This window comes from Varanus komodoensis, unplaced genomic scaffold, assembly GCF_004798865.1.
Source record: "Varanus komodoensis strain SLA01 unplaced genomic scaffold, ASM479886v1 scaffold1, whole genome shotgun sequence".
Classification (NCBI taxonomy): domain Eukaryota; kingdom Metazoa; phylum Chordata; class Lepidosauria; order Squamata; family Varanidae; genus Varanus; species Varanus komodoensis.
Window position 1 is genome coordinate 101,628,395 of NW_025335268.1, and position 144,179 is coordinate 101,772,573.

Below are 144,179 nucleotides of genomic sequence, written 5' to 3' on the forward strand. Positions count from 1 at the left end.
TTCTACATATAGTTTGCTTTTCACTGAGTGCAAAGCTTCTGCCCTGACTTCCATTCCACTGCGCCTGTTTTATTTCTTGTAATGCACCTAAATAGTTGAAAGGAGGAAGTAAACTAACAAAACATTTGCATGTGGCTGTCTGATTGAACTTCTTCAGAGTTTGTGCCTGAAGCATTTAAATGAGATGGGGAGTAAATGGGACAGGAACTGATCAGTGAACCAGAATTCTGGTATTTAGACTTATTTAATGTTGGTGTGCCAAAGGTATGCATCGTTCTTCATATTGCCCAGAGTCTGTCACAGACATTGGCATGAAAGGAGGTAGCGGGAGATGATTTCCTTCTGGCAGCTTCCTCCAATCTGATAGAGTAAATAATTGATTTGCAGTATCCATGCTTCTCCACCTCCAGCCACTACTAAATTTTTGTGAGTGCACAAGACATCCATGCTTAAAGTTTGCTTTGAGCCATTAGGCCTAACAGAAGCCCTCCTAGACAGATGGATTGACAAAAGCTAACACTCAAAGCAGAAGGTCTTGTCATGTTTTCCATCTTCTGTGGCTTGTTAAACTTTATTCCCCTTTCCATTGTTCTCACTCATGTTTGCTGGACTTTCAAAAGACATCCCACCCCGGTTGGATTTCTATCTTTCTGTCTTGGTAAACCTCAATTTCCTGTATTTCTAACAAAGGCTGGAAGCAGAAATGACACCCTGCTCTTCTCTCTGTGTGTATTTGATGAATCCCCACCCCCACCCCACTCCAGTTAACCTAGACCTTGTTCACAGGCTCATGCAGCATTATAGTCCTCTTGGTAGTTGACACCCCTTATGCACTTCCAGAAAAGACCAGGAGACACAGATAGGTAAAGAACGTGCCTGGGTCCATTTTTATGTAGAGATGCACATTTGAAAATAATGTTCAATATTGCAGTTGAAATATAGCCCTTCTCACCGTAGTGGGGGAGGCTTGACCTGTGCCACTGTGGCTTGATCTGCTTCTAGATGCTGTCAACTACATGCACAGCTTAAGGCTCTGTGAGGGATACTGCAGGACAGACAAGGCGGGGGACCAAGGTAGGGTGTCGGAAGAGTTCCCAATGGCAGACCAGGAGATGGCCTTGGTGGGAGTCATAGGCGTTGCTGTCCACTGCGACAGCTGCGACATGTTTGCCCTTCTCCCCCAGGAGAGGCAGGGATGCACTTGCCCTCGGTGCAAGATGGTGATCCTGCTAGAGGAGGAGTTGAGACGCCTGAGGGCCGAGAGAGCACTCCAGGCCCCCCGGGAGCAGCCCCGCTCTGGACAGAGGGTTGAGGGAGAGGCCACGGGAGGAGCAGCTGCAGAGACATGGAGGAATGTCACCCACAGGAGGAGGAGGCCAGCACGGCCTCCTCCTTCTCCTGGCACCAATCTGGAGCTGGGAAACAGGTTCTCTCCACTTGGGGAAGCTGGGGCTGATGAGGCCTTGGGGGAACTAGGAGGACCCCCAGCCTGGGATGACAAGCAGCAAGGAGGCCGCTGCAGGAGAGGCGAGGGCCAGGGCACGGCCGCCCACCACCACCAGGAAGACGCGGCGGCGGATGATTGTTGTTGGGGACTCCCTGCTGAGGGGCACTGAGAGACAAGGGAGGTTTGCTGCCTGCCAGGCACACGCATCCAGCATGTGAAGGACAGAGTGCAGCATCTTGTTCGCTCTGGGGGTCACCAGCCACTCCTGGTGATCCATGTGAGCACAAACAACATTGCCAGGCAGAGTGTGGTCAGGATCACCAGGGACTTCGAGGCCTTGGGGAAGAAACTCAGGGAGCTAAAGGACCAAGTGGCCTTCTCGTCGATCTTACCAGTCCAGGGATTTGGGCCAGGAAGGGACAGGAGGGTCTCCAAGGTAAACGACTGGCTTAGGGTGTGGTGCCAGAAGGAATGCTTCGGGTTCCTCGACCACGGCACTCGGTTTCTTGCCAATGGACTTCTGGCAAGGGACAAGTCACCTCACGAGGATGGGGAAAAGGTCCTTTGGAGATGCTCTAGTGAGCTTCGTCCGGAAGACTTTAACCTGAGCCAGGGAGGGGTGGGTTCAGGCCTCCCAGAAACATGCCTGCACTGGACAAGTGTGGAGGGAGGATCAGGGCTCTGGGAGCAGGGTTTAAGAGGTACTGCAGGGACTGACAGGACTCCTACAGAGAGGGGCCAGGTATCAGGGAGGATGGGAGGAAGGAGGAGGCTGGGAACTCCAAGGAAAGGAAGTGGTGGGAAGGAGTTGAGGTGCATGTACACCAATGCTAGGAGCATGGGTAATAAGTAGGAAGAGCTTGAAGCTCTCCTAGGAATAGGAGGGTATGACCTGGGGGGAATCACAGAAACTTGGTGGGATGAAAGGCAAGTCTGGAATGTGAACATAGAGGGGTGTCACCTTTTTAGAAAGGACAGGAAGGGAAAGAGGGGTGGGGGCGTGGCTTTATACGTCAGGGAAGGGATAGGATGCAGCGAGATAGAATGCAGCACAGATGGGGATTCGGTAGAGGCAGTCTGGGGGAAACTTAGGGGTTTTGACAGGGAAAGAGACCTGACAGTGGGGGTACGTTATCGCCCTCCAGGTCAACTTGAGACCCTGGATGATGTCCTGACAGGCCAGATTCTAAGGATATCACGGGGGAGAGACACAGTAATTATGGGAGATTTCAGTCTCCCAGATATTAGTTGGGAGACTCATTCGGGGGTGACAGCCAGGTCATGTCGCTTCCTAGAAGCTATAGAGGGACGGTTTTTCACACAGAGGGTCCGAGAGGCGACATGGGGGGGAAACATCCTTGACTTGGTCTTGACCAATAGAGAGGAGCTGATAGATGAAGAACAGTTTAGGGGAGCTCTGGATGCGAGCGATCACTCCATCCTTTGCTTTGAGATCAGGAGACTGGGGACGTGCAGCAGGTCAAGCACTAAAAGCTGGTACTTCAAGCGGGCCAACTTTGGCCAACTGAAGGCCAGACTGGGGAAAGTCTCCTGGGATAGGTTACTGGCTGTGAAGAATTCAGCTCATTTTCATGCTTATTCTCACCTATGGGCTGCCATGGCTGGTGAGGCATGGGCAAGCTGGCTGGAATAGCAAGAGGGGGTAAGATTAATCCAGGCATCCATAGCACAAGAGCTCAAAAGGTGCACACATCCTCGTGACCCAGTGTATTTTCAATCAAAGATTCTTCCTCAGAATTAACTGAATGCATTCTTCTAAAGGATCATCTCGGAAAAGCCACACATTCCATATGCTAAATGACTTATTTTGGAACATTTTTAAATTCCATGCATTTTCATCCTGACAGGTTTCAAAATTTGCTTCCCAGATCTTTGGTCACATACATCCCATGGTTCCAGCTTTCCTCCAACTCTTCCCTTCCTCCTCAAACTGCCAGTGATTACCTACTCCTCCCTCAGCCTGAACTTTCTGCTCCGTATCTGTCAAAAGGAGCTGCAAAGCAAGCACTCAGATACATTGCCCGGAAAGGGGAGAGCTTGCAAAATCTCATGCATGCTTAGCTCCAGACACTCAGAAACCAAGGAAGAGGTTGAGCAGTTTGACCAAGGCCCTGTCAGTATGGATGCCCTCAGTTCCCTTAGCTGAACTCACAGTGGACAAGTAAGAACTCACACAGCTCTCATTTGCATGTCCACTACAGGTTTGTTCATATTCCCTGAAAGCATCTCCAAGATGATGCTTTCCAGTGAGAGCAGTTCAGTTTTTAAGTTAGTAATTATGAAATATTGGTAATGTGCACACATGCATAAATTGGGCCTAAATGAGGCATCAGTAATGGTGTTCTGCCACATGTAGTTACTCAAAGTAGTTTAGCATGCCTTTCATCCTAAGATATCGGGCAATGTTGCCTAGCATCTAAATTGCTCAGATGAGAATCCCTGAGACCCAGACATTTTATGATCCCTATCCTTGGCTTTAAGTGCTCCACTGGATTCCACTGTGGCTCCAATAGATCATAGCCAAATAATTGTCAGGTTACCTTCTTTCCCATTATTTGGTAACATAATATTGCTTACATGTCAGATCTTCATGTCTGGATGCGAGTGATCAATCCATCCTTTGCTTCGAGATCAGGGGACTGGGGACGTGCAATAGGTCAAGCACTAAAAGCTGGTACTTCAAGAGGGCCACCTTTGACCAACTGAAGGCCAGACTGGGGAAAGTCTCCTGGGATAGGTTCTGGAAGGTAAGTGAGTTGAGAAGGGGTGGATGGCACTCAAAAGGGAGGTTTTAGAGGCGCAAGCCTTGATGATACCTCTAGTTAGTAAGGTGGGGAGGCGGAGGAGAGCACCACCATGGATGCGAAAGGAGGTGGTTAGAGGGATTAGATGAAAGAGGAACCTCCACAGGAAATGCGTACTGGGACAAATAGACGAAAGGGAATACCGGGAGGAGGAGGCCCGTTGTAGAAGGATTCTTTGCAAGGCTAAGGCTGATTACAAGCTGAGACTTGCCAAGAATATCAAGAGCAACAAAAAGGGCTTCTTTCAGCATGTAAATAGGAAGAGGAAGGGGAGACAAGTGGTGGGACCACTAAATAAGGAGGAAGGAGATCCAGTGACTGATATGAGGGAACAGGCACAGATGCTAAATGACTATTTTGCCTCTGTGTTCTCCCCAAAGCAGGACGGGGGATATCCGCATAGAAGATTAGAGGAGGCTGGTGACTTAGGGGCACAGATTAGAGTCACCCCCCCCCCTTGAGGTTGAGGGGCTCCTCAGGGCATTGGGCATTACGAAGGTGCCAGGCCCTGACGGGTTACACCCGAGAGTACTTAGAGAGTTGGCAGGGGTTCTCTCACACCCGCTGGCCTCCATTTTTGAGGCCTCATGGAGAAGGGGTGAGTTCCAGAGGACTGGAGGGTGACATCAGTGGTCCCAATTTTCAAAAAGGGTAGTAGAAGGGACATGGGGAATTACAGACCTTGTTAGCCTTTTGTCCATTGTAGGAAAAACAATGGAAAGGCTCATAATAGAGAGAGATCTAGTGATGCTAGATAGGGAAGGGAGGCTGACAGCCACACAACACAACTTCCGCAAAAACAAATCCTGCCAGACAAACCTTGTGGAATTGTATGACTAGGTTTCGAGATGGCTAGATGGAGGGGAAGCAGTGGATGTGGTATACCTGGATTTCAGCAAGGCCTTTGACAAAGTGCCCCATGATATCCTGGTGGAGAAACTGAGGAGTTTTGGGATACACCAAAGCACTGTCCGGTGGATTAGGGTAACCATTAGTGGGGAATCATCGGGATGGCGGCCAATGACAAGTGGGGTCCCCCAGGGTTCTGTCCTGGGGCCGATCCTGTTTAATCTTTTCATCAATGACATGGAAGAAGGGGTGAACCGTCTGCTGACCAAATTCGCAGATGACACTTTTAGTGTAGCAGTGGCCACAACTGAGGAGCAGGTACTCCAGATCCAAAAGGATCTGGACAGACTATGGAAATGGGCAGGAGACAACACAATGGCGTTCAATGTGGATAAGTGCAAGGTCTTGCACTTGGGGCATAGGAATAGGTGTCATAAGTACAGGTTAGGTGACAAGTGACTGGAGAGCAGCACTTGTGAAAGGGACCTCGGGGTACTGGTTGACTGCAGGCTAAACATGAGTCAGCAGTGTGATGCAGTGGTCAAGAGGGCGAACGCCACCCTTGGTTGCATAGCCAGAAGTGTGGCTTCTAGATCAAGAGAGGTATTACTACCACTACCACTCTATATGACTCTGGTGCACCCACAACTGGTGCTCATTTTTGGGCCCCTCATTACAGAAAGGATATAGCCAGGTTAGAGTCAGTGCAGCGTAGGGCCACAAGGTTGGTGGCCGGTTTGCAGGGGATGGGGTATGAGGCGAGACTCAGGGAACTGGGTCTCTTCAGCCTGGAGAAGAGGAGACTCAGAGGGGATATGTTGGCGACATACAGGTATGTGAGGGGATGTCACATGGAGATGGGTAGAGCCCTGTTCTCCCCTGCAGAGGAAGGCAGGATGTGCTCCAACGGAGCAAAGCTCAGGGAGCCAAGGTTCCATTTAGATGCCAGGAAGCACTTCCTGACAGTTAGGACCCCGAGGGTGTGGAATGGGCTTCCATGAGAGGTCATTGAGGCCCCATCGGTGCGGGTGTTCAAAGATAGGCTGGACATGCACATGGTGGGCATGTCGCGAGCGAAGGTGGCCCGGGAGACCCCTTCTGACTCGCTCTGTTTCTATGTTTATCTTTCAACTGGACTGCCATTGAAATAGAGGACTGTCCTCTATAAGCAAGGATAGTTGGCTACCCTTGTTGTTAACTAGGAAAATGTTAATTGGGCATTCATGAAGAGATATTAGGATTTCTCATTCTTCACCACATAGTTCAAAGGAAAGAATAATACCACAAGTGCAAAAGGTGGGCTTTTCAAAGTTACATCCATAATATGCAGACTTTGACATGAAACGTTCAGCAGCAACTCACAGGAAACACAATGTTTAAATGTTGATTGGCATTTCCATAATGAATACTTTGTGCTGGTAATAGTAGTAAGAGCAATAGTGTTCCACAAGCTTATATTTAATGCACATTCTGAGAGGCTGCACTGTACCATCTAATAGTGTTAAGACCTGTGTTTTCTAGGTATATCTCATAAACATACCTATATTTCAGAATTCAACTGTTCTGCCCGCAGTTCTTTTTTTATGCCCTATCTTTTCACCTGTGGTGTGGGGGGCATACAATGATAATGCTATGTACTTGGTAGGCAGCAGATGAAAAGTTAAGCACCACTGTGATGACTTGTTCTGTCCATGCTGCTTTGGCTACTCAAAGGCACATTAGAAATCCCCACATTAACAGCTGGATGACCTTCCGGCTGATTAACGGACCCCAGTAATTATGTTCACTTTGATGCTAATTCTGTTAATCTGAGAATGAATGACTGTCCACTATGCTATACATTAAACCAGATCAGACATAACTTTAACTGCATTCTAAACAATAACATCAATCATCATCGTCATCATCATCGTCATCTGGTAAGATATCATTCTTCCTTCCCTAGCTGCAATCCTGATAAAAAATGTCCCCCATTTGCAGTTAGCATTAGAAAAAAGTTCCTAGTGGCACCAATTTACCCTGACTCTTTCATCATCTACGCTTATGAACAGAACATGGGGGGCTGGAACCAGTGTCATTGCTAGTCAGAGTAACCCCATTTAAAGCAACATAATTTAAGACTTACACGTTTAATTTCAGTGAGTCTACCGTAAGGATGACTAAATTTGGATCCAACTCAAGACAAGTTCTGCTTGATTAGACTGGGGCTTCAGCATTCTGTTTTAACAATGGCCAGCCAAATATCTCACAGAAGCTTAAAAAGAAGATACGAAGTTTACTCTTCTCTACTGTTGTTCCTGACACCAGATATTCAGAATAATGCTTCTGATATGGTAGCTCTGCTTAGCTATCATGGCTAGTGGCTGTTGATAAACTTATCCTATATCCACTGAAAAAAAAGTAATACCACCTGGCTTTATTTTTATTTTTAGTCATGGCTATTGTTATTGCTTATTTCTATACTGCCAATAAAATGACAACAAAAAGAATTACCAGGAAAAATCCCCTCAGGCCCTTGGATAACCAAGGAGATCTTCAAAGGCCTCCACAAAGAGTGCTGTCTTGATCTAGCACCAAAAAGAGGGCAAATTCATGCCAGGAGAGCTGCAGCAGGGAAAGTGTTCTAAAGATGGGGGGGGGGGCACAGAAAAGACCCTCCCCCTAGTTGCCATCCTCCGAGCCTCTTGTGGATTTGGCATGCAGGGAAGGCCCCAGAGGTTGAGCATAGTGTCTGGGTAGATTGGGATTGGGTAAGGTGCTCCAACAGGTGTTGGGATCCCAAGTTGCATAGGGCTTTATAGATTAAAACTAGCACCTTGAATTGGGCCTAAAAGCATACAGGCAAGCAGGCCAGAACAGGTCTTATAAGATTGGACCTGTGAGTCCTGGTTATCTCATTCTGCACCAGCTGCAGCTTCTGAACCATCTTCAAGAGCAGCCCCATGTAGAGTACATTGCACTAATTTAAATTAAAGATTACCAGAGTGTAGATTACTGAAGCTAGGCTTTGGGTGCAGCTGGGCCACCAGCCGAGGCTGGTAGAAGGCACTCTGAGCCACCAGTGCCACCTGAGCCACAAGTGGCAAGGATGGATCAAGGAACACTCCCAAGCTGTGGACCTGCCCCTTCAGGGGGAGAGTGACCCCATTTAGAAAAAGATGAACACTCCCCCATCCAGTCAGAGGAACCAGGCACCCACAGCATTTCAGTTTGTTAGCCCTCATCCAATCCATTGTCACAGCCAGACACCAGTTGAGCACATCCATGGCCCTCACCTACAGATGATGAAAAGGAGAAATAGAGCTCCGTATCAGCAGCGTGCTGATGGCAGTGCACTCCAAAACTCCAGATGACCCCGCTCAGCAGTCTCATACAGATGTTAAATAGCCTGGGGGACAGAACACCCCCCTGAGAAACTACATGCTGGAGAATCTGTGGGGCTGATCAGTATTCCCCAAGTACCACCTTCTGAAGACAGCCCCTCAAGGAGGAGCAGAACCACTGCAATACTGTGCCCTCCACCCCCAACTCAAACAGTGGTCCCAGGAGCATACCATGGCCGATGGTATTGAAAACAACCAAGAGGTCCAAGCAATATCAACAGGGTTGCACTCCCTGTCTTGCTTCTGGCATAGGTTATCATACAGGGCGACAGAGGCTGTTTTTGTGCCAAAACCAGGGCTGAATCCCAATTGAAATAGGTCCAGATAATCATCTCAACCAAAAGCGTTTGGTGGAATATTTGCTACCAGCCTGAAGTTGTTCAGATCTTCTGAGTCAAGGGAGGGTTTCTTCAGAAGTGGTCTCACCACCACCTATTTAAGGCAGCATGGGACCACTCTCTCTTGCAAAGTGGCATTGATTACCTCCCTGGCCTAGTCAGCTATTCCTTCCTTGCTGGCTTTTACCAGCCAGAAAGAGCAAAGATCTAGTACAGAGGGAGTTACACGAACCTGTCCAAGCATTTTTTCCATAACCTGCACCAACTGAAACTCATCCAACAAAACCAGACCAGGCTGTGCTCTAGATATCTCCACAGATTCAACTGCTATAAATTTGGAGTCCAAGTCCTGGCAGATGCAACAGATTTTGCCCTGGAAGTGTCCGCTGAGTAAATTACAGCAGGCCTGAGATGGTCCCAAGGTGTCCCTGGGGTCAGAACATAATAAGCCCCAGACAACCTTGAAAATCTCTGCTGGGTGGAAGAGACGATTGAATAGAAGCAGTGAACTACTGTTTCTCTGCCATCCTCACTGTCTCAAAATATACTCAACTGTGTGGACAGCTCAGGTTCCTCTTGTATTCACTGGGAGTTCTCCTCCGTCTGCACTCCAGCCTTCTCCTAAGTTGTTTCATCGCTCTCAGCTCTGGGGTGTACCACAGAGCTGTACAAGCTCAACAACTTAGAGCTTAGGGGCAAAGCAATCATGTCAATTGCCTGGGTCATTTCTGCATTTCATGGAGCTTCTCCTTGACTGAAAATGGCAACTAAACACTAAATCAAGTATCTAATGAAATGGCATACACCTGTCACAGGGCACAGTGGGAAATATTTTTTGGCCTGAGGGCCAGACTATATCCAGTGAAACATGTTGAGGGTTGCACACCAGTGTGTAGGAATAAAGCCCACAGTGGGTGGGATTGTCCCTCCTTTCTCTACCTGACACACAACCTATCCATCCTTCTTCTCTGCCGTGGCAATGAAGGAACTGCTTCTTCAGGAGCCATCACAGCCTTCTGGCACCCTCTGACTGACTGATATCCCTCCCCATTCCCTGAGGTGCAGCACCCCTTGAAGAGAAAGGGGCCTCAGCAGACCAAACAAGGAGGCAGAAGCTCAACAGTGAGGGGTCTCTTCTCAACTGCTATATCAATTAGCCAAATAGGTTCCACTATTACTTCCAGAATGGGAATGATACCATGCTAACTACTTGCTTTCCATAATAAGATGCTGTTCCCACCAAGTGCTTCAAAACAATTGTCATTCTCAAAATGGATTCTGTTCTAGTTTTCAATTGAAATGTGAAATGCACTCCTATAAAATAAAACTGTACTTTAAAATGGAACTTGCAATTCATCCCTAGTTTAAGCTTGCCTCACCCTTGCTCCTACCCTCAAGAACATCTCAACATGGCAGCTTAACAAACATTACATAATGCAGAAGAGGGGACATGTAAGAGAGACTGATAATAAATGTATATGCACTCCTAATTATACTGTACAGCTCCAATTTGTATTTGAGAATGACATTTCCATGATAATAAAACTGGAGCAGTCAGAGCTAATGACATGAGTTAATCCCAAGGTTTTGTTTCTTTGTTACAAAGGTCTTTTCATTTTGATATTAGGCAGCATGGCAATGGGCTCTGTTTGTGGCACACACTTTCCCTGGCTATCCATGGGCCTTTGATTGGCTTACTCCATGATCTCTGGTTTAGACAATGATGCTGTTTCTGAAGACTAAACTCTTCCCTCTCTTCTTTCTCTTCTCCTCCCCTTTGTTTGCTTCTAAAGATTACACCTCAACCAAGCAGTGAGCACCATTATACAACTGGGGGCTCTGCAAACAGATAGTCCATTCACTAGCTCCAAGAGCAACTTTGGAAGAAAACCATGTAGAAATATATGCCACGGCTCCTACCCAGGAGTCTTTCTTGCCTGCTATGCATTCCTCCTCCTGTTTGGGAAGCTGTAAAGTTCCCAAGTATAGACCGTTCACAAAAATAAGTATTTATCTACTACTTTCACTACAAACACATTCAGGACAAAAAACGGTCTCTCATTCTCCAGGAAAGTAATTCCATCTCCTTCTGGCGAGCTGGCAAGCAACTGAAATGAGCAAAGTGACAGGAAATAAAGAAAGGTCAGATGGGTTGGTTTGCTTATTTTCCTTAACTTTTTTTACAGTAGTGGAAATCGGTGTCTGACATCTTGAGGATCATAATCATTCTTTAGGTGTGCAAGTATAACTTGTTGGAGTAAGCACCTAACTGGACTCTCCATAAAGAAATAGGCATACTTGTTTAAAAAATTATGTCTTCTCCCTGCATTGAGCGATGTCAAATGACCTTCTCGCTATCCTCCAGGCTAAGCTGCTGTTCCAGACAGTGGATCAATCATTGTATTCCTAGGAGTGGTGTAAAATTCACCTTTTAGCAGATGGACTGAGTTTGGCCCAGTTCACCAGGGACCAAAGCTTGGACACTCAAAACACCATTACATCAACCTAAAAGGACAATTGATTCCATCTGCAGCATAAAAGGACACCTAGCAATTCATTTCTCCTCTGTCTTAAATAACATAAAATAAAAATTCGTTATATAGTAGTTGCAATCTATAAACAATTTAGGAGGGAATACTCCTCAAAGCAATTGATAATCCTCCTTTCTTTCAGCTCCATCGCCTATCATTCAGAATTCCTTTGATGGGAGGCCCAAACTACATCTAGCAATGGAGATGCATGAAGATAGAGCTGCTCTCCAGATCAGGCATACAGGATACAGGTTTTTGATACCCCTCCCCCAACTTCTTCTCAATTAAAATCTCTCCCCACCCTGGTTTTATTTGATCAATAAGTTTATATATGAATTTGCTATTTCAAAGGTGTCTGGAGTCCTGCACCCTCTAGCTTTCTCTTAAATTTCAACGTTTTATCTGTCACATAGAAAAAGAAAAAAAACCATTCTTTTCATAATTTATCTTTTGGATTCACTGCAGGTATTGTGATTTTAGCAGGTAAATTCCACGAACGGCCAAGAGTGTGATGAAGCGGAACTTTTGACTACTCAGGATCTAGTTAAGTTGTTGCCCGCTAGTTGAAACCCACCTTCTTCATAGATTTTGTGATGACCAGTGGGTGGATGAGGAATCCACCTGGGGGATGGGAATCTGTCAGATTCCTTGGGCTTAGCTCCCCAGACTCCAGTCTGCCTCAGTGCAGCTGTGCAAACACACCAAATATGCATGTGGTGCTCACCAGGAACTGGGCTCCGTGTACTACGCAAGCAGCATCTCTCTTCCACGGCACATGCTGCAGTCTTCGTTTGTGCTGCGATACATGACATGGAAGAAGGAGACCAGTCGTGCATCCTTCATTTTGTGAGTGTTTGCAAACCTGCTTCCAGCTCAGCTCACTTTCCAAGGCAGGGCCGAGCATGAGAGGAAGTCCACAAATCCTACAGGGATGGATTCTGTGGATCTTCAGTTTGTCCCTAGTAATGATAGATAGAAAGCTAATGAACCAGGCAGCATCCTAGAATCCATACAGTTTAATTGGTCTCCTATTGACGTCAGTAGGATAGCTAGGCATGTACTGAAATTGGTCCCATTGAATTAAGTGGGACTCAGCTTTCAAAATCTTGGCTGGATTATGCCCATGACCTTTTAATAATGCCAAGTAAATAGCATTCAGTGCTGCTGTGAACTGACCAGGAAACTTTGGCTGGTGGAAGGTGTAGAAATTAAATAAACAAAGTTAAGTAATTTGCTGTCCATCCTTTGATCATACATTTGAAGGGACTTTTTTGGAAATGTATTTATTTGTTTGTTTAATCCTTTATATACCTTTCTCTAGCAAAGTTGCTCTCAGAATGGTGTAATTGAGTCCAAACCCCCGTTCAGTGCAGGAATTCAGTCTGTCTGTCTGTCTTTAGGCTACTCAATAGCCTAAAGGTTGTCTGAGTGGTTTTACAAAGCTAAAAAGCATATAAAACAGAATAAAATCACCATATTTCAATGAAACAATTAAATCAATACAACATCATCAACAATGATAACACACAGTGACTGTAATCAAACTAGCACATAGCACAGCAGCAGTAATAATAAAACAATTTTAAAACAAACAGTTGTCCATTAAAATATATGGAAGATTAAAAAGGTTTTCACCTTGTGGGGGGGGGTGAGAGAGAGAGAGAGAGAGAGAGAGAGAGAGAGAGAGAGAGATGTCACTGGGCATACCTCTTTGGGAAGCATGTCCAAAGATGCAGTGCCACCACCATCCCTGCCAGATTGCTCTCCAGTCTCTCGCTGAACATTTCCAGCAGTGAAAATCTGGCTGGATAGTTGGTTCCACTATCTGGCTGCTTCAGCCATTAGGTAGTTTTTCCTGATGTTCAACTGAAATCTATCCTCCTGTATCTTAAGGTCATTATTTTGCATCTTACAGTCTTGGATGACAGAGAATAGGTCCCTGTTCTGTGTTCCAAGCCTTTGGTACTTGACAAGTACCTGATCTCCAAATAATATTTTATAATAACCAAAATGCCTGTAAAATGCCACTCTTACCTTTAGTTTAACTTTTGGGAGCTTGAGCCAAAAGGACATAACCTTAATTCTTGTCTTAAACCAGGAGACTTTTAAAAAAATGTTCCTTGTTTTTAAAAGGCAAGTAATCATTACTGTGCTTTGAAAAGACACACAATCACTCCTCCCCATCAGAAAAAAAACAAAAGCAAACCACAAGCCAATAATTGAGTCTTTCTTTGTCAATTATATATCTGTTAGGCAGATGCACACCCTCACCTTTTAAAATTATCTTGCTCTTGTCACAATGGACAGTTTCCTGCCGTCCCACCAACATTATGAGAACACAGATGGGAGTACTGCATTTGGCATGCTTGACCTGTGATAAGAACCCATCGACGTGAGCAGCCTAGGCCACGAAGGAGGCATCCTCTGAACTCGGAGGATTACAGAATCCTCTGCAGGGTAGAAAGAATGCAGAGGTGCAGGTGGCCCCCACACTTCTCCCAACCTGCAAAACAGCTAAGGCAGCTAATTTCAGCAGTACAACTAGCACTTTGGAGGAAGAAGGAAGGAAGCACCTATTAAATCCATTATCTAAGGTCACAATGCCATTTGGGACATTTTGAATGACTGGTAATGTTAGTCAACATTTAGCCGCTTAGCAAAAGCAGCAAGGGGCATTTGCCAGTTTTACTAAGCAGCTCTGTAGCAGTTTGTGTTGACCCACAATAGGTTGTGGGTCTGAATCATGGGTCGAACACATCCAGGGACAAGTCATGAGCTGTCAAGGTGGCTTATAACTCCAACTCAAACCCACCATGGGTTTGCACAACACAACAAGCTACCATGGCTTATAAACCGTGCCAACCCAGTGATCCAATCTGTGGATGCAGATTGTTGATTTGTAAACAGAGACTTTTATGCTCATGTAATCCTCAACATGCGTACAATCTATGAACCCTATATGCAGACTGTGATCTATACAAATGTACTGGTGTTCACATATTAAACAGGGTTGTATTTGAATGCATCTGTTCCTTGAAGCACACCCCTTCATGTGGTAGTGCTCTAACTCTTGCAATTCTTGACTAACAAACAATTGAAATACAGAATTCTGAGATCTGCAGTACCTTGCATGCTTTTTAAAATATTCAAGCAATTTCTGCTAAACCAAACAGAAATAAATCTTGGTGAATTCAGTGGAACTGGCATAGATTTTTGTTCTTTCTGAGAAAGTTACTAGCTCTGCCTAAGCTATTATAAATATAACTAGTGCAGTTGTGTAGGGTCATTTTTTTCATTATGTACTCAATAAAAACTCCACCATAAAACTTTTTTTAAAAATTGAATAAAAATGCTAATGAAGTTTAGAAAGATTTGTTTGCATGAATTCATTTAACAAAGAGGAGGGAAGAGGAAAGGAAGCCATAGAAACAATCCAGATAACTGCAATTTTAGGTGGCTTTCTAACAAAACAAAACGAAACAAAAATAGGAAGGGATCTGCAGCTCCACAGCCCTGGGCTGGAATGCAGCTGCAGGCCTCAGCCAGTCACTCTCCGGCCTCCAAGCTGCTGCTAGATAAATGCTGTTGTGTGTGAAGATATTTGGCTGCCGTTCTCTCCTCCACTGCTTTCTCTAGCTGGTGCTTTGTATTCATTCACTCGCCCTATGGTCTCCACAATCATTCTCCTCGCAAATCTTCTACTCTCCCTCTGAACCACCTCACAAAATCACCCTTCTCTGAAGGGTTTTGGCAGCTCCTTGGGGATAAAAAGAGTTTTGCTCTGGGCATGCTATGGACAGGCTGGGAGGGTTGAACTCTCTGTCCCCCTCCCATGCTTGGATCACAATCCATGTAGTTACAGGTAGCTTGACCTTGTGTAGTCACTTTCTATAACTAAAGGAATAGGCTTTGCACATAGAAGTTACTAGATTTGCTCTGCAACACAGAATCCCTTTGAAAACATGGGAGTACTAGCAGCATTCTAACTGCAGAATAAAACTGAGCATGCATGAGATAATTTCTGTCAGCCTACCATAGGTTTTAATGGGGCAAAAAACCTTAATGATATTTGAACCATTGCCCTGAATGTCACAAGCTGGTAAAGGATTGTGTTCCCCAAAAGCTTGAATTAAGTACATCAGTAGTTTCCACCAAAAGCTAACAGAACTATGCAACATGCCTGTCTGAAAATTGGGATTAAAATGGTAAATATTGCCTTTTTAGTAACTTTTTCATTTGCTGTGCTTGTGGCCATTTGTATTGGATTGCTTTGAAATGTGGCACAACTATAGAACTCATCAAGTAGATCATGCACAAAAATTTTAAATTGTTATCTCAAGAGGTGTTACTTTTATAATTAGTAGAATTTTGGGGGCTGTAATGGTGGAACTGACTTATTTTGACAAGTCACCTTAACTAAAATATGATCCTTTAATATCCTCATACATACCTGGAAGTAAGTCCCACTAAATATGATGGGGAGTACTGTGCACATGATTGCCTATGTAACAGTAGAGTATCTTTAAAATGTACAGCAAAACATCAAACCATTTATAAAAGGGCATTTACATTCAAGAGTAGGGTGTACATTACATTCTTTCCAGGGTCTGTGAATAGGTCACAACAGAAAATGAAAGACCAGTCACACTTCCTTTGTACAAAGGATTTTTATCAAGCTGTGGTGAAAGGAGACACAGAGAAATCATAGATGAGCATCAAAGCAAACTTTGGCTTCCATAGCTACCTTCTGGTCATCCAACTAACGTTATGGAGCAAATAGTACCTGACCCCAAAGTAATTAAAGCAGTCTCTATCCTAAGCCAGGCAACAAGAATGGGGCACTCAGAGTGGTCTCTCAGGCACTTGCAAAGCTCTTTCTGAAAGCTTGAACAGATATTCTCAGGTGTCACCTTATTTAACTAATTTGCAAAACGTTTTTTCATCTTTGTATTACAAGACAACTCCTTACAGATCAAGAAAAAATGACAAAAACCAGCAAATAAAATGGCTGAACATGGAGTTCTGAATTATACATTCTGGTTGTTAGGTGATGTCATACCAGAGGCTGCCAGCAAAGTGATTCAATGCAAATAAAACAAAATGGAATAATAAGAGCTACAAGTCAGGACCAAACTGCACTACTCGCATGAGAAAGACATAATATGGAGAAAAACAGGGTAGCAGTGATATAAAACAGAGCTATACTTTAAAAGCATCATAGTAAAGCAAAAATGCAGTGAGCACCAATACAGCTCTTTTAATTTCCAAAGCAAACTCACATAATTTTCTGAACATTTTCTTATTTATTTAATTAATTATATGGAATTATTGAAAGCAGTGCATCACCCACTTGCAAAATGAAACAACAAATCAGAGAACAGTATGCATTCAAGCAGCTTTTTCGGAGAGTTTTTAGCACAATCAATGTACAGATTTTATTTCTTTGGGTGTGAAATCTAGGTCTCTTCTTATAAAGGTGCATGTTTGCCAAAAGTTCTGTGTACTGCAGTTTCTACAAAGAAAAATGCCATCGTTCTCCCACCGACCGAAAACAATCAATTGCTCTTGCTGTGTGGAAAGCAATTGTACTTCTTAATATTTTATCAGAATGTTGTTCCTGCCCACTATCAGCATTTGGACTTGGCCAAACTTTCTTCTTTCCTTTTATTGTTCTTTGTGCAGTTTAAATTGTAAAACTATTAACTAGGTTTGGCCTCACTTAAACCTGAATAATGCCATGTACATTGATAGTACTCCAAGTACCAGAAAACTGAAACAAGCTAGGTAACTTGCTTCCAAAACAGTGGCAAAAATTAAGTAACCCAGTGATTTTCATTACCTTATAAAGAACAATGGAGATCAGTGCAAAATCAAACAATGCTCCCATTTGAATATCACTTTTGTGATACAGAATGAAGTGTATGTCTTTTTAACAATCAGTACATTCATGCTCTTTAAAAACCTGGTTGATGTTGTATAATGGGATGTATGGACCCTGGGAGGCAGATGATATCTGTAAAAGTTGTTTGAAAAGGACTCTACTATGCAAAGTAAAAAAAGAAAGCGCTTCAAAGATGGCCAGTTAGTAAGAAAATACAGTCCCTCTTAATGACATAAATTGGAAGTATTTCTCATTTCAAATATTTCCCCTCTTTGCGGAATGCCCTCCTTAAGGAGACTCCACAGGCCTCCAACATTTTCTTCTCTCAGGTCAATCTACTCCAACTTCCAGATGTTTTGGACTACAGCTCCCATAATCCCCAGCCAGAATGGCTAGTGTATATTTTCAGCATCTGATAGTCAGGAATCTAGTGCCTCTTAACCCGGAGGTTCCATTCAGCGATCAAGGCTACTTCTGTTGACCAGTTCTCCTCCATGGATTTGCCCAGGTTGCCATTTAAATTAGCGGCCATCACCATGTGCTGAGGCAATGAATCACCTACATTAACTAATGGGTTGTGTGAAACAGTGCTTCCTTTTCTATGTTTTGAATACACTTGGGATCAAGTTCCTTAAGGGGCTCTAAACTAGTATTATGAGTGAAGGACGACAATATTGCGGCATACTCTGCACCATACTTGATTTTATCATTATCATGTCACCCCTTCTCTTCTATTTTTCCTATGTTCAAAAGTCCCAAAAGTTTGCCCTTTCCTCATACTGTTGTCTTTACAGTTTTCCCCATTCAAAAATTCATCTCCTAAGGCTTCCTTGCTGCCAGTAAGAGCGGTAAGCTACACTAGACTAGCATTTTTGATGTTTTGGCTCTATCCCTTTTAATTTTTGCCGCTGGACTGTGCCCCTCACCCTCCAGAGCATCTCCAAAATCCTATTTGGTCTTCTGGTTGATAAAGGTTGCCCATTCATGCTTTCTAGGGGAGCTGTGATCCCTTGATAGCTTTGCTAATTCTTCTTAGGTGGCACGAATTGTGTTCCAAATGTGGCTGCACCATTGATTTATATAAATTCTTTTTAATCCCTTTACTAATTGGGCTAGCTAAATAAAAAGATGAACAAACAAGATAAGATATGACTTGCTCGAATGGAATTGTTTCAGCTCTCCTTCCTCCTCTTTTCTCCAATGTGATCTCTTGGAGAATCCAGTAGAAGTGCTTGCTTGCAACCAAGTAATAGGACAATTGCCTGCATACAGAATATAGGCTTGCAGGTACCTGAGAGTAAGTCTCATTGAGTTTGGTGGGATTTACTTCTGGATAGACATGCACAGGACTGTACTGCCATGAACAAACATCTTTAATGGGTACTGTCCTCCATAATTCTAGCCAAGTATGTCAGCTGGGGATCTTTGTCAATCAATACAAGCTGGCTCTTTATTCCAAAATGACTGACTCTTCCAAGATCTGAAAGGACATGCAGCAGTAACAGTATTTGTAAGGTTAGTGCTTCATGACTTATAGTACACATCCATACACGAACACACACAGCACTCCTTCCAACTGGCCACTGGAATTAAGCTTATCAACAGAAACACATAGCTATATTTGAGAGTGTGGATCTCACAGCACTGATTAGTTTCTCTCTTATAGAACACAGCATTTCGTACCTTTAATCCATCAAAACTGTTTTAGACTTAAACAAAGACACCAGGATTTTTTTTTTCATTACAGCATTCCCCTAGAAATATGCTCCTTATGGAACCCAGGCCCAATATACTGGTCCTAATATGCTGCCTACTAAAGTAAAAACTAGCTACCAGTAAGGAACTGGGTCATTAATCTGTGGGAGTGTCAATTCTTTGTGGTTCACTGCATAAAATTTTACTGTAAGAGGTCTACTGCTTCATACCATATTTGTAACCAAGGCCAATTCTAATGTAACACTGTTTGCATTTATAATATGGATGTGCCATTTTATAGCACAGACATGGAATTTGTTATTGATCATTAAGCAGGAATATCTCTGATTAAATCCAGACAGGCATCCTTGGTATCTTCTGGTCACCTGTTACTCCATGTACAAGTGTTTATGAATGTGTCTATTTTAGGATTGCACATTACCTTGAGAGAGGAAGCAGGGAAATCAAAGGCAGTCCTCATTAACTATTTTCGATAGAGATTAAATCACAAACAGTAATATTAGAATTAGCACTGAACCTTTTACTGACGTTTTGCAGCTGGCTGGCAATTCTCTCTCTGTCTCTAATAGAAATTAAGATGTATAGTTTCTGTAATTGGTATTTTAATGTAACCAGTGTACTGGACATACTTGTTTAAAAAAAAAAAGATAACCAAAGCAGGCAAATTTTCATTGTATGCACCTAAGAGAGAGGAAGTTTAAGCATGGTATCCTTGAGACCCTGCATATTCCATTCTGCATTGTTGTTGCTGCCATGCCTTCCATTTAACAGGTTTTTGACAACTATAGCCTATTACTTGATGAGGAAGACACAATACTGGCACACTCCTTGCCAAATGAGCTTATACATTAGATAGACGATACAAGGACTGGAGAAATCAGGATTTCCAGTGTAGATGGAGCAGAAGTTCAAACAGCAGTGATGGGACAGATTATGCCCCATTTTAATTAGGTGCCCATCCCAAATTGGTGTTTGGGGCAGCAGTTTTGGATTAGATGAGGACAAACAAACTGAAATCCAAGCTGAACAAAATGTGTGAAGGTTCTGATTACCCTAGTGTAGCTGTTTGGCTTCTTTAGGGTAAGGGTTGAGCTCCACTTGAGGCCATGAATTGACAATTTGAGGTTCTCCTGGATCTGAATATGCAGGTGGCAGCAATGCCAGGAATACTTTTTATAAATCTACATAATACCCAAACTGCAGCTTTACTGTATGTCGGAACATTAGACATAGGGTGTTTTAAGACATCGCTGTTACTGTGCAATTGCCCTTCCAGCTAATTGCTCAGGTATCACCATCTTTCATTTGTAACCCCCATGTATTTTACTACCAGTTCTTCCATCTTTTTTCTTTATCACAGAAAATCAATTACGGAGAGAAAGATGCAATAGCTGTAAAATGTATTTTGATGGACAATGCTAGAAGCTATCTGTCCAGAAGTCAGCCATCCATACTTTGGCCACAGCCAGGATAGATTCCTGTAATGTGCTTGAGGATGGGCCGCCCATGAAGACAGTCTGGAAGTTTCAGTTGGCTGGGACAGTTCTAATAGGAGCTGCCTGCTCAGAGCATATTTCGCAGATCTTTTGTCAATTACCCCAATTTTTCTCAGCCAATTTGCTTTCAGGTCAATGAACTTGTTGGTTTTGCCTTTTAAAGCTCTAAATGGCCTGGAATCAGATAGCCCAGAAAGCTCAGCCATCAGCAGGAGCTTGCTCAAGACTTCCTCTCTACTTCAGCAGGTATCCTTTGGGTTTTGCCATTGTCAGAGATACAGATGGTGGACAGATACCTGGCAGAGGTCCTTTTCAGTTCTTATGCCAGGATTTGGAATAGCCACACAAGGGAGATCGAATTGCCCCTTCCCTGCTTGCATTCAGTTAGGCAGTGAATTTAGGAAAAATTAAATGAGATTTGATAGGAATGTTTGCTACTGTTCTTATATTTAAAAACTCCTGCACTGATCTTCTGTTTTAATTCTGTATATTGCTTGAGAAGGGACTTTATATTTTGTGCTTTGTATTATTTTCTAACTGGTATAAGCTGCTTTGTGTACTTTGGTGGTAGGAAGGTGTGCTATAAATGATTAATAACAATGATAAAGTTGTTCCTTGTTATTGTATCAATTGCACTTGTTCCCATTTCATTTCTGAATGGAATTTATGGTCCTGATTATCACCTTTAAAGACCTAAATGGCTCAAGACTTGGTTAGGTCACAGTGTATGGAAATCCCTGTCCCAAGATGTTAGGTCATCTTCCTCTTTAACTGTTTGACTCCACAGTTGCTCAATTTTATGTACTGATTGAGAGCCTTGGCTCTTTCTGCTTATGATTTGCTACTGCTTTAAACTGCTGTAAAAGTGTTTTAGGGTTCCATTCGATGTTGCTGCCCATAACCCTCCAAACTGGCAGGAATACAGGCATCCAATCAAACACCAGAGAGACTTGCCTCTGTGTTTCTCCTGCAATGCAAAAGACATGGGGAGATTATTTTTGCCATCTCTGCCTTTTGTACATGCAAGTGAGGAGAAGTAGGAGGGGCTGAGCAACCTCTGGGATTCCTTGTGTCCTGGTGAAATCTCCCTCTTCCCCTTCCCACCCTCTTCCCCATACTCAGCTCTGAAGTTGAACTCACCAAGTCAGAGTTGCAGAGTCCCAGCGCTGACCTTAGAACACCTTTGAAGCTCAGAACTAGGACTCCGACCTATCTTATGGCCATCTAGATAGCATCTAGTAACCATGAGATTGCAGTGTTCATGTGCGATTATTGTTGGGGTTTTTTTAATATTTTGTAAGCCACTTTGAACAACCTTTTTTAAAATGGGATTATTTTCTTAAAATAACTCCTTGACTCAAAATAAGCCAAAATTTGGTAAATACCCAAATATCTCAGTTGGAATATATTATGCAAATTGAATTATTATATCTGTGTATTAATAACTAGTGTAGAATTCAAGATAGTCCTGAACATAAGCCTTAAGGCTTCCCAAGTGGATAATTTCAAAGCCTGGAGATTGTCTCTCTCGTGTCCCAGAGTTGATGGTGATGTACAAGAGCAGTGGTTGGCAAGCATTTGAGGCCTGTGGGCACATTTCATAACATGAACCTGTCCTTGGTTGCCATGGCCAGCCATGATTTTTTTTTTAATTTCTTAAGAATTTTTCTGAGTCACACCATATAGCCCAGACACATTCCTACTGGTCTTTGACCGAAATAAATGTGTTCGTTCATTCATTCATTGGAAATTAAGATGGTAGCAGCTCACTTGACTTTTAAACAACCCCAGCTGCCAGTAAGAAAATGTGCTGATAAAAACCAGGAGAGGTAGAGGCACCATATTGCCTATCCCTGCCATAGAGGCATCATCCTACTCTAATTCATGTTTTCAGGATATGCTGTAGCTGGAAAAGGGGGTAGCATTTCAAAATCCTGCAGAAAATTTCTCCCTGTATAATGCAAAATGGCTCAAATCCCAGTCCTGTTTCAAAAGCAATAGCATGATATCCAGTTCACATGCCATGAATGGTATAGGAGATAATTTATGCATTATTATCTTCAGAATATATAAAACCAATACTGTTCCATTGGAACAGTTAAAAACATAACTAACCACATCTGTAAATTAGAAACATCAGCATAATATTAAAGTCCAGAAATTTACATCCAGTTTTACAAGAAATCCAGAAAAACTCACAATAAGGCCCAGATAAACAAGATGTCTTCACCTGCTGCTGAAAAGGCACAATAATCAGCAGTAGGCAAAAAAATAATTTCACAAGTGCCACATCAGAAAAGCCCCTTTTCCTGGCTCATCTTTCATAATGACAATCGCCTTTGCCTACTTTGTAAAGCTAAGTGATGGGCAGTCTGAGGAGGGGATGGGGTAATTATACGAAAATTGAAATTAACTAGCCACAAAGCCTTTCCAACATGTGTATACATGCTACAAATATTTTCTTCTAAACTTTTGTGATTGTGATTGGTGAAGTGGTCCAAGGATTCCATGAAGTGAAGCCACATGTTTTAACCTCTTATTTACGAATGTATCTATTGAAGATAGATAGAAAGAACCCACCTTTATATAAAGTTGCTGGTGTAAAGCCACTGGTTGTACGACTGGTCAGTGGTTTTCCCATGATAGAAATCAGATGCTATCAGTAAGGCATGCTAGGTCAGCATCTATATTTTTGCATTGTGTAAGCATGACAGTCTGTGCACCCATAGCAAATTGCTGGATTGGGTCAACTGCCTGCTTAAAAATCAGTGTGCAGTGGGTGAGTTGCCAGTTCATTTAAATGCTGGGATGCTACATCATCCCACATGTTTGAAGTAACTGGTCTCCCCCAGGCTCACATTCTGTTGCATAATTTATACATAAGTAGTGTTACAATCTATTCCTCCTTGGATATTTTCAAAATCTACCTAGTAAAAATATTTTCATTCAGCCTCCTACCTGTTGTTGTTTTAATAAAACAAAACATACTTGGGGTGCCATAATGCCCCCCAAATTGCAAAAGATTAGTATATGGGGTATATTTATGCCACAAACAAAGAAAGGAAGTTAATCAGAGATCATCTTGGTCTTTTTGGAAAGCTATCAGTTTGAACTAAAATCTTCAATGAGCAGAATTAAAATCTATTGGAAAAAAAATAATGCAGTTTTGAAATTTGTAGTCCAAATGATTGTGATGCAGATCAAAGGTCAAGCAGTGTTGGTACAAATTTTAATGTTCTACAATAATATCAAGTCTTAAAATACTGGTACTAGTTGAAATCTGAAATCAGTTCTTATGCTGATTCAAAACTGCTGGGGGGAAACATTCAATCAAAGGTCTTTCATATGCAGCATTTACCTTGCCTGAGGCAGTTTTGTCCAGGGGTCACAAAATGACCCCAAATGTGACAAATGTTAGATTACATATTAATGCAGGGCGAAAATCTAAGCGTTTTCCTCACTTTGCATGTTCTAAGGAGTGTAGGACTCCATAACCTAAACATAAAAAATTGGGGAATAAAAGGCAAGCTCTAAATCCCAATTCTGAAATAAAAATGTGTTATTGCTTACTATATGACATATTCTTGCTTCCTCCTTCCTAGATGTGTGAGACCTGCATGTTTGCTCTTGCATGATTCTTGTGCAGGTGCTGTCTTGAGATAGCACACAGCTACATTTTCTATGCAAGAAGCTTGAATGGCAAAGATGCACAGAAAGGCGGACTTAAAGATTGCTTACACTTGTGCTATATGCTCCTCTGCCTTCAGCCGGTAGTGCTTTTCCTGAATCAAATGCACTTCCCTGTAAGGAAAAGGTGTGAAATCTGCATCAGCCACGTGCATTTAGCGTGTGTAACTAACACATTTGTGGAGTGCGTCGAGATCATTCCACGCTTTTCCAACACGGGGGCTGCTATGAGGCTGATGTTTAGAGGTGAAGAAATAAGGTTGCATTATAAGGTTTAAAAACTTGTTTTAAAAGTTAACAGATCTCCATATAAAAGAACCCAGTAAATTGTACACTATCTGGCTGCTGTTTGTAGAATTTGGAAGAAGGAGAAAGCAATATGTGACTGTAACAATTTAACTGATATAAATGGTGTGTGTGATTTCAACTTCACGTTTATTAGAAAACAAAGATGAGTTTAGAATCTGCTGCATCGTTTCCTGATTGTCTTTGGTTCATCCTCTTAATCCTTCTTCCCATGTGTAAGCAAGATTTAAATTCATATGTAACTGTAATTTCCAATGTTTCCTCCCTTATCCTTCTATTTCCTTTATTTTCTCCTGTAGATTATCCCATTGTTTATTTTAGGATCATACTGTAGGCTCCTTGAGGGCAGGGACTTATTCTGATTTTGCACATCTAACCCTGTACAATACTATGCACACACTCACATCATTATAAGGTTGTTATAAGGTAGTATAATCATCCTTATCCGTTGTTATTCTATGGCTTTAAGCCAATGGCAGTTTTTCATATTTTAAAAACAGCTTTTGTTTTCAATGGGTTTTAAAGGTGATGTGACCTCTGCTCAGTTCGTTGAGTAAAACGGGATTAAAAAAGAAAGATTCTCCAATTCCTATTGCCACTTTCTTTCCTTTCTTTCATTCTTTGTTGTTGTTCTTCCTTTCTTCCTTTTTTGTCAACTAGCACTAGGACCTGCCCGGAGTCTTTGAATCAAGAGGTCCCTTGATTCATTCAATCTCTCCTAGACATACACACGCACACACACACAAACTGCAACAAGAGGAGGAAAGTCTGCCAAAAGGGCTTTAAAAATTGCAAAGTTTCCATTTGCAGAAGCAATGGGGAAACGTGGCAGGCCGAGAAAGGAATTCAAATGCGAAGATGATGCTGTGGAGCCTTCGCTAGGGCAGCAAAACCAACTGCCAGTGGCAGATATGTCCAGGTGCCCGTTCAGTGACATTTTCAACACCAGCACCGAGGACTCCATGGAGAAGATCAACACTTTCCTACAGAATGTGCAGATTTTGCTGGAAGCAGCCAGCTACCTGGAGCAAATCGAGAAGGAAAACAAAAGTAAGTGGAGTTTTGGTTTTGTTTGGCTCCTTCTTCCGCTGCTCCTTAAAAAATAAATATATATTTATATGTGTGTACACACACACACACACCCCTCAAGAGCCAGGCATGTGCGATGACAACAGAATATGAAGAAAATGTTTATGAAGATGCAACAAGACAGACCGAGCTGAGGTTGCCAGATCAGACTAAACTGTTCGTTAATTTTCCAGCCTTTCAATTACAAATACAACCAGCGAGAATTGTCTTCTTTAAAAAAAAAAAAAATGCGCCAGGAGATCTCGGTTAAAAAAAAAAAAAAATCCGTTTAGGAAACGGATTGTTTTTCTTTAGTTTTCGTAGAAAACAAAAACAAACCCACCACTGTGTAATCTGTAAAGTGACCCACAACAATGTCGTCATGTTTCAGATGCATTTTTTATGACATGTTTTCTTGTGAAATCTCACGTCCCCATAAAAGGCTCTTAATGTGTCAAAAGCAGAAAGTGGCGGCGAGGAGGGGGGGTATCGAGAGAGAAAAGAGGAAACTGACCGAACTAGGGGATTGTGGGGTGCGGGGGAGACAATGCAAAACAAACTTTATGATTGCCTTGGTAGGGAAACCGAAAATACTTCGACGGTCTAAAGGAAACGGGGAGGTGGGGGGGGGGACGGAAAGGGTTGTTTATATTTTTAAACTCTTGCCTTCTCTGCTCCCCCCTCCCCCGCCAGCCGAAGAGACCGATCCCCTCCTCCCTCAAGAAAACATCGCCGAATAATAAGTGGAAGGAACAAAGGGGGGGATAGGAGTACGTTTACAGATATGTGTATTTTCCCTCTTGCGGAAAAGGATTTACCAGACACCCCTCCCCCTCCTTGCTAATGTTGCTGTCAGCGAAAAAGAATAATCCACAGAGAATCGCTCGTTTGCAACGTCTTTGGAGCAGGCTCCTAGAACAATAACAAGCACGGAATAATTTTAACCAGCGTAGCCGGGGCTTTAATCTTGGCTAATAACAAGGAAGGTCAGGGGAAGGAAGGGGAAATAAAGCGATGCATCGCGTCAGCCCCTGCAGTGGGTGTTGGGGGGGGGACCTAACTCCCCTCCGCTTTTAAGTTTTTTTTGGGGGGGGTAGTTTCAAGCTTCTTATGTATGATGCGTTGGATCATCGGATCCAATAGGCCTTCCAGAAAGAGGGGCTCCCCTTCTGCCGTTCCCCCTCCCCAGTGTAAATTTCCATTGCAGTTAAATTCGCTGAGCCTTTGTTGATTGTCTCTTGCAGGCTTGCTGTCTCCCTCCCCCTCACTTTAAAAAAATGAATAAGTGCCTATGGGTGTTGTTTCTGGGCGGATGGGGTGCAGGGCAAAGACTTCATAAACCTCCCCTCCCTATCGAGTTTTGCAATGGCAAAAGCCCTGCTGTCATCAGCGGGGTATTTTTTAGAAGACAAGCTGGCTTCCTTGTCAATCCAGTTGCCGCTCAGTCGCCCAACCGGACTTCTAGGGCCGAGCTGCAGGGCCCGTCGTTTAACGCCACCCGATCGTTCAAGAGAGAGAGATGAGCGAAGTGAATGGAGAACCTTCTCCCCCTCCCTCTTCCCCCCCTGGGAAGTCACGTAGGCAAAGAGCAAACTAGTCGGGTGCTGGGGGAGGAAGAAGGGGAAGTAGCGACGGGCTGGCTTTTGCATTTCTGCTAAGCAACTTGCCCAGAGTGGGACTGACCAGCTTGTATCGGTCACCTCGTTTCATTAGCGCAGGTGGTGTAGCCAGAACTAGGTCAGGCGTGCCAGTTTTCCTCTTTCCTGCAGTTCGTCAAGAACAGACGTGCCCCAAAGTAGCAAATTCCCCTCAAGAGAATGTTAAAATGCATGCGTTGGATCTCAAGAATGTTTCCCACCTCTCCCGGGTTTTCCCGTTCCCCCACCGCCCTTTCTTCACTGCTGCATTAAAAATACATACCATGGTAGGAATCATATGTTTACTTCCAACAATTCAGATACTTCGTGGCAAATTCACCAAACCTACGTATGTATGTACTTGTTAGCTACTTTATGAAACTCAGTTACCTTACATGAATTGTAGCGGCAGTAGCTGAACCTAACAATAATTCTGCTTACAAGGGAAGAGCTGTTTGTTAAATGATGCTGTCAGCTTAGTGTGTTTTTTTTTTAATATCCTCTTTGAAACAGCGAGTAATATGTCATAGGACCGTCCTTTATTTCCCCCTTCTACAGCCTCATTTGATTTTACCAGGTGCCTCCAACAGAAAGGCCTACACCAATCTGCATATCGAATGGAAACAGCAGCACTAATCCGAACTTTCCCCCCATGCGCTATTTTTGGATGCTCTCCAAGCCATTTGGCTAAAAATGGGAAATAAATTTGGCTCTCGCAACACAAATATTAATGACGCCTCGATGGAATCATACTGCAGTCCCCACAGGCCCATCTGAAAGTCCATAGGCACTGTTGGTGTGTGGATTAAGAATCACCACGTCTCCAGGGAAGGGTGGTTTCTCCTACCCCTATCGGGAAAACTCTTTCTTGGGTTAGCTCGGAGTTTGGACATTTTTTGCACGCTTAAAAATACAATACCGGGCAAAAGCTGGTGTTTATCTTGTCTGTACCTAGTGCGTTTGCAAACACAGCGTTAGAGCATCTCAGTTCTAAGGCAACCCACGCGTTTGCAGCTTTCCGAAAACTCCCCCTCCCTTTTTAATGTGCCTCTCCCGTAAAAAAAAACAAAAAAAAAACGTAAACAACGCAAGAACATTTTGGTAGAGACCATTCACCACCCCAACCCCCACGCCAGCCTCCTCGTCCTCCTCCTCTTCCTCCTCCAAGTTTCACCGAGGCCACAATACACACAGACTGCCGCCGCCTCGGGTGCACTCTGATCTGCCTGGCTGGGTTACAGTATAATCAGCCTCCGCTCCTCCTCCCTTTGAGAACCACATGGTTTCCACATGGAGACAAACTCCTCTCTTTCGATTGGCTCTGCTCTAACTCGGAGGGCGCGGCTATTCGGGGCCTTTCCTCCAATAGGACGTTTCCTGTTTCCTATGATGTCATGCGTTGCTGAGCCTGGAGATCAATGGGAGGTGCCTGCAACAGAGCGAGTGTCCTTGTTGGGGGAGTTGTAGTTAGATGATGTCATAGTCTCTCGGCTTAAAGCGACAGGGCTGTGGGTCGCGCGCGCTGTTTTCGCCAAGTAGCAGAATTGCCGTAATAGGGACATGAACGGGTGCTGTGCAACCCACTCCTTTCGTGTTTGTGCACTGAGACAGGGAATGGCAGCGCTCCTTGTGCACATTCCTGCGGGATTGCAAAGCAAGCGATCAGATGTTTTTTCAGTGGCGCATGGCTTCTCTTTAGCCTGGGCAGGAAATGTTCGCATCTCGCGTGCCTTCCTACTAATGCACACATCGAGAGAGCTTTTGTGAGCAGTAAAAAAGTTACTTGTGTTCGAAAGGCGGAGCTGCTGTTCTCCGTATTTACCTTTCCTCACGCAAGATTTGTGTCCTTCAAGATATCAGAAACGAGTATGGCCCTAGCAAGATCAAAGTTTCCAGGATGTTTACTGCGCTTCTCTTTGCTCTTAAGTTACTGGAACCTCAAAGACCCATGGAGTCAGTGCATTACCGTAACGCTTCGTGCAGAGGGACCCTTATCCTTAGTGCGTTTCACAGTCACCCCTTGTTTACCAACTGCATAGTTTTAGCGCCGTTTTTCCAGACCGAATGGTAACGACGGCTCTGCAAGGCAATGGGAGTTTAAGGGCAAACTGCACGGGTTGCTCACTGGGTTTCGGTTTGTTTGTTTGTTTTTAATCCAAATTAGATTAGTCACCTTGCAACACACGGTGTGAGCGCGCGCGCGCGTGCGCTCGTAATATACCTACGTGGAGAACAAAACGTTCCAGTATACTGGAAATTCCCAGTTGTGCCTGAGTTGGGGGAAATAACACGTCACGTTCAATTTACTTTGCAAAATTAAGAAACGAATAAATGAACGCAAAAGCAATCCCGATGCAATATCAATATTCCTATTGTCATCTGCTGCGGTTTCATTTTAAGCCCCTGGCCTTAAAAACTAGGTTTTACCAGAGGAAAAATACTTCTATGGCAAATTTATAAAACTGCCTCAGTATTTATCATTCTCACATTTCTGGTGCATGTTTATCATTCACACAAAACCAGGAGAGCTTAGTGTCATGTTTCATTTTCTTAGGCTCCTACACCATATATCATTGTCTTTATACTGCAGGCAACAAACTGCTTGAGAGCAATAGCTGCATGCATTTTATTAAAGCCTAATACTCTGGTATAATTAACAACAATAATAGCGACCATTATAGCAGCAGAAATACATTTTGCAACACTTGTTCATATTAAAATACCCAGCTCAAGTTAAGGGCCTAAAACAATATTTTTAATAATAATCAGTTATCCCCAATAACCACACAATGCTATTCATTCCAACTCCAGCATGAGTCAGGGCTTGTCTTGTGGCAGTTCAGCCTTCCACAACTTGATGCTTGTCAGATATTTTGGACTACCAGCTTTCATAACCATCGTCTATGCTGGCCAGGGCTGATGATAATTGGTTGTCTAAAATGCCTGGACATGCAGGTTGGGGAAAGTGAAAATGCATGCCATGAGAAGGACCTAGCTGAACAGAGAAAGAAACCTGTCTCAAATATTTGTCTCAAAAGAAAAAGGAATTATTGAAACAGCTGTTATTGGCTGGAAAAGAAGCCTATAAAGGAATACATTCTTTTGTTTATTATGGAACAGTTGTGAAAACAAGAAATTATTTGTTTGGGGGGACTTGGTGCAAACATTATTCCCTCAGTTTTTGCTAGTCATAGGTGACCAGTGCGCCAGTATGGTTTTCTCGATTCTGCAGCATAAATTTTGTGTGTTTCATGGGTGCTCCAGTATCTTGGAAGAACTGCTGACCCTCTAAAATAGGAATGAGCCATTCATGGCCCTCAGGCATGTGCTGCGCAATGCCCACCCTCTTCCCTACTGTTTTCACTGCTGAATCGCATCCCCCACCTTAACTACAAATTGAGTAAGACCAGGTTTTCTGTTCTACAAATTATGTAACAAGACTTTTCCTTCCTGAGCAACTTTATGATTAGTGGAATAGCTGTAGAAAACAAATGTCCCATGAAACCACTAGACCATGTATACATAGCACAGTAACACAAAATCCACAGGGAACACAGAGAAAGCCAAAATAAAAGGTTAATTCAGTGCTTCTTACAGAACAACCCTATACATATCCACCCAGAAGCTCCATTCTGTTCAACAGGACTAGGTAAGTGTGTATAATATTGTAGCCTTAGATATCCAGTTGTTAAACAACATAGACCTTTCTTGTACTATTTTATAAATGTCAGTTCATGAAGATGAAGAACCACTCCATACGTTAATGAGTCACATGGTGGCTGTTCATGTTGTTGTAATGCTTGAAAATTGCTTCCCCCATGATTTAACTTAATTGTGTGAAACTTTTCCAGGATCATGCAGCACTGGCTTGCTTAGGTGGTCTATCCATGAGTTAGGTTAAGTGGTTTGATCAAATGCAAACAACTAATATCAGATTATACCATTTGCAGGGAGAAGGTGTAGTTGCTGTCCATTCTAATAAATTTATGGTGTGATCATTTTTCCCTACTAAGCATTCTGGTATGTGTAAAGGTTATTGGCCTTATCAAATGGCATTTTTTTCACAATTACCAGTGGGTAATTTTGTTTCATGTTTGTGTGTAATTCATTGCAGATGACATTAAATGGCTAGCAGCTCCTCGAGCTACAGAGTGTCAAAGCTAGAATTGTCCTTCAAAGATTATCTCAGCTTCTTCAGCATGATCTTCACAACTTCCATTTAAAATTTATGTTACGAATGTACTGGTGGGAAGCACCCTTCCTCCTAAACTGGTGTTGGAGCAACAACATAAAGCATGGTTTTCTGCACTTCAGCACATATGGGCATCTGTATTCACTGTATGTGGAGGTCAACCACATGAATCCAATTTTCAGAATTCTCCACTGTGAGGGTGTAATAGATGAAGTGGCCCTGAGGAAGGAGTTCCAATGAAGAGTGCTCAATCACTGTTATTCTGAAGGTGACATCTCAGGGCTATTTTACAAAACCCCATAGCTGCTTTTCATAAAAGGGCATCATGTTGACCCAGATTAAACTATTTAAAATTCTTTTGGCTATAAGAGAGAGAGAATGGGAAAATAAGGAAGGATGTATGGAACAAGGTGGAGTTATTCAGTATTAGACTGTCAAACCACATCTAGTCTGTTTTCATGAAGCTCTGATGTTATATGCAGATCATTGTTGTTTATAATCTTTAAGTAGAAGCATTTCACTTTGGTAAAGAGATTGTGTAGAAGGAATGGCAAAAGCAGTTGTGGTTGAGATCACAAAGCTAGCAGTCAAGCATGGCATTACTTGTTCTTGCATTTTTGACTGGATGCAAAGAAAAGATGTGTGTGTGTGTTTGCCAAATATTTATACGACTAACAAGGAAGAAATACTCATTTTCTTATGACTTAGTTGTAGTTATTCCTACATGTAGACCTATTTGTTCTGGTACCTATATGAACAGTAAGGAAATCAACAGTATTACTACTTCTAAAAGTATTAATTGATGGTACTCAGTTATACCAGCAATTATAGATGTTGGCAGGTTTCCAGGTTAAAATATGGTAGCACAGAACACTACACCTCTAGTTCAGTGTTATGATTCTCTTGTCTTGATACTTAGGTGCTAAAATCTTGAGAATCACTTACATCCACAGCCCCCCCTTCACCACACACTTAATTTTTTTCTTCACCATGTATCTGCGGTGGGGAAAAATTAAAGTCTGACCTCAGTGTAGCCTAAAGGCTCAAAAACCAGATGTCAAATAAAAGTAATCTAGAATGTATTATTTTAAATCTCATGATATCTAAGCCTCTCTTGCAATTTGGATGAGGAAGAGAATTGACTTGCCTTTCTGAACACCAGGAGTTGGCAAACCTGATTAAGAAGGCAGATAAATGAAGGGTTCTAAGTAACAGACAACAGGAATGTGTCTGATCCAGTGGGAGAAGGGCAGATAGAGGCAGCTTTATGTTGTGCTACCAGAATCCAGATAACATGCTTAGCTTGCATTATTGGCAACCCACATTGGCAACCAACACTTGACAACTACAAAGATTCTGATTTTTTCTATTTCATTTTTCAGCATGCCCCCATGCTTATGTCTTGTTCATGTGTCTTTTTATCCATGGGAATCACTAGCAGCAAGTACATCAGCAGATACTTAAAATTAAACTTTTTAACATATTTTCCATTTCTGCTAGGCCAACTGAGAATAGGCAGCTTAAAAAGTGTTCTTGTTCTTTCCCTATGGTCCCAGCAGTCTGCCAAGCACATTCCTGGATTTCATTGAGGAATATATATGTGAGTAAAACATCTCAGTGGAAAACCACTCTCTTATTATTTCCAGGTTAAAAGTATGTCTGAACAGTTGTTAGGAAGTCATGTGAGGCTGAAACTATACATGGTAACTACTGTTTTCTTAGGAAAAAAGCATCTATTAACCAGATTCCCTCTATAGAAGATGTTGCATTGAGGCTTAAGTATGAAAAATGTTAAATTCTCACTGATCATTCAAAACAGATTTTTCAGGAAAGATCTTTGAAGATCTTTGGGATGCTAGATTCTTAACAACTTCTATTCATGGTTTGTTTTTGTGGATGACTCATTACAAAGTAACATTTTCCATACTTGTTCCTCCAGAGGAATTACTGCAAAAGCACTCTGGATGGGCAGTGGTAACATCCATGGATTCCCAAAGTCTGCTTGTTTCAAACAGGCAACTGGCTTCCACAGTTTGACCCTGCAGATGAACTCAAAATGTCCATTAGCTAAGATGATCAGCTTATCCTAAAACTATTGAGCTCTGAAAAATAAATACTAGGGAGTTAATATTTATTTATGTATTATTTATTTTATGTGGCATGCACTAGCCGAGGTTTTCTGGTTGGGTTACCATAAATATACAAGCAGTTAAATACAAAAATAAAACCATGTAACCAAACATACAATAATACCAGAACAAAGGACACTACAAATATAGAAAAATGCACAACAGAATTAAAAGTTTTATAAATGTCAAAACTTCAAAAATATCCAAAGAACTTGTATATTACTATGGATGCAGTCCTATACACACTTACCATAATGTAAACCCTGGTAGACCTAGTGGGGCGTACCTCTGAATAAAGATGCACAGGATTGCCCTGTACAAGATTTTAAGATTAGAAAATTTAAAAAATCTTCACCTGGCAACAACCCCCCTAACAGGATAGATGCCAGACTAGAGATGCCAGGAAAAGCACTCCATGAACTGAGTGACACCATGAAAAAGCTGCATCATGACAGTCATTTGACAAAGCATCTGAAATAACCTTCACTGAAGCAATACACTAATTAGAACAGGTATGGCATGTTATTTCCCCTGTTTTGTTAATAAGGACAGTTTAGTGCAAGGACTGTTCTTAGAATTTTTGCAATGAGAAGTGCTGGGTTCCGCAATGAGAACATACCAAACTGGTTAATTAAAAATAATTTTGAAAATATTGCAAACTCCAGTATCTCTGATTCAGTCTTTGTTATGGTTGTAAACTCTGAGGATTGTTCTCCCACTCATCAGCAGCCAAGGTATGAAGATAAAAGATGGGGTATATAATCCATTGAGTAGGAATACATGGGAAGAAGGGTGGGGAGAATGCTAGTATATAAGAAGAAAGACAAGGAACTGTGCTGGGTGCAAAAACTCCCAAATTCTCTTGTTGGGAGGTGTTGGGACTTGTAGGCTTTTTTTTCTGTCTGAACATGTATAGGACTATGCCCTTACAAAGCTTGTGTTAACCTCTATTAATTTACATTTAATTTTTGAAAAGGCTTTGGGGCCTCCTGCTATTAAAGTTATTATGTTAGAAGCATAAGCACATGCATTTTTGATTCAAAGGAGCAATGTTTGGCAGTGAAATAATTGTGGTGTTTGCACTAGTTTTTGTGGTAGTGACTTTTTTAAACCTTGAAGACTCAATTTACTGACCTCTCTCTTATTAAGGCTAAAAGCTCCAGTTTTTAAAAAGTGGATTCCTAAATGGGATGAAATATTAATAGTTGTATTTAGGCCTATTTATGGAAGCCCATGTTGGTGACACAGGCTTCCATTTAGAAAGAGTACATTTATATTCCAGTGGCATTTATTTCCATAAGAACTAGCTTATTCTGTTTGGCAAGTCTGATTTGTGGTCATGAAAAGGTTCCTGCTATGCAGGTGCCTTCCTGGAATCAAGGTGTTGTTAAAGATAAAAAGGGTTGGGCTGCTGAAGTGCAGTTTAATAAGAGGTAAACAATCCCTTTCTAAAAAGGTCAAGTGGGAGGATACAGCCCACTGGTGTCAAAGCTGCCAGAAGAGATGCCAGGAGCAAACCCTGAAATCCAGAGACTGGAGTTCCACACCCCTGGCTGTAAAGGTGGCTCGTTTCTGTCCTTGCCTAGGACAGAAGGTGCATTTCATGACAGTACACTACTTTCACTTTGCATTTGAGTGCCTCAGCTGTCATCCTTTGCCACGTGTCTCAAGATACCAGAGGTTACTCATTGTCAGATGTTGCAAAATTTTCCAACACCAAGGATAAACTCATTGCTTACAAGAAAATGAAACCTGTACTTGTATGGTTAATCATTGTAGGAGGAAACTTGTAAAATACATTTTCACTGGAGTCCTGAACTCAGAAGTGAAATTCCAAAATATTTCAAACAAACACCAAACACATGCACATTCTTCAGAAACACTAAGCCAAACATATTCTTTGGGGATAGGGGAATAGCATATTCAGTGTGTAAATTTCTTTTCTGCCATTATGCCCCTCATTCTCAGTTACAAGCAAGTTCATAAAATGGCCTCATTTTTCAAATAATAGACCCATGTTAAAAGGCAGTGATTTGGACAAAATTCTTAGTAAGGTATTTGAATTATGGGATACTACAATGTAGCTTTGAACCTGGGATGAGGAACTTTTTATATTTTTAAAGAAAGAAATGCCAGACTTCTCTGTATCTTTTGCAACAATCTGAGATCAATTTACATCAAGCATTTTCTAATTTAGGATGCAATCCTAAGTACACTAACCTAAGAATAAATTAGATTAAGCATAGTGGATACTGTTGATTGATTGATTGTACTTTCCAAAGGCCTAATAACCCAAGCTCTTTGGATAGTGTACAATATACTTTTAACATAAAGGAAAAGCAGTGACACAACTAATACAAGTAGCACCTAATAAAGCCAAGATAAAAATAAGAGTTCATGCAGGAGCCATACTGGATCACACCAAGGCTCATCGAGTCTCATACACAGTATATTTCATACAGTGGCCAGACAGATGCTCACAAGAAACCCACAACCAGGTCATGAGTGCAATAGCACCTTCCCCAACAACTGGTGTACATAGGTGAGCTGCTTCGAATATGGAGGTAGCATGCAGTCATCAAGACTAGCAGCTGCTAACAGCCATCTCTTCCACGAGTGTGCCCAAATTCTCCTCTAAAGCCATCCATATTGGTGGTCATCATTACATTTTGTGGAAGAATTTAATTATGTGTAAAGATGTATTGCCATTTGTTTTTCTTGATTCTGCCCTGCCTCAGATCAGCTTGATTAGATACCCCCATGTTCTAGTATCATGAGAGGGAGAAAAATGTTTCCCCATTCACTTTCTCAAGCCATGCAAAATTCTGGATACATCTATCATGCCTCCCATTACTTGCCTTCTGTCTAAAGCTAAGTGCCAAGATCTAAAAACTGTTTTTAAAATACTTGCAGAATGCAAGGGTTTACCTGATGCTGAATTAACTGGGGAGGGCATTCTATAGGTACGGTGCCACCACTGAAAAGGCCCTCTTGTAGCCGCACACTTCACTTTATTTGTCAGGGCTACCTGGAGGAAAGACTCATATGATTATCTCAGAGTCTAGGTAGGTAAATATGATGAAAAGAATTGTGCTGTATATGTATACAACACTTTCTCTATTCTGTTTTAAACTTTTGCAAACTGAAGATTTGGCTTTCCATCTTTTTGAGTGTATCTGTTCTCCTCACTTCTGTGTGTCTGTTTAACATCCAAGGGGTTTGGCTGAAGAGTTTTGATAAACTTGAAAAACTTGCTTATTTCTTTGTAGCTGCTTGCTTGCCTGATATAACATTTTGATGCTACTGTTGCTATTTCATGATACTTTATATTGCCATGTTTAAGGCTAAGACATTCTGCTCAGTTTGTAACCTTTAATGATCTCCTCCAACTTAGTTTATACTCTATTAGCTTTATCTTAAATAACCCACAGAATACATTAATTTTTTCAACACAGCTTATTCAAAGTTCCTCTTCTTTATTGTGGCAAATTACCCAGTAATGACCCCAAGTTAAAAAAAAATCCAGGTAAACAGGGAAAATACATTTTGAAAGTGGGTTTTGCCCCACATGTAAGATCTGGGACAATCTTAAGAACTTATCGCTGTATTATGCATTAAAACCCCCCTCCTCAATGTATTTCCCCTGGAATAAACTCAGTTGATTTTGATGTAATTAATTTTCAAGCCAGTGTGCCTAGCGTTCCAGTCTTATTTTCAGTTCCAGTTCATCATTTGTACTTGAAAACTGTTTTTCCTTTACAGTAGTGTGCCATTTATGGCCTTCTGTATGTGTTGTCCTTAAATTCCTATCTTCCCTCACCTTTGGCCCTGTTAGTAGGGCTAATGGGGATTGTAAGACAAAATATTTGGAGGGTCAGTTATCCACTCCTGTGCAACCACAGAGTAGGGTGCTACAGGGGCATCCATGTTTAGAGTGCTTGCCCAGCATCATCCTATGCTACCAGTGATTTTAATTAATCATCCATGAAAAATTAAATACTGGATAACGCTTTAGAGGAAACCCCTCAACAACAACAAACTGCAAGGCAGCACACAAAACCCAAAGCCTGCACAGAAATAACTCTGCTTTCGTAGTGGGAGCTTTCCATGTGCACTGCCAGAGTGGGCCGTTCTAGGCTGAGATATTCTTGTCATGATAAGACTTCAAAAGCTGAGATTTGGCAGTGCTGATTCTGAATACGTTTGACCTTGTGCTTTCACAACACCTAGAGTGGATTAGCAACAAAGACCCTATCCAGATCAATCCTGGCATGACTTACGGTGTTTTAGTTAGCATTGTCACAAGGAAACACGAGATACTTGAAAGGAAGTCCCGGTGGAACTTGCACCGGTTCGAAGTTTGAGGAGTTGCAACAATTGCTACTTGCTCAGCGCTTACCGTGGCCGGCTTTGAAACGTTCTTGACTATAATAATAGCACGATAAATGCAGTGTTGTGATAATTACGTTTTTCCCATCTGGACTGCAATACTATGAACACTTACTTGGAAGGAAGCCCTACAGAAATCAGTAGTCATAGGTAGGATGTGGCTGGTAAGTTGCGTAGTTACTGCTTTGATGGCTGCTTCAAATACATGCGATTTGTATCAACGGTCGGGAGGGAAGAGGCAGGACAGTGTTGTTGAACTGCGCATAAAACTTGCCTGCATCGCAGAAGTGCCGGCCTGAAAATCGCTTTTGTTGCGACTGCAGTTTGCTAGGAAGAAGGCAGGGATTACCCCCACTTTATGCCCGCAAGTATTCCTAGGGATGTTGCGGGGGGTGCAGGGAGGCTTGCTGGCGCTGCGATAAACGCACCGATGTCGCCGCAACCGATCCCGTCCAGCCATGAAACGGTGCGCAACGTGGAGAAGCGCCGCTTCCCACAATGCAACTGCAGCGGCTTTGCTCGTGCACGCGCGCCGCGCTGGAGAGGAGCGGAAGTGGAGAACTACATTTCCCAAGTGGCATCGGGGCAGAGTCTCATGTGGGTCCCCTCCCCCTCTCCCCATGATTTCTAAGCAGAGGTAAACAAACTGTGAAAGAGGCAGGGAGCTACAGTATCTGCTGCAGGAGGCGGAGAAAGAGGCGAGATCCCAGGGAGAGAGGGCTTGGACCATGGATGCAGGGGCAGCCTCGAGGTGGAGAGGGAAGGTGTAGGGTCACGGAACAAGGGGGCAGGATGCAGGGCTAGGGGCTAAGACTGGGAATAGGTCGGAGGGGAATAAATATTGGGGCTGGAGGTTTATGGCGAAGCGTGCTTGGCAGGATCCGTGGTAGAGGTTTAGGGGGGGGAAGCCCGGGTAGCTCAGGACCGGGGAGGACAGGTTTCGGGCTAGGGGCTGGAAAGAAGAGGGACAGGAAATTTAGAGCCAGGCTATCGGGGTGGGATGTGACTGGGAAGCTGGGGCAACTGCTTGCAGGAGTTGTTAGGTATATTTTCTCCATCTTTTCGTGCCTCGCTGATTAACTTCCTGGAAGTGGCACCTCCAAATCCCTTGCTTGCTGTTCCCCCGATCTTCCACGCTGCCCGACAGAAAGTGGCGGACACACCTCGCGGTTACCACTCTTGCGTTAAAGAGTCAGCTGCAAGGGAGTAAAGGGGAGGGGTGGGAAAAACCGCTCACAGCTCTTCAGGAGGAGGTTTGACGTGCTCTGGAGGTAGGCAAGAGGCCTGGTCCACCCCAAGGGCTATGGAACGGGTAGAGATGATCAACATCCAGCGCCTTCTGGAGGCAGCTGAATACCTGGAGCGTAGAGACAGAGGTAACTGGGTTGAGAATGGGGTGGGGATTGAAGCGACACATACTCATGGGGGCATGGGAGGATGAATTATTCTTCAGGAAAGGCCAGGATGTGTGGGGAGGGCTTGGGGCGTGGGAGGAAAGTTGGGGGTGCAGAGATTCCCATGGTATAAATATGGGGTGGAGAGATGCCCACGGACTGGCAGCATCTCTTTCCACTGTTCTGGGTGCAGGTCTGGGAACTCTTGATGCAGAATTGCAAGCATTTGCCTCCTTCCCTGAGTTGCTAGGGAAGGGGAGGCCTCCTCTGACGGGCAACTTGTCTGCAGCCTTCGTGCCCCACTTGAGTTCTGTTATTTGAAGCTCAGTGTGCTCCCTGTGGGTTATTTGGGGGTCCCCCAAGCCTCTGCAACTTGCAGGCTGGGAATCTACTGTTTGTTTCCTGTTGCCTCCTAACCCCTTTTTATTTATTTATTCCCATTTCTTGATGATTTATGCAGAGTGTGAACATGGTTATGCCTCGACTTTCCCTTCCGTGCCGAGCCTTGGACTGCAGGTCCCAAAGCCACCGCAGAGGTTGAGCCGGGGAAGGAAGCATAGCAGCGGAGGTAGCACAACAGGCACTGCTAACAGGTACAATCTGGAAGGGGGGCTGCTGGGTTAAAAAGATGAAACTAATCCCATCCACCCATCAGGCATGAGAGGTTGCATTTGACTTGGAACCTCTGCTGTGAGTTCGGTTCCACTTCTCTTACAGTTTCATTTCCCCTCGGTCCTTCATATCTCATGTCTTTTAATAGAAGGGTTTCCCAACAGGCTGTTGTGGTAGCTGGCTCTTTAAATCTAGCAGAGCCAGTCTGCTAGCTGGATATGTAATGCATTGGCTGCTGCAAGTTGTGCCGTACTCCTTTGATGTAACTTTCATCATTTGTTCTTACTGAAAGCTTTTCTAAATAAGGATGTTTTTTACTCTGGGGAGACTAAGTTGGTTTTGAGCCCAATCCTATGCATGTTTACTTTGAAGTCAGTAGCACTCTCAGGTAAGTATGTCGGGGTACAACCTAAATCTTTTCAGTTAGTGTGTGAGAACAGACCTGGATTCTAGATCTAGCCGTATTTGCTTGCTTGTGCATTAACCAGAGAAATGAATAAGCCCTCTTAATGTACTTCTACTTTGTTACTTATGTTTACTGTTTGTATGACTTTAGGTTTGGTGCACACTGGCTTGGATGCCGATGTACCTGTTTATCAAGAACTTCTTATCACTGTGTGAATTTTTATTTAGTAGTGAAATGTAGAAGCCTTCTTTTGATAGCTCGTACTAGGGCAATGCAATAATGATACCAAGGTAATGAATGAAAGGGCACTGCAAGAGCAGAGTTGTGAACAAGCAACCCACAGAAAAAACACCTCCCAAAACTGTGCATTCTTCTACAGAATAAGGATAATATTTAGTAGTTTTATAGAGTGTTTCATGCAGAGGGCTACCTTTGTAATTTTATTTGAATATTTTTGGCATTTTCTAGAATTCTCATCTTTTCTATTGGGGATTCTGAAATTACCTTGACAAAAGTCATCCCACTGAGAAAAGCATTCATTTACTTCTTTAAAAGGGTAAATGTGCGAGAGAGGGAAGTTTCAGAGGGAATCCCATTTCAGAGTGATATGAAAACCAAATGATGCCTTAAGCATTTGTGATATCCAATATTAAAAAATTAACCTTTGATTGCTAGATAGTTACCATTTTGATTGAATTGCATCTCAAACAGAAAGTTTAGATCTTCCTAAAAATAGCTTTTTCCATCTTGTCCAAAAAGGCAGAAGTTTTGCCTTAGATGTTGACTTTAACCAGAAAGGTACCCAGGCTTAAAGAACTGGAAGGGGTCCAAGTGTGGGCCTTAACCTGAATGTTGTTAGTGTGCTGCAGTGTTACAAGCAGCAGAGTGACAGAAGTGGAAGTTAAGGATCATGAGGGAATGGGAGAAACGAAGAAGACAGGAGTGGAATAAGAGAAGGATGTGTTGAGCTGATGAAGGATTGAAAGATATGTTGTAATGAAAAGATACGGGTGTCATTGTTTGGAAATTTGAACATGTAAAAATGCAGTGTTACTTAAACTTACTCCCAAGTAAGTGAGTGTAGGATTAAAACCTTAATCACCATGGCATAGTAATGTCTGGACTGCTGTGATATACTTTGATATCATAGAATATTCTGGAACTAATATTTCATTCAGAGTCAGAGCATAATGGGCTTTGTGCTGTTGATAAGAAGAGCACGGGGAGCTGGGTTTTCTGCTGCTTAGTGGGCATTTGTTTTACCTTCTGGTGCTAACTTTATGGAGGTGGTTAAACTGAAACAGTTCTGTTTGGAAGACAGCGCCTCTACATACATATTTGGTGCTATCTAGGTATTAAGAAGAACTGAATTGCGATAAACTTTTCAGTTAACATTTGTGACCTTCGTTTGTATTTTTTTTCTGCATCCTTAACCAGGCCCTAATAGTATAAAAATGTGCTGAGATTATTTTCTGTTTAACTGAGAGGGTTTTCACACTGAGGACTACTGGATCTGGTACAATTATTGTTTCACTGCTTTCTTTGCTTGGGGATAGATGTGGCATTTGACTCCATTTAAATGATTTGCTATGAAGGAGTCATCATCCTTCTGTATTTACATCAACACTGGACTGGGCAGGGGGAAGGATATGAATATCTGCAATAGTAGTTTCACTGCTGTTTGGTTCATTTCTTCTAGCATGTCTCTTTGGTGAAGGCAGCCTGTGGCAGTTGTTGAGTAGCAAGATTCGCAGGACACAAGCACACAGAGTCTCAAACACATAAAAGAGCTGCAGGCTGGACAGGCACAAATTGATTGTATCTTGCCGTTTGTGCTGGTTTCTATGTTTTCTTCTAGGGAAGAGAGCAAGGACCAGGATAGGGGCTGCTCTGGGGTTTGGGCTATAGAAGTTGAAGCTGCGCATTATATTGCCTTATCTCCTCTCTCCCAGCCCTGATGCTCCTTGACTATCTGCCAGTGTGCCTGCATTGGAGCATTATTTCCAGGCTCCTTGGGTCTTCCAGCATGATATGCACATAGGTGAGGGTAGATGAGTCTTTCTTGCTCCTGTGCCATTTTATGTTTCCTGTGCTCAGTTGCTGAGATTTCTTCCCCACCACTTCGCTGCTTTACCAAAGTGAATGGTTGTGTGTGTATGGGGGGGGGGGCAGCAGAAGTGACTGAAATTAAGGAGAATAATAATTAAGGCATGGGTGAGGGGATTGAGCTCCACTTGCCATGGTGCATCTTTTTGCAAAAAAAAAAAAGACTTTTCACATGCAGTGTCACATGAGGTGCAAGTGGTACAGCCATGTGAATGAACACATGTGCCTGCCACTATGGCATGCAGTCTGGCTCCTGGTCGTCTCCTGATAGTGGGTGTTCTGTGTTGTACTTCCCAAGGGTAGAACCTCTTTCAGCCTGACTTTAGGAAAAGCTGTTGGGGCTGCGTTCCAGTCATGGGCAGGAGTAACAACAAAGCAAAAAATGCCCACGTGTTGTAGCATAAAGCTCTTACTGCCAGCAACTAAACCTTTAGAGAGCATTTCAGACTTTTAAAATGGAGAGAAAACTGAACAGATGCAGGAAACAATCAGTGCTTAGTGAAAGGGGTTGGGCCAGGGGAGGGGATCATGACCTTCTGGCGATCTGAGAGGGCCAAACTTGGTGCTGGATCTGAGCCTCTATATCTCTGCTGTACTTGTACCAGATTACCAGGGTGTAAGTAGGGCTGTGAACATATTGGTTGCAATTAAGAAACTCTGTAGGGTTCCACAGTGCAACATGGATAACTAAATTCCACGGCCAGACTGCTAGGCACTTTGATTTGTTGAGTGGAACCTCTGCAATTTTTTGGGCCCTATTAACTATATGTACTTTGTCACCTATGAATTCAGAACACACTGTTTCCTTGTGGACTGGGGCTCGGATTGATTTTTTTTTCTTAAACAGAGGCCATTTTGTCCCATTATAACTGAAGGGGTGGATAAATAGTCCGTTGGACCAAGGGTGGTTCATTTAGTTTAATACACCGAAGCTGCTCTTCACTGAATGCTGCTGCTGCACAACCCTGAATTGTTTCAATAGGACTTGTGTGGGAGTAGAGTCTGGTGAATTGCAGCCTCAGTGGCTCCTCAATAGCCAAAGCATTATTGCATGAGCAGGAAATCAAGAAAACCACATGTATGCAAACTGGTGCTTTTTCCAACATATAATCAGGTTAATGAAGTTAAAGTGGGCTGTTGTGTAAGCCAACAATCCAGCTGGGTTCATAAAAGGACATGCTAAATTGAGGCTAAGAGCGCTGGTGGCTAATAGTAGACATGGTCAGCAGGCATAGCTGACTGTGCCCAGCTTAGGTAGGAAGATGGAAGCAAACAGTTTGGAGTCCATTGCTCTGTAACAGACATGTGATGTCTTGTACAGTTCCTCTGAAACAGCTCACGGGAGCTCTTTCCAGCGATGGGATACCAGGCTGATTTCAGGCATCAAGTTATAGTATTTTGGCTTATAGCAGGGGTGCAGGACCAAGATAGGGGGGTGGCTAAATTGCCTCTCACCAGGCCCTCATGGGCTCACTGGGAACAATGCTCACAGCCACTATCGTGTGTCATGCTTGCCACTGCTGTGCCTATAAGCCTTATGGCCTTGACTGTCGTATTTCAAAAATATTCTTTAATTTTAATGCATCAGGTTTCTACAGTCATGTCAAAAATCAAAGTGGACTTTCAGAAGGAATTAATTTGGCTTAAAAAAATGAGAACATAGCACCTTGCTTCTTCCACACTCTGCTCTCTCCTTTCTTCATGGCTCCTTTGCTCTTCTGGTAAACCTCAGTAAGGCCTGTATTCCCTTTTATCCTTCACCCATCCTATCCTTAACAAATTGTTCTCAAGAGTGTAGAGAAACCAAAGTTCCTTTTTAAAGCAATGATGCAATGTTAAAGCCATGAAACTATCCATGTTCAGACAGAGCAAAGCCTAGATCCAACATTCCCCGGCCAGCTATTTTGTCTAAATATGCATAGGATTATGCCCTAACCATGTTTATGCAAATACATGTTTTACTGCAGCAGAATTTGGCTCCTGTTGATTTAGTCTGCAATACTATAGACAGTCACTTTGGAGTAAGGTTCGCTGAATTCACTGAGACCTGCTTCCAGGTTAACATGCATCTTTTAGACATTCAAGTTCTTTTGTAAAAGTGGTTATTTTAGGTATAGATTTATCCCTGACCGTGGTGAACCTTGGTCTGTAATAGAGAAGCATAAAACGTGGCAAGAGTGAATGGCTTGATCAAGGCATTAGGCAAGACTGTATCCATGATCCAGAACAAAACTGCATCCAGGATTATGTAGGCTTAAGATTTTTTTTTTTTTGCTGTGTATGCATGCAACCGCAAGAGCTTGCAGGCTCCTAGCATTTGCAATCAAAAGACCTTATGCAGCTATTCCATCTTCTCCTACTCAATATGTATTTATTGTGAAAAGGCTAGAAGTGTTACAAGTTGGATAGCATCATCTGAGAACATCCCTTCCCCACCAAAAAGGAGGCAGAGCACTTGCACCTCAAAAGCCTCATCTGAAAGTAGCTAGTATGGAAGAAACTATATTGGCATACATCATGAAGCTTAGTTTATGGTAAAGTTGCCTGAAAATAAGTTTGCATGCGTGTATATATTTTCAAGGACAAGTACTGGTAAAATGGGGGTTCAGTATTACTGCACTGACAAAATAAATTCTGCCATGCTGGTTTATGAATCAGCCACTGAGGGCAATGCTTGACATTATGCTATTCTACTTTTTTAGAGAATATACCTGCAAATTTTTGGTTTGGAATGTGTTTTATTAGCCCTGAAGACCTATGTACATCTGATGATATGTCTGAAATTCACTATAATCCTTATATTTCCAGGGGTATTGGTATCAGATATTCAGGAACTGTTCCTAAACATTTTTACCAAAACAGGAGGTAATTTCCTAAATAATTTTTCCAAAATAGGAGCATATTTCTCAACCATCTTCTCCCCATGTGAAGTGGACTACCCTGCCGCAAAGTTTTTTCAAATGGTTTGCCAGGCAGTATATATCGAGATGGTGCAAGCAGTGCATCACTGTTACTGAAGTGACCAGCTTGAGGTTCCTTGCTGCAGTGCAGCTGCACACAGTTGCTTTGCAATGGCAGGGAAAGGCTGTACCTCTAAATGTGCAAAACTCTTGCTTTGCGGTGCTGACAGGCAACAAAAATGTACCAAGCAGTGCAATGTATGCCAAAATCTGCTGATGTGGCACTGTGACATAATTTTGTCTGCTATGTGATCCCTAGTTGGCTGGAATCGTGCAGAAGCCATTTCAGTAAAAAATGGAGTTGGAGAAACAAAAGGGAGAGCACAATGGTATGAACAGGTGTGAGAGAATGGAAGGTAGGAATTTTATTGCAAACCCTGTCGCTCCCCTTCCAAACAACCATGTGCAACTCTGAATGAAACATTTGCGAAAATCTGGCACAGCACTAGTTATAAATGTTTCATAGGCAAGGTATTTTTGCAAAATCCATACCCAGTTACAGAATTATTGGCTGTGGTACTGTGCTTGGGTACTTTGTAGGGGAGTAGTTTCGACTTGTAGGTGTTTAAATCTTTTTTTTTAACTACATTGGTAAGACACTGCAGTGGTTGGGTTGAAGAAGTAAAGCCCAATGGTAACTCTGTACAAATAAAGCTACTTCCTTACTGTTGTTACTAAAGCAGTAGCCTGATGTCATGTAAGTTTAGGAAGGACCTCAGCATGAGGAGCTCTACTATCTGGCCCACCAGCAAGAGCAATTAGGCTGGCAAGCAAGCACTAGAGATAAAAGTTTCTCAGTCATGGCCTCATACCTTTGGAACTCCTTTCCCATGGAGACACACGCAGCTGACTTTAAAAAACAACAACCCAAAATCACATTTATTTAATTCTGTATCTGGTGCTTAAAAAATCATTAGCAGTTGCATGTGCTTAACTGTAATAGTACACCCAAGACCTTGAAGTATGTTAGCTGCCTTGTGAGAGTAAAAAAGGCTTGCAAAATAAATAAGCATCAAACAGCAACAAAACATCACATAACACCAATAATCTATTTAAAAAAAACCAGCAATGGAAAACAGTAGCATCTTGATTTTCATTAAAAGCTTGGATGATTATAATGGTCTTGGTTTGATGCCAAAAACTTTTACACTAACTGTGCAAGCACCGGTTGCAAATGAGGTCCTGATCCTGCAAATCTTCTTATGAACATGGAAGCTGCTGTCCTGGGTGTTATGGTTTGCACTACTTATCTGATGAGATATGTTTGTCTGTATGAATTGAGGCATATGGACACTAAGTTCTAAAAGATTTCTCCAAAAATGGCTGTAAAATGTATTACAGAGAGTGTTAATGTTGGCAAGGTCTTTCCAGTATATTTAGCTCCATACTTGTTTTCTGTGATGGATTTGGGATTTTTTGAGGGAAAGTGACTGTCCAGAAGGAAATAGTACACTGATTTCATCTCAGTTAAGTTCCCAGTGTGGATTATATGTCTCCATGCGCTCTCTATTTTAATGGTAAGTTAAGATATGAAGACTGGCCAGTCTTCTGCTTTAGCACTTACATTTTGGTAACTGTTTAATAAGAATGTTATTGTATCATTTTGAAAAGGCTTTGTTCATATCTTCTTTTAAAAAAGAACAATTATTCTAATCACCAGAGTTTAAACTAAGTACATATGCTGGTGTCATCAGTTGTGAATGATTCACGCACATCTAAGTGACTGGGTTTCGCTGCATTTAACAACTGTTCCCCAATCCCTTTCCACTTGCTACTTCTATGTGTAATGTCCATGTTTAAATGTCCATGCGGTATTTGCAATAGCACTACAAATCTATATTGCCATGTTAAATTTAGGCAACTTGGACTTGCATTTGAAAAGTGTGAATAGCACAGAGGTGTATCAGAAGTTGTGTTTAATACATCTGATGCACTCAAGGATATAATTGTTCTGTTTTTGGGCTCATTAGATATGGGTGTTGTTGGTTCGTGGGTTGCAGTGTCTGCAGACCAATTATAATAGATGGTGGTGGTGGAGGCACGTAATGTCATGTGAGATCTGGTGCTGTGTCTGTGCTGGGCTATTCCTGGTTTTAGGGAGGCACCATCTAACTCTAAATTTTCAGCTATATTGGAGCTTTAACAACTTAAGAGGGATGTAGTCTTCTTAATCTCTTTGGTAGGGCTGATGTCTTTATAGTTACATGGCCCTCAAGCATCTGGATGTCACTAAATATTACTAAATGCTGGGAAAATGCACATATTTGGGGATGAGCAAGGTTAATTGTGAGTGCTGGAAATATGCAATACAAAATACCTGTCCTGCTTGTAGTCATTCCAGGTCTCTGTGGCAAAGGAGAGGCTTGCAATAGGCAATGCTTTCTGACAGAACTAGGCTGCTTGGGCTGTTCACTTCTGCCTGTATGTTGTGCCTCTTGTTGGCCAAGAAAATAGGAGTGGTGTACATTGTGGAAATATATCTTGGCTCCTTTTGCTGGTTTTGAATCCAAATGAAAGCCAGCTTGAAAGTGCTCATATTTCGGCTGTTGCCTAACCAGATGGACTGAATATTTTGGTTGTGCAGCAAGATTACTTGATCTTTCTGTTATTCCAGTGCTACAAGCATGGGGCCTCTGAATAATTGTCTTTTCAAAATCAGGGGCTCTGGAGAATGGTTGAGCATTGTTCCGGCTTAGAGAAGATGGTTTCATTGAAATCCACCCTCTGAAAAGATCACTGATACAGCCTGTGTGCTTAGAGTGTCAGACCCAGGTTCCAGTTGATACTCAGCCAGAAAAGCTTCCTAGGTAATATTGAATTGGTCTCTCCTTTACAACCTAACCTTCCCTACAGGACTGTTGGGAAAGTAAAAATAGGTGAGGGAAGCCATGTACAAGTGCCTTGAACTCAATAATGGTCTCTTCAGCTGCTAATGGTCTAAAATAATCTCCTTTAAGGTTTTATATAGTTGCAAACATCAGAGCTTTCCTTGATGTCTGTAGGCAGTCTGATATTCCTATCAGGCTGATCGTAGGAGGCCAGCTGCAGAAGCCACCCATACTTATCAGAAATGGGCTTCATATATTTCTTGGAAAGCTAACACTACTGTTGCTAGGCTTGTAGTCAGGGTTAGCAATATGATTTGGTGGTTTATCTTTGTGCCTATTACACTGGAAACCTGGATTCTGTTAATGTCATGGTGTCTTAAAACTGCTGGAAAGAAAAAAATGGGTCATCCAATTCTGTTCTGTGGGAGAATCCTCCCTCTAAGGCCAAATGCTACTGACAGATCATATTGAATTAATACAGCTCTTGGTAATTTTAGGCTGAGAACACAATGAAAGGAAGTACATAATGCAAGAGGTGTCACTTACACTGAAGGATATAATTCTTTTGTAAGGACAGTCCAGATACCTGAAAGAAACAAGACATAACAAATAAAACTCCTTTGGAATCATCAGTAGCTTATCCCTGGGGACAATTATGAATCCTATTGTGCTGATGTTGAGTTCTTGAATATGAAAGCAGGCTACCAGGTATCTATGAAGTGCTTTAACAGAGAAGTCTGAAATATTGGTCTGGTCTCACCATACCTGGGCATAAATATTGATGCACATACACCAACGGCATAAATTTCTCTTCCCCTCATTCTTGTAGTTTTGGGCATAAAACTGTCTCTTGGTGTATCTTGTCCAAAGCTTTACAAATAGTATCACAAGGGAAGTTCAAGAAATCTACCTATTCAGGCTTGGCATTTGCTATATTCAGAATTGCTTTGTTAAATAATCTAACTGACTTATCAAAAGCAATAAAGTTAAATTGTTTGCAGTTCTCAGGTTTGTGGTTATTTTTTTATGCCAGACCTGCTGTCTTGCATCTTTGCTTGTCTTCCAGGTGATGAGACCTCCAGAGGTGTTCATTCACTGCCCCGTTGTTTCAGGTATTCCTTACAGCCAGCCTGCTGAACCTCAAATTGAAAGAACAAATCCAACCTTTTTGAAGCCCCACTTTGGCCCACTAAAGTTCTTCAGATGTTTGCACCTTTTACCCCAAATGATTGGTTCCCCAAGTTTTGTGGGCCTTTCCTCCCATTCCATAGGGATGTGGGTGGCACAGCCAGTTAAACTACTGAACCATTGATCAGAAGGTCAGCAATTTGAATCCATACAACAGGGTGAGCTCTCACTGCTTTGCCTCAGCTCTTGGCCTACCTGCAATTTAAAACATGCAAATGAGAGTAGATAAGGAAAGGAAACAGCATTCTGTGCACTTTGGCCTTTAGTCAGGCTGGCCACATACTATGGAAGTGTCTTTGGACAATGCTGGCCCTTTGGCTTACAAATGGAGATGAGTACTAGCCCCAGAGTCATACACAACTACCATGTATTTGCATCGGGGGGGGGGGGGAACCTTTACCTTTTACCTCGCATTCTAAAATATTTGCATACCTCTCTGAACTGCCTTTAGCTACAATGTGGTGACATTTTTAATATTTTTGACCCTCTCCTTTTTGTCCTTGGCTCCACACACTATGGGAATGCAGCCTCAAGAACTTCTCCAAAAAGTTGGCCCTCAGGTTGTATGAAGATGGGTTTTTTCTTTCGGCAAGATTTGAGGTCTTTCTTGCCTTCTGTATCCTAATAGTGGGAAAGGCAGCAAGGAATCTATTGTGAAAGAAGTCCATTTAGTTCTTTGAGTTTTGAGTTGAACTACAAGTGAATGCAAGAGTTCTAGCTGTTTAAATATGGAACTGACCCAGTTGCATGGGAAGAAGGATGGAGGGCTGAGGCTAACAATAAAGATACAGAATTCTGAATCCTTGTTCCACTCAAGGCTTACTTCTCAACTGCTTCTCTACCTGAGTGGTGCTTTCCTGAGCCGAGCTCTAATTGACCTTGATTGGGCCAGAAACATTTGGAGAGAAGTAGCAGTGTGGGAGAGTGGTAAGCATGATGCCCCCTCATATGAATCTCTTTTTGAGCGAAAACAATTTCCCCAGTCCATGTGATGAAGTACAGAGGTGACTCATAGCACAGAACTGTTACCATCACATCATGATGGGTGCCTGTTACCAGCCTCATCTGTGTGAAGTTGTGGTTAGTGTGTTGGGCTAGCTTGAAATGTATTTTCTATCGTGTGGTTTCAAGACACATGCAGCAATTTTGCTAATGCGTCTCGTTAATGCTTGAATAGGAGACTTAACTGGAATTTATGTTGGCTTGAGTTCCATCACCTAAGAAAGGCAGAATATACATGTATGATAAATAAAATGCATCCTGGGAGATGTATGAATACAAGTGTTTAAATCAGGTAACACATGCAATTGACCCTGAAGGTTTCAACACCTAGAGACCAAGCAAATAAGTGTCATTGGAGATGGAAAACACAAATGATCTGATATAGATGAGCCCAAAAACGACAGAAAATTTATGTTATTGTTCCAGATAAATACATGGTATTATTTTGAATCAAGCTTCTTGTGCTTCTTCTAAATGAAAATCAACACAAAACAAGTTTGGAGCTCTGTTCAGAGGACAATTTATTTCAAACATAGGCTTGATTCAGATGATTGCTGTTCATATGGAAGAGATACTGCTAGATAACCTTCCACTGGTGCAGCCATCTTCTAGATGAACTGCCATGTGGTATGGTCACTTTTCAATGTGTCCTTGAAAATGTTACATCATCATTTAGTGATTGCTTTTCACATGTATGAATTGCATCCCAAGTATATTATGATTTATTGTTGTTATTGGTTCTATGGTGATGACATTTTGTAAAATGTTGGAGATGAATTCAAGTAAAAGTGCAGATGTTTCCCTCAGGTGCAGGCTTGAGCATATAAAGCACACAAGAGACAGAATGGAGAGAAAAGTAGTAGAAGGACTGTTTAATGGTGCCATAGTAGCCATCCGGGAACCAAATTATTCTGCCATAATGGAAAGCAGCCCTAACCCATGCAAGCCACGTCCAAAATCACCCATCAGAAGCAAAACCCCTGTTGGTGAAAACTGATCCTATTACTAATGAGTAGCAAAGTGGTTTTGTTCTTTTACAAGAACCATGGGAGGGATCCAGTAGCTTCCGATGCTGCACAAGCAAAAAGCAACAATTGTACACCATCAGTAATGCTTGCTAGTGCAACAGGGAATGGTTTGACTAGCAAGCGCTACTGAGGTTGCACAACAGATGATAGGCTTGAATCCATTGGATCCTTCTCAGTGTTTGCACGGAGGTTTGCAGTTGACAGTCTAACAAAGAGCTGCAGCTGAGGAAACCCCTGTTAATGCTAGGTAGAGTTTTGGCAGCATGTGACAGGGCAGCTTGCAGGTTCTTTGAGTGAATGTAGGACAGCTGCTAAAATGTCATAGTCAGGATCTTTCCCCTGACTTTGGTGAAAAATGCTCTGGTTGCAAACATGCACGATCCTTAGGGCTAGAACCTCTGGTACTACTAGGAAGGCTACATTGCAGGTCAACTCCATCTCTATAATTTTTTTGGTTTACTGCTTTGCATCCTATTCTGTCGTTTGTGAGAAGTTGAGCTTTCCCTCCCAGTAGATCAACAATAACCATATCAATAATATTTTACACTTTTTTGAATTGAAGCTATTAGGAGAATTGTAGCAGTTGATGTCAGTTTTGCGTATTTGGGATGGCTGTGTATATGGTGGTGGCATTCTTACAAGTTTAAGGTGTGTAAAGTGATCCCTGTTACTCAGAATGGATTGCTGGGATTGCTTTGCTGGCCTATCAAGCATCACTGTCATCTGTAGGGGTTAATTTTGAATGTTCATGAGCCTGAAGGGTGCTTCTCCATCCCTAGGGACAACTTGTTTTATTTAAATAATGAGAGTGGGTTAAGCAGATGTATTATTTACATTGCCTTGCCTGAACCAAGTACTTGACATAGCTTAATATTTCAATAACACATTATTAGCAAGGTCTAGGCAGGCAGTGCTCCTCAGTGGGACCTCAGCTGCTCCCAGGCTGAATGATGAATTGGCCCTGAGACTAGTGGTGTATTACAACTACTGGGCTGCATGTCTGTGATGTGCCTGCTGGTCTTGACTCTTACATATTCGCATAATGTTCCAGGATATGGAATTCCAAACGCTGCTTCTCTTCAGCTCCCATTTATTTCTGTACATCTAGTATAGCAGCAGAACTAGGAATTATGCCTCTTTCTCACGCTCACTCATCACTGTGAATGCGCTTAGGAGGCTGTTAACTTAATTCTCTACCTTGAGGTGCGTGGTTTTTGCGGCGAAAACACTTATAAGGGTTTAGGTGGAAAGAGAAACTGTCTGATCATTCAGTTATTTTAGACAGGATTCTCTCTGCAGGTTGAGACAGAATAAAAAGTCGTGCAATCTCAGCTTTTTCCACCATCATGCGGATGGCTTGGATACAAAGAAGCATGAGTGGAAGGAGTTCTCTCATTAGGTGTGCTCTGTGAGCTGTTGTGCACGCACTACAGGAAGCACAAAGGTAGCTGCAAAGAGATCGTGTAACTGCGTGTTTGTATGCAGGCTGTATTGGGAAACAAGCCATAATGGATGGAACATAAAGCAAAGCTTTCTTTGTCCCTCGGTCTTGGGGATTAAGGCCACTTGGAAGTGCCTTGTTTCAAGTGCAAGACTGCATGCAGCTCAGCCAGTTAGGGCTTGTTTTTGCATAAGTGCAATGAGATCATATATACCAGGGGTGGCCAAACTGAGGCTTGGGAGCCACACGCGGCTCTTTAAGTTTATTTTGTAGCACCCCACCACCTGCGGGCACTCACTGCTCACTGCCCTTGGGCACCCACTTACAACTCTGAAATATCTGACATTTACCGTATCTTCTGTTGAGCAAGCATGGCCAACCCAGTATATAATATTTGCAATCTCAATTTGTTGAGTGCCAGCCTTGATTCAGTCGAAGTGGCAGCATCCAAACTCAAAAGGAAGGTTTCAGCAACCTCAGAGGGAGTCCCCAAAGTTTGCAGAACTACCTCCAAAAATTCTTTATGAAAAAAAGGGGGGAGGGCACCCCTAAAACAGCCCACTGAGATCTGAGCATGTTCAGTAGGCACAAAATGTTCATTGGCTCTTGCGGGAAAAGCATGGAAATCTGAAGAAGGGAATAGAATGGCTGGGAGTAGAACCTTGAACAGAAGTACTGCAATATTTTGTTGCAAGGTCCACTTGTTTTAAATGGCAAGTAGTTCAAGATATAGAACCCAGAGGGGAAAATTGCAAGTTTTCTAATCATGCAAGGTAACATTTCTGAATGACATCTTCTTTTGCAACTTCAGCACCCTTCTGTTAAGTTGGAAATAGTCCTTCTGTGAATTGGAAGGGCACCTTTGAGACTTTTCAGTTTGAAGGTTTGGCTGGGTTTTTTTTGTTTTTTGTTTTAAGTTTAGGGCACCATGAAAGGTAGAGATGCACATGCAGAAGATCTGCATAGGAAACCTTTCCAGTGGAAGCTTCCTCCCTCTCCTTGGCCATGCTGTACCCTCAGTAGGGTGAACTGTACTACAAATCTGTGCAAATATTTTTGAACAAGGTCTTAAGTTCATGTATTTACTTGTACATGGGATTCTTTTTGAACTCCAGGTTGTTGTTGTTATTTCTATATTGCCCTATGGCCAAATGTCTCTGGGTGATTTACAACACCTCATAAAATACAATTTAAAATAGAGATAATAATAAAACATCATAACATTTCATTGCAAAATTTAAAACACCGAATTTACACTGTTCAAGACCCTTACTTGCTTAGTTTCAGCAATTCCATAACATCAATTATTATTTATTACATCTCTATACCATCCCACAGCTGAAGCTCTCTGGATGGTTTACACAACAACACAGTTTACAGTTGGGCAACAGCTTTATTAAGACCAACCAAAATTTCACAAGAAAGTATAAGCTTTAGAGTTCTTTAAAACACTTCATCATGCTAGTGGTACAAAAAGCAGGGGATGGAAGAACAGATTTTTCCTCCTTCCCTTCTTTTTGCATCTCCCAGCCTGCTGAAGTGTCCTAAAGCACTCAGGAGCTTTGGCTGGACTAAATAAAGCTGCCACCAAGTTGGAGTTTGGATTCCCTACCCCTGGCCAGCCCAGCTGTATATTTTTTTTTAAACTGTAGGTTAAAAAAGTTTCCTTGAAATGATTTGCTTGGTCCCTGTTTTTAACTTGGAGCATTTTAAAGCAGCATAGGATTGTGTTGGGTTGAGAGGGAATGGCTTCAGAAAGAAATCTGTTCAATGTGCATGAATGTTCAACTTTCCTTAATAGAGAGTTAGCAGTTCAGTGCTTTTGCAGCTGCTTGAAGTGTAAATGCTAGGATTAGCATTAAATATCAGCAAGGCCTTATTAAATGGGAATAGAATAAAAGTAAGGCAATAGAATAAAATTCAGCAAAGACAATATGAAGTATTAACATTTTGTGGGCAAAACAGTGGAATAAAAATTCCTTTGCTGTACTGCTGTTGAAAGAGACATATGCATTATAGTGATCCATGACTGGACGTGATGGTCCTGCAAAAACAAATTAAATTTTAAAAAGCAAGCAAGAAGCTTTTACTGTCCGTACCTACTTCTGTTTTGTTCTCAGAGTTTAGCTGTTTCCAGCTGGGGTCTGTGTGTATGCGTATATGTAATAAGTATTTGTACAACTGGCATAAAATGCTATATCCGAGTATTAATGATCTTTTACACAAACATGTTGCCTTTTCCATCCTAACAGTTTCTCTGCCCCTCCCTACCACTTTCATAGGTACTCTTTTCTTTGCAACAAAATAAGAGGAGAGGGCTTAGTCTGATGAAGTCTGCTTTGAAAAAAGAAAAGAAACAAAATACAATTTGAGATTCTCAGGATTTCAGATTTTGTCAAGCCTTCCGCTCAGCTAACCTTCCCGCACCTACACAGTTTTGTTACAGTCCTTGGCTAATTCTTAACACATGGCTGTTTACTGTCCAGTCTTTAATGCAATTCCAAAAGTTACTTCACTAAATTATAATGAGTACAGATAAGCCTGAATAGTTTTAATTTTAGTTTCTCCTAGAAACTGTTATGGATGTCCCATAAGGATGTTGGAGAAGGAAAAAGCAAAAGGAGCAAATTTTGATTATGCCTCAAGTTACCAAGGAGAACAGTAAATGTGTTTCAAAATCCTTTCTATTTTAAGGATTGTTCCTCATAATAGTCTGATGGGATTAGCAGCTGCAAAAGTCATTGTCGTTCCTGTCCCCCAGCCGCCTTTTTCTCTTCTCATCTGGGAAAGTTAGACCATTTTATTTTATGCCAATATGGTTATAAATCACAGGATAAATTAGCCAGCTTCATGACAAGATGGCGAATCTCCTCAGGTTGGGTGTTTTGATGGAAGGAAGATAAGTAATAAAGAGTCTCCTGCGTGTGAGAAATAGGGAGAGCCTGCTGTTTTAATTTTGTTCCCAGCGGTGGGCAAAACTTTGTTCTTTCAGCGCCAACCTTGATGCCTGGCTTGATTATAATGTAGGAATTCAATCCCTTGCATATCTTTGGGTTCATAGCCTTTACTGGAGTATCCAAGAAGAGGGGGATGTCTCCTGCAGGACTATAAAGTACATAAAACTAATAGCACTCCAGTGAAATTACACACAGATTGCTCCAAATGCATAAGTTCGCAACAGTATTAGGTTTTCTTTCTAGTCTTTAAATACTACTGTTTAATATACAGTTCTGGGGAATTTCATTTGGGTTTCTATGGCACATGTCTTCCCCCTTATTTAATAGTCAGCATGCAATTTAACATGCATTGAACTGTGCATGATCTAAAGGACAACATGTATGATAGATATAAAATATAATTAAAAATTTATTCTACTGTTGTTCCCAAATGTAGAATGAAATGCAACTATTCTGATGACCAATGGCTGTTATGGGGCCATCCCAAGATGTCACTAAGGATGCAGCTGGGAGATTAAAATGAATTCAGACAGACATTTTAAAGGCCAGTCAACAATGCAAAGTGGTGAAGAATGCCCTGTTCTGTTACCTTCTATGAATTCTAGAAGGGCATGAGCGTTCTGCTTTCCTATACTTTTATTCTGAAACTATTGCATGATATAGGGGCAATCATTTTTAAGTTTGATTTTACTCTTCAAAATATATATAGGTCTGCAGCAGACGGTAGAGCCTCTGGCTTCATGAACAAATCTGGCCCTCCTGGGGCCTCTATCTAGTCCTCTGGAATTCCCCAGATGGCAATACTCCCTTTTCTGGCTGCACCTTTTCCCCCAATCATGGATTGTTTTGAGATTGTTCATCTTTAGGGTTCTTTTTTAGCCTATGCTCAGAGGTTGAAGTGCCTCAACAGAAGACTTAGCAGTACTAGGAGTGAGAGCTTTAAGCTACAATATGCTTTTATTTTTTCCTCCTGCCTTTGGCCCTGTCAAGCACTGGAATGTGGCCCCTGAAAGCTTTTCCAACTTTGAATTTGCCCCTTCGGTCCCCCATGTTTGGTCTATATGCTTGAAAAGGTCTCAGAGGATTTTACTGCTCTTCTTTGACATTTGTCTACTCTTATGGGTTTGTAATAATTTGTCCAGAGGGGAAATCCAGATGTGTTGCCTTCAAAAGCAGAGTCTTCCTGTGCTCTTAGACCTCAGATTCCTCCTTGACAGCATTGCAGTTGGAGTAGTTTAAGCATCTGACCAGCCGTTCAGCCTTAGGCTATAATATTTCAGATTAACCTTTAGGGTTTTCCTTGTGTCTTCTGCCAGTGCATACAATAAAGACTCTAAGCACCTCTCCTACCAGTATTGCTTGAGAAACTTTGATTAATGGGATATTCCCATTGAGCTTGGAACTTATTATGAATTTAGTTCCATGATCATCAGGCTCTTCTGAAGGTTCTTTGATATGGGTGATAGAAGGTATTTGGTCTTCAGAAATATGTGATATCAGTTTACAAAGAAATAGATTTAAAACACACACACTGCCACCATCACAAATGTCTTACTTTAAGGTGATTTAACATAAAAGAGATTTGCTGTGGTCAAATTGTATTATGCCAAGTTTTAAAATAACGAATAATATGTTTTGATAGCATTGGCACTTTATAATGTAGTGCAAGAGGCTTCATAGAGTCAACTGTTCCTGTTTTTGTATGTTACCATGATGCAGATCAGCAAAATGGTAAACACTGCAATCTCATGAGTGTGAGTGGCTGTGAAAATTTGCAAATTGCTCAAGATAATTAAAAGTTCAGTAAATTGGTTTGTTCAGGATTAGTTATTCTGAGTTTCCAAACCTCTTAAATTGTTGTGTATCCAGTCTGTTTACGTGAAAAAGATGTGCACACGAGACTAATCATAATTACATGTGAGATAAAGAGCCCCTGGATAATCAGGGGCTTCCTTCCTTATCTTTATTTTCAACTTGACTTAACTGACCTATGTAAGCAGCATTATCACTATAAAATTAATTGAGCAGAGCTGTTTCACAACAAGTGCTGATGGTGACTAAAGCAATGAGCAAATGCTTATAGCTTGAGGGAAGCCCCCAAACCTAAGAACTTCAAATATAGTAAGAACAATAGATATTAAAGTAGCAAACCGCCCTTAGTTGAAGGGTTGGTAAATTCTCTCTCTCTCTTTCTCTCTCTGATGGCGGCGGGGGGGGGGGGTGTTGAATAATTTTTGATTCACTGTAACAAGAAGAAAACTGCTCACAGCTTATGGAAACAGGCTTTTGAGTTCATAATACTAGAGATGGCTAATCCATTTTTTTTTCTTGCTCTATCTTCCAGGTCTACGCACAACGAATTAGAAAAGAACCGGTAAGTAACTAATGAACAGGATTCTGAGGAATGCAAACTTAATCATTTTGTTAGTTGTTAAGCCCTTAAGTTGCCCTATAGTCTGGAAGCCTGGAAATGCCACGTTGCACCAGGTGTGTGTCTAAAAAACAGAAATCCACTCCGAGATCTGAAAAAAGAAGGACCTCTCCCACCCTCTCTGAAATGCAAAGAAGTGACCCATTTTTGCAGCTAATCTGTATGCAGAGGAAATACTGTTTCTCTTCTCCTTGCAAACTGAAATCTGATTGGGTCAATGTCCATACATGAGGTTGCTAGGGTATCGGATTTCTCAGGCTCTGGTGCATGTTCGCTAAAGAGCAGAGTGTTTTTAATGTGTACGTGTGTTTTGCCCTCCCCCTCTTTCTCTGCCTATCAGGCCTGTCATAATCCCTGCTGCATTACAGGAAAATAGCATTGTCCGATTGCCTCTGAAGTCGGGACTCACCACTGCTCCTGAGGAGCGGTACTCTTGTAACCTGCTTTAGGACACAGCACAATTTATCTCTGAGACCAAGTTTTAGCAATCTATGCAGTTTTGTTGCTTGACTAGCTCTACTCTATGACTTACCTCCTTTGTAACAGGAGTTAGAGTAATATAAATGCTCTAAATAAATGTAAATACAAATACAGAAAGTTCACAAAGGCATTGGGTTAAAGCAAAGTTTTTAGGATCCTATCATTGTACCAGGGCTTCCTGATATACTATCTTCATGACTAGGGAGGCAGATAGGTGGTTGAGTGTATAGTCCCAGGCTTACCGGTGTGGTCTTGTGGAAGGGAACACGTCTTGCAGAGAAAGAGGAGAATTATTCTGAGCCTGTTCAGAATGTGCTAATAATGAGGACACTGCAGGGACACCCTGGCTTAGGAGCCTGGCTGAACTGAGACTGGAACAGTTGGCGTTACAAGCTTGCACACAATTTAAACAATCATGTGCGCCGGTATTCCTTTATTGCAGTGTTTTTCAGGTTTGTTTTGGTGCCCTGGCTTGCCCTTTGACATCCAAAGATTGTTCTTTGCATGCTTTCTGAGAGTATGCATTTTCTTCTGTCAAGGCTTGGTGCTGGGATGCCCATTCTTTTAAGTTTCTTTTGCAGTTTTGAATCGCCATCATGCTTTAAGTGCACACCCAACTCTATATACTTTGCAGGCATCCATGATTTGGGAGAGGAGGGAGATTGCAGGGAGGGGAAGTGGTACTCTTGTAACCTGCTTTAGGACACAGCATAATTTATCTTTGAGACCAAGGGGGAATTCTGATATTTCTGCAGAATTTTAGTGGGTAGCGGCTCATCAGGTTGGAAACAACATAATTTATGAAAAGAGAAAGGAAGGTTTGGTGAATGGGCATAAAATCAGACAGAAGAGGAGGTTTGGGCCAACCAACAGAGGGGAAGGAATTTGCCACACAGTTGTCCTCCATATGGCAGATCACAAGAAACAGTACTAGGAGTACTAAGATTTGTTATAAGAAATTTATAGTTTAGAACTCTGGAGCAGGACACTTTGATTGAAGGTGTAGTAGCCATATTTGTTTCATTATTATATTAGTGCTAACTTGTAGCCTTACCCAACTAGTGCCTTCCAACTGTTTAGACTTGACCTTCCAGCAGTGTCAGCTAGCATAGGGATTCTAGGAGTTGTAGTCCAAACTACCTACATGGCAGTGGGTTCAGGAAGGCTGATCCAAAGATGCCCTTTCAAGGAAGCTTGTTGCTAACTTCTTTGTTCCCAGAAACCTTTATGGGTGGCTTCAAGGATGGACTCACTCTGCTCCGCTCATGGAATTTGATGGGAGATGGCAGGGACACAGACAACATCACCTTCCATTTGTAACCGTCCCCTATTTTCCAACAATTTTTCCATCTTTTTTCTTACTAGGAAAAAGCTCTCTTTAAGAGGAAACCATGGAACAACTGCACAATGCCTTTTGATTGGTTGTGCTAGGAGCCCTCTGGCTGGTAGCACAACTCAGTGGTTGTGACACTATTATATACTGTAGAACTTACTTTCATAATGCCAGCCTTATTAAGATTCCGACCTCTGCTTTCTTCCAGGGAAGAGGGGGGTATAAGCTGTTTTGGCCCATGAACACTAAGCACAGGCCAATTTTTGTGCATGTATGAATTCTAGTAATAAAACCAGTTTTCACATATGTTGCAGCTTCCTGTAAGTGAGGACGAGGGAACAGCCAGATATGCACAATACAAGGAGAGAGATTTATTGTAGTAGTGGAAGGATATCTAGCCTTTTTCAACATGACGGCTAAATTAAATTTTGGAGAAACTCTTGGGGCTACACTCCATTGGTGAGAGGGGCTGAAAGAAAAGAAAAATGGCTCAAATATCAAGCTATTTTACCTTAAAACTCTTACTACAGGTCAATAAACCTTAGAAGAAGCATGTTGACCCTTACAATGGGGAGAAAACTGCACAAAGAATGGCAAGAACTATAGGTGGTTGGGGGAAAGAGACTGGCCAAGTAGAAGGGACCCTGGCCAGCTTGGAATCCCAAGCATTTCAGATTTGGTCAGAGACCCTGCAGTAGTGAAATCAATAGCAAAATTCTCTAGTACTATAGTTGTGTGCTTTCTGGAACCTTTACTGTCTGTTCAACACTGTCATAAAGCTACATAGGTTAACTTGGCACATTTCAGGAATCGCAGAACAGTGTGGTTTTATCTGTTGCTGTTGTTTTGCTACATCAGTCACAGTTTTCTTTAAAAATGTCAGTCTTCGTTGTGCTATACATCAACAACATTTAACTTCAGATTATTTTTAGCTAGTGCTACCAGTTTTGGTTTTGAATTTATCCTACTCCATGCTTCCAATTTGTTTATTTGTGTGAGAAAGGGAGATAGAGATCTAAAGGAGTGGGTCCAAATTCTTATATCTTTTGTGTGGTTCCCAGTGAGGACTTAGCAAATAGGCCTCCCCACTTTCTAAGAGCTAGGGGTTCAGTGCACTCTCCTTCATGTGAATGTGAGATAGAGTTCTGTAGAACGTTCATCTTGGGCTTCAGCCTCCAGATTATCTATGCCCAAAAGCAGCTGCTCAGAGTAGGCTGGCCAGAGGATGACCAGATATCTGTTACCTGCCATTTACTTTTGCTTATTGCATGTCATCATAGTGTGATTACTGTCCCCATGCTGTCCACCTATGACAGCATGTCTTATTTCCATAGTGCTCATACATAGGAAAAGCAGGATGGTTTCCCTTTTGACTACCACACCTGTGTCACTAAAACAAAGCTTTGACAGTCACTGTCAAATCTGGCACTCCAGCTGTGCCCACTTCTCCCTAGTCACAAATTTTTGGTGCTTTCTTGTCTACTGTACAGTTTTTTTTCACCATTCTAAAAGGTTGATTTGCCCTTTCTAGGGCTTCATTACTGGAAGTAAGTGCTTTAGGCTAAAGTATGCTGGGACATTTGGTTATCTGACCCCACTTTTCTTCAGCCCTACCCACCAATGGAGTGGGGTCCCCACAAGCTTCATTGAAATATAATCTAGCCTTTGAGTTGAAAGAGGTTTCGCCTGGCATAGCAGCATCTAGTTTGAGGATTATTTTTTCTTTGAGTAAGTTCTTACTCCTTTGAGTAAGTTGCCAGCTTGTTGTGCATTGAATACTTACTGTGGCTACAAATGGACTGCTTGTTAGAACAGGGATTGATTTAATGGCTGCCGATGAGCATCTTGAGGTTGTCTGTGATGGCCTCTTGGAAAGTGGGCAATAAGCAAGGAGAGCTCAGTGCAGCTAGGACAGAGGCAGCAGCCTTCTGGGGCTTGCACGTCTTCTCAGACCTTTCTTCACCCACTCCTTCCAATAACATCTTATGGATTCCCTGCTGGCACAGCTAAAAGAAGTAGTAGATAAAACAGTCCCCTGAGAACCAGACAGTGTGTTTTTCATGCTACTGGAGGAATCTACTTCTGGGCTCCAAGGCAAACAAAAGGATTGCTTCACCTTCAGATTTTCATAGCTCGCTATCTGTAGCGTCTTTAAGTCTGCCACAGACTCCAGACTTAACTGTGGCAAAGATAAAAGCCCTGCATCTAATGGCTTTGCTACAAGCAGTTGCTCTTTTTGCTTCTTCAGGAGTTTTTTTTTGGTGGTAATGGTGGTTATTTTCTTCTTGAATCCCAATGTTATCTCCATTATTGACAGAACCTGTAATTTCCAAAATTGTCCACTATTAGGTGCCTGACTCAGTTTCTTCACTCTTTGTCTGCAAGCAGTTGCTTGTCTGATAGGGTGTTTAAATTTATTTTAACCCATTCAGCTCAGGCAGGTGTGGCTTTTAAACAAAAGTACAGTAATCAGGTAATGAGTGATCTCTCTTTTTTTAGGCCCAGTACAGACATAGGATGTGTTCAAATACCAAGTTAAACTAGGGCTTGGTTAGATATGAATGAGCCTGGATTCCTCCCAGCCTTCCATGTAGCTGAGAAAACTGTTCAGAAGCATTAACTTCTGTTTTTAATTAATTGTCATTTGTTTGATCCAAACTGACAAACTTGTTTAATATTAAGTATGGCCAGTTTAGAACAAGTTAACTAAAGAAACCACAATTTGAGGTTAGCTTGTTAGTTTGTCAGTTTGTACTATACAACAAGCCATCACTAACCAAAAGCAGAAGAAACACCTTCCATGCTGTTCCTGAGTTAATGCTGACCATGACTAGCTTTAACCAGGTTTTACAACCTATCTTCAGATTCTTACTTCTCCATAAGTTTGGCTTTAGTGCTTCCTGTTTCCCCGATTCTTGTTCTTTCCAGCCGCTTATATTGCAGGGATTGGTACCTGTCTTGTATTTCACAGAACAGTTTGTTCTTTTCTCTCTGAACCAACTGGCCATTGCTTCTGGCAGAGAGCTTGTAGCCCCTTTCACTGTTAGCTTTCTAACACACTTGCTTAGAATGTCCATGTGCTCACTACATTAAACTGGCACTGAGCTGCATCCATTGTCTGTGCTTACAGAAACCCCTTTTCCTTTTTTGAAACAATTCCAAGATTTTAACCAAGAAGTTACCTCTTCGCCCTCTTACAAAGAGAGTCGTTTTAATTAAATCCTGAGTCTATGAGACTCTATTATGTGTGTTTGCATGACCTGGACATTTTTGAAATGCATTTATTTAATAAATATTTTGTGCATTTATAGCCTGCCTTTCCAGCTTGCAGTAAAGTGTTCAAAAGGAGATGGATAGGACCGTTCAGTCAAATGGGGCCTGTTATTTTTCCCACCCTTTCATTTCTTTGTGGATCTGTGAAATTAGCCCATGGTGCAGAAGAACATAAAAGAGAATGTCTGAAATGGGAAGAGGAGAGGCCTATACAAAGGAAAGTATCCATGTCTTGGAGAATTTTGGATAGGGCAATCTTTATTTTCAAAATTAATATTCTAAATCCCAAGTGACTGAAGCCTTCCAGAAGGCTGTGATCAGAGGAGCTTTACATTTCCATTCCTGTTGAGAATTGCAGAGGCACAGCTTTCAGGGCAATAGAGAGATGTGGAAGTCACATTTGCTTGGTGTTCTTCTGGCAGTATTGCAGTCGCATAGGAAAAGTCCTGCAACCCTTTGGGCAGGTCTGATCTCAGTGTGCATCATCCTATGAGCCACAGCAGAGCCAGGAGCAGAAATAACTATTGCATGGTTAAGGGCCTTTCTGTTTGGCTCCACCCATGGGATAGCAGGGCTTCAAGAGTTGTAGCAACATTGTGGGATGCATTCATGAAAAAGCTGCTCTCAGCATGTTTCTGTAACATTTAATCATAAGGATTTCAATTGGTTTAAACATTTAAATGTGGGTGTGAATAAACAGCACTTCTGAAGGAGAAAACAATCCCGTTTTCACAGGTGTTATCTGCATCTGTTTGCTGCAATTGCTATCTTGGAATGGGGTGCTGACCTCCTTTATAGGGAGAAAAGTAAGCCACCATGAGCATTAGATTCATGCTACCTGCACCCTTCTCTTTTTACGAAGAGGAGGAGATTAAAACTGATTCAGCTTCTATTTTAGATCAATTTTAGTTTGACTTTGTCTCAGTCCTGAACTGAGGGTAATCTTAACTAAAGTCAGTGACTATAAGCTGACTTTAGAAACTATGGTCTGAAGCTAGCTTATTTTCACTCACCGTAACTAGGATTTTGGGTTCTGATGATGTGGCAAGTTTTGTTTATGTAAAACCAAAATACAGACATACTTACGTAAAAACTTCCTCCTTACAACAGCACCAGGGGAATGGATGAATCTGAGGCTCTCTGTGACTGATTTCTTCATGCTAAATTGTGGTTTAGTGTGACTCTGGATGTGGTCATTCTCTTCTGCCACCTCCAGAATTGTCTAAATGATTATGTTAGAAACAGTGCGATATTAAAAATCAGCTGCCCTATTAGTTAGAGCAACTTTTAAATCAAACATTTTGATAGATTAGACCTAGCTGATTATTCAGGTAAACACCAAGGTCCTAGAAATGCTATCTTATGAAAATTAAACATTTTATCATACGCAGTCTATGACAACAGATTGTACAAGAAGGGGTCGCTCAAACTCCTGGAGCAAATTTTTAGGGTGGGGGAAGAGGAACTTCTACTCTCCCTGTTTTGTTGACAGAAGCTGTTTTGTTGGCAGGAAGGGTTCATGGGATATACCACCCTTTGAAAATGAAAGACTGCTATATAAATGATTGATGGTGTGTGAACACATTACTTTTTATATAGTAAAACCAGTTATATATGCCATCACATATCTGAGCTACCTGTGATGAATGTTTTATTTTGGAGGTGAATCAGAGTATTTCTCACTGAGTGGTGAATCATGAATCTCCTTTTGTGAAGTAAGTGTGTGTACCAAGGTACATAATTGAGCAGTGTGCCTGCTGTGCGAATACACTCAGCATATTTTAAATATTTAGTATTTCTTCCCTCCCCAGTCTCATTTAGAGGAAACCAGGTTTGCGTATTTTCACAGCAGAAACCATTGTGTACAACATGGATTTGGCTAGGATCTGGTGATGTCTCTTATCTGAACCCTTCCCTCCACCCTGAAGCATTTTTTTTGGTGGGTTTTTTTTAAAAAGCCTGCTTTTTAAAAGGGGTAATTGCACATTTAATTGAAAAAAGTACATGCTGCACTTTCAGGTGAAGGCAGACAGCCTACGTGAAGCATGAAGGGAGAGGCAAAAAAGATAACTTGAATCAATGTTTTGAGTCACTGGCCCAATTCATCTGTCAAATGTGCTGTGAAGGTAGAAGAAAGCCAGGTTTGTGGGAAGGAGGAAAAAAGCAAAGGCCTGATTTGTATTTATATTTTGAGGTACCGTGAAGATGTCGCAATACTCTACCAAAAGGAAGATGCAGAAGTGAGCTATGAAAAAGAAGAAGTAAGGTAGCACCTTGACTTTTGTTGTCTGGTGAAGTTCTAGAAGAGCTACAATCTTATTTGTGTTGCTTTGTCAGTGTTCTCCATGGACTCTAGGTAGTGGACTTTGGGAGGACTGGTTGGATTACAATAACAGACGCTAAAATGTGGGCTCTCAAACAGAGCAGAAGAATTATGCTCAACCATTTGGCCAAAAGCAGCAAGAAAATAGATTTGGAGAGGATAATCTGTTCTTCATACAGTATAAATGAGGAATTAAGGAAGAATCAGTGCTTTGGTTTTTGTGAGTCCCAACGAAATATAGCAAAACTTACATAAATGGAAAAGAGCCAATAGAAACATCCTCCTCCATGAGGAAAATGATGTCTGTCTTGTTCCCAGAAAAAAAGCAGGGTACCAACTAGAGAAATGTGTGTCCAGAAATGCATTTTCAGTGGTTTCTCTAGTTATTTACAATCCCACATTATCCCCTGCACAGACATCCTGGAAACATTGGAGGTGGGCAGAAGATTGATGTTCATCTGCTTTAGACTTCAACTCAGATAAACCCTTGGCAGCATGGTCAGGGACAATTAGCAAGGCTAAGGGTTGGATTCTAAAATGTCTGCAGATCTCCTCCTGCCCAAGCCTGACTTAGTGGACCTATAGCCACCTCCTTGGCTGACACCCTCCTACTTGGTATGTGGTTCTCTTCCACTGATTCTGTTACTTTCATTTATTACTTTGTGCTTCAGCAGAACCTATTTGTTTAAACATTTGTCTGTCCTTTCTACAAGCAAAGGGTGAAGGCTTAATTTTAAGGGCAAAAGTTAATGGGATATCTGTCTTTCCTGTATTTTCTTCCACATAGCCTTGGCCTTGCTAAGTTCCTTCCTGGTACTAAAACTTGGCTTGCCAGGGATGGGTGGGGTAAGTGGGGAAATTTATCTCTCTATTGAAGGGAGATAAATAACTACAGTGGGATTTCTGCTCCCTTTACTTGTATGGTCTGAAACTCACATTTTACATATGATTTGGGGCAGACTCAGATCTAAAAAACAGGTGTACAGCCATCGCGTGCAGTTATTTGAGCCTTAAAATTAAGGCTGCCTGAGGAGCCCTGGCAGTCTGAAGTGGTCCAAGTTTTCTCCCCACAGGTTTTCAGATGCCTCTTCCTGACACTCCAGTGAATACAGGATAATTATTTCTTTTAAGAGAATTTGAAATTCACTCAACAGTCAAGTAGGGATGCCCTTAAAAGTAGACAAGTGTCCATAAGCGTTGGATTAAATTCCATTCCCAAAGAATTGGATTGAAAGTGATCAGCCAGTCTGAAAGGGAATGGGACTCTTGCCCCTTTTCTTTTTTCAAGGAAGGCAGTCCACTTCTTGACCCACCTGGCTGTTGTGTTTTTCTTGTAGTCAGAGCTGTGCATAGAACATTTTCGTGGGCAACAGGAGTTACTTCCCTATTACTGCAGTAACGTTAACCTTGGTACAGCAGTGGTGACTTGATAGCAGTGCATTGCAAACATGTTGCAAAGTAACGAGCCTCTCCCTCATCAGTCCCAAACTAGAACTATGCGAAGCAGCTCATGCAAGCCAATAAATGGAATGGCAATTGTTGAAGTTGACTGGTCAGAGTCTCACACAGTTCCTTGTCTAATTCATCTGACTCACAGGGCAAGTGCTTCAGACATGTTAGAGAGCCAAAGGCAAAGTATTGCCGGAAAACAAATGTAAAAAAAAGAAAATATTCTTGGACTGGAGTGAATTGGCTTTGTGGGCTAAGAATTTCGTACTTAAGGTCAAGTGGTGGAGTGATGGATATGCACACATCTATTTGGGTGCTACAAAAATGTTATGGAAAACTTTTAAAAGGGCTCCAAACCCAGGGGAAGAATTTTGGGGTGAAGGAAACCATGTAAGTTATCAGGAAAGCATAGTTTTCAGTGCTGTGATTCCAGAAATTGTTACAAAAACAAATAAGCTGCTCCTAATCAAAAGCACCTCCGTAATGAGGGTATTCACAAGGTGTGCAAGTATTAATGAGGGTACTCATAAAGTGTGTATTAATGGGTCTGTGGCATGTTTAATGGTTTTTGTAATGAGAGTAGCAGCTACCTTCAGTCTGCTAAAACTTATGCATTCCCTTAATGTGTGTTTAAGTGTGCATGCTCTTGCATTCTAATCTGATCAGTGAAGTGTTGACGGTACAGTTTTTCTCATTTCTTCATAACTTGGGTTTATGTCATTGCCCAAGGCAAGGTAAAGAGGGCCGTGAGCCAACCATTTGGATACAAGGAAAGAATTATAGATTGATAACAAGCTATTAATATGCAGGGAGTCTCAATTCCATACTATGGAAGTTTGGTGAATAACTGCATTCTGTAACAAGGATATATTCTACTTTTTCAGTAATTCTGCATGTTTCCTTACTTTGCATAATTAGTGCTGAGGAGAGTACATTCTTCACTGTAGAACTTTGTTTTTATTTTCCTAAAACCCTTGAGTAGTATGCATAAGCCTTATTGTTACAGAATCTGCAGATTAGATTTTAGGTACATCATCTGCTGTAACTATGAGACCTATGTTTACAGCCCATATGGAATGTTTTATACAAGCTGGGATTCTGATTTAGCAACTTACCTTTTAGAAGCATTGTGCTCCAAGCTGCATGGGAAGTTCTTAGTAAAGAGGAAATGAGGGAATGAGAATATAATTTCCCAAACTGGCTGTAGTTATGTAGACTAAGATGTTGCTAAACTATCTAATAATTGCCTAGATGGGGAAAATACTGAACCAAAGTATATACATAGGGGATGTCTGCACTTTCTAAAACAAATTCATGAATATAGTGCAGTTGCAAATAATCACCCATTCACAGAGTACTCTGTGCGCATAGGTGGTAAGCCTAGCAATTAGTGCTGCCGTGTTGCTGCTCTTATGAATGCCCCCTTCCTGGATACCTTTTTGTGCAGTCACTCACTGAAAGTATTAATATTGTTCTTAGGGTATTAGGAAAACAAGAGAGCCTCATTACTGACCTGCAGCCTTAAGGAAACTCTACAGGGTGTTTGCAGCAAATGAGCATTTGTTGGCAAGGACCCAAGTCGGTTGCATGTAGTGGCCGTGTTTTAAAGTTGACATGAACTAAATGTTTACATTGTACAGTATTCTAAACAGTGACCATTCTGATGGAAGAGCATTTTGGTCTGTCAGTGATTGCCTCATCATTACTCCTCATTGCTGAGCGCGTTCAGAAATGTGGATCTGTTCCAGGCTTGCAGTTTTGAACAGAGTAAGAATATTTGCATGCACATGCAGCCAGGTGCATGCAGGCAGACGGGGGGGGGGGGGGGCTGGGATCTGTTTGGGTATCTAGAAATTGGAATAATTCCTGCCCTTTTAAAGGCAGAGGCGAAGAATGTATGTATTTTGAGTAGGTGACATCTCAAAAATGGTGCCTTTCAGGGGCTCAAGATAGATAGAGATGCCTTCTTGGAATAGCTTAAGTACAGAACTTGCATATTGTACTATGCCAGAAGTATGTGCAAGAAATCCAAAAATTCACTCTATACCAAACCTGGGCACTAAGTGTAGCTTTGGTTTAAACTTCTATTTTATACACTGTAGCACTAGTAATTCTCTTATAGAAAATGATGCTGAGCACAAATCCAGCTTTGTGTGACATCAGGTAAAGGGTATGGAAACTAGAATCTTTGGATATTGGATGCTATACTGTCAGTATTTTTAAAATGTGTACCTGTTGATATGGAAAATGGAATAATGGAACACTGTGTTATCTATTGCTAATGCTACTGCTTGTTTTTCTTTCTGCCCCACCTAAACCAGGCTACTAATCTAGGATATTACCTGTTTGTGTCTTAGAATAATTCTGCTGGGCTTATCACACTGACATAGCTGGCAATAAACTTCTTGATGTCTGAAAATCAATTTGCATGTTACATGACTGTTAATGAGGAAATGTGTGGAATGTCCCCTCCCCCATGCATTAGAACAAGTGCCAATGTTACATTACGATTTCTGTATTCCGGTGTGTGCAACAGGAGAAATTGAATATTTTCCTTTACATAGATGCCCTGAGTCTTATTCGCTTTTCGCCTGCTCTTGTCCATTAGCTCTGTTGTCTATTGCTTCATCTGTTGAGCCCTACATATAAGGAACCTACATTTCTGTGACGAGCAGTGGGACTCTCCACTCTCATCACACAGTTGGGTGGATGCCTGAGTAGGGCTTTTGGCTATATTGTCCCCACTGATATATATTATCATATATTATATAGCTGTTGGCTATATTGATTATTTTATTTTGAGGTGATGGCATAGTTGTCTTCATCATCAGTTTACTTATATGCCGCTTTTTCATGTAAAACCATGTTGAGAGTGGCTTGCAACCATGTCAAGTTTTAAACAACAGAATTTAATATTTCCTAATAAAGTTATAATCTTGAGGTTTACATAATCATACACATAACTATCTCACATTAATAAGCATCCCTTTAATATCTATACAGTAGGATTAATACAATTCTATCTTAACTACTCTAAGGTCAGTCAAAAACAGCCAAAATAATCACAGGGGGCAGCAACCTTTGTAGCTGGAGTTGTCCGCCCACCCTCCCAGACCTGGTAAAATAAGCTAGACAAGCTGGGACCAAGTCTTGCAGTACTTGCACCCAGATGTTCTCAAGGTAGCGTGTCTGTGCCTGCAGTCCTTGGCTGGTGGTGGCCATTTCACACATGCAGATTCTCACTTGATACAGTCTCTGTGCAAGTAACTTACATGCATAAACATGTCCTCAGAGTCTTCTGGGGAAGCAGCTTGTGAATTGTACCTGCATTTGTTGTGACCTCCATGCTATTTCCTCTTACTGAGCAGACCTTACCTATGACACTTAAGTATCATGTCTGTCGTACCATTTCCCCTGATTTACCCTTATCATGCAGTTTGCAGTGTACATGTGGGCAAACCATGACAAAATTGCTGTGGGTGTGAAAAGGAGTGCTGCAACTGTGCTACACAAAGATTGAAGCTTTTTATAGGAACTATTTTGAGTCAGCCCAAGGAAGGAAATGGAGATCAAAACTGCTTTTGAGAGTGTTTATAAAGGCTTATGATGTCATTTGAACTTTTCTCCTTGCTGATACTTTAGGACTTGAATGTCTTTGGGAGAGGATTTTTTTCTCCTCGATGGAGAAATAGTTCCACAGTTTTAGAGGTCTCAGTTGTTTACAAAATGGTAGTCTTGTCTGTGTCGGGAGGATGGGTATTTTGGACTCTGTTATGTTTTTGTGCTAGGTTCTTCATATCATACTAAAAAGCATACTCTTTGTGCTTCAGGAGCTGTAATTTGATTGTGTTTAGATAACATAATAGTACTGCAACTGAAATTCATGAATAGCAAAACTTGGCACGAATATGGAGGCTCCAGTACTCAAAAATTTTAAGAGCCTTCTCAAATACACAGTGCTTTTCTCTAAATTACAGATTCCATCATTTTCTACTGTCTCTGCTCAGATCCTTTTAACATGACTCTGAAACATAGATACTTAGCAAAAAAAGCTCTTTTCACCATTACCTCTGTCTCATGAAAAGTGTTACCTGTTATTTTTCTGTGTGTCATTAATGGCCATGCTCTTGTGCCTTTACAAGAGGGAAAAAGAAGGCAGGTCTGTTCTAAACAGTTGTATAAGCTTCTGGAAGTCATGTTACTTGCTTCATGCTGTAGCAGTGTGCGCTCAGTATCCTCAAGAGATCTGTATTTGAATGCAAAATTGTCTTATCCATTTTGCAATACCCCTTTTGTTCCAAAACTTGTTTAAGTCTATGCCAGCAATTTAAAATGTTCAAAACTAAAATGTATATATTTCTGTTAGTACATTTTTATTCTGTCCTTTCAAGGAGGTCAGGGTGATTCATATGGTTATTCTTTCACCCATATAATTCTTGCAAGAAATACAGTAGATAAGTATTATTTTTGTTTTTGTTACAATTGTTGTGCTCCACTTTTCCATAAGAAATGTCCATTGATGCTAACAACACCCACAATACAAAATTACCAATTTACCTTACTGTGTGTTGTGTCCAGTGACTGGACAAATGGAAGGCGGTTCACACAGCTAATCATTTATCTTTAACTCTGCCATCCTATTGTCCCTGAAAATCCATTCAAGAGGGTTGGAGGGCCTTTCTGAACATAGGATCACAGGAAACTGCCTTTTACTGAGTCAAACTGTAAGTTTATTTGTCCAGTATTATTGACACTGACTGGCAGTGGCCTTCTGGGGTCTGAAGCAAATTTTTTTCAGACTTGCCTGGAGATGCAGGAATTGAACCTAGGGTCTTCCATGTGCTAGATATACTTTTGGCCTTTCCTCCTATTAGACCAATATCCCCCAGTCTGATATTTGGATAATTTACCCTTCCCACTATTACCCCATTTAATGCATCCTCCATTGTTCCAGCAGACTTTCTGCTCATTCAGTCAGTGAATTTAATACAAAATAAATGGTAACACTACAAAACTGAAAGGAGTCAAATAAAAGCACATATAAAGTAAAGTAAACAAAATGGGAAGGAGTTAGAACAGAATTAGAGCTTCAAAGGCCATCCATAAGGAGGCTCATTGAAGAGGGAGTTCCAGAGTCAAGGTATAGCCACTGAGAAGGCACTTTCTTGAGTTTCCGCATGTCAGATGTTGGTGAGACTGAGAGAAAGCTCTGTCTGGGTGACTGCAATGCCTGGGTATTCTTGTAGGGGAGAAAGTGGTCCTCCAGGTGGGCTGGCCTTAAAGCATGTAAGTTTTATATGCCATCACCAGTACATAACAAGAGATCAGGTAAGCGCCAGTGTAGTTTTCATGTAATCCAGGAGTCCTTGTTTTCGATATCTCACCCTGGTCAGCAGCCAGGTTATCGCATTCTGAGCCACCTGAAGATTCTAAACAGTTTTCAAAGGCAGCCCCAGGTAGACCTTGTTTGGTAATTCAAGCAAGATGTAAGTCAAGCTGCAGTCCTATACACACTAATCTGGGAGTAAGTCCCATATTGATCTTAATATGTGTAGATGAGTGTAATATATATAGACAGATGAGGCATTTGTCACCCTGACCAGAACATGAGGAATGGTGTGCCAGTCATAGCTAAATAAAAGCACCCTTGGCTATGTGAGCTTCCAAGTCTGTCAGTGAATCCAGAAGGAGTATCCATGGTCTGCTTCCTGCATTATAGCAGGAAGTTTGCATGAATAGCTAGTGTTTAAGATGACATTATATTTGTTTCCTACCTTTCTCCTTGCAAGAAGGAAAGATTGCTTACAAGGTTCTTCTCTCCATTTCCTGTTGAATTAAGCTGAGAAGACCTACTTTCGGATCCTCACTTAGCCATGTACTACACTAGCTGGGCTTGGGCCAGTTGCTGTGCCTCATCTCACCCACTGCATAGGGTTGTTGTGAGAATTCAGTGAGGTGGGAGCTGTGTATGTCACCCTGACCCCTTGGAAGAAAGTCAGGGTATAAATGTAACAATATTCCATATACCATTTTTGTTGTTTCTGGGTACATGAACTGCAGTGTGCCCACACTGAACACAATATAGGCCATTATACAGGCACAGGAAGCCCATGTTTACAGGTCTAGAACAACTGGAGGGCGAAAAGTCCCTAGAAAGCCATAATATGATCAAAGTGTAATCCAAAATATTCTTTTTAAGCTTTCAAAGGTTGGGGTCCAGTTACTTAAAGGACTCCATTGTCCTGTTTCAGCTTGCCCTGTGCTCTGAGGTCATCAGCAAGGGCACTTCTCTCCTGTTTGCTGTCAAGGTGGTTAGGCTGGTGAGTACAAGGGATCCTGTACTTCTGAATTGGCATCCCTTCGCGGTTCATCAGGGCTTTTCTTTTCAGGATTTAAGAAACGTGCCGAAGACTCACCTGTGTCTCTGGCCTTTCCATAGAACTTCAGTTGCCAGTTTTATTAGTGATTTTTTTTTCTTAACAGTATTCTCATTGCCTATTGATTATATATTATATTTTGTGTGTGTGTGTTGCTTAGTTTTGAATTGGTTTTATCTTTACACCACTTTAAGAGGATTCTTCCCTTTAACAACGGCTTAAAATAATCATACAATTTTAAGAAACCAGCAAATGTTGCTAGTTAGAAAGCTTTGTGCAAATTGTTCATGGACCTAAATAACACTTTTGCTGGGCATATTATAATGAGATAATACAAAATACTGATTTGTGAGAGTGCGCACACATGTGACTCTTCCCAAAGCAAACAACTTTGTTCCCTGGATGCCCGAAAAAGTAGGAAAACATATCTAAAGAACAGCTTGTCCCTGCAGAGATATTCTGGGTCATACAGACCCTCTTAGGAAATGTGCAGTGGCTGTGCTCTCCAGCTGACCCTTCTAAACGTTTGTTGACTGGGGAAAAAAAAGCTTATAGGCTTCGTGTTTGCTGAATAACATGGGGGGGGGGGCACATTTTGGCCAGAGACAACACAAACGCTAAGATCTTGAATAGTTGCAATGTGACTGAATTGCCCACACAACAGAGCTGCAGTGTCAGCCTCTGTAATCATGAGCATCTGTAGGAATTGTGTGCTCCTTTAATGGAAGATGTTCTCTTCCATGACCACCATAACAATTTGTGTAAAACCTTTAAATATGAAGAGGAGGGTGGTAGATTGAAAAGAGATGTTTCCAAAGGAGCATGCACCAGGAAATACATACAAAATGTAGCGACGTTTTATAAGACCTTTCTTGGATAAGGTTATTGTGCAGATAGACCAATGCTTCCCCCCGCCCCCGAAGCCTTGTATTTGTGTTAGCTTTTATTTTGTTTCACTCTGTGTTTGAAGATGTGAAAAATTGTCAGATAAAGCTAAATGTCTGATTCGTGATTTCCCAGTCTGCTGTCCTGGCTTCAGGACCCAAATAGTTTAACTGGGCACAGGAGGCAGGCATTAGGCTATTGCTGGGGCTCCAGATCCTATGTCTTGCGTGGCTGTGAAGAAGTGGTTAGTTTGCCAAACGTGAGGAAGCTGCTGAACTTCCTTAACCCTACCCCTATTTAAAAATGAAAGCTGAAAGGCTATCTCATTCAGCTCCATGCTACAAGGCTTTCCGCCTACCACTGCCACCCATGGGTCATCCTGCACAATCCATGCTGCAGTAACTCTCAGAATGAGACCAGGTGCACCACGAATGTACCTGCAGTGCATATAGTTTTAATGAGTTGGTCAAATCAGGCAATATTGGCATGGCTGTGTGTATCCCATGAGCCCACAGTTGCAGTGAACAGGCATGGCAGCTGTAGTACTGTCAAATTTAGCACTTTAAGATTTCAGCTTTCATTGCTTTTGGATTAATTCTGGGTGTTCTATGAGTTTCAGGATCAATATACCTGTGCTGAGATATTTCTGTGAAACACTAAGAAATATAGCATGTGTACAGGCTACTGGCTATGTTCAACTTTCAGTGGGTTAGTTCAGATGTTTACAAACTGTTCTTCATTGAATGTGTAGCTTATCATCTCCCGGAAACAGTCACATGGGGAAATAACATTTGAGCCTTACATTTGGAGATGGAGCAGTTGCTTCCCAGGGTGGTGGTACTTTTTTCAGTTCGTGGGGATCTTTTTTTTAAAGTACCATATTTTTCGCTCTATAAGACACACCTGACCATAAGACGCACCTAGTTTTTAGAGGAGAAAAACAAGAAAAAAATATTCTGAATCAAATGGTTTACTAAACTATTTAATAAACTATAACAGAATACAGTAATACCGTATCTCAACCTTGTAAAGTGAACAGCAGTCAACAGTTGCATTAAGAACCATCACCACTGTCATTAACAAAAGAGAGACTTTAAAGTTCGAGTACTCTTCTAGTTTTCGTTGAACCCAGAGAACTCATCATCACTAGAGTCAGAATTCATGAAGCTCTGTTGCTGAAAATCACTGACATCACTTTCTTAGTAGTGGAATTACTGAAGGAATCCACAGTCCACACCAGTTATACAAGAGCTGCTGCAGACAATTCAATAACAAATCTAAAAAAGCCAGTAATGTCCACGCTGCCCTACTAGTAAATAATAGAAAAAAACTTCTGACAAAAAATGAGATATTGTACGGTAAATCAAACACACAGCGGACTAAGTAGCCTTTGAAGAATAAACTTCATACACGAAGGTAATGCTGTTCAAATATCCACTGATCCTAAAAAAAATGCGTCTGATCAACTAACAGATGAATGATCCATGGAAAGCTTCCTGATAATCACAGGCACATTCCCCATCACTTCCCCATGGGCTTCATTAAAACACAGGTTGCCATTTGAAAACACACACCGACCTGTGATTAACAGCTCTCACCTGCGCCAGAGGAGGGAGGTGGAGCAGGGCGCGCCGAGCGTGTGCCGGCCAAGTGGTGCCACATGGTGCAGGCGGGCCGGCAGCCCAGGCGTCGGGCACACACACATTTGCTCTATAAGACGCACAGACATTTCCCCTTTTGAGGGAGAAAAAGTGCGTCTTATAGAGTGAAAAATAGGATATATCAGTGAATGTACTGGGTTGAATATTGCTTCCTCTGTGGTCTAGTTCAGGGATGGTTAATTGGGATGATCTATTAGCATTTTTAGTATTCTTTGGTAGCATTTGGAAAATTATGTCAAAAGGGCATGATACCAGTCCTCATGGAAAGAAGTCTCATATGCATAGAAACACATGAGCTCCTGTGATCCATTTTTGCACATGATAAAAACCTCACAGGTTTGATATTTGATTACATTGACTGAAATTCTAATATACAGCACCAGTAACCGGTTCTTTTTCTGCCAAATTGTCAGACTCAGTGAACCAAGAGAGCCAAAGTGGTGTAGTGGTTAGACTGCCCAACTGGGACTTGGGAGATTCAGGCACTAGTCCCCACTCAGTCCTCAGCTTTGATGAGTGACTTTGGGTCAGCTAGAGACTCTCAGCCTAATCTAACTCACAGGTTTGTTGTTTTGGGATAAAATGGAGGGGAGAAAGACCTCCTAAGCTGCCTTGGGTTCCTTGAAAGGGAAGAAAGGTGGGCTAGAAAGCCATTCTAGTTATTGGCTAAGAAACTAATCCAAGGAGGACTGATGTTAGATGAACAGGGGTTGGAAAGGAGGCATTTGGAGTATTTAAGAACATTGAAGAAAAACCTGAAGCTCCTAAAATAGGAAATTCCGGAAAATAAAATAAACACAAACACAAAGTACTGAATGGTTTCTAAAGGTGAATGAATATAATGAGATTAACCAGAATGAGGTCACAGGATAGATGGTCATCTATTTACAGAGCAGTACTTTTTATTTTTGAATTAAAGACAAAACTTCATTAGGTTAATCTTCTATTATTAGCATTGTTGCTCTCTACATGGCACTTTAATTCTTGCTTTGCAATACACTTAAAATCTAAGGAGATGAGAAACTCCATTAGACTAACAGGCAGAAATATTTTAGAGGAAAGCAAAATTGCATATTTTCCACACGCCTCTAACCGAACTGTGGGCCTTGCTGATGCTCCCCGTGTGAATTTTCTTTTCTTTCTCTGAAAAGCTCGAGGCAGTATATGTAGATTTATCCCATTTACTTGGCAACAGCTATATGCGGTCAGTTCAGCTGAGATACAGTGAATGGGATCCACAGAAGTTCCCTTCATCAGGGAAAACTCCCCATTGAAAAAAGCCCTTCTGAGCCTAACCACCGATTGGTGCAGTCAGTGAACTTCATAGCTGAGGGGGAGCTTGAACCCAGCTCTCCTTGGTCAATAGCCAGCCTTATGTACATTGAAATACACAGTGTTTTCATGGCAGAAAATGGTTCCAAACCCCTACTATACACACTTCCATGGGAATGAACTCAAAGGGATTTCCTTCTGAGTTGAGATATTTAAAGGAATATTCATGTGGGCATAATGCGAGAATCAGGAAATACATTCAGAAATGGTTTCCAGAATGCAGCTTCAGACAGAACCATATTTAGCAATCTAGCATCCCACTACCATGAGCCCCTTTGTCTGTCCATCCTGGATCATTTGAAGAGGGCTGGTCCTGTATGGCATTGCAATATAAAGTGTCCTGTGTTCTTTTAAAATAGTCGTAGAACCAGTAATGGATGTATGTTGGTAATGCTCTGACAGCCCAGTTATATCCCTCCCCTTTGTCTTTTTGCCCAAACCTTTCAACTGTTCGTGGGGTATTCTAAACTAGGCAAATGAAGAGCTGTGCTGATTTGTTTCGCTTGCTGTCACTCTTGAGTTTTCTTTGCCATTTTGGTGCCAGAGTACCAGCAGCACCTTCTTTCTATGGTACCTATTACCCCAGCGCAAGGGCTTGGTTTGCCTCAGAAGGACAGATTAAATGATTAAGTCCTGCTTCCACATTAGCACTTGGATCCTGGTGCTAGATGGATTGTTACGCTGTCTGTGCAGTGCTGCAAGATGTTAGCTATAAGTTAGTGCAGGTGTTCTAATTTCTAGCTTTGAAGCTTAACAATGTGCTAGTTTTCTCCTACCTGGCACCCTCTTTGGCCCTGTTGACAAAGGCTGATGGGAGTAGGAGTCCAAACCATGTTGGAAGAACCATGGTAGGGGAGCCTGCAGAAGAGTTCTGTGGCAGCATATCCATTAAACTGATCTCTGAATTATGTTAGTTGGTAAGGGTGCTAAAATTCTGAAAAAGCAAGCATCTGGGAGTGAAATTTGAACCAGACAACATGAAAAGCCATTGTGGCTTGTTACTGTGGGTTGTTTCAGGGTAGCTTTTTGTGATGTTCACACCCAGAATGGCTTTTGTATCATGGATCATTTTCCACAAAAAATCTGTGCTGACAACCCAGCTTGTTCTTAGATTGTTCAGGGTAGCTTGATTCTCGATGACTTCTGATATCTGAACCCCTTCATCAGGGGTTGTCAGAAGTGGCTAGCAAGCTGCCCCCTTGGAGCAGCCAGAACCCAGGTTGTTCCACCATCCTCCCTTGGACCTTCTTAGTACTCTCCATGAAGTGCTCCTAAATTTAAAGCAGAAAGGATACTAGAGAATATCCCAAATATATTTTAGCCTCTTTTAAAATGTTGCTAATCTTGCAACTCTGGTGCTATAGAGTGTGTATCATTTCCCCCTTCATTTTACTGCTTTACCATGAAATGTGTATATATTTACTCATCCTTTTCCGTCCCTCATTCCCTCTTCTGCCTTGAAATCTGTGTATGCACTGATCCTCATTCTTCTCTACTTAGAAATTTGCACGTATTTACCTGTCCACCTGATCCCCTTAACTACTCTGTAACCCAGAGTAGTAGTAGCAGCTAGCACAAAGTGGGGTGGGAGCTGAAAATAGCTGGTGGCTGCTGGAGAAGTAGCTTTTCAGGTAGGGTTTAATTACTTGAAGTAGGTGAAGCAGCCTTTTGAAAAGAGTTTGCTAGCAAGCCAAGCATTGAAGTGGAAGATGAAATTGGCAAAGACATTAAGAAGAGAGGGGCATCTCTGTGCTGGAATAAATAGCAGACAGGCAGCCTTATTCTCCTTTGCACTTACACAAGAACTCTTTTTTTTTAAAGGGTGATAATATCTCAGCACATTCGTAAGGGCTTAGAAAATTATATGCATTTGGCTATCTGATGGGTCATGTGGGTAGCTCTTGTGAAGCAACAACCCCAACCGGCCAGCTTCAGGAGAGTGCTGGCATAGAGAATGAGGAAATGAAGATTTTTGGGATAGATGCCAGGACTGGGCAGAGACCTAAGAGGGGATCAACCCACAGTAAACTGAGGTGTGCCGGATTGTTTGGCAGGAGTAACATAGGCCACTGTGGCTTATCTTTAGGATAATATAATGTGCTGTGTGAACCTGTCCTCCGTGTGACACCATAAAACAAGCCCCTGCTCATTTTTGGGGGTGTGCACTTGTTATCTAGTTAGCTGTTTGAACGTTGAGAGCAAGAAACGGGATCCTAGACTATAATGCTGGTGTTGCTGTTGAGTAGGATCTGAACCAGAGGGCCCTGAGCAGGGGTGGCAATGGTGGTTAAGTGTGATTGAGAGGACATGGTGGAGCTCCTTGTTCGTGTATAACCTACTCATTCTGCTCTGAGGGGAGAAACAGGGCTACCAGCATCCTTCGAGTTGGACAGAAGTGGAAATAGCTCAGATGTAGCTCAGAGCTCCCTGCTCTCCCGTTTGGCCTTTGAGGCTTCAGTGGGATGCAAAGGGCCTCTTCACTGAAGAGCAGGATGTGATGTATGAGGTGGGTCCACTAACTGTGGCAATAGAGTTGAAGCAGGAAGGGAGATCAGAGCTCAGCAGGAGGTCAGGTGTGATATATATATATGTCCATATATGCCCGCCCGCCCCCTGAGATCGGCGGCAGAGGCCCTTCTCCGGGAGCCCTCCGTGAAAGATATTAGGAGGGTGAGTACCCGGAGGAGGGCCTTCTCTGCGGTGGCGCCCCACCTATGGAATGCGCTCCCCAGAGAGGTCTGCCTGGTGCCGTCATTTGTTTTTCGGCACCAGGCCAAGACCTTTTTATTTAAAAGTTATTTTAATTGTTAATAGTTGACTATTTATTGGGTTTTTACATTGTACCGAGATGTCTCTGGTTTTTTAAAGTTAATTGTGTGTATTGTTGTTTGTTTTGTAAGCTGCCCCAAGGCTCTTTGCAAATGGGGTGGCATAGAAATGTTTTAAATAAATAAATAAATAAATAAGATGGGGTGTTTTTTGGAGTGTGCTTGCATTGGGAGAGAGGCATTTGGCATAGGTAAATGTAGCTTCATATTTAAAGGTGTGAGGATGAATATGTTTTAAAAAGAAAGGAGCATGAGATGTTTGTAAGGGTCTTGTCAATACCTCCCCCCCACCGCTGCCCTTGTTTTGATTTTACCAGCCTGCATAAGTCTATGGAGAAAAGATTCAGAGAGAGAGAGAGAGAGTTTATAGCTTGCTTTCTTTACACATAGGAGGGACTTCTCTGTGTGTATTTCCTTCTCTCTCTCTCTTTCTCTCTCTTTCATTCGGCTCCCCCCCCCCCCAGCAATTTGTTCCTGGATTGAGTATAGTCCCAAATAAACCCTCAATTATTGCTAGTAGTTGCACTGGCACAGTTATTTTGGATCCAAATAAATCATGCTATTAAAATATCTAGAGGCTCCCCATTTTGATTTTATTGCTGACTTGCTTCCATTTTCAGCTGCTGTTTTTATTGTTTTGTTGTGTTTTACCAAATTTGAATGTTAATTGCTATTTTAAAAAATAAATTGCTTGATAGCTCACCTTAGAAGCTTCAGCTGAAAGATGGTACACAGTCTTTTAAATAAAATATTTCATTTGACTTTTGCAACACTGTAGAATATCTCATAAGTGACTAGGAAATGTTACTGAATCGGGGGAAAAATAAATGATTGCTGCTGTATATTTGGAAGAATGGTGCTTCCCCTTTGGCTCTACTAATCTGGCAAAAACTGTGAAAGCTTCAAGATTGGTTTTTGCTTTTTGACTTGGAGATGGTTGTCTAGGCATGGCCAGCCCTGTGTAAAGAATAAAGTTGTGTCTTTCAGGGGTTGTTGTTTTGCAAATTTGCATTTGAGACTGTGCACCTATGTGTTGAGTTTCTGAAGGCTGGCAAAAAGTCACAGCAGTTTTACTGAGCACAGCTCAAGCTCAAGGGCTTGAAGCACTTATGTAACATGATGGCAAAGGAAAGAGAGGCTCCATCCATCCCCAGTGCTTCACTGGCTTTCCATTTCTGGTTTTGTTACTTAGCAAATTCTTGAGTTTCGTCCTTTCTTTCTGCTAGAGAACAAACGGTCCAATAGGAAAAGGCACTGAAACAGCAGCAGCCAATAGGAGGGTGGCTGTGAGAGAGCAGGGGGGAGAAGAGACAGATTTGATTGTCTTCTGGGTTAGAGATGGAGCAAATCCGTCAAGTCATATGATGGAATTACGAGATAAGCATATGTCCTGGGAATTGTTTATAGAAGGAAGCCCCCGCTTGCTTTCTTGCACTCATGCAGAATTTCACGCAGATGGCTCCAAAATGATTCTTGTGCAATGATTTCTTGATACAGGCTTGGCTGCTTGTCTCTAACAATTTCTCTCTTTAAACAGTGCCTACAGTGTGTTTCTGTAGTCTAATTTCTTTATTTCTAATAGTACTCTTCCCCCCCGCCTTGACAATGCTGTGGGTGGCTGGGTTGTTTTTACACTATGACTATTGCATAACCCGTCCTATTCTCTTTCTATTTTCCCTGTCCATATTCAAACAAAAATGTGGCTTTTAGTAAGAGGATTAATGTAGGGTTGGCTATGATTAAGGAAGGAAAAAAAAAACTCTCTCCAGGAACTTCCTCCTCCTTGGACTAAGACTTTTACTAAGTGTGTCCTCGCAAGGCCTTTCCCTCAAGGTTAAGGCAGAATGCACCCCAATCTTAAAGCATCAGTTGGGGTGAGCTGCTAGTATTGCAGGCTCAGGTCCTGTGAGAATGGAAATGCGAAAACCCTGCTGAGCATGTGAGCTTTATTTTTGTGGTTTGACTGTTTCCTGTTTAGGGAGCTTTGCAGTACAGCTCTGAGCATAACCTTTAGTCTCAAGGAAGTATAAGCATATGTTTTTCTCATTTCTTGCACACTACCTGGAGCCTTTGGACTGACCACATAAAAATGCAAATAGCAGAATGAAAGTAATCCTTGGTCTAAGCCCCTCATTATTTTATATCAACCCGTAGGTCCAAAGAGATATTTAGACTAACAACAGCCTTTGGCTAATAAGCTAACTAGTACCAGCTAGTTTTCTTTACTGCATCCATCATCTAAATTTAAAATGAAAAACCTTGGCTTCTCTAAAGCCTTACCTGTTTTTTTAAGTTACTGTACATGGATATGTTGTTGAACATAGAATTACAAAAATGGATACTAAAAGTGATAATTGAATTACCTCATCACATTTTGCCCTGGTCTGTAGTGAATCTGTCATTATTATTCATTAACTGTGAGTTTTGGCAGAATTTCTGCATCTACTGTGCCTCAGAGGCAGTGGAAGCCATCTCTGGCTGTGGATATGCATGGTTCGGTAGGACTCCAGAGCAATGCAGTAAATGCTCATAAAAATAGGCTTTCTCCCGGAGCATTATATAACCAGAGAGAGTGATGTCATTGGTAACTGTGGAGAGTCTCTCTGAAATTGCAGCCCTCCACAGATGGGCGACTGCTCGCCAAGTATGAGGAGGAGGCCTGTCTGACTCGGTAACAAACTGCAGTGAGGAGTTTTATACTTTAAGGGGAAAAGATAACACAGACCTGCAAGGCAAACAATCCTCCCCTCCTCCCTCTCCCTCTCCCTCTCCCTCTCCCTCTCCCTCTCCCTCTCATACATGTGCACAGAACTCATATAATTGGAGGAAAATATTAAATGGCAGCATCCATAACATGCCGAATTTCACCAGCTATTGCTTTTTTCAAGTCTGCATGTCAAGGCGAATCTGTCAAAACTCTCTGCAGCAGTTAAAGACAATGGGCCTCATGTTCCTTTGCAGCTGGTCACTCTAATACAGCCATAGTCCCTTATCGCCTCCATTTAGAATGGTTCTGGCACCCATACCCTTTGTGGTTTTAAGGTCTGTACTGGAAGCTTCTCATGATGGCGAACCCCTTTCTGTTAAGAAATGCAGATACTGCAGTATTCTAGACTCTGTGGCTTTCTATTGGTGTAGAGTTTGAATCATGTTGCAGATGTGTCTGTGTTCTAATAATAAAACTTTTATTTGAGGCTATGAAACACCTTCCTTTTAGAGCAGCCACCCCCAACCTGGTTGATACCTTACAGATAGTTTGAACTTTAATCCCATCAACATGGCCAATAGTCAGGAGTCATGGGAGTTGTAGTCCAAAACATCTGGAGGGTACCTGGTTGGGGAAGTATATTTTAGAAGGCCATGGAAATGATGGCAGGCTTTCCATTCTGCTTGTAATTACTATCTTCCAATGCTACCCAAAAAACAAACAAAAAAGGGCTTTGTACCTCCTGCCTCTACAAAGTAATACTGATAGTACTTTATTCTCACCAAATGAAGGTCAGAAGTGAAGCTGATCAACTGTTTGTTGGTACCCATGGAAAGGATGTGTTGCCTGTTCTCATACAAATATGCACCATAGGTTGCCATTGTTGGTATAGTAAGACTATTCAAATAGTCCCTTCAGAAGGAAAGATGGGAAGTTTCCAAGTTTCTGCACTATCCTGCTGCTACCAGGATAGCTTTTATTTCTGTGCATGTGCTTTAATCTGTAACCATCTTCCATCTCATCTTTCACTTATCTTAGTGAACTTTTGTGAGGGCGGACCGTGGGCAGCAGCAGGGAAGGGCAGAATGCCAGGTCCAGGGCGCAAGCTCAAGCTGAGTCAGGAGCTTACTATGGGCAGAGGCTAGAGGCAAGTCAGCAGGTACAGGTCAAAGGCACAGAGAAGAGCAGTCTGATTTTGCACGCGCACACACAGACTCAGAGCCCAGTTCCGAGGTCAGTTTACCGGAGGGATTTTGCTGCGAGGGTAGCAGCAGGCTGGAATGAGATAGGGTCTACTCAGAGGAAAGACAGGGAGAGCAGAAAGGGCACAGGCTGGAGTGAGGCAGGAACAAACTGGATCAGGACTAAAGCATGACCAGAACAAACTGGATCAGGACTTGAGCTAGACAGGAACAAACTGGAGCATGGCATAGAGATTCAGGGGCCAGAGCACAAGGACTCTCAGGACAACCTGTGTTGCTGTGGAAAAGAACAACAGTGCTAGGAAGCCTTTTTTTCTGGTCCTCAGCTGCACTGTGTCATTGCTCCTCAGGTGTTCCTTGCAGGTGCCCACAGAGGTGTTTCTGGTTCTGAAAGCACTTGCAGGGTCACTCAGCAAACCGACTCCACCTCCAGCATGGGTGTTTCTATTGAATAGGAGTACATGTAGGATGGGGCTCCAGGTAGACTAAGAGGAGAGACTTGTAAGGGACTTGTAAGCAGCCCTGCTGGTAGATACCGTAGCTCATTGGACAAGGACATTTAATGGGCGAGAAGCAAGCTCCTGTGCCTGGAAAAGTTGACCTGATCGGTCCTTTGCTTATAAAGCATCCTGTTCTGCTTGCAGTTGATTTCTTTGTCATATCAAGCTGCACATGGTCAACACCCATCCTGCTTGGTTTCCAGGATGCTCAAAAGCAGTTCTGAGGACTCTGCTTGCCCATTTAGGATTGTTCCAGGAAATACCTACGTAGGTTGCACAGGGCAGATGCAGCGAGGCAGTGATACCCATTGTTGGTATCAAAGGGTTATGTCTGCGGCAGGTCTTCTTCATTCTGACCCAGCCTGTCTCTTTCAGCCTCCATCTGGATGTGAAATTCATCAGTTCTGATCTCACCCACAAGCCTCCTACAATCCTCTGCTGTGTCCAGAACCACCATTTGAGAATCACTGCTTAAAATACAAGAGGTGCCTAGATTATTTAAATTAATAGAAAAGATAAATTCAAGACAGGAAACCAAGTCTTGTCATGCACAAAAAGCTTTTCTGAAATGTGAAGGCTGCTTTCAATCTGCATAGATTTTTCACTTCTTATATCTGGGTGATCTTATATTACATTTTATGTGAAGAGCCAGTGTGGTGTAGTGGTTAAGAGCGCAGGACTGGGACACAGGCAATCAGGGTTCTAGTTCTCACTCTGCCATGAAAGCCAACTGGGTGACTCTGGGGCAGTCAAAGACTCTCAACCCAACCTGTCTCACAGGGTTGCTGTGAGATTGAAAGCAGGAGGAGGAGAATGATGTCAGCCACTTTTGAGTTCTTTGTAAGGAAAAAAAAAAAGTGGCATATAAATCCAGTAAATAAATAACATTTTAGTAGCCTAAGTTCAGAACTAGTATTGTTACCTCCTAATTGTTTTGTAAACTGCCCAGATAGCTTCATCTGTTAGGTGGTATAGTAATTTAAGCTATAGACAGTTGCCCAGCACTAGGGCACAAAATGAGCCGTCTTAAAATGTGGTAACTGTCACAAGTCCCATTTTTGGCTTCTTCCGAGAGAACAGGGAAGTTCTCTTAGGCCATGTGTACCATCCTAACTGATACTGACTCCCCACAGCTTCAGACAGAAGTACTTCTTATCCATGGGTATTTCTTAGCCTCAGTCGGAGATACTGAGGTGAAACCTTGGACCTTCTGTGTACAGAGCCATACTTGGAACTGATGCATCCTTAATTTTTGTGCTTTAACTGCTCAGATTTCTAGCTTGCTTTTCTATTGGAGCTACCTTTGATATCACATTTATGAAAAGCACGCATATCCCATGTCAGATATGAAGAATACACACACACATTTATTGTGGTTTCTCCCTTTAAATGTTTGCAAGCAGCTACATAACGAGGATTGGGCTCCTGCTTGCAAGCACTTTGAAAGGCAGTTTGATACCCTTCAGAGCTTGATAATACACACATTTTGTTTGGGTAACTGCATTTCTATTAATTATTCTAATATCTGCCATCTGGATGCCAGTTTATCAGTATCCCAGCATTTTGTATGAAGTAGCCCTGAGCTTGCAAGAGCCTCATTTCAAGTAAGCAATCTAAATTAAAAACAAAACAAGACCAAAATCCTCTAATTCTGTTGTTGGAATAAACTGTGGAAGCTAATGTGCTTTGCTGATGCATCCTTATTTTTCTTGCTTTAATCACTTGAGGTTTTAGCGCGCTTTTCTCCGCAAGATTGAGAGGTTAGAAATATGCCCCTTTAAAACCTGAAAGCTCTGCAGACCCTTCGCTCTCATAGTCTGCTTCAAAAGGTATATTTTGCAATTCATGAATAGATTATTGTAATACATACTAGTGATGGAGCTGCTCTTGTGCCTGGGTTGGAAGTTGCATCTAGTGCAGAATGCAGCAGCTAAGGTGCTCAAGGGGGCACCCAGCTATTGTACCCATGTTACAAATACAGCACTGGTTGCCTGTTAGTTACTGAGCAGGTTCTCTGTTTGGTTGTTGGCATATAAAGCCCTAAATAACTTGGGATCGGAACACCTTACAGACCCAGTCAATCTTTAAGATGTTCAGAGAAGGCCTGTTGGACATTCTGAAACCAAAGAAAACGGGCTTTCTTAGTTATGGTTGCTGCCCCGTGAAAGATCCTCTCCTCTGCAGTTTGGGATGCATGAAATGTGGTGAGTTTTAAATCTCTTCTGAAAATACATCTGTTTTCTCAGGCTTTCCTTGGCTTGCAAGGATACTGCTCTGTTCTAGTGTTTCTTTTCATTTATTTTTGTTGTTGGGAATTGTTACTGTTTTTTCCATTGCATTATATAGTTATTGTAACAGGGTTTTAGTATGTGTAAATGCAAACTACTTAGAGATGGTATTATATTATAAATTCAAGCCCAGTTTAACCTTCTCATGCTTGTGTTTTAAAGCCATATAAGTCATTACTATTACATTCAGGGTTAGGGTTACTGTTATGGTCAGGGTCCCACTTTTTCTCCTACTGCAAGAAATCTGATGACTTACGTGGTCTTCCTCTTCTCATTTTGATCAACACTATGAAGGCGGTTAGACTGAAAGTCAGTGGCTTTCATCCAGGTGTCTACTACCTAAGTTGGTGGTGACTAGAAAGAATTTTCAGTTGTGGCACCCCATCCCAGGAATGCTTGTTCCGGGGAATTTTACCTGGCACCTGCATCAATATCAGTTTGACACCAGGCAAAAGTATTTTTATTCTCTCGGTTCTTTCTAAAGTTTCAAGACCAATGCATGCGTTTTATCTACCATGCATTATTTACGGTATGCTATCTGCAGTTTTTCTGTGTTGTTACTGTAACGACATATGTATATACATTAAATTGTTGAATGCTATAGTAGCCCTTGTGTGTTGAGGATGTGGATTATGCCCTCTGTGCAATGCATGCATAGAGATTTTATTAGATTGAGTTGTATGTAAATATTGGTAAATAAATCAAATGAATAACACATGACCCTCAGTTTCAAGTCACATCAGCACAATGGTTTCAGGCAGAGAGATGGTTCTTTATTAAACACATTCCTTAATATTTTTATTAAACATATATGATACAGCTTATTTAAAATCCCCAAACAACATGTTCATGTTAACGACACAGGCTGAGCAAACCTGTTTTTCCCAGCCAGTGTCTGAAGGGCCATAGGATACAGGGAATTTTCACCTGCAAGTTGACTGAGCCACAACCTCAGAGGTGAATTTCCCTGTTTAGATCTTCACTCCTACTCCCCTTCTGGTAACTGCAGAACACTCAGCAGTACCTCCTCTTCCAGAGTTGGAGTCACAGGGGAGGAAGAAGGTGGCCTCTGATGGGTGGAAGAGGAGGAGAGGCTGGGCCTGGCAAGTTCCTGCAGAACCTCATGCCCTGCCTCCAGCAATATGGCTCCTCCAGATGGGCTCAGTGGATACGGCTGAAAAGGAGAACAGAGAGGCAAGAACATGCTTCTTATCCTGCTGATACTTTCTAGTAGGACATGAGAGTCCCAGACATTTCTGAGATTGGAGGTCCCCATCTAGGGGAGAATAATTCAGGATGACTGTACCAAAAATAAAAAAAAAGTGAACCAGCAGTACAGTGAATAATTGAAGCAGCAGATTAAAGATTTAATATCTGCTGGAAGAGGAAGCTCTTACTCTGGCATCAGCATGTATACAGTGAAGTACGATGGTTATTTTGTTGCCTCAGTAAGTCCCATGATGCTCTTCTCACTGCAATGAATAGCTGGACCTGTTTAAGGGGTAGCCACCCTAGCTGAGTTTGGGGGGGGGGGCGGGCAGGGCGGGTCCATCTAGGACTAGTTATACAGAATCCTTTGTGAGGCATTTGCAAGTGCACCTGTTGCTGGGGCAGGCATTGTTGATCTGTGTAACTCCCTAAGGTCGGCAGCTGTCAATTTAAATGCGTTATCTGAGTTGATATAGAATAAATGCTCAGAGTCCTTCATTGCAAAAAAGTGTTAACACAGGACAGGAGATGGAATGAGTTCAGGATATGTTACCTTTCAGAGTTTTGAAATGATTTTGCATTTAAAAGTAATGGTGCTTTTAAAAATAATCCAACAAAGACATTCCTGAGCAAAGGGCCTTGTTTGCTAAGTCAGAGCCTTTGGGCTGTTTTTCCAAGTGAATTACAGCCCTTTTGTAAAAAGAGGTTTAGAATGCAAACATTGACGGGCTGTCCTCTCTCATGGGTGCTACTCTTCTTCTGACAGTTCATCAGCCAAACCCCTGACCCAACCACCCTTAATCATCCTTGCTTGTCAGTGATATAATTGCACGATTACCCACTCCTCCCTACCCCGGACTCCTTTCAAATTACTGACAATAGTGGATTCGAAATACAAAATGTAAATGAAGCACCCAGGCTAATTTTTTGGCCTTCATTCAGACGGATGGAGCTCACATTCTCCTCCTCCTTTGTCTAGGAACATGACTGATGAAGGCTTTCAGGAACTGAGATGCCTTCAGTCTAAACAGAGAGGCTGACGTCATTCTCTTTATCGATTTGGGGATTTCGGTTTCAGTCACAGGTTTTGAACGAGCATCAGGGAGATTGGTCTGGGCTAAGGAAGAGAGGGATGGAAGAGCAAATGCATAACCGACTTTACATGAATTTATTTAGTTGAGATGAGAAGATGGTTTATAGCCTTAGTAAAGCAGAGCTCAACATTCAGCCTCCAAGAAAAATGTCCTGCATCGGGGAGATCAATGCCTTAACCTTTCGCTTTCCTTGTTTCTCAGCCCAGATGAATTTCGGACTATCACAGGACTAGGAACCTAGCTCCCCCACTGCTTCCGCCCCCCAAGGTCTCTACAACAGCCTTCCCCAACCTGGTGCCCCCCCCCCCCCACTGTGCTGGACTGCAACTTCCAGAATCCACCAGTTGGCTGTGGCCTCATGCTACATTCCCTGGCAACATGGAAAGAGGTGTAGAAAAGGGACTGCTAGGAATTAAGGGTGGCGTAGATTGCTGTTTATATTTTAAACATTCATTGTTTTGGATCAGGCCTTATTCCAGGGATCCCTTACGTGGCAGCCGCGGGGGTCTTCAGCGGCACCAGGAAGCTTTCCACTTCCTGTCCTTTCCAGCATGTATTTTTTTAAATAAAAACTTTGAAAATCCTTGGAGTCCCAGAGTCTCCTTCCAGTTCCTGAGCCAGTTGCGGTTCAGCTCCTCTTCACTGTACTGTCGCTCTCTTGTCCAAGTTTGTAGTCTTGCTACTTCTTAGTTGCCACACCACCGTTTCTTTCTTTTCAAGCCCTGCTCTTTTTCACTCTTTCCAGCCCCTTCTCTCTCTCCAGACACACATATATTTATCACCTTCCTGGACAAGGGCTCTTTTGGCAGAGGAGGATCCCAGTAGGTGATGTTGAGGTTACATGTGTGCATATAGGATGAGCAGAGTAATTCTGTGTAGGTCTGCTTTGCAGTAATTCTCCATTAGTTCCATATAAATAATTTTCATAGAAGTATCTGTAGGATTTCAGCTTGAGAAAGGAAGGATGGATAGGGATGGATAAGCTCAGGAATGGATGGGAGGAGAGAGAGCTGTGGTGGCGGGGTGGATGGATCTCTGACAAGGGATGGGTTATCATTCAGCCTCACTGCTTTGCTTTCTGTGAAATGGGCATTTGGATGTTCTTCTGTGGAGTCAAATATGTGGATTGCTTTTGAATGTAGACCCTTCCTCGTTTTGTACCGAGTTTCTTGTGGACTGCTTGTCCCTAGACTATTCAGTCCCCCATGGCAGCAGTTATGTGACCAGCCACATCCTCTGTGCAAGCCATTTTGTGGCGTTGTCCACAGTGGTACCTCACTTTCCCAAATGTGCCCACACATTCAAACAGGCTGGACACTGCCGCCTTCCTTTGTCTCAGGCCATGGATAGGAACGAAAGCTGGGAAGCTGATTTGCAGACAAGTTCACAGTCATATTCCTTTGCAGGACCCGTTAGAACAGGCTTTGGGAAAAGCTGTCACTGTGGAATTCAGGCTCCCCTACTTGCTCATTCCCAGTGTAGGCTTGACAGGGATGGCTCTGTGGATTTTATGTCCTCCTTTCCTCGGCTGACACATAAAGCAGAGGTGAAGTGTCTCTTTTTGAAATGAAACAGAGAGGAGCAATGCCCTTTTTGCTCCCTTCCCTTTCTGTATAAAAAGGACAGGGACAGAAGTGTGGAAGACGTTGAGTGAAGGCAGAGATGTGGAAGGCTGTCACATATTGCCTGGCTTGGCTAGCCAGTCCCCAGCTTAGTTGGGGAGGTAGCTGGGCCTTTCCTTTGTGCCATGAGAAACCTTCCATGTGACACTTGGTATCCCAGGGCGGCCTGACAAAGGCCATTACAATTTTAAGACTGGATTTGTTGAATTGTGTGCTGAGAGTGAATGTGTAGAAGCTCCAGCTGGTACACAAATAAAGCACCCGGTCTCCTGACAGCAGTGGGTCACTGGCAGTGTGCTGTGCTCGTGCTTTGACACCTGCTGTAGTTCCCTGTTCCTTCTGACCACAGTTTAGGACTCTGCTTTCTGTGGTTATTCAGAATCTTTGGGATATACTTGTCCCCTTAAACCTCCCCCTTCTTATTCATGCGGGGTTGGATGGTAAAGTCATGATAAAGTTGGATGATAAAGTTCTTGACAGATGCCTCTAGATGTCTTAATGCCTTTCCTGGAAGATGGCAAAACCTCTAATCTTATCTTTTGCCAATGTACACGATGTGTTTGTTTGCTTTGGCATTTGCTGGTTGGGCTAAGCAAGGAGTGAGCATCTGGTGGCCCTCCACCTGCCTTTGGACTGCAGTTCCCATCAGCCCTCTCCAATGGCAGTGTTGGCTAGGGCTGATGGGAGTTGCAGACCAGCACCATCTAGAGGCCACAAGTTTCCCACCTTTGGATTAAGTTAAGGGCGGAATTTTAAATAATTGTTTTTGGCACACAGTATTTACTTCTATATACACTCCTGTTTCCTGAAATAGGCTGGATGTTATTATGTAAGTAAATAAGTAGTAGATTAAAATGGACGTGCAGCTGTATTTGAGAATTTTGGCTAGTCTGCTACTGTTGCGCTAATACTTATCAACTTGATTTGTGGATTTGATGTTGGCCAGTGAATGGGATGTTGTGTTTGGGCTGGGGGGACCTAAGTTCAGATTCCACTTCTGGCATGGATCCACCATGTGTCTTTCAGCAAGTGACTGTTTTACATATGAGGGAATGCAGGTATCTTACAGGAGTGTTGTGAGGTCGAACAAATGACTGTGCTGTAGATTAAAATTGGCTACAGAAGAACTTGGTGTAGTAGAAATAACCTTGCTTGTGTCTTCAGGTATGAATGCAGTGGGAAACACAATTTTTAGGTCTCCTGTTCGGACAACAGAGGCAGGAGAAATTGCGAATTGTCTCCACTGAAAACTTCATGTTTGAGGTGTTCTGAAAGTTCTGGCTTGTGGTAGCAGTGGTTAATGTTTCACACTGATGTTGTGTATGTGCAAGTTTGAGCTGATGAATAAATTGGTGCAGCTCATTTTCTGAGCACTTAGCGGAACCTGGGTCTCTGTAGGCACATCATTCAGTGCAGATGGCCAGAGTACGGGGGAAAAAGAGAAAAACTGAATCTGGAAAAAAGGTGGATTATGGAACATTGTGATTAACATAATTTGCATGTACACTGAAAAACCAAGCTGCAGCCATGGGTACTACTTGTGCTCACGACATGATGTTATCATATAATAATCTTACTCATGGTCCTTGTTGATCTCTAATAGGAAACATCTTGAATTAGTTCCTGAATAACAATGACTAGATGACAAAATCATTACAGGAGAGGGAGGGGGAAAGTGTATCTGGTGGGATTTTGATGTGTCTTCTGGCTTGAGCCCTTGCTAGCACAGATGGCTAGTGCATTTCCAAGTTCCTCTGTTACGGGGCTGAAGGAAAGCTGATCATTTCAGGACTTCTACTCCAAGAACTTTATATAATGGTTGTGCTCACTCCTTGTCTAGCTGATCATTTATGTTTATGACTAGGAATGGATGTTAGGTCAGATAGGGTAATGACTATGGCAAAGATGGTGGTTGACTTTCCTAACAATATATGGGCAAATTGTTTAATTCCTATGAATATGACTTGCTAAAAAATACAATTTTCTTGGCAAATGTGGAGCATTATAAATTTAGGGTTGGTTGTTTTAATTCTACCTTGCAAGTCTGGGTAGAAGCAATTGTTTTCTCACTGTCTTTTCATTCCTTGTCTTCCTACTTTGGTTTTTCATCTGCTTTTTGGGATGAACAAAATTCATAAAGCAATCATAATGATTGCTTTCATTAATTCTGCTTTAATAATTACATTACGTATGGCTCTTTTGTTATGGCTGAGAATAAGGAAAAACTGGGACTTGATATGCTGGCATCGAGGAGCCGAGAGCCTGATGGGTATGCCTCTGCAGGTATAGTGATACCTGTGGGTATCACAGGTAAAGATCAGAAGCTTGCCATGCAAGGTGAGCTCTGTTGCATGTTGGACAAGAGTGAAGCAGTGCGAAATGCCAAGGCTGCTCCCAACACTTGAGGGAATTGGGATGGTGTCAATATGGGGAACTGCCTGCAGAAGGCTGACTTCGTTCCAAAACTGAGCTCAGACCCCCATGTGTTTTCCTTCCAGACGAGCTCACCTCCGCCTGTGTCTGGAACGTTTAAAACTTCTGATACCACTAGGACCTGACTGTACCAGACACACAACCCTCGGGCTGCTTAACAAAGCCAAAGCACATATCAAGGTAAGAACTGCAGCAGGTAGTATTTTGTAGGGAGTTTGTGCCATAACATTTTTATACTGCATGCTGATGTAAAGTCTCACTGTGGTTCAAATGGACTTTTCTTCCAGGATTTAAGCCCTGCTTTGGTCTGCAAGGGAATCAGATGACTGTAGAGATTACTGACCTAATATGTGGAGTGACTTGTGAAAATACCATCCTTTAATTTAAAAAAGTCCTTTAAATTCCAGAATGTTGCAATTCCACACAACATAATGGTGAAAACCCATTAAAAACAATGAAATGAATAGAAGCTGAGTAAGGCCTGTGTAGTTTGGAAACCTTTGATCTCAATCCAACAAAGCTGTTTCTTGTCAAAGCCCTATTAATTTCAGAGGGGGGTTGATAGACTTGTACCTATGCTCCCCACTGTGCCACTGTTACTCAAGACACCATCCTGTGCCTCATCTTCATATTGCAAACTAGAGTAGAAAGGCGTTTATGTCGAGTGGGTTTTGTTGAGAGAGGCACAGGCTGTTCTAGAGAGTATTCTGCTGTTCCTTCCACCAGGCTGTTTCCTGGTACTAAACTCAGGTATCTGTCAAACTAGCAGGTCAGAAACATTCTGAATTAGTCTTGAGTTTTAATCGGTGTGATTCAGTACTTCTTTAATCATGATTTGTTTAAAACACACATTTTAAAAATAATCGAACCACATGTGAAATGGTGTGCAATGCTGATGGTATTACTTATAAATTATCTGAGTTATCTTGAATATATCAATGCCACTGATTAATATGGTTAAGAAAACAGAATGGTAAGTATAAGGCTGAAATACTGATAATGTCTGTTTGGTAAGGAGTCCCCTTGAAGTGTCCAGTTTACACATAACAAAAGGCATCATGAAGGAATTTCCTTGCAGGGTTTCTTGTTGTGACAGCATCACCATTTTGAATATTCAGGGTGCCAAGGAGGGGCCCCAGAGCTTGCCATTCTGTGTAAACCCAGCAAGGGTGGGTTATCAGCTTAGCCACAGAACAGCTGACAGATACTGGGTAGCTTGTGATGTACCCAAACCTCCTCTTCCACATAAGGTTTGTACATAAGGAGAAGCCATGACAGGCAGGGGACTGGGCCATCAACCTGGTTGTGTGAACTATCTTTCAGTTCATTTTCACAGTGCTAGCAGATTTATTAAAATTATTATTGATGCTGATGCTGCTAGCAGCAGTAATAGTATTGGGCAAAGGTTAGGTTGGGTTGGGCAAAGTGAAAAACCAGAGCATTTGAGTTGGGAGGGATAAAAAAGCCAAGCCCAGTCATCACAGTCAAGGCAAGATTAATGAAAAACCAGTTTGAAAGGGCGGGCAGCCTAATGCCCTTTATCTGTTTTGATCAGTTTCCCAAATTTCTAAGCTGTGGTAGCTGGGGCTTATGGGAGTTGTAGTCCCATGGAGGACACCAGCTTGTCTGATTTTGTGAGGCAGAGAGCCGGATGTTCAGATCCAGTATCTAGTGAACTACTTATTCGTTTATTGCATGAACCATTTTTCTCTTCAAGGCAGCATGCAAAATCTTCCTTCTCCATTTTATCCTCACAACAATGCTGAGAGGGGGGTTAAACTGGGAGTCAGTGAATTTTCAGCAGTATACTATACTGGGTTTCTTAAGCAAGTAAGCCAGACCACTTACTACTGAAAGATTGCCATGACCAAGGGAGATTTGCATGTTTTAGCTATTTAAGCCTGTCCCATTTTTTGAAATGCCCCTTTAGCATACATAGAAATTGAAATGAGAAAACAAGCACAACAGCAGGTAACACAATGAAAAAAGAAAGAGCAGGACATTTTGGAACAGCAGAGCAGCTGCCCTGGTCTGCAGCTTTTTTTGACTCTTCTGCTGATGGTTTGCTTTAACAAAGGGTAGTGCCAAGCTCACAGGGATCAAGATGTGCTTAAACACACTGGAACAGCTCAGGCTTAGCAAGGGAGGGGAACCCTGCTTGCTTAAATGGATGGCATTAGCCTGAGATGACTTTATAGTTATGCAACATGCTGGCCATCAGGAAACCCTGTGCATTGGCCTGGTAAGATTTCCCAGCTGCAATCAAAGGAGTCTGTAGTAGATTACATAAACCACTGTTAAATGGGAAGCTGCTTTGAAGGAAACCCAATAAATGAAATGGACATGGATACACCAACCTCTTTAATTCTAATGCCCTTTCCTCTTAAACAGGACCTGAAAGTTCCTGGGTTGGAGAACTTTCTGGCCCTGGAAGCAACTGGCCACATATTCATTAAATGGCTGAATGTTAATTAAGTGCTATGCTCAAGCCCCCTTTGTTTCTCCCCATTTCATTGCCCACTAAAATCCTGATCATAATGCAGGCTGATTTGGTGGGGCCAGTAGGGAGCAGTGTTCTTGTCACCATTCTTCTGGTGGCATCTGAAGTATACCTGCATTTCTGATTTTAGTATATGAGGTTTAAAGACTAATGTAGAGAACTGCTGGAGAATTCCTGAAAACAAATACTAACTGGGTTGCCCTCTGTTGTGCAGAAACTTGAAGAGGCTGACAGGAGAAGCCAGCATCTGCTTGAGAACCTGGAAAGAGAGCAAAGGTTCTTAAAGCGAAGGCTGGAGCAGCTGCAGGGCTCTCCGGACATAGAGCGAATACGAATGGACAGCACTGGATCAACAATTTCTTCAGACCGCTCTGATTCGGAGCGGGGTCAGTATCTGATTTGTGCCTTTTTGTCCCTGTCTAAATGTGATGATGCTAATGTCAAGGTTTTTGATGTTCATTCCACATATCTCTAATTTCCCTTCATCCCAGAAGCAGGTTCAATTTGGTCAACTGTCAAAACAACTCAAAATCCCAGACATCTGAAATAATGTTCTCTCTGCTACAGTTTCCCGTTAAACATAGTTCATAGGTGGAGTCAGGTGTGGATGGGTCAGATATCACTGTTACCCCCATGCTGCTCACAGCCATGGCTTCTCCAAGTGGATCCACTCCAGATTTAACAGAGTGCAACTCCCAGCAGTCCAACACAACTGGAGTGCAACAGGTTGAGGAAAGCTGCTCTACAGTATTATCGCTGCATTTCCCCCTCCTTGCCCCGTCACCTCGGCCTTGTTCAATACAGAAACTGTCTGGAGCTCTGAGACAGATGGACAGCTTCTAGAAGCACCAGTCCGAAGGAATTGTGCAGATGTTTTGTCTTTCCTCCTCTGATGGATTTTCTGTAGTAAGAACAAAGCTTGGAGAAGCAGTGAGAAAAATACAGGAGGGTTATTAATGGAAGATGTCATACAGACGCTCTGTGTACAAGGTGGGGCAATTTTGCAATGGAAGTTCTCATAGTCCGGCTTAAAGGCATGAACTCCTAAATTACATTGCCTTTATTAAAGGTTGTGTTGGCATGTTTAATTCTCTCCCACTGACATTTCTGGAACCTCAAGTTTAACTTTGCTCTTGAAGCAAATTTGCCATTTTTGTCATACAAGTTGGTCCCATACAGACAAGTTGCAGACAATGTATCATATATGTCTACATATATGGAATAGGTTAGCCATCTGTTATTTTCTTGCAAAGGAGAACCTTAGCACACTTCTGCACCTGATCAGAAATAAGAAAGCACAGTAGCAAGATTTGCTTATTTGTAGAATAGAAGCAATCAAAACATGTAACTGTGACAAGTTACTCCTTTGTTTATTCTCTGCTTAAACTTCTGGTGATAAAGAAATAGCGACTCCTGCCAAGATGCATTTCCACTTTCCTCTGTAATTATATGTAACCATAAAACACCTTCTGGGGAGAACTCTGAGACTCATGTTATGGCAAATCCCAAATTTTAGAAAGTGTTTGGACAGATACTGTGAATAGATAAACACTTAAGATGTCATAATTCTTATCATATGATTGTATATGATTGGAAAGCAATTTTAACTAGAATTGCTACTTTGATCAGTTAATGCTGTTAAATGTAGGGCATCTTATGATAGCTATACATGTTGCTATGGATTCCTGAGCCAGTTAAAAAAGACAGCAGAATATTCTGTACCATATCTGTGTAAATACAGTAGGCATCAGTGCAGGTGTGTTTGGGGAGAGAGATGAGCAAATGAGAAGATAAATTGATCTTTTAATCCTTAGGGTTTTTTAAAATTTGAAATGCGTAAATTAGTGCATTCTGTATACAATATAATACCATAGTTAATGTAGAATTGTAACTCTAGATTGGAATGATGCATCAGTCACATGGCTATTATTGTTAGCTCAAATTTTATGTGCCTTAACTATCTTAATCAAATTTCACCTTAACGATTCACAGAAGCAGTTTGATTTTTTTTTCTTGGTTAACATTACTGGTCATGGTAGCATACTCTTAAAGCCACTATACTTTGTTCCCATCTCCCATTCAGAGCAACACATTTTAGATGAATATGTTCCTCCAAGGTCACTCCAGAATTGAGAACATTTTGGTTTATTCTGTGTCCTCTTAGAAGTCCCTGTTTATCTTCTGAGGGTGCCGAGGCAGTGCACTTGATGAACCAAACCAGTATCTGTTGGATTTTTGGCATGGCATAATGTGTCATATAAGGTTTCAAAATTTGAATTAGAATGTTGTGTTAAAAAAAGTCCAGACCACATGGGCATAGAAAGGGACTTGATCACACTCTGAGCCCATTCAAAAATTCAAAGAAAGTTCTAGCTTATCATTATTCCTTGAAGAATTACCTTTCTGTGTGGCAGATCTGTGTTTATATCCCCTCGAGCATGCCTGCATGAGATCCTTTTGCCTGCAATTTGAAGTAATGCAGTCCCATGCTTTGTTCTGTGCTTTCTCTGAATGTTGTAATTGGTTTCTTATTCCAAACCTGTTCTTCACTAGGCATCTTTCAGAGTCAAGAGGACCGGCAGAGCTTTCCCCAGCTTCCTGCCCATTCCACAAATGACTTCAGTGGTCTAGGTTTCCCTTCCCTCCCTCTCATTTGCCTCTGCAAAGTTAAACTTGGAAAGCACAAATATTTACAATAAATTAAATTAAACAATGCTCTGCCCATTGACCTACATTATTTATACAAAATAGGTAAGGGTATGGTGTCTGCAATACAACATGCCTAATATGATTGATATACTTTCCATGATTTGCCACAAAGCTCTGTTAATGTGAATTGAGAGTGGGTACTCCATATTCAGGGATGGTGAGATTTCAAGTTTAGGATATTTTATTGTAAGCTGTCCCAAGACGTCAAAGTGGTGGACGGGGTACAAAAGTTTTAAATAAATAAAATGTGATGCAAGGCTAGGATACTATATGTAAGTGTCCCCCTTGAGTTAGCAGCCGAAAGTCATAATCTATTCAAAAAACCTTCTAATAAAAATAACTGTTCTAGTTGAATGGTTGTGTAGTAATGAACTATGAGTTTCATCTAGACTTATTCATACTTTGTGTAGACCTATTGATATCAGTGGGACTTGAGTCATTCATGACTAAGTATGGATCCAATCCTCTGTTTCTCCTTTCCTGGTTCTAGAGCACTCATCTATAATTAAATGATAATCCAAAATCTATAAAATTGGGAGTGTAGGTCAGCCGGCACAGAAGGTCTATACTTCTGAACGTTGGAAAATATCATGTGGCAGCGTTCTGCTTTCTGATGTTCCTTTCTCTAACGAAACCTTCCCAGAAAAACATCATGTGGCTAGAACAACATTGGATTCGTCTTTTGGCAATCTTAAATGAACAATGGCTGTGTTCCTAATGCTAATCTGGGGCTCTTCCATCTTTTGCAGAGGAAATTGAAGTGGATGTGGAAAGCACAGAATTCTCCCATGGAGATGTGGATGATATCAGCACAACCAGTACGAGTGACATTGATGACCACAGCAGCTTGCAGAGCATTGGGAGCGATGAGGGTTACTCAAGTGCTAGCGTCAAGCTCTCCTTCACTTCCTAGAGCACGGTGCTAGGACAGAGCAGCTGATTTCTTTGGGGCAATTGAAGTTCACATGGCAGAGCTCTTAAGATACAGTATTTTTCTTCTCCCAACTATACTTCAACAGCTATGCTTGGACAGACACAGCTCTAGGATAACTCCATAGGTCCACAGGAGGGTGGGAACCAAACAGGAGAGCCAACCAGTCTCTATCAGTAGTCATAGTCTAAAATGCTGACTTTGGGTTGAACCCATAGCTATGTTGAGGGCTGAGGCATACAGCACTCCCCTTGTATATAGCTGGACTGAGATTTGCCCATGTAAAACAGATAGCTTTGATCCAAGATTAGGATCTTGATTCAGGCTCTGATTCCTAATTGGTCACAGTTCCTGAGAAGTTTAAAAAAAAATCCTTCAATCCTTAACAATTTTGTTAAGGCCCTTCTGGTGCTAACAATAAGCAAGAAATACCTTGTCCAATGATAATCTAGTCTGTATGGGATAGCCATGTGTTGACCCGAAATTATGGGACTAAGTAGCCAAGGTGATAAAGTTTTATTGGATCAGCCTCTTCCGATGAGTTTGCACAATATTCTGAACTACAAAGCTCCATTCTGCAGGCTCTTTAAAATTTCATCACTCATTTTAAGCATTTTTTTTCTTTAAGAGAATGATGAAGTTGGACAGTTTTTGTGTACTCTCACCAGCAGAAGCTAGTCCAATCAATGCCTTCTACCCACAGGGTTTCTCCAGCCAGTTTTGGTCATTATTACCCTATGAAATAATAATAGTGAAAAGCTCTGCTCACGCCCTGTGAAAGAGAGGTGCTGCAAACCTGGATACAATTCCCATTCAGCTCAACTTTCCACTGGACGTTTTTTCAAGGCAAGAGCTTGTGCCGCATGATTTAGCACTAGAGTATTGAGCTGTAAAGTACCAGCACACAGCGCAACTGCTCTCTGGATTGAATGGCTACAGCATTAACTCCTTGTCTAGAATGATGCTGGTGATACAGAGAGTCAGAGACAGACAGACAAGTCCATAAAAGAAATGATGGTGTGCAGGAAAGGCGCAGCCTCCATTCTGAGCCACAATGACCTTTTTCTTTTGCAAATTATTTTGATAAACGTTTGTAAAAGTTGTTTGGGTGAGAGAACCTACATGCAACAATGTCTTTTTAGAACTTGTAGGCATGATTCTGCAAATGTCTTTTATAATTAACACCAATGTAAAGGGACCTGTTTTTCTGCTGCCATGCACAAAAGGAACAGGGACTCTCCTTGGGTTTTATGGCTCTTCCTTTTGGTTTCCTTCTTTGGACTCCCTTTGCAAACTTTGCCACCTGGATCCCACCATAGTCATGGGTCCATAGCTTAGGTAGTACGTGATTCACTGTAACAGTCTGCCAGCATGGTTCTCCAGGGGAACCCTCCAGTTCCCCTGGACCAAGAACTGTTGCTGTTGTCTTGCTGTTAACAAGTTAAGATTGTATCAGATGTTTTTATCATTTTTCTTTTGAAATGAGCTTTCTAACCTGCACTTTGAGGTCTTTGCTTTTCCTTTAAGCTTTTTAACCACAAGGATTCTTATTATTCTTCCTTTACCAAGTTTAAACTTTTTAATAGACCTCATTTATGACACTTGTTTGAGACTTTTAAGTAATTTGCCTACCCCCTAATTACTAAGGGGAAAAAGAGAAAAATACGAAAACATGCTTTATAAAACTCATAACTTATTGCTGATTATAATTACTGTTGTTAATTTCAGTCCTGTAGAGTTTTAATTTTATTATTTTTAGATAGGGCTGGGCAACAAAAATAAAAAAGACAAAATAAAAAAAACAAGGTAACCTCATTTAGCAGTGCAGTGGAATTGTGTTTAAATGTTAGCATATGGTTCTGCTTAATAGTAGCACTTTAACACCATTAAACATTTCTGTATCTGAAATGCACTGTGTTCTGCCATTTTGGTCACTCATGAGAGTTTAGAATACCCATGTTGTTTGTGCCTGGACATTTTTCTTTTTTAAAGCCTTTTGGCCATGTGATTAGATGACCCCAATAACTTCTTATGTAGATCTTGTCTCAATACTAATATGCTGCGCGTATGTTTAAAACCATTCACCCCAGAACTGTTACAGTGTCATATACTACAAGGCACAACTTTAGAACCTGTGACATGAAATAGAAGTCTAACCCTGCCAGGGTTGTTGTATTTTCATAGCTGGGGTTTTTGATTTTTCTGTTTTCTTAAAGCCTGGATCCACTGTTGTTATACACCCATCTCTCTCTGTGACTTATATAGGACACTCTGGTTCACTGCATGTGGTAATCTCTCCCTCTAGTGGCTGGAATACAAGCTCATTAGTTGTAGTTCATGGGAGTCAAACTTTCAGCTGAACAAGTAGGAACGGTTTTTAATGGTACTGGGATTTGTTAATTTGGCCCATTAATCTGCATATTTAAAGTAATGGTGTCTCAGCATGCTTTTGATGAGAACTTATGAGTAACATTCCGATACTGAGTTGTATTGGCAGCCATGACTGCAATTTCCAATTATTGCAATATCAGCTCATACAGCCATTATTTGGGTCTATTTTTGTGTATGGAGGGAGTTGTGTATGCAGCAGAGCACAAGAGCGACTGTATGTAAAAGAATCTGAGTTCATACTCTTGCAGCTCCTGTTAACAATTTCAGGTAGGAGAGCTGGGAAACCTTTCACTCGAGAGCTTGGAAAGCTGCCTCCCAGGATAGACAATATTGTGCTATATTGGAAGTTGCTTCCGTACTATGCCAAGATCATGTAAAAGTGGCTAGTCTGGGTGGGGATAAGAAGCGATTACCTACACCAAGTTACATAGGCATTACAGTATTCGCTCTAAAGACCTTGCAATACTTATACAAAATCACACTGCCCTTGTCACCAAAAGGCCAGAACTTCTATATTTCTTTCAAACACTGATTTAACAGATCTTTGGCATTCTGTTGTCAAAGAGGAAGAAAGGGGCTAATCTGCAGTTAACACTGAGCAGCATATTCTGTATTAATCTAGTCATATTTTATTGCCAGAAAGTAAACAAGGTTATAAATCACATCTAGAAAAGTTTTCTCTTAATGAAGCCAACTTCTTCAGTGAAATACCATTCTTGGAATTTTCTCCTGTTCCTCACTATATTTGATGCACATATAAAAAGTATCTTATCCCCCCCCCCCCCCCCAAAAAAAAAAAAAAAAAGATTCCGGCTTGCTCTATGCATGCTTGCTCAGAAGACCTGTGTTTAATGGGGCATACTCCCAGGTAAATATGCATTGGTTTGCAACCTTAAGGCCAAACCTGTGGCCTTGAATGCAGGCTATTGATGAAGTTGAATACAGTTTCACATTTAAACAAAGCTTTTAAAAAATTGCAACAGCCTCAGGTTAGGGCAGAGAAGATGGTGTCTCAAAATTACTGGAGGGACCATTTCACCCTTCTCATACTGCAATCCTGACTTAAGTTCTCACCTTTTGCTTTGGAGAAAAATCCCCCATTAATGCCAGTTCCAAAGTTGCTAAAACCTAGGTGTATATACCATTTCAGAGAAGTAGCATTGGCCTTTATTGACTGGAAAATGAATTTTAAGAAATATAAATGATTGGTGCAGAGTAAGTGTTCTGCCCTAATTTGCAAGACACACTTCAGAAAAATGAGCCCAGCACATTGTCAAAAATGCGTTACTTCAGATATCTGTCAGCACTAATGCTTGTGTAAATAGTGCCTAGAGTGGGTCTAAATTATAACAGCAAAATCAGATGCAGGAGATTCTTCTACTGGATTTTATTTTCTTGATTTAACATCTGAGAAGCAAACTTGCACCCCAAGAAAGCATGAACACATGAAGGTCATTTATGCTGAGTTGGATGGATGGTCCTCATTCTATCTCTTCTCCATTTCTTAACCTTGTTTCATGAGAGCAATTTGGTTGGAAATGTCATGGACTTAGCTAGGATGTTTTGTATGCAAATAAGACACCCAACTTTTGTGCTATGGGCCCTGTTCCAAATTCTTTTTAAATAGAATGGAAAAATGGAAGCAGGAAAATAATTGATGGCCACTTTTCATTGTATGATGCCATTGGTCTGCATTTAAATTTAACCTCGTTTTATATGATGTGGTCTGTGTCTTATGGCCTAGTGTAGCACTTCAATCCTAGGCTACTAAGAGCTGTGCTTGTGGAAGTGGCTAAAATAGGGGTATTGGTTCATCTTTAGTTATCAGCCTTCATGTATGGAGCTAAAAGCTTTGTTCTGTTAGGGCTCATAGCTAATTGCTTATTCAACACAACACTGGAAAGAGGGCAAGATTGCTTAGGTGAATTAAAGGGAATAAAGCAATTTTCAGAAGCAGAGACCATTTAAGTGCTACAGGCCCTTGTCAGATCAAACTGATCTGGCAAACAAATAACAACCAATGGAAAGTAAGAATAGTCAGTCACTTTTCTCCCATCCTTGACAATTGTATATTTGTCTCTTCCCCTTATCCTACACTACACCTGTCAGTACACTACTGTTTACTGTAAACTTCTAAATGATGATAAAACACTTTGTTCTGTCACATCAACATATTCACTGGGAGATTACATTACACTGAAGATAAAATGATCAACATTTCAAGAATATTTCACTTTTCCTAGCTGTAGCCACGTTGCCAAGATAAATTCAACTGTACTTTCCTGAAGGAAACCACTATTACTGCTTGGAAGGCTAAATGAGGGAGGGATTATATGAGGTGGGCTTAGAACTCCAGGTTTTTTTTTAAAGCAAACCTAAACATTCTTTTAATTGAAAAAGCAGATGATGGGGATGGGGGAGTTGTACCCATTTGATTATAAACAGCAAGAACACAAACAATAGTAAAGGAGGCATGAGTGACAGTTAAGTACTCAAGCTTAAGTTATTAGCAGCTAGGAGTACCTCATTCGAGATCACTATGCACTACTTTCTCATAATTCAGATACCTCTAGCATCCATGTATTTCCCTTATGCAGCACTAGTTGTAGCACAATAAAACTTAGACTTTCTTACTCAGCTACCACTGCACATGGTAGGTCCTGTCTCCACGAAGGGAACAGGATTAGATAACATCTCAGGGCCAATTTACATGATCATTGGACACAGTGGACAGTTTCCACTGCTGTCATTCTGCAAACTCAGAAGTAGCAAACATCCATGAAATCATCCTGTTCCATAAGCATCTTGTGCTAGCCAAGCACATGGTTCACACTCCTGAAATGTGTTCAAGCTTCTTGCACAAGTAGGACTTAGTTGTTTTCCCTAGGTTCAGATCCTAGTTTCTGCTAGAACATCATTGCTGCATTACTGGAATGACACAACTATCTCCTTGCCAAAGGCTGTAAAATATTGCATATGCTTTTTCCAATGGTCAGTCCCTGAACTTGTTATCAAAGGATCCAGTTGTAAGTAATTGTTTCCAGATCTTATACTAAAAGTTAAATCTTGCATCTGGCATTGGAGTTCAAGACTAGCTAGTAACTAGCTGAGAAGTCTGTGCAAGTATTATGTATCAGCTCCCTTTCTACATTTTATACATTTATAACCAGACAGGAAGCAAAGACCAACATGAAGTCTGATGATGTGCAAAGGCCTCTAAAATGCTGCATAAAAACTTTCATCAAATGGTCATCGTAACAAAGTTGATGTGGTAAATGTCCTGCAGCAAAAATGAACTTGGCATATATGAGAAAAAGAAGCCTACAATAGTTACAGCTGTTGTAGAAGAGATGAATAGCAGTAAAGTCAGTTACTGAACCTAAGAATGAAAGGATCAGTGCAGGCAACATTTGGTAGAACAAAAAGACATCAGCCAAATATTAGAAGCTTTATATAGTAGACAACTGCTCCTAACATACAGTATAAGCCCCATTTGAATAAAGTAGCTGTCAACTCAAAATAAGCGAACACTTGGTGCATATAACTGCCTTAACCATTATTTCGAGAAATTCACTCCAAATGATTAAGGTAGACTTTACAGAGAAAATGTATTTCTCTGGAGAAAACAGTGCATTTGTTGGAAACTTTTGGTTCCCTTGTTTTACACATGCTGACATGCTAAATACATTAAGTTAACGTATTTAACATTTACAGCACAACAGCTGGTATTTAAAAAAGAACCCTCCTTATATTTCCTTCAACCACCCTACTGTTAATGCTATATAGCCCTTGAATTTAAGCAGTCAGTCATAGCAAACTGTGGTATAAAACAAATCCTGCTAGTGACATTCAAGCCTAGCCATGGCAGAATGCAAAGGAAATTAGAATTTTCAGCACAACATCTCTATTTGGAAATAACATTTTTTTTTTTACCCCAAGTCTTCTGAAGCTTCTATTCCTTTGCTAATTTAAAAAAAGGGATTAATGAAACTGCAATATAACCTCCCTAGGTTTTAGATTAACAACTTGTATATTCTGACATAAAATGCAGTTACTATATTATTTACAATGATTACAGTACAGAATGTTAAAATTCATTAAGTACATTTTATCACATTAGCCAAAGTCTGATGCACAAGTTAGACTTCTCTTAAAATTTTCCTCAGCTGTTAAAAAAAAAAAAAAAACTTACCAGCAAGTTTCAGTATTTACTGATGGGTTTCCTTTACAATTTGTGTATTAAAAGGGGAATCGTATGTAATGTGCTATGTTTCTATGTAGTGATACTGTATTGGTCTAGGAATACAATTCCAAGTCTAAACAGATATGTATCCTTTGACAATTATTTTTCTAATATGTATGTAGCTCAGTGCAAACTTATTTTTACAATTTCTGCTACCACTACTTAGTCTTGTCTGAACTTTGGTGCAGCTACTATATTGGTGCTGTAGCCAACTGCTACTTTGAGGAACTGAAGATATAAAACAAAAAAAATCCCAACCAATCTTTGATTGGTGCTCAGATTGATTAGTGCCAGTCTTTAAAAAATACTGAAACGCTGACCACAGCTCTATTTGTAATGGTGCAGGGATGGTGCTGACAAAGATGTTGCATTTTTTTCATCATTGTAAACATTATTCCTTTGTTTGTGACCATCTATATTAATTTGTTTAAGAAATACAATAAATTTTATGGAATTTTATTTCTAGTACGATGTTGTTATCCTCCTCTCTTCCCACATTGGTAGCACAAAAAGCAATCATAACCGTAAACACAATTGTCTTGATTAAACTCTGGTTACCCTACTAGAGTCCACAAAGTGGTTCAACTGCATGATTCCGTCTACATTGATGAGAAGCTTATGCAGGTTCTACACTCTGGTTATTCCAGCCTGGTGTTCCAAGGTAGATGAACATGCCTCCTGTTGCTGTACCACACCAGTGGTTTCTTAATGTAGAGTACAGGGCTGTTGTTTCCCCTGGGTGTGTGAAACTCATGGTATATTACTTCGGATCGTCCTACTGAAGTCACATTGTGTCTCCTCTTCACCAAGACCTCTAAGGAAAAGAAACTCCTTCCTAGATAAAACTTACCCTGTCACAAGAGATACTTAAGTAAAAGATGGGCCTGGCAGTTTTGCTTTCTCTGAACCCAGAAATTCACAATACAGCCAAACTATATCAAGGACAACTGAAAATCCTGCCTTGATATTTTATTTCCTTGCAAGTTACCAATTGCATAAGCAGCAGCATTTCTACATAAAAGTATGATATCCCTGCAGCCCAGTTGTGACCAAGTAACATTTTCCCTAATATGCTGACTCAAAATCTACAGCCTGTTCCTCAATTCCTACACTTCTCATTCATGTTATTGTTACTTGGACAAGATTTCATACCAGACCTCTAAAAACCTTTTAGATTTAACATTTTTGGGTGACATAGCCAAAAGATTTTGAACATTTTATTTTAATAAAAGTTAAACATACAAAACTGAAATCAACACAGTCATAAAAATTGCCTCCTTTTGTTGACAGGAAAGAGCCTCTCTCTATGGATGGCTTCTAACCTACTAGATATGGACTTTAGATAAACTGACAGCCATTTTCACTAATCAGCACATCAACAAATGTTGATGATGCCTGATCATACTTTAATTCAGAAACAAATTACAAAAGGGAACTACAACATAATATACATGGCAAATGGAGTTCAGATTAATGAGCAAGAATTACTCTTGAATTATTTAGCAGGAGAAATAAGTAAATCCAGTCTTGTTCATTAACTTAACACCATATTTTACAAAAATAATTATCTACATTGTGTTACAGGGCTATACATTAACTTTTTGCTTCAAACACATTTCAAGATTGAGAGATGGCACTACTACCCTAAGCAATACAAATGGCAAAGGGAAGCAACTGCATCCACGAGATACAAAAAGGCCAAAACTTACACATGGTTTCCAAACTAAAATCAAGGTGGGCTAGCAATACTAAGGTAGAAGTTAGGCATTCTTTTGAGAGGAACCTCCTGTTGCAGTTAAAAAGCTGGATAGACCATAAAAATTATTCAGCAAATGTGAATTATTTGCTGTATACTTATCCATAACATAAAAGCATCAAAGAACTCACCAATTCTCTAAATGGAAAAATCTACTTCTGAATGTAGCATTTGACTCTCACAAACTTTAAAGTGCTACTCTAAATTTCACTCAGCCCATGTATAAATCTTGTAGACTGAAACCTGTGGCCCTTCAGATGTTTCTGGAATCAAAATCCAATCAGCTCTACACAGATATCCAACAACATTTAGAGAGCCACCCATGCTAGACAAAGGATAGGCAATCAAGTGCCCTCCAAATTTTTTGGGCTGCAACTTTTATCAGCTCAAGCCAACAAAACCAATGGTTTGTGATTATACAAAATTATAGTCTAGACTCTGTGAAGAGTACTGAATTGCCTATACTTGCTATGGAGTGTCAGGTCAAATGTGCTATTGCCCAATGGTTCACAAAAGCACTTTCCAGCATGCCATTCACTACATGCGTGCCCTTCTCTTGAGCTGGGGAAGGGGGGGGACCTCCAAGACCTTATGCTGAATGTAGAGGGGCAGTGCAAATCAGGGAGATTCCCCCAGCATGATTGCCTCTATTATGAAAAGCAGCAAAATGCTTTTCGAAATTCGGAAACATACGGGAGATTCCTCAACCTTTCTCCTACTCTGTAGTTCAAGTGGAGTAATCTCCAAGACCGAGCACAGATGTTAGAAAGGCATGGGAAATGATATATTTTCTGTTCTCCAAGTCACTAAGGCTCAATGTGAGATACACTTCCACAATTAGCCAAGCTTAGAGAATGAGGAAGTGAGAATAGAGGCACTCCCCTGCAGCCACACTGAGCCTCAGCACACCTCTGAAGACATGTGAGAAGACAGACCAAATCCCTTAACCTCAGGGGAGCAAGCCATGTATTCAATGGCAAGCATGCATTGTGGCTGAACTTTGTGCATCCTTGATTTTGCTCATACAGATAACTATTTTAACACTCTTTCCAGCACGATCTGGCTCATGAATCCTAAACTGCAGACTATATAGGCCAGAGTATATGGCAATATGTCTGCTTCCTTGGCCTGAGCAAGCCAAGGAAGCAAGTATTATTCTACCTTTCTCCTAACCCGGTGTTAAGGTGCGTAACCTGCCCGATCTGGCACTGATTTTGGAAAGGCTTGGGAAACAGTGATACACATAGCCTGTACTCAGTTAACAGTTTGATTTTCAATTCAAACTAGATGAAATCTGGGTAACTTTCTCTCCTAGATTAGCTCTTCAGAGATAAAAGGCATTCAAATATTTATCCCTGCAAGATGACAGGACTGTAAGCACATAAGAAAGAGCAAGAAAGCTAGGGTGACTGTTTTATTACACAATAATTTGTTTGATTCCCATTGAGGACACTCTAGAGAAAAACAGACTTCAGTATACTGCAAAGAACATCTCCTCGATGGTCTGACTTGCACAAATTGATGCAAGTTTTGTTTTAGAATAATGAAGGGGTCCATCTGAACATCTATTGTTTTACTTAAGGCTTGTACCAGCATAAGCCAACTGATGGTAACAATCATTTCACTATGCACCAACAGTTTTACTTTTAGAAAAATATAACAATAAAAAGGTAAATGTAAAGCCCTGCAGAGGTGATGTTTAGTCATTTCCCCACTTAGTTACTGGGGCATCAAATGTCTGACATTGTACTTGGATGTATCTTGGTACTGTGTCATGGGCTTGTCTGCAATTCCACACGTCCCAACTCCAACTTTCCCTGTTACACTTTCAGGAGAAGCAAAGATGCTTCGCTTTACCTGTAGAACAAATTAAAAGCACCATTTGTAGCTATTTTCAAGTCAAGTGACAAATTACTAAAACCAAAGAATGCATAGGTAATTTAAAAAGGAAAATGTGATCAAATTTGTATCCATGAAAAAAGTAATATGGTTGCTTTATCATATAAATTATCTCAGTTAAGCTTGATTTCAGCAGATGGTGATGTTATACTGCATCTTAGATCACATTACAGTATGCACCAGGAATACTGAACTAACAAATCATAATACCTTAGACATCTAAGTAGCTATTTTGTACTGTGCATGTTATTATGATAACAAGAAACCATCATACAAGCCAGTATGCCCAAAGGTTTACTTTCAACTTTAATATTTGTTTATCTCACTTCCTCTTATTCTCTAGGCAATTAAACTAATATTCAAATATTATATATATTAAATATAATAAAATTATATTAAAAATACTATGGCTAAAAATAAAAGTGGACTATACGACCCCTCATGGTGGCTAAAAGACTCATACCACTGGGAAAGACAAATCATCTCCCTCAACCATGCAATGGACTGACAACTTCAAAACACTGCAATCCTATCAGAATATAATACCAACAACAACTTCATCTCAAAACCCATTCCAACATTTGTTCAAGCTACCTCAACCTATATTAGGGATGTGGAACAGGAACTTTGGAGATTTATGTGCTTACATGTAAGCACACACACACATACATATATATTAGCAATACTTTCAAAATCAGTTCAATGTCTTACTGATTGTTACTGTATGGCTATATGTTACTTCTGTTATTGTTTTTCTGTATTTTTGCTGAGTTTTGTTAAAAATTTAAAAAATTACAATACTATGCCTTGGAGTCAGACTTAGGCTGCAATCTTATGCATGCTTTCTCGAACAAGTGCTAGCTGTGTAAATGTACAAAGCGTTGTGCTTTTGGTCATATTTAAAGCAAACCTGCTGAAATTCATGAGATTTAAATTAGTTGTAGATAACTTATATTCCATTGATTTCAGTGAGTTTACTCTTACCTATGCCTGGTTCTAAACCTAAAGCAGCCTTTCAAACCTTGTGTCCTCCAGATGTGCTTGACTGCAATTCCCATAATTCCTTGCAACACTGTGTTGGCTGGGCATTATGGAAGTTGCATTCCAACAAACCTGGAAGTTACCAGTTTGGGGAAAGCTGCTTTGAAGTGATTTCCATGTTCTTTCAAGAAAACAGAAATGGCTTTGCCTACAATATTTAATTTTTCTTCTTAAGGTTATTCCAGTGGCACTGTACAGTTCCATAAATCTTCTACAATATCAAAACTATACTTGGAAGAAACTACTGCACAGCATATACAAACCTGGCCTTTTTTATTTTTTGAATATGCTCTGTTGTTGAACTGCTGCCATTTGACTTTCTGATCCTCTCGCTCCTGCTCTAGTTCTTTGATTCGCTGAGCCTTTTTCAAAGCTTTCTTCTTTTTGTATTCTCGCTGCTGAGCAATCATTTCTTTCCTAAAAAAAGAAATGGCATCGAAGGTTACTTATATACTTCATCACCCTGCATCACCTTTGCTTTAACTTCATTTTTGTTCTCAGAACATGTAGACAAATGCAAGGATACACTGATTAAGAGAGTCTCACCTTGGACTAGGTGAATGTAAAGATAAACTCTCAGTACAATGGGGCTTCAGCTGTCCAGGCCCATTTCATTCTCCAGTTGTAGAAAGTGCTGTCATTCTTTCTGTAAAGCAATCTGTGCATTGCAAGTTTCAATAAAGCACAGCAATCCTACTTTCATGCACTACTAAGAACAAAGGTTCTCTTTCAGAAGTCAGTTGGAATTGATTAACATCTTGCTAAACACAGAACAACTCTAGTGCACAGAGTTTGTCCCAAGAGAAACACACTAATTAAGAGGCCCAGAGCAGTCATTCAGGGAAAGCAGAGAGTGAGGTCCTTAACCAAACTCAGCAAGATGAGCCTCAAGCATTATAGAGAACAGCACAATACATGATATTTGCTTTTATCACAGTCATATTCCACTACTTAGCTGCTACATGTTCACATTATATGTTCAGTCCTGGGATGACTTAAAAGTCATGCTAAACAGCCTTCCCAAGTCAGGGCCTCCAAAAACTGAACAGCCAAGTTCATACCCTAAGACAAAGCTTCACTGAAAACAAAAAGCAGCCAATTTGTACCATCTCTTTATAAAATCTCTGGTAACTATGCAGTGCATGATTCAATAAAATATAAGAATCGTGTTGATTTGCAAAACTTTCCTTGGTGCAAAATCAGGTGGGGAGGGGGAGATAATTAGCAATGATAGCCTGAAGGCAACACTTACTTTAATTACTGAACACTGAAAACTATTTCAGCCACTTACTTGGACATGGGCTTGTTGCCGTTGTCTTCCTTTGCTTTCCTTCCCTCTTCCACAGGTTTCAGATTCAGCAGTGGAGTGACTTCAGCATTGCCATATCCCGAAAATGTGACTGCAGCTGTACCATTCTCTTCATCAATCTCTTCAATTTCCGCTTCATAACACCTGTAAAGATATCATGGCTGTAAGCATGTGAGTAAAGGTTTAAAACTTAACCCCACACAACTTGCACTTACAGTGATTAATATTAAGCTTCAGGAAATGTCTGCTTAATTCTGGATTAGCATTTCAAGTCAGGCAGACATAAATTCTCTTTGATTCAAGAATCAAGTTGGGGCTGACCATATTCATCACACAAACTCTTAAGAATTAGGATTTCATTAATCATGAGATTTGAAATAGTACTCTTACTTGTTTCTTTGTCACTGCAATGCAGATATAAATATTTTTGTCCCCAAACATTTAACCATAAAGGTTTTTAGTGTTTTTCTGTAAGGACTAATGTAGTTAGCTTAGTTCTGAGATATGTTAGAATACGTTCCCCAGTTTGCCTGGTGCCAACATTATATTCTTTTCGGCGTCAGACAAAATCTTTTTATTTTCCTGCTATTTTAATGTTTAATTTATTTTAACTGGGGTTTTAGTATATTAATGGTTGGATGCTGCAGGGTTTGTTTTATTCTACTCTTTTATTGTAAGCTGTCCCAAGATGTTTGTAGGGGATGGAATAGAAAAGCTTTAGATAGATAGATAGATAGATAGATAGATAGATAGATAGATTTCATTTTCATAAAAAAGAAAGATAAGATTAGGTAGGTAAGATTACAGTCCTATTCCCATTTACCAAAAAGTTCTGTTGAAGTCAGTGGGATTTACTTCTAACTAGATATGTAGTGATAGGGGGCAGAAATTTTCTAGTGTTTAATTTTCTATTGAACAAATCAATTTCATAAATTTATTAGTAACAATGGAAGGAAGCCAATTTAATGGTGGGTTTCAGTTACATATGAGTGGTTGTCAGAATACCATGCCCAATTCTATGGGTTGCTAACATTTATTTGGTTTACAGTTTCAGTAATTTTCCTGCCTTAAATTTAAAGAAAACAAGGGAAGTACATGCTTTTATCTTTACATTTTTACAAGTATTCCAATAAATATGTTCACACAATATAATGTTCAAATTACATTAAGTAGTTAATGTGATTTCTTCATCCCTACTCCAAATATTTCAGGTCAAACACTTGCAGAGTATTGCATTGCTACAAAGAATTACCATTTGATTTTTCTTTTTTAAAAAGCTCTGTTTATTAAATACAAGGTATGTAATGCATGACCTAAATTAGATCACTTTCTAGAGCATTTTTTCCAATGCAAACCACCTTCTAATGAATTGATTTGCATAAGAATGTCTCCCAATTCAAATTTTCTAAAAGTCCACCTCACCAGACTTGCATAAGGCTGCATTGTTAAACCATGATTTGACAGCTGATCTACTCCCATCACCTAATCTCTTTAAAACCAAGCGCTAGAAAAAATGTATTTAGGAAAATATTTAACAAAGTGAAGTGTATGAGACCATAATCACAACAAAGCTCCAGTTTTGGAGCAAATGACATTCCTTACATTTTTTCCAAGCGGCAGTGAAATACATTTCACATCAAATTTTACTTATAGTTTAGTTTTAACTATTACATGTCCAATTTGTATAAGGTGGCATACAATGGCATAAGACCATTCTATATTCTACAATGCTCCAATAAAACTACAGGTAGTTAAAATCAATTAACCTGAATCCCAAGTAATTCTTTGTGAATACCAACTGTTTTGTACCCGTAAAATTCATAATCCCCTAAATGGCCATTTTACCAGGTCTGTCCTCACCAGGATAGAGGTGGGTAAAGTATAAACCAAAATGAAGCATCTTACCATGGAACTGTATTATTTCATGTAACTGTTACAGAAGTTTGTTTTCTAAACTTACTGTCCATCTTCACTCCATATTGCCATACATCTGTCTCCAACCTTCCAAGTGTGACTGGGGAGAGCAGAAGCAGAACTGTCAGAACTTGCAAGTGTTTCTGAAGGTTGTGTTGAAAGAAGGTCTTTGGTTAATTCTATAACTTCCTGGGGGAGGCAAAAAATAACAAGGCTTCAGAAACCATTTAATTCTCTACCTATGCAAGAATACTATTTGCCAACTATGGAAGTGTTATAAAAGGTAGCAGACTAAACAATATGGGTAAGGGTAACTTTCCTTACCCTCATTCCTCCATGTTTGCTTCCTTAGCATGTAACTCATAAGACTGCCGAACTGGCACCCACAGGAGCATACTGCATTCCATCTAATATAGTAGAAATAGGTTTGGTGGGAAACAAAAGTGTGGCTGGGAAATTTCCCATTCACTGACTTTTGCCACTTCTGTTTATCTATTATTCATATTTGCTCAGGGTTATGTGCCCTCTAGCAGTGCAGAAAGGGAAATACATTTTAACACCACTGTTATATGACTCCCCCATCCACATTTCAAAAAACAGTTGCAATCACAAGATAGGCACCAGCTCTTGAAAAACATCAGTTTCATACCTCACTAATGCGGCTGTTTGAATATGGTGAAACTGTATTCAGGTATAAATATCCTGATATAAAATACCCAGGCCAGACACAGGAGATGCATAAATACAGAAAAGAACAACTTTCCAAATAAGATATAAATGATCAGGAGTTCAACAGTTCCCCAAAGATATATTCTGTAATTTATAATTTATAAATATAAGCTATAAATGTTGCTTATAAAATAAATACATTTAATATTTGCAATAGTTTGTGGTTTTCTTCTAACTGCAAAAATAACAATGTATAGGGGCACAGGTCACTGGGAGGCGACATCCATTCTCAGGAAAACTATCACAGCAAGCTGTAAGATCAGCCTGCCTCCTATTAGTCAGACAAAAAGCAGCTGCTGACAGTTGTCTTCCTCCCTGCCAGAAAGATCTAAGCTCAAAACGGCCAACTGCTTTAGGACTGCAGAAGCAAAGGGAAGGATACCCTGGACATGTACTGACAAGAAAACTGAAGTCCACCAGGTGGCACCATTTGTATCCAGACAAGAACACCTACAACAGAAGACCACTCTGGCTGCAACTGTATATAAATGACCACCTATACGAGTCATGTCACAACTTTGTTCTAGTATAAACTGATCATACTCCCCCACCTTTTTCCTTCACTCTCTTTCCAATGTCTTTTCTCATGCTGGTTTGTAAGCCTAAGGGCAAAGCCTGTGCTCTATTTTTACTTTGGTACAAAGCACGCCACCTGATGTGAGCTGGTTTGGAAGACACTATTTGTCTAGTCAGTAGCATGAAGACAAATCAAATTGTGTGTGTGTGTGTGTGTGTGTGTGTGTGTGTGTGTGTACTTTATGTGTGTATAACGTGTGTGTGTATAACTTAAGTTATAGATTGGTCTTCTATCCTCAGATTTGGACAGCTGAACACTACATTTTTACACTTGCCCTCAATTTGTAAGAGATTTGTATGCTTTAAGAAAGGCACCACACTCTTGATTTGTTGGGATCACCCATATGACCGATCCAGGAATCACTGCCACTATTCACACAAAAAGAATAAAAACAGTTGCTGGACATGCCTTCCAAAGTGCCACTGGGGCAGTTTGAAGAAATTACATATAGCTGTCAAAACAGGGACTGGCTTTCCCAACCTATGAAAAACATAGGATAAAATCAAAGAAGTTTCAGCAAGCTCAAAATGCCTCATAATTGTAGTAGGGAAGTCAGCTGCCCCAAATATGACTTTGGCATCTGTGGAGAAACAGGCACTGGCATTTGCCTGGAGTCCCATGGCAAAAACAGTTGCTCTTTTTTGCTTGCCATGAGAATTGATAGCCAGGTGCTCCTAAGAAAGCCCAGGCCAGTAATGAGGTACCAACTCAAATTGGGTTCTTATGTAGTTTAAAATCCAATCAGTGCCTTTTGTTTGATGATGACTTCGTTCAGACAACACAACAACCCACCATGGATTAATTTACCCACAGGTCTGGGGCACATTCCATCCCCTTTTACAAATGTGCAAGCCCTGGCTGGGGGATACCATAGATTATCATATTACATTCTGTTACCCAGGTTGACATATTTGTGGTTGAACCACCCTGCCCATAAACCATGGGCCATTTTAAGATTATTAACTTTTTAAAAATCCCTCCCATCTGGGTTCAGACAATAAGACAAGCCACAGAACCTCTGGTCAAGGCTCATATATTCATAGGAGCTTATACTTATATAACTATGCCTACAGGGAGTAGTATATCTTGCTTTATATAAAATTTATAGGTGTTTGCATACATCTGTTGTAACTGATCTATCAAAATCTCATGTAAGATAACTACAATACTCTCTTATTGTTAATGTTTTGAATTTTCATTTTGCTTTGATTTATTGAAACTTACAATTAAACATTTATTAAAAAAACAAAAACAAAAAATGATGGCATGTTGCAAGCATCACAGCTCTTTGTGGGTAAATAACCCAGGATAAGCTGTTGTTCTGTGTGACTGGCCTGATACCAGCTACAATAAATATATGCATCAACTAAAAGGAGTACACTTTTGTTTCAGAATATTGTTTTTACTCCTATGCGTATTTATACTTAAACTCAAATGGCCATTTTTTTTAAAATCAGATGACAACTCCAGTTCTCTGAGAACCATTTTAGTTCCCCAGCAATATTGTTTGCCTCATAAAGGATGATAGGCCAACATTTATTCCAGCACTAGTTACTATCTTCAAGGTAAATACTTTGCCATCCCTGATACATACAAAAATAACACAAAATCCTTTACATTATGCAAAAGAACATTTAAGCTAGAAAGACATTTCTTTATAATTCTCACCTGCAAATCTTTCTTGAGTTTTAACAAATCTTCATTGTCCCCATTTCCTGTCAAAGCAGCTTCCACTTGCTGGAGCTGAGCTTTATAGCTAGCTAGCTGTTTTGCAAGATCTTCTGACATCTGCAAGGGGAAAAACATGACAGAAGTGGAGGTAGTATTCTGTCTGAAAAACAATCCTGTGAAATTAAATGTCTGTTTTGAACTGAAATGGCTAATTTATTCTATTAAGATTTTTACCCCTCATCTCTAATACTTTTGTATTTCAGTTAATTGGATAAACAAGCAGAGAAATAACTGAAGGCATAATCCTATCGTCCCCTGACAATATCAGGGGGTCACAGAATTATTCGGAATCCTAGCTCTGAGGTCCTCTGATCACAGAGCACAAACTCTAAATGTAGAGCCCCTGCCTTGCCCCATCACAGCTGGTGAGGAAAGAAATTAGTGGCTACATCCTCAAAGACAGAAAGCATGAGAGAGATAAAGGGGCATGCTGTGGAGGGAGGAGCGTCAAGAGGCTAATCATTTATCCAAATGGCACTCCAACGTTCTTCCTTTCCCCTCCAAAGTACTTCATATCTTGAAGGCTGCCACCATGTTTTGCACCCTGCATTGCATGCATGCAAGCCTCCAGTGTGGAGGCTGATGTTTTTTGAGGGATTGTGCTTTAAGGTGATGACATCAAATTATATAGCTATTGGACTTCATAGGAGAACAAAGCAAACTTGAAAGAGTAAAATTTTAAAATTGCAATTTATTGTGAATTCATGTGTATTCCACTCCCAACAATCTTTCTGAACAGACATTACCTGAAACTTGTTTGTCATACATATAACTCATCTTGTTGAAGAATTTACCTCAACTTTAATATCCTGTTCATCTTTAAAATGCTAGATTATAACTCAATATTCCCCAGTTATCATGAATCAAGCCACTTTACTATGGCATATGTATTTGTTTCAGCCCTTCAGCATCACAAAATTGTAAATATTTTGAGTAACATTGTAAAACATAATCAAAATAGTAATAATTTAGCAGCTGCAGATTCTATCAACTGATGAATGTTTGGAAGCATAAATATCTTCAATAGTTTCCTAGGGATTAGGAAAAGTTTATGAAACAACTTGAGATACTTTCTTCACATAAGCAACTCTCTACTCTTTCTGGAGCCAGGCAGGCAGGCAGGCAGGCAGGCAGAGATTAAGATTTTGTGGTCAAAGGAAGGATACAATTTGCTTCAGTCTCAGAATATAACTAGAAGATGGCTACAGATTTATTAAGACAAACCTTATGCAAAGACTCTCAGGTCTGAGAGACAGTGGCGCCTCCCACCACTCCAGAAGATCATTTAATCCCTGCTCCCAGCTCTGCAAACAATACTAAAACTAAGCTTAGAAATGATTCCTTTCCTAGACATGTGTCTGCAGACCTTTTTCATGTAGTGCATGTACAAAACATATACAGTAATTTGGAAAGTACATGTTTTGCCAAAAACTAACCCAAGGTTGCCCTATAGGAATAAAGTTGCCATTTAAGTATATAACAAAAGCTTGCACATGATCAGAGAATGTGTGCAATCAGCATGAAGAACAGAATCCATATTCAGAAGGTTTTCATCCAGTTGCCCATTCTTCTCTCTTCACCCTTGAAGAAAGACACTAGTGTCCCTGCCTTTTGCTATTAAGGATATGAAATATGGTGAACTGCCTGATCTGCAGAGATCTGAATTTGTAGGAAGTGGAACACGCAGCATCATCTGCTAAGTTGCTACTAATTAGAAATGAATAAAGTGTTAATATAAACCTGCCAGCAAATAGTAAAGCAGGAGTTTACAACCTACAGCTCTTAGCTGCATGTAATGCAGCTTATGTCACTTCAGCTACCTGAGCAGGGGGAGCTTTTCCCCGAGAGAGGAAAATGGCGTAGTGCAGCCTCCCCCAACCTGGTGGCCTTTAAAGGCATTTGGACCACAATTCCCAGCATTCCCATCAAGCAGGTCCTTTGACTGAGAATTCTGGGTATTGCAGTCCAAATTATCTTCGGAGGGAAGAATGGATCTGCCTCTTTAGTGCCTGCATGAAGCTCCCAACAAATTCCTTCTGCAGGAATGTAGCCCTTGTGAGAAAATGGCTACATATTCTTGTGCTAAAGAGAGTTCAGGGGAAACAATGCTAAATGTAATGAGGGCTTCCCTTTTGTACAAAGGATTAGTGGTGTTTGCTGTTTCCTTCATCTCAGTGTCTCCCCAATATCCCACAGCTTGCTACGTCACTGTCTACATTTTCATCCACATAAACATCTATTTCCTTCCTTAAAGACCTCCTTCCCAGTCTTCTGCCATTCTGTACCTTCCAGATGTTTTGGACTACAACTTCCAGCATTCCCAAATGTTGTCCACACTAATGGGCTGACAGGAGTTGGCTCAAAACATCTATAGAATCCCAGACTGGGGAAGACTGCCTCAACTAAATCTTATTTCCCCTTAATTTCAAACCAAAAATATATCCCTTTTCTTGAACTTGTCAAAAAATCTAGTTTCTAGCCAAAGCTAGAGATATAAACCTCCACAAGAAACCAACACCATTCTTCTATCCTCTTCCTGCCTCTGTCAGAATCTCCAACTGCTTCCCTACTGTTCTCCAGTTCTCTTGCTTTGCCTTTTTTACTTCCTTTCAAATTCCCATGCAGAGTCACAATTCTAAACAAGTTAGAAACTACACCAAACTGAATTGCATTTCTCACTGGTTTTAGACTGACCCTCCCTATTTTGGTACCCTCCACATATTTTGAACTCCAGCTCCAAACATGCTCAGCCATTTTGGTCAATGGACTGAAATCCTGAAAATTGTAGGAAGCTAGCATTATTGCTCTTTTAATAGATCTCTCCATTGTTACACCTTTACTTCAGTGCATGTTAAGCCAAAAGAAAACAGATCTTATTCCTAATTTGGAGTATGAATACTCACTACTTCTGCTACAGGCACTGTTACAGACTTTCAGTCATATCAACTCTTTACAACACACACACACGCACACAAAGTACAATGTCCCTCTGCCCTGACATACTCATCTCCTATAGTTTTTATCTATATGCATGTGAATGTATGTGTTTTACACACACACACACACACACACACACACAGTGTTTTGCTTCAAAATACAGAAATGGCAGTCAACTTAACTTTATTAACATTCAACACAATTATGAAAAATGTAAATACAGGAGCAATCCAGAGTAAATATCATAAAAAGATTAAATTCTTAACTACACATCATCAAACTCCGTCAGCATATATTGAAAATTCATATAAGGAAACAAACTGGGCAACACTCAACTACTAAAAATCAACAAAATGACTCAAACGATTCAAACTAACCAATTTTAACATAACAGAAGTGTGAGCTTCACCAAAAATAAAGTGAGGAGCAAGAAACATGGATGCTGTGGTCAATGCTGGGCTAATTCCAAGAGATCACTAGAACCAAAGAGATTCTGGGCAGCATGAGTCTCTTTGAATATGCCAAAGTCACACTGGAATATGGTGAGGCCTGGGGAAAGTAAAAACTGAATTTGATAAGGAACTTAAGCTACCTTCAGTGGAAAGTGACCAGGAGCAAAATCCTACACTTTTGGACTTAAAGTCCTGCGACTTCCAGCCAGCCATGGTAGCTGGGAAATGATAGGAACTGTAGAATTTATGTCTGCCTATTGCTGTCATGCCTAGGACTGCGCCTTTAATCCCTCTGGGAATCAACTGACTGTATGGGAAGCGCTGCTACAGAGAAAAGGCCCGGGATGAGGAGGAGATGCTGGTCTTCTGACCGACGAGACAGGCCTACTTGTGCGTATTACACAGAGCCCAGGACTCTGTTAGTCCTAACCGAAATTTAGGCGTAGAGACTGCGGGGCGGGAGGGGAGGGGGAGATATGATCGGGCCTGTGCTGTACGGACCGAGCCTAAGAAGGACCGGAGGAGGAAGAAAACCAGGGCCAGGAAGTGCGAAGGTCCTGAAGAGGCCTGGAGACTGAGGGGAAAGAAATGGGGAGAGCAGGGGCAGCTTTCAGGCCAGGGTTATTCTCGCCCTATTCCCTCCGGCCCACAAGAGCGGAGGAAGAAACCGAAAGACCGCCTCTCTCACCTTGGCCTCACGCGCAGAAGACCTCTTTCGGTCCCGTCAGACCCCGGGAAAAGGAGCTGCGCACGCGCACGCGCGCTTTCTTTCCCGCAGCTCCTAGCGACGGCGCAGGGCCCGGTCGGCGGAAATGAACGCTCGCGAGAGGGACGCGTAAGGGAGGCCGGCCCCGAACAAGGACGAGGTCACGTGACGGTGGAGGTAACCCCAAGAGGTTATGCATAGTGTCGAAGGATCAGAAGTGATTCTTCGGGTTCCCAACGGCAGTACGTAGAACCTACACATGCCGCGTAAATGGGGTGCGAGTACAAAGGAAATCGTGTAATAAGGAATGTAACATCCCAGGCATTGGAAGATTTCACTGCATTTAAAAAAAAATCACCACCACCACCACGGCCTTTCACACGAAGTAAAAAACAAACTAGTTAGAGGCGCGGGCCGTTTTCCTTGAGCAAGAATTATACAATTATCATCACTTTAACAAAGCTCTACTGCTTTTACATTCTCCGTGTCAGACTAAAATCTTGAGATGTTCATACGGTGATGACAAAAGCACTGAATTGTATCGCTTTGAAAGACTCACGTCTGTTACACCAGCAATAATAAAAAATAAATAAAAAACAATAGAAAATGAGTTTACTTTTCGGGGACGGGAGGCAGAGGTCAAGTCTATACAAAAGAATATTGCATAAAGCGATGCTGAAGAGCCGTTTGAGGGCTGTTACGTTCATTTACACTACAGACAAGTGACTAAAAAGATGCAAGTACTGACTGAATCCAATGATTCGAAGCAATGATTCGAGCAAATCACAGGGCGCAAACACACAAAAGTACATGGCTGGGACATGTTGAGAGTTGTAAATCCTTTCATATCTCATATTTTATCCTTTCATAAAAAGGAAAATAGAGCAGCGGTCCTTCCCATCAGCAGGGAGCCCCTAACTCGGTCAGTTTCCCTTGTGTTATTGCTAAGTCCACCCATAAGCACCGTGAATAAAACGTTCTCCAAAGCTTCGCTCGGGATCTGAAAATGAGCTCTCCGTCGACGGCTTACTCTACTCACGCTTCTCTTGGGCATCAACCAGTCGCTTCCGCTCCCAGGCTGGAGGACCTCGTGGCAGTGATGTTTCCCGTCACGTGAGAAAGGAAAGCGATGGAGCGCGTTCTCTCGCGTCCTTCCATGATCCGGGTACTCGGGAAGGAAAGGTTGAGGCCCGTCCGCCATACTTGCTCGAAGAGTGGCAGGAGTTGCGCTGAGGCGGGGGAGGGCGAAGCGTCGGCTTCGAGGTTTCCCTTGCTTTTTATCATCTCTACTCCATGATCCGCCTGCTGCAGGCAGGGGCAATCCCATGAGAAGATTCTGGGAGTAGCAGGAATTCACGCCTACAGGTCTACATCCGAGTTCCTGTAGATCAGATTCTGGGAGGCTTCTCTTGACCTAAAAATGCTATCTTAAGACCTGTAGCGATTCACGGCAAGACCCTTGAAGATCTGCTCGTCGATCCTGATTTATCACCCCAGTCTAGAGCGAAAGATGCCATTTTTTATAGTAACATGAGTGTGCAGGCTGTGTTGGAGTGTTAGCAACATAGTCTGCAATGTAATGCATAGAATGTTGGTCTTAGGCAGTATTTTTGTGCATTGCTTAGGCATTTTTTTTAATTCGAATGACTTACACAAATTGCATTTATACACTAAAAAAAACCTACAACTATGAGTGCTGTTTGAGTACAAAACCATACATCTGAGACATGCATTGTCATATTTATTTATTTTATAGGAAAGCTGCAAACAATTGTCATCTGACTGCAGCTCTTCATGTGCAGAGCATTCTGCAAAAACAGACTCTCACCATATACTTTCAGTGTGCTGATACTAAAGGTAACTTGCTAGTGAAAAACGACACGAGACACGTTCTTCATTTATTTATTTATTTATTTATTAAAACATTTTTATGCCGCCCCATTCATCGAAGCCTCGGGGCGGCTTACAACATTAAGTTAAAAAATACAACATTAAATTATAACATTAAGATTTCACTGAATTTTAAAAAAACCACCACCACCACCACGGCCTTTCACAACGAAGTAAAATTAAAACATTAAATTAAAGTAAAACGAAGTTTGAGGTTCACCAGTGCTTTTGAAAAATTGTTTTGCAAGGTAGTGTTTCTTCCACTCTATCTCAAGATCTCTCAGGGTGGGTCAATCTTCAAATATGTTAGCTCTATACAAATGTGATAAATCAGTTGCAATGATAGGAAAGTCTACAGTGTCAAATCATTTGAGGACCTAGGTTTTCCCAATGCTGGATGCAAGAAAAGACTATCATATAGATGGACAAGACCTTTCAGTCCCTGGTAACCTCTTGTTGGAATTTTGGCACAGTAGACAAGCACTAATATTTAAGTCCGGCCATCCTTTAGCACACACATGTATGCAAAGTGCCATAAGAACAAGCTCCCAGGCTGTGGAGTGACTTGGGTGCACTTGGGTTCAGGAGGAGTGACAAGTGTGATTAAGGTAAAGAACTGATGATGGCTTGTGAAAGAGAGACACATACTCAACCTGAAAATTAAGAAGTGAGGCAAAATAAGCCTACAAGAGGTGGCTACTTGTTGTGCTGAATGAACACAGTCAACTGGAGGTAAGGGGAAAAAAACTCCGGAAACCTAGAAATTACCCCATCAATAGAGGTCGACAAACACAAGCAACATGCCTTTTACCCGCAGAAAATAACCATGAGCTAAGGTCAGCAAGAATAATTAGCATATTCCCATTGAAGCAAGTACACGAAAAACAGTTTAAGAATCGGATGCTTAGCAAATGGAAGCTCTGGACACTGACCCGATAACGAGCCTGGAATATGGACTGCTTGTGCCCCTCCTGCCTTCACCAAGGGGCTTCTGGCAAGAGTCCACCGCACAGGGTGGACAGACGCCTTGGACTCCCTTTTCTTAAATGTTTCTATCTACAATAAGGGCCATTAGGAATATTTGCTGCCCAGATAACCTCAGGTTAAGATTTTGTACCTGCTGTGTACTTCCTCCTGAATAAATTTTTGTTTCTGGATGGGTTGTATGTCTGTGGCATGGGGCATATCTCTCTTGACAGTGTGCATTAGACGGCAGCAAAAGATCCTAAACCTCTTGATGCATCTAGCGAGGCAAGCACCCCAGTTTGAGGTTCACTGCTGCCCAAGATTTACCTGCTGAAATAACCCAATAGGAAGCATGGTTGCTCTACATCTTATCTATGTAAGTAAGAAAACAGCCCTTGTGGCCTGGTGTAGCAGCACACTGAAGATTTCAGTTATCAGCTCCGGAGAAGCAGGGTGGCTGCGTGTCCAAGAAGAGCATGGGTGAGCAGTTGCCACCCGCTTGCTGCATTCCTGTGGCCTTCTCATGATCAGGTTTGCTCCAGAAGTTTGGCTGCCCTAATTCTGGCTTAGTGATTTCCAGCAGCCTCTGCCAAATTGCTTCATTTCTTGTAGCAGGACCTTGAAAAGTAATGCTGTCTTTGTCTGTAGATTGCTATCCCTTTGGGAGTGGCAGGACCAATGAGCCAGTGACGTGTAGCAGTGACCACAGCTCCCATTATCCCTGTCTATTGACCATGCTGCTTTGGACTGGTGGGAATTGGAGTTCAAAAGCATCTTGAAGTCAGAGGTTTCTTGGGATGCCTCAGGGTTCTATTTTATCCACTGAAGCTGCTGTAAGATAGCATGGTGATTAGCATCTTCTCAATATGGTAGTGGTATCCAGCTCTTCGTTTCAAATAATGCCATAGAAGTTGAGGAAGTCTGGGGATGTTGGCTTGGATTCAGGAATGATGTGGATGTGGGCTAACAAGCTGAAGATCATTCCAGACAATAGAAGTGCAGATGGGCAGTACACAAACTACCGAAGAAATGGGAGTACTGCTTGTTTGAGATGGGGATGCACTGTCTCTGAAGGATCAAGGTTTGCAGCTTAGGAGTGATGGATTCAGCCATATTCCTTAATGGCTGCCTGGCTGCTGTAGCCATGGGGGTGTTTGTCTGGTATTAGCTGCACTCCTTTCTAGAGTAGACAGATTTGGTCACAGTGATAGATACCTCTGTCACCTCTTAACTAATTTCCTCTGCCACAGTCATGTAGAGCTGCCCTTGAAGAATGGAAATGGCAATTGATGCAAAGTGCTGTAGTCGCTTTGCTTGCTGGCATAGAAATATCATCAATCATAAACTTGTCTCATATCTACAGTATACACCCCTCAACATTTTGTAAATATTTTTTTATATCTTTTCATGTGACAACCCTGAAGAATGACACTTTGCTACAATGTAAAGTAGTGAGTATATAGCTTGTATAACAGTGTAAATTTGCTGTCCTCTCAAAATAACATGCAGCCATCAATGTCTAAACCGCTGGCAACAAAAGTGACTACACCCCTAAGTGAAACTGTCCAAATTGGACCCAAAGTGTCAATATTGTGTGGCCACCATTATTTTCCAGCACTGCCTTAACTCTCTTGGGCATGGAGTTCGCCAGAGCTTCACAGGTTACCACTGGAGTCCTCTTCCACTCCATGACGACATCACGGAGCTGGTGGATGTTAGAGACCTTGCGCTCCTCCACCTTCTGTTTCAGGATGCTGCACAGATGTTCGATAGGGTTTAGGTCTGGAGATATGCTTGGCCAGTCCATCACCTTTACCCTCAGCTTCTTTAGCAAGGCAGTGGTCGTCTTGGAGGTGTGTTTGGGGTCGTTATCATGCTGGAATACTGCCCTGCGGCCCAGTCTCCGAAGGGAGGGGATCATGCTCTGCTTCAGTATGTCACAGTACATGTTGGCATTCAAGGTTCCCTCAATGAACTGTAGCTCCCCAGTGCCGGCAGCACTCATGCAGCCCCAGACCATGACACTCCCACCACCATGCTTGACTGTAGGCAAGACACACTTGTCTTTGTACTCCTCACCTGATTGTCGCTGCACATGCTTGACACCATCTGAACCAAATAAGTTTATCTTGGTCTCATCAGACCACAGGACATGGTTCCAGTAATCCATGTCCTTAGTCTGCTTGTCTTCAGCAAACTGTTTGCAGGCTTTCTTGTGCATCATCTTTAGAAGAGGCTTCCTTCTGGGACGACAGCCCTGCAGACCAATTTGATGCAGTGTGCGGTGTATGGTCTGAGCACTGACAGGCTGACCCACCACCCCTTCAACCTCTGCAGCAATGCTGGCAGCTCTCATATGTCTATTTCCCAAAGCCAACCTCTGGATATGACGCTGAGCACATGCACTCAACTTCTTTGGTCAACCATGGCAAGGCCTGTTCTGAGTGGAACCTGTCCTGTTAAACCGCTGTATGGTCTTGGCCACCGTGCTGCAGCTCAGTTTCAGGGTCTTGGCAATCTTCTTATAGCCTAGGCCATCTTTATGTAGAGCAACAATTCTTTTTTTCAGATCCTCAGAGAGTTCTTTGCCATGAGGTGCCATGTTGAATTTCCAGTGACCAGTATGAGAGAGTGAGAGTGATAACACCAAATTTAACACACCTGCTCCCCATTCACACCTGAGACCTTGTAACACTTAACAAGTCACATGACACCGGGGAGGGAAAATGGCTAATAATGCCCAATTTGGACAGTTTCACTTAGGGGTGTAGTCACTTTTGTTGCCAGCGGTTTAGACATTAATGGCTGTGTGTTGAGTTATTTTGAGGGGACAGCAAATTTACACTGTTATACAAGCTGTATATTAACTACTTTACATTGTAGCAAAGTGTCATTTCTTCAGTGTTGTCACATGAAAAGATGTAATAAAATATTTACGAAATGTGACGGGTGTACTCACTTCTGTGATATACCGTATGCCACTGGCTTCTGAAATCAAAAACTTGTCTCATATCAATGCCACTGGCTTCCAGGTTGTTTCCCATCACAATTCAGCATATTGGTGCTTATTTAGAAGTCTTAACATCTTAGAGCCAGGAATTGTGAAAGACTGCCTCCTCCCAGATAAAACCACCTACCTGTTGCAATGGTCTTCTGCGGCACAGTTTTATATATCACCACACCAAAAGAGATTTGGTTGGTAAGGATGCATGACAGTCAACAAGGATCAGTGCTTAGAATGTATATCTATTTGGCAGGGGTAATCTTTTCATTAGTTTTCTGTAGAGCCTAACCCTTTTTAGATGTGTTGCAGATTTATTGTTCTTATTTATTTGTAATATTTCTATTCCACTAAGTATTAAAAGTGTTGATAACAGAATGAAGAATGCATTTTGCTGGACATGTGCTTCGCATGAATAAACAACGTCCTGCTAAGATTGTGATTAACTGGACACCACTAGATAGTTGGAGGTAGAGGGGAAGATCAAAACAGACCTGGTATCAAACTTTCCAGAATGACCTAAGAAGTATGCACCTTGAATGTAAGGACAAAGAAATGGTTGCTGCAGGCTGAACATTTTGGAAAATACTTGTAGCCCAATGTGCTTTGCACAGGTCATAGAGAAGAAGTATTAAAAGTACCTAAACTGTTTATATGCATATTAAAATCAGATTTGAAATACTAACATTAAATCATATTAAGTGTAATTCGTGCGATTTAATTAAATATTAAATAATTAAATAAATGTGATTGATTTAAATATTAAATCATTTAATATGCAAATCCAATAATATAGGGCAGTAGAATGAAGTGGGGTGTTTAATTTAATTATGAGTCAAGGAAAATCTAGGTGAACATGTATATTCTCAGGAAGCAATTGAAAGATGCCACATTTTCTGCCTCCCGAACTGTTTTCCATGGGGCAGGGGTGCAATTTCTTCTCCTTCTTCTTGTTGCTTGGGTCATAGGTACTATAAAGAAACTTATTCAAGGAAATTTTCCTGCCTTCTTCAGCTTGCTGTACACTGATTTCCCCAAATCTTTTGGGAGTTCTAAGGAACCTTCATGAACTGTCTTGGTGTTGAGACAAGATGTAACAAGACAGCTTCTTCCTATGTTCAGATTTGGAATTATTGACTCTTCCACAGCCCTCCATGTGCCTCATCCCAAGAGTTCAAGAGGTGTTTTAACAGGTGCAGCTGAGAAAAGGATGCACACGTTTCATCCTCTTGCTCATAGTTCAACTTGTAGCACTACTGTTGATTTGTTTTTTGCTATAATTGTAAATAAAGCTTGATATCCTAAACTGGATCTTCATATGAACTTTCCTTTTATGCCTTATATGAAGCAAATATCAATGCGTATTCAGGGGAAATAGTGCCAAATAAATTGTAGTGGAACTTTACATAAGATGACATAGAAATTAAGGGTACGATCCTGTGCATGCTTAGACAGAAATCAGCAACTTTCCAGTATGTGTGAGTGAGCTCTGAAGGATTCGATGCATTCAATTAACAGCACAAGGCAAAGCAGTGGCAATTGCTGCAGCCATGCGCCTCATGTCCTACCTTTAATCTGATGTTCTTTTTCAGCTGTCTGAATGAATGCTGGGGGCAGGGCAGGAAGGATGCTGTGACGTCAGCCACATATGATTGAGTCATTGGCCTCAGCATCTTTCCTGCCCCGCCTGCCCAGCACCCTGTTTTCCTTCTCCCCAAGGCCAACCTAGGTGGCCTTGCTACTTCGGAAAGGTGGCCAGTCAAGGTCTTTCCACATCAGCACCTAAAGGAAGAGGATGGGAACTTGGTGTTCAGAGACCCAGCTCCCAATTCACAAGAGCTCATAGCTGGTGCTCTTAGGGAAGGCCGTGAGATTTGCCCTAAGGGTGTTTCTTAGAAAAATATTAAGAATACTTACTAATCTGAGTCCTCGCTTGTAAATGCTATTATTGCCAGCCAGAAAAGGGATAAGTGATCATTTTAAACCAAGTACACAATTTAAGGATAAGTTAAAGAGAATATATATTGTCTGGAGAGAGGAGAGGAGAGGAGAGGAGAGGAGAGGAGAGGAGAGGAGAGGGATTTCAGAAGATCTGTGTGTTTTGACAAAATCCAAATCCCTTTTTTCTCTGCAAATATTTGTGTTAGGCACTAGATGGCAGCTGTGCTGCATTTATTTAAAGCACAGATACCCTCTGAGACTTGTGCAGTTTTCTGAATCTTTTTAGTCAGAGTGTTAAAATAGCTTGATGTTTAACAGAAGTCTCTGCAGTGTAATTCTTACATAGCTAACTAAACAGCAATATATCCTTTTATTGGAAGGCAGCTGACTGATGTTGCTTCAGTGTGTGTATAGCAGCACCTGAATTCCTAAGTATCAGGGATGGTTCAGCAGACTGCCTATCACAGTACAGTAAATCTTGCAAGAAAAAGCTTTGAGACAGGTTTTAGGGTGCTTTTGTTGCACCAGTAACCCTTTGATTCATTACCAAACCAAAATCTCTGGAAATTATTTGAGCAAAACAAGGTGAACCAGTCAGGTAAATCTTTGGAGGCCATTAATATCTTTTAGGCTTCAGTTATCTGAGTGTCCCCAATGGCATGTGCTTGCTGCACTGGCCCTCTTGCCTTCAATTTACCCCACCTCCAGAATGATCAGGTGGGGGTAAATTGTGTCCAGGATGTGTCCAGGTTTACAGAGGGCAGTGCTCCATTTGAAGGGCTGTCAGCGTACAATCCTCTATTTGAAGTTCTATTTGTAGGGGGTCACATAAGAAGGGATTGCTGGACCTTCAAGTCACCCATCCGCACAGCAGCATTAAGGCAGCACACTGAACAGCAGGCAGACAAGTCACCTGGCGCCTACAGTGACAAGATTTCTATTTAAGTCATAGCCGTATTTATAATGCCTTTGTATTTAACTCCTGCTACCTTGACCAGCCGCTGTTATAGCCAATCTGATTAGAGGACCTCATTTTAAAAGCATGGGGGGGGGGGGGCAATCAACTACTGGTTTGCCCTAGCTTCCAGTGAGTGGATGTGCAGGTCAATTGAGCCCCCTGGGAAAGAAATATTCCACTTAGGGAAGAGGATAATAGTGAGTGGGAGATTTCCTATTCAGGGAAAAGGACAATAGCTAACATGCTGTTGCAGGCAAATTTCACTGGAAGAGAAGCTATGTCAGAGTCAAGACACAGGACAGGAAAACATAACCCCAGGATGTAGCATGGTCAGAAAAGATATGAATGGGTGGCTTGAAGCAGGTACTCAACTCTAAGCAAAAGCCGCTGCTGTTCTGCATAGGGATTAGGAATATATGAGCTGATTAAAAATAGGTCATTCTTCACTCCAGCAATTTAAAAGAGTTCCATTGTTTAGGCCTCTCCTGGCACCTAACTGGGCAGTTCCTTTATTTCATAACCCCCTTAGTGACCTTTAATAGGAAGACTCTCTTAGGAACCTAGAAAGCTGCTTTGTGTGGCACCATATTTAGTGGGGAGATCTATGTGAAATCCTATGCAAGTTAAGACAGAAAAAAGGCTTATAACTCCCCCAATGCCCCCAGTGAGTAAGGCTAGCTGAGGCATACTGAGAGTTGTAGTCCTTTTTTAATTGTTTTTTAGACATGCATAGGATTGTGCCTTAAAGATACTTTAAGAGCTCTGGGCTCAGCCATAATTAGCATGCTCATGGAAACACTGCATTCATCTTCCAAATTGCCTATGAGCTTTGATTGCCTATGTATATCCCAATTTCAAATATATCAGAAGAAAGTGGGTGAAGGACAGAATCCTATGCATGCCTAGATTGGCTGGAGGAACGCTGGGAGTTCTAGGACTTTTTTCTAGCCATACTTCTAGAGAGGCTTCGGCAAGGGGCGGCATAGAAATGTTATAATAATAATAATAATAATAATAAAAAAGTTGTATTCATGGTAAAATAGATCAGGTTCTTACTGAGTAGACCTGTGGCAGGGCTGTACTACTTTAGACTTGAGGGCGGGGGCTCACATGACTATATGCTTCTCTTTACAAAATAATTCCCTTTAAAATGGACAAGAAGGTTAAGCCAGAACCCTCCTTTCTGATACCTAGTTCTACAAATTGATGGGAGGTTGTGGGTATTCTGTTTTTTGTGCATTCTGGAAAAGTATTATCATTATTAGCATCCATCTACAGTCTAACATGGTACAGCCCAGGCATAGATTTACCAAAGAACCAGGTGTAATTATATGATTACTATATCAGGAATACAGTATATTTCAGTCTACATTTACTGTACCAGCGATAACCAGCACCTTACTTGAAAATATAGGAAATGTGGATAAAGTGATCACTCAGCCTAAATACACAAACAGACTAGTCCATAGTGGTCATATGAGCTAGCCTGGATTTTGCACCGTCACACTTAAAGCATCCCAACCTTTGAACTTTTCTGTATGTAAATGATCTCAGGTTTGATCCCTGAGAGTTGCATCTTATTCTGGAAAAAACCCTGAGTAAAATCCTGTCGGTGTTGACTATCCTGGGCTAGATGGACCAGCTGGTTTGAGTCATTCTAAAGGAGCTTCCCATGTTCCAGTAGATCAGTTGCCTGGTACAACGTGTCTCCTGGCGCAGGGCAAATAAAACAGTGTTGCTTTCCCAGTGGGGTAAATCCAGAGAGCCGAACACAACATGCACGATCAGCTAGGAAATGCTTAACCAGCTGTAGCTCTTTTCCTTCTTTGTTCTTATCCTTCATTCTTCATGGGGCAATTGCATGGCTGACTGAGGTGAACAAAAGTGGCAATTTCTGCCTGAGGCACTAATACTGCATATCTGGCTATGACTAATAACAGAGTTACTTCCCACAGTGCTGCTGATGACCAATTTGTACAGCTTAAAGGAACAAAGCTAATACAGGTCATACAACAGAAAGCAAGCAACTCCCAGGGATGAGTCAGAGACTGTGTGTGATATTTTACAATAAATAAGGGGAATCGGCAAGGCCACTTTGTGTGTGTGTGTGTGTGTTAGCATGGGCAGGTAGGAGGGAGGGAGAGGGAGGGGGGAGGGAGGCGGGGGGAGAGAGAGAGAGAGAGAGAGAGAGAGAGGATGAAGCATAAGGCACAATTGGCATTTACATTGTTTCATTTTTATGGCATCTTTTAGTTTGCTTGTTTAACCGTAACAGTTTCAACTGCCTTGTGTGGATACTTCCCCATTAGGTTTATGAAAGAGACATCATATGGAGCTCAGAGAAAATGGTTCAATAACCTAATTAGTCAAAGACACAGGCACACTAGTATGTGCAGGTTGCTGTTGCCTGAATTTAGAGGGGCATCTAGTTTACTGACAGCCAGAATACTGGAGTTGTGAATTTAGTCACGACAAGGCAAGCAGGCAGCAATATCTCCTCAGAGAGTTGTTAAAAACAAGTTAAAATGCCTTCTCCCCTTTCTCTGCTGTTGGAGCATACTGAATGTTCCTTTTTTTGATAGGAAGTGATGGGTCACCCAAAGGAATGGATAGATATGAATTCCCTATCCAATAAGGGATCCTCACCATTCAGGCGTTGTCAGAATACTTCTGTTCCACCAGAAAAATTAAGAATCTGCATAGGGTTGAACGTTGGATTAACATTCCACACAATTTTAGTTTTTGACAGAACAATTTCATGTGATCCACTCTCTTCCTTTATCTGGACTCAGATTCCACCCAAGCAGTGGGATGGCTCTGGGAAGTCCCTGTTCGGTGAGTTCCTGTTCTATAAATGACTCCTGCTACTTTACCACACAGTTTCCTCTAGTAAATGAATATAATTACATACAATAAAATCATCAAGCTAAAAAGCTGAGATTTGGACAAGAAAGCTAAAGGGGTAAGAGTTCTGACTTTGTTCTGAGGTTTATTTGAATGCTCAGCACCAAATTCAGTAACCTGCCCGTATTTTTGTTTCTTTACAGGGTATATTTAGCTGATTTGCAGGGAAAGAATTAAGATTTTTATTGGCAATGTGTGCAAAACCTTTTACTAGACAATCTTGCAAAAGGGACCACATAGTTGTTATGCATGGAACAGATAGGCTGGGGGCACTGTAGTTTGCTGATCAGTGTCCAAAATAGCATCCTTCTCCTGTTCTGCTGTGATATTCATAGTCTGTGCCAGTAGACAAGCTGTCCTCTTCTGCTGTTCCATATGCTTCCTTAGCTCAGGCTGCTCTGGCATGATCCCTGTGTAGGGAGAATGTATTTAACAGAGATCCCCAGGGAAAGGCATGGCACGGCTTGATACTGGATTAATAATATAGCCAAAAGGTTTGGAAGCAACGTGAGTTCAGATAATTCTGACTTTTGCAACATATAATTCTTCAACAAGATCAGGTAAACCTGTCACTTTAGAGGAAACTTGGGAGTATTTATCTCACAGCTATGACTAATCCACTGCATTGTGACTCACCCAGTGATGCATTATCAGGAACCACTCAGGCTTACTAGGGTTTCAGTGCACAAACCAATAAATACAAACAAAATTCAGTTTTCTCAAGATAATTGAATCCATTTGCTGAAGCTATTGTCCATAATGTATTTACCTTTCAGCCTCCCTGGAGATGTGTGTTTGGGGTTGCCACATGTCTCATGGAAATCTTCACCTCCCATTACATCCAACCACTGTGACCTTTGACTCACAAGACAGAATGTTATAGATATTGGCATAAGTTTTATTTTTGGACAAAAATTTCACAACAGAAATTTGGCAAGGCTAGTTTTAGAGAGCTGGCAAGGCTGGCAAGTTTTAGATAGCTCAAAAAATATTTGAAACCCAAGAATTCCATATGTGGGCAGGAGATAAATGCTTAATGGGAAATTGTTACATATGTTAAAGGTTCATAAGAAAAATATTGATAGATGGATAGACAGAGAGAAATAGAACTTGTTTAGGATCACATTTACTTTAATTGGGTACATTAAATGACATGAAAAATAAAACCAGAAATGGAAATATTTCATATTCTGACCTGAACTTATTTACATGTATTACAGCTTGAAGGTTCCCAAGGCAATCCATACTCCACATGATCCAAGAGTGAAAGCTACAAGCAGTTATTTTGCATATTTAACTGAGTCATACTTTCAAACAAAGGATGGCCTGTCGAACTCTCACCTGACTTTCCTTGGGATCATTACTCATTCACATATATTTTGCTCAGAGAGCAAATTCACCTAATAATTCAACTTAAGTTGCAGGGACCCATATTGCTCCAGAGCCCATGTTGAACAACAGTTGATATCAGTATGTCCTGTTTGATCAGCTGATTTTACAATTGCTGAGCACATATCAGATGCACACTGTCCATGAACACCTGGGCAGCTACTACCATTTAACTGCTGCTGAAACATAGATTTTCCCCAGTAGACCTAGCAGTTCTGGGAACAGGAGGTACAAGGGCCTAATTTCTTGTTCTGCCCTGTAAAGGTGGCTGCAGGAGGTGAATGGGATTTTAAAAGCTTTTCAGCATTGCATGTCAGACAAATATATGAATCCCAGGAGTCTAAAACATTAAAGAAATAACAAGTTTCTATGTCAAGAGTCTCCAGAACCTTCTGAAATGCTGATGTAGACTACCGTGGATCATATCATGTACACAGAGCTTCTTTCAGCCCAAGGGTTGAGTTCAATTCTGGAAAAGTTTTCAGGGGCTGCATTCCAGAGACCAAAGGCAAATGAGATTGGACCAAAAGGGGGAGGGAACATATTTTGGGTTAAAATACTTAGCTTAAACCTTGCTGCTGTTAGCCAAGCCTTGGAAGAAGCATTTTGACTGTTTGGAAGGGTGGGGGGACTGTACAAACAAAAGCCAGGAAAACACCCAACAATTCATGGTTAAGGGAAGGCAGGCTGGGGAAGGGGCCATGGTTTCTGGAGAACCCTAAACAGCTTGACCGGCATGCACAGCGACCAAGTTTGGTTCCCAGGCCTGAGGTGATGTACCTCTGGATTATATCAACAGAACCTGGACAGGGAACCTCAAGACCCATGAGCTGTCCCAGAGTTATTATTGTAGCTACAGCCACAACCTGGCTACATGATATGTTTTTACAAAGTACTTGCAGGCACGCTTTGACGCCAGAAGATTCTGAAGGTGACCACCAGTCAGTCAATATGAAAGGGAAGCTTGGGGGTTTTGCTTGCCTTTCTCAGGCTGGGAGAGAAGGAATCTAGCCTTTATCTCTTTGTATCTCTCTCAGCTAATTTCCCTTGCTTCTCAATTGCTAGGGGAAATTAGTAGAGTGAGATAATGAGATTAAAACTCCACAAGCCCCAGTGTTTCTCTCTTTCAGTGTGACATCAAATGCATCCAAGTTTTCCTCAACTATTTGGAGGACACCTTGAAATTCTTAGCAGTCAAAGCCTACTTTTACTTCTATCTGAAATATGTAAAATATAGCCAGGTTCTGAGGTGTTTGAATTCTGGACTGTATCACTGGAGATTGCTGATAGCATTCATATTTTAATATTTCCTATATAAAAGGCTGCTGGCATGTAGTAAATAAGCACATCGGGGAAATGGCTATACAAATCCATCTGATGTGCCTTATTTTTCAATATAAGGGAATTTTCGTGATTCTTCTTTATTTACTATACATTTCTATAGTTGTCCCATATGCAAATTCTCTGGAAAGCTGAAAAAAACCATAATTGCAACGGTAAAATATGGCACAAAACAAAGTACTTGTTAAACCTAATTACAACGCAAATTCTTATATGGGGGTCAGAGCATTAAATAATTTGAGAATTAAAGTACATCTTAGTCTAAAGTAGTACTATTTGGTGTTCTGTCATGCTTATTTATCATGTTACTCAGCAATAGTTCACAGACACAGAGTTATCATAAAAAGTGTGCAGTGTGCCATGTTAGCATGTTGCTAAAGCAGGCATATTCCCTTGTAAGTGAGTGCAGAACTCCAATCTCAGTTATTTGGGGTCTCTAAGACAAGCTGAGTTGCCTTCATTCAACAGTATTGTTTCTACTGTAGCAGTGAGTAAAATTAGCAGTGAGCTAAAGAAAGTACATGCTCTCCTAAACCTGGCTATGGAAATTTAAATTTATCAGGACTCCTAGAGTTTTCCGCTAGTGCAAGTGCTTCAGACATCTCCAACAGCCCATGACAACCATATTTTCTGCATGTGTTTAAAGATTTGCCCTGTATAGGGTTTGCTATTCAACCCACATAGCCAATTGTTCCAAATGAGTCTGCAGGGGAGTTACTGAAAAGACTTTGCCATTAAATGCGATAAACATCTATCAAACAACTGTATTATTATGGCACATGAAATTGCTTTGGGGATTGTGCATACAGATCTGGAAAAACGATTTCATTTGACACTCATCAAAGCCAGTAACAACGTCCGCCATACAAACACTGCAGAATGGGGTTTCTTTCTTTTCAAGCTGTTTTCACAGTTGCTATGAAATCACAGCTGTATGGATTTTAGAAACAACACTGTGCTACTTCAATAAGCACTTAAATCTTGCTTGGGACCACAGATGCATACAAATGTTGATTCTTCCCTTTCCATTGTGTTATTTTGGAGGGGCAACACATCCCATCATGTAGGTGTGTTGGAGTTACTGTTGGAAGGCTGCTGGGGCTTGAACTAGATGCTTTCAGCCTTTCTAGGTGAGGCATTTACTGTGGGCACATGATTCTGCACTCAGGTAGTTTGGGGGTGCACTGAACTATATAGTCATTTTCAAGAGCTTCTCCCATTCCTTGCAACAGTTTCTGTGGCTTTCTTAAGATTAAGAACAGTCTGTTATTATCTGTGAATGGCAGCTGAAAGACTTGTGTATTTGCTCAATTCTGCTTACCGCAGCACCTCCTAGTGCTTGAATAATGGAACATATAGAAAAGCAGAGAAAGCAAGCCCCCAGAAAACTCATGTAAAGTAGCAGAAACCTTGGCAAAGTGGCAGGTTAAAAACCATATATATATAGTTTTTATATATATAAAAATATTCCCTTTTTAGCCTGGACTGGTTTGCTACATATCTTGCAGTGCATGCAGGCATACAACACTCTCAGTCATAATTGGAAAAGGGATCCCCAAATTGTACTTCCTTCCATCATGAGTTTGGGTAGGATAAATTACAGTCAGTTTCTCATGTTTATCCATAGCTGATTTTCTCGTTCTTGCTTTTTGCTATAATATGGTTTTGTGCTCAATGGGATTGGCCGAATCATTTTCCTAAAAGCACAATGCGCAGTTTTGCATGCCGCTATTCATCCCATATTAAAATGAATGGTGATGATGTGCATAAAAGTGCTATGGGTTACTGATAAAAATTCAAATGGTCTGTTCACTCTGAGCATGCTGGGTATGAGTGAGCCGATGGACTGTGTGAACCTGAGTAGATTGCTATCTGATCAATGGCTGGTTGAAAGGTTACCTGCAACTGTCTGACCTGGTTCACATGTAACGATAAACCACCAATGGGCTTTCGGAGACTAGCAGGAGAAAGTTGGCACTGGGTAGTTAATCTCTGGGTTACTTAGCCCCTCAGCAGCCCAGTGTTCTGGCTTTGGCTATCACACTACACAGCCTATAAACAAATACTGTAAAAGCAGTAGAGGCTGGTTCCCACTCTTGACTGTTCAGGAGTGACAATCAGTTTTTAAAGTGATGGACTGTCATTGCATGTGAACAGCCTTTGCACTCCATGCCATTTTATCTTTCTCCATTCTGGAAGATGGGTGGAGTTCCATAAACTGGGAAAGGCTGATTTAGAGCTTTTTTAAATGGGCCATGTAGAAAAGGAAGTATCATTCCCAACTCACAATTTTTTATATGTTCATTGGGCAAAATTGTGACCCTCCAGGTTTGATTTCGTATCTAATCAGTATTTCTGGCAAGTATATTTACAGCAGGAAAAATACAGATTTAACTGTAAAAGTTAAAGAAAACATGAGTTCTTCTCGTGTATTTTCTCTATTCCGCTATTTGATAGTGCCACGTAGAGGTTGCATAGAAGAAAAGCAGGGAAGGAAACACTCCCCATTCTGCAGTGAAACCAAAAGTAGATACAAGTGGATTAACAGTTAATTTAAAAAATCATGTAAAAAAGCTCCCAGAAGGTGAATTGTTATCTTTTCCTTTCCCTGTTAACATCCATGCCAATCTTAATAAAACTTTTTAATTAGGGAACTGTCTATTTCATGGATGAATGATGGTCTATTTACACTGCATATGCAGAGCTGAGCAAGGGTTCAGGCTAGGTTGCGCTAGATGTCCCACTCTGAAAACAAAGGGATCCATACTGCTGTGGCTTCATCTGAAGTTCCTGTGATCCTTCCCACTCAGGACTTAGGATAAATTGGGAAGTAGCAGTGAAAGGAAGACTTGGCTGGCTGGACTTTTCCATATTCACCTCTTGTCCAGTATGCCCTTTAAAGAAAATTTGGGAAAATCTGGGCTAGCCTTGTAAATATTATCTGATCTTGCCATAAAACATCCATCTGAGCAACTGTGAAACAAAAATGACATCATCTGGTTATACTGAATTGCCTCTTGGGAATTAAATGGACTCCCATTAAATGAGAGTTTTTTTCCTGTATGTTTTCATTTGGTTGTGTGAGATAGCAGCCTGTCACTTTAAGCTGCAGCTGTGAATTTAATGATAGTATAAATGAAAAGCTGTTAGTAATTAGGTTGCTGGGTGTTCCAGAAATTATTGGCATTTTAAATAATTTTATATGAAAAAACACACCAGTTTGCAAATCAAGAAAATACTACTGGAAGGGAGGAGAAGGCCAAGGAAAAGGTTTCTTTTACTTCTACATGAATGACAAGGAAGATTGTAAAATAATTTTACATGAGAAGGGAATGCTCGGGATAAGTCTCTCCCATGAAAGCACCTCAAATGCATGATATTTACACCTCCAGATATTTCAGCCTACACATTGCCCTATAGTTCCCATCTTTCACATCTGGAGGGCCACAAATTTCTTTCCAGTGGAAAGAATTCTGATTGACAAGACTAACACAGCTTTCATAGAATAGCTGAGTTGGAAGGGGCCAGAGGGTCATTGGGTCCAATCCCCCGCTCAGTACATGACTCCAACTTAAACCATCCCTTCAGATGACTGTCCATCCGAATGCCTCTGATGTACCCTTAATGCCTATGGGGTGGGAGTGCCCACAACCTCCCCAGGGAATTAGTTACATTGTCGTACTACTGCAGCAGTCAGAACATTTTTCCTGATATCTAGCTGGACTCTGGCTGGACTCCTGTAACTTGAGCATGTTATTTTGTGTCCTGCAGTTTGGGATGATCAAGATCTGATCCTGCCTTCCTTTTTGTGGCAGCCTTTCAAATACTGGTAGAGTGCTATCATATCTCCCCTTAGTCTCCTCTTCTCAATGCTAACCGTACCCAGTTCTTTCAGTGTATTCTCCTAGGGCTTTGTCTCTAGTCCCTGGATCATCCTTGTTGCCCTCCTCTGAACCCTTTCCAGCTTATCTTGGTCTTTCTCAAACTGTGCTGTCCAGAACTGGACATAATACTCCAGATGAGGCCTAACCAGTGCTGAGTAAAGTGAAATTAATACTTCACAGGATTGAAGTGATAGTTCTCTTAATGCAGCCTAATAGCATTTGCCCCTTTTTCAGCCACTTTACATTGTTGACTCATATTCAGCTTCTGATCTACAGTTCCACAAGCTGAATCCTTCTTACTTGCAGTGTTGCTGAGCCAAGTATTCCCCACCTTGTAACAATGCATTTGGTTTCTTTGTCCTAGATGCAGAACTTGACATTTGTCCCTATCAAATTTCATTCTTTTGTTTTCAGCCCAGCACTCTAAGCTATCAAGATCTCCTTGAATCTTCTTTCTGTTTTCCAAGATACTAGCTAGCCATCCAATTTTGTATTATCTGCAAATTGGTAATCATTCCCTGCACTTCCTCCTCCAAATCATTCATTAAAATGCTGAAGAGCACTGGGCTCATGACTGAACCCTGTGGTACTCCACTTGTGATGCTCCCCAGTTTGAGAAGTTGCCCCTGAGGAGCACTCTTTGAGTCCAATTCCGTAGCCAGCTGTGAATCCACCTGACAGCTCAGGGAGGACACTTGCTGCTCCAATGCTCTCACCTTTTCTCCTAACAGGGCGACTAGCTTGCACTTGTTGCACATGTAGGTCATGTTGACCTCATGCAAGAAAACACACATAGCACAGGCATTGCAGGTCACCAGCACTGGGGAGTTTTCTTGGTCCATTCTTCCTACTGTCCTTTGGATCCTAGCTTACCTGTTGCAACAATCAGTGCTTTCTCCTGTCTTCCCTTGAGGTTAACAACACAGTCTCACCAGTAAATGGGAGTGTGTTACAAGGAAGAAAACTGGGGGGAGGGGGGAGTAAAAGAGAATAAAAAGTTTAGGAATCTCCCCCTTGACCTCCCCTACCGAATTCCACCATCAAACTCCTCTTAGCTATCCCTGTTTGCTCGCTCCAGCTGCTTGCTCCCAGGAAGCTTGGTTGCTTGTATCCTGAAGTTCCTAGACCAGCTGGGGCACCGTCAGCTTCCTCTGACCTGCTCAGCAGGGAGTCAGGGATCAGAATTTAGCCACCATATCAAATCAGCTTTGTATATGGTGGCTAAATTTTCTCATCTTTCTGATTCTCTGGTGCCTTTTAAAGTAGTGGTGAGGAATTTGGTACCCCCAGAGGTTGTTGGATATCAATTCCCATCAGCCCAAGGCAACCTGGCCAATAGTAAGGAATTATGGAAAATGTACTCCAATTTTGGAGGGGCACAGCTTCCCCTGCTCCTCCTTTAAATGTTCTCCAGTCATATGAGAGTTGCTCATCCATGAGTGAATAGGGAGAATATGCAAGGCTGGAAGCCTTTACCCACTTGCCTGGGTGTAAGCCTGTTAAAAGTCAGTGGGTTTTAGTTCTGAGTCAATGTGTATAGGATTGCACTGTGAATTGCCCAACCACATGGGTGCTGTTCCTGCCCATAGCTGTACTGTTAGTGGGTGCTGAGGGATGTTCAGCCTGTTCTGGAGGGTGTTGCACTCCCCGTAAAGGGTCACGTCCATAGTTTGGCGGCTGTTGGAACTCATGTTGTTACTAGAGGCACAGGTGGATTCAGTGGCACAGGGAAGCTGTTCTCCTCTTATACTATGTCACTATCTGGACAAAAATACCCTAGTTTCAGTTATCCAGGCACTACTAACCTGTCTGGATTATTGCAGTGCATTGTATGGATTGCCTTTGAAAGTGGTCTGGAAATGTCACATGATCCAAAATGGAGCTGCAAGATTGTTAACCAGGATTGTTTTACCTGATCATATTATGTCCTACTTTTCCATCTGCCCTGGTTGCCCTCTAGGCCCAGTTCAAGGTGCTGGGATTACCATTCATAACCATAGGTAGCTTGTGGCCAGGTTACCAGAAGGACTGGCTGTTATACACCTGCCTGAACCTAAGACCATGTCCGGTGGCCCTCTCTGGAAGTCCCAGCCAAAGGAACTCAGGTGGGTAACTATGACGAAGATGGACTTTTCTGCTGTAGCAGCAGGTTGTGGAATGGGCTCCCCAGGCAAGCTAGCTTGACACCTGCATTGTGTTCCTTTCAGTACCAGGCAAAGACCTTTTTTATTTTCACAGGCATGTTAGTTTTTCAGTTTCTATTTTAAATCTGGTAGTGTATTTTAGATCTCACACAGCTGTTAGGTTCTATTTGGCGGCCCCCAACTTGCATTTCCAGCTGCATGCACTTACTTTCAGGAGCACAAAGACCTCTCCAGCTATAAGGAGGTACACAAGAGTAATTACAAGCATGATATACCTTTCCATTTAATTTTGGGCATACCTTTAAACCTTCAGTCTCAACCCCCTGCTGATGAAATCCCTTTCCCTTTGTACTCCTCACCTACTGTAATGAAAACCATTTCCCTTGATTTGTGGGTCTAATTGCAAATCACACATCTAATATCTCTAGAAAATTATTTAGGATGCAATCCTATGCACATTTAGATATAAAAGAGTCCTACGAATCCCACTCAGCCAAGCTTTCACATGCTCCTGTTGCAAGGGTTGAGTGATTATTGGACAATTATTGGACTGGGTTGAATGATTCTGTTCTCATATCAACAATAACTATATCAGTACCGTAGCCATTCATTTTACAAATAGCATCACAATTTGGGTTCCTAGGATTTAGAACTCCCTACAAATGCTTAATCTTCAGAGATTTCTCAAGTCACACCTGCTATTTCTCATTTGAAAGAGATTCATGCTGTATCTTCCATTGCTTGTTCTTTGAAAAATTCAAAATATATCTCAGTGAAAAAGTCTTTCCAAACTGGTTGGGATCTCCAGCCCAACACAACTGAAGGACACCAGGTTTGAGAAGGCTGCCCTAAAACCATGCAAATTAATTTTATTAATATATTCCACTTGACACATACTATCTGTTATCATCCCTTGGTCCATGACTTGGAACTAAGGAGCTACAGTATGGGTGGAAAAGGAGATTTGGTTCTGTTCTTTCTGAAGATGCTAAATCCTCCATGCAGAAGAAAAGGTCTCGTATTCAAGTACATTTTGTAAGAGTTGGTAGTTCACATGCAAGTCCAAGAATGAAGGGATGTTTGACTCTTTAATCCAGTTTCCCCAGTCTGCTTGTCATAAGAACATAAGAAGCCATGCTGGATCAGACCAAATGACTATCTGGTCCAGCACTCCGTACACATGGTGGCAGGGGTTAACTCAAAGGCCTTATAGGCAGGGCCCTTCCAGTTCTACTACTATTCAACCTGCAGGCAGCATGGTGAATGGCATTGTAGTCCAACACCTGGTTGGGGAGGACTACACTTAATCTGCACGTTGGATAGTTGCTGGTCCAAGTAGGATCTTCCACCCAGTTCGGTCTTTTCTTTTAGGCCCAGGAGAGCACAGCACAGGCATCGCTTGGCCATCAAGCCCTCTCCATCACCTCTGCTAAACAGTTTCTAAGGACTGAGATATACACGAGGGTGACCTCAAATAAATGAAATACCCATAGGTGCACTCCGCGTGTGGCTTGTGATGTATAAACACCCTTGAGCCTACCTATCAGATTTGTGAGTTTCAAAAGCTGACATCTGTGTGATATCGTTGGAGCCTGTCCCATGACATTAAGCCTCTGGGCTACCAGGCTTTGGGATGCGTGAGACCTGGTGGTCTTGCCAGCAACTGGACAGATGCTTTTGCCATGCAGCTGGATGTGGATGTTATCTGTGTATAAACATGCATGTTGGATGTGTGTAGAATACTTAGAGAGGCAACTGCTTTGCGCTTTTGTTGCAGCCTACAATAGTTTTGTGATAAATGATTATTTAAATATCCCTTTAGGCTGCAGTCGCAGATTAGAGGCACAACAAAGAAAAATATTTTAAAAACTGCTGCCCTATGTAACTTATACTCAGGTTAGGAGGAGCGAGAGAGCAAGAAAATGACTGAGTATAGGTCATCAAGGGAACTTCTTGCCCAAATAAGGATTGAAATCTGGGTCTCTCTGGTCCTAGTCCAGGATTCTTACCACTGTACCACACTGCCACTCATACTGAGTTATTGCCAATCAAGGCAACATGGGTTCCATCTGTATGCCTAATCAATTTTGTAAAGTTTTATATATGTTCTTTTCTTCTTTTGATATTATGTGTTCTCTTGCTAGACAACTTCAGAGCAGAGACACTTGTCCAGCAATTAACACACACATACCAGCTGCCTCAATACAAATGCTCCACCATTCTATGGATCTTTTATGATTGCTGTTATTATTAACAACAATAACAATTTTATTGCATTTTAATGAAAAAATAAATAAAAGTTAGCTATCAGTGTAGTACACAGAAATCTTAGCTATTTACGTGGAAGCAAGTGCAAAATACTATCGTAGATTATGTCACCACTTTGAGTTGACAGCCACCTATTTAGAGCAAGAAAAATAATGCATAGCAATAAAGAACAGTAATTTCATTCAGCCATGACTCACTTGTGTATTGGGGTACTTGTGTGCAAGCACGCACATGTGCGTGCATTTATACTAGACTCCTATAGTACAGTCAAATGGATATTGATGAGAAAAATACCATAAGATTCAGCACTGTGGCTCATGCAGAATGCTTAAATAGGAATGTGTAAGCCTTAAACTGAGTGCTCTCTCTGTCTTAAACACACCCATGTGCCTTAACTCTCTCCCCACCGCTGCCTGCCGCCTTTCTTCACCATCCTCACTTTAAG

At 41.5% G+C, this 144,179-nt stretch overlaps 2 protein-coding genes and 1 long non-coding RNA gene across 6 annotated transcripts; 2 read left to right on the plus strand and 1 right to left on the minus strand.

The window, feature by feature from the left end:
- The first annotated feature begins 25,259 nt into the window (after positions 1-25,259).
- Positions 25,260-106,456, plus strand: MXI1 (MAX interactor 1, dimerization protein). 4 transcript variants are annotated; one of them, XM_044438434.1, is made up of 7 exons: positions 25,260-25,509; positions 39,729-39,861; positions 58,141-58,170; positions 65,508-65,579; positions 93,289-93,403; positions 95,938-96,109; positions 99,182-106,456. In XM_044438434.1, exons 1-7 carry the CDS (start codon positions 25,275-25,277, stop codon positions 99,343-99,345), a joined length of 921 nt encoding a protein of 306 aa, XP_044294369.1. In that variant the 5' UTR covers positions 25,260-25,274; the 3' UTR covers positions 99,346-106,456. The 4 variants fall into 4 exon arrangements, with proteins under 4 accessions (XP_044294369.1, XP_044294377.1, XP_044294386.1 ...); XM_044438451.1 differs by lacking the exon at positions 25,260-25,509 and adding an exon at positions 38,521-39,250; XM_044438442.1 differs by lacking the exon at positions 65,508-65,579.
- Positions 106,457-107,198: 742 nt separating this feature from the next.
- On the minus strand, positions 107,199-121,178 carry SMNDC1 (survival motor neuron domain containing 1). The gene is made up of 6 exons (XM_044438467.1): positions 121,031-121,178; positions 116,891-117,010; positions 113,963-114,105; positions 111,985-112,146; positions 110,957-111,110; positions 107,199-109,610 (listed from the first exon to the last, which is right to left on the minus strand). The coding sequence occupies exons 2-6, from the start codon at positions 117,008-117,010 to the stop codon at positions 109,473-109,475; spliced, it is 717 nt and encodes a 238-aa protein (XP_044294402.1). The 5' UTR covers positions 121,031-121,178; the 3' UTR covers positions 107,199-109,472.
- LOC123027540 lies at positions 112,072-116,602 on the plus strand. Its single transcript, XR_006415523.1, has 2 exons — positions 112,072-112,173; positions 114,968-116,602. It is a non-coding gene; the product is annotated as an uncharacterized LOC123027540 (long non-coding RNA).
- Positions 121,179-144,179: the final 23,001 nt, after the last annotated feature.

Coding starts and splice junctions, on each gene's coding strand:
- MXI1 (XM_044438434.1), top strand. CDS start 25,275: ATGGGGAAACGTGGCAGGCCGAGAAAGGAATTCAAATGCGAAGATGAT. Junction 25,510..39,728: donor AATCGAGAAGGAAAACAAAA/GTAAGTGGAGTT, acceptor TGATTTATGCAG/AGTGTGAACATGGTTATGCC. Junction 39,862..58,140: donor ACAACAGGCACTGCTAACAG/GTACAATCTGGA, acceptor TCTATCTTCCAG/GTCTACGCACAACGAATTAG.
- SMNDC1 (XM_044438467.1), bottom strand. CDS start 117,010: ATGTCAGAAGATCTTGCAAAACAGCTAGCTAGCTATAAAGCTCAGCTC. Junction 111,111..111,984: donor GGCAACAAGCCCATGTCCAA/GTAAGTGGCTGA, acceptor TTCTTTTTTTAG/GAAAGAAATGATTGCTCAGC. Junction 109,611..110,956: donor CAAAAAATAAAAAAGGCCAG/GTTTGTATATGC, acceptor TTTGTTCTACAG/GTAAAGCGAAGCATCTTTGC.